At 40.1% G+C, this 144,179-nt stretch overlaps 5 protein-coding genes across 8 annotated transcripts; 3 read left to right on the top strand and 2 right to left on the bottom strand.

Moving 5' to 3' along the window:
- Positions 1-47,535: 47,535 nt before the first annotated feature.
- hscb (HscB mitochondrial iron-sulfur cluster cochaperone) lies at positions 47,536-52,056 on the bottom strand. Of its 2 annotated transcripts, XM_044025310.1 has the most exons (6): positions 51,624-52,056; positions 51,441-51,537; positions 49,354-49,443; positions 49,054-49,195; positions 47,918-47,965; positions 47,536-47,779 (listed from the first exon to the last, which is right to left on the bottom strand). In XM_044025310.1, the coding sequence occupies exons 1-6, from the start codon at positions 51,959-51,961 to the stop codon at positions 47,685-47,687; spliced, it is 810 nt and encodes a 269-aa protein (XP_043881245.1). In that variant the 5' UTR covers positions 51,962-52,056; the 3' UTR covers positions 47,536-47,684. The 2 variants fall into 2 exon arrangements, with proteins under 2 accessions (XP_043881245.1, XP_043881246.1); XM_044025311.1 differs by lacking the exons at positions 47,536-47,779; positions 47,918-47,965 and adding an exon at positions 47,972-48,937.
- Positions 52,057-52,124: 68 nt separating this feature from the next.
- Positions 52,125-62,279, top strand: lrrc8ab (leucine rich repeat containing 8 VRAC subunit Ab). Its single transcript, XM_044026777.1, has 4 exons — positions 52,125-52,256; positions 52,844-52,970; positions 55,045-57,163; positions 57,617-62,279. Exons 3-4 carry the CDS (start codon positions 55,052-55,054, stop codon positions 57,890-57,892), a joined length of 2,388 nt encoding a protein of 795 aa, XP_043882712.1. The 5' UTR covers positions 52,125-52,256; positions 52,844-52,970; positions 55,045-55,051; the 3' UTR covers positions 57,893-62,279.
- Positions 62,280-62,505: 226 nt separating this feature from the next.
- Positions 62,506-65,762, top strand: ppil3 (peptidylprolyl isomerase (cyclophilin)-like 3). Its single transcript, XM_044026072.1, has 7 exons — positions 62,506-62,535; positions 62,724-62,822; positions 63,064-63,138; positions 64,534-64,627; positions 64,708-64,775; positions 64,875-64,993; positions 65,087-65,762. The coding sequence occupies exons 1-7, from the start codon at positions 62,506-62,508 to the stop codon at positions 65,211-65,213; spliced, it is 612 nt and encodes a 203-aa protein (XP_043882007.1). The 3' UTR covers positions 65,214-65,762.
- Positions 65,763-66,458: 696 nt separating this feature from the next.
- On the top strand, positions 66,459-70,580 carry zgc:101858 (uncharacterized protein LOC449555 homolog). Its single transcript, XM_044025420.1, has 8 exons — positions 66,459-66,552; positions 66,704-66,874; positions 67,809-67,987; positions 68,576-68,669; positions 68,740-68,809; positions 68,897-68,933; positions 69,066-69,129; positions 70,374-70,580. The coding sequence occupies exons 1-8, from the start codon at positions 66,529-66,531 to the stop codon at positions 70,530-70,532; spliced, it is 798 nt and encodes a 265-aa protein (XP_043881355.1). The 5' UTR covers positions 66,459-66,528; the 3' UTR covers positions 70,533-70,580.
- Positions 70,581-71,255: 675 nt separating this feature from the next.
- col27a1b (collagen, type XXVII, alpha 1b) lies at positions 71,256-141,062 on the bottom strand. 3 transcript variants are annotated; one of them, XM_044026743.1, is made up of 62 exons: positions 140,889-141,062; positions 140,535-140,685; positions 135,973-136,037; positions 130,640-131,922; positions 127,657-127,710; positions 122,396-122,449; positions 119,032-119,085; positions 118,890-118,943; positions 110,458-110,502; positions 108,113-108,166; positions 106,801-106,845; positions 105,518-105,571; positions 104,119-104,163; positions 101,794-101,847; positions 100,718-100,762; positions 99,758-99,811; positions 99,574-99,618; positions 99,350-99,403; positions 99,091-99,144; positions 98,492-98,545; positions 98,356-98,409; positions 98,229-98,282; positions 98,100-98,144; positions 96,474-96,527; positions 96,204-96,248; positions 95,986-96,039; positions 95,713-95,766; positions 95,477-95,530; positions 95,048-95,101; positions 92,451-92,504; positions 91,983-92,027; positions 90,748-90,807; positions 90,569-90,622; positions 89,990-90,043; positions 89,849-89,902; positions 89,562-89,615; positions 88,571-88,624; positions 86,768-86,875; positions 86,616-86,669; positions 86,250-86,357; positions 86,123-86,176; positions 85,178-85,231; positions 84,157-84,213; positions 82,441-82,494; positions 82,286-82,339; positions 82,145-82,198; positions 82,010-82,063; positions 81,796-81,903; positions 81,602-81,709; positions 80,122-80,229; positions 79,957-80,010; positions 78,222-78,284; positions 77,995-78,048; positions 77,856-77,891; positions 77,331-77,348; positions 77,195-77,230; positions 76,786-76,812; positions 76,603-76,668; positions 75,630-75,798; positions 75,421-75,530; positions 73,796-74,014; positions 71,256-72,531 (listed from the first exon to the last, which is right to left on the bottom strand). In XM_044026743.1, exons 2-62 carry the CDS (start codon positions 140,585-140,587, stop codon positions 72,385-72,387), a joined length of 5,091 nt encoding a protein of 1,696 aa, XP_043882678.1. In that variant the 5' UTR covers positions 140,588-140,685; positions 140,889-141,062; the 3' UTR covers positions 71,256-72,384. The 3 variants fall into 3 exon arrangements, with proteins under 3 accessions (XP_043882678.1, XP_043882677.1, XP_043882679.1); XM_044026742.1 differs by having other exon boundaries at positions 140,535-141,062; XM_044026744.1 differs by having other exon boundaries at positions 90,763-90,807; positions 140,535-141,061.
- Between the last annotated feature and the right edge of the window lie 3,117 nt (positions 141,063-144,179).

Genomic DNA, 144,179 nt, shown 5'->3' with positions numbered 1-144,179 from the left:
AGTTTGCGGTGACTTTTTTTTTATCATTTTCTATTGATAGGCAATTACTAAGTAATTTCTATTCATTCCTCATATTAAGAATCTACATTTGTGGATTTAGAATTTGCAAGAATAAGAAGCTTAACAATGTTTATTTTACCTGTTCAAACCTGTGTTTGTCTGACTTCTTCATGTCGAAAATGATATGTTGTGAATAATTCAATGACTTGGATAGCTGGATAGTACAAATGCTCTAAGTTGTTCCAAATCAGAAATATGTGAGGAGCTAAGTTACGCTTGTAACTCATGCCATGGTTGTCTCTCAGCCTGAGACACGTCACACGCTGGCATGCATCAAATATTTGAAAAATAAACAAACGAATAATCATAACAAAACTAATACAACTGGTACAACACAAAACTCAAAATCACAAACAAACAAAACACTGCTATTATTCATCTTAAAATATATGATATAAATAGAAATATCTGATTTTTCGGATGTTTTGGTAAACTTGGAGGAGGCAGCCTTTGGGACACGTAGAGAGTCGCCTTTACCTCTTCCCAGCTGCATCTCATTGAGTAATCAACTTTGGACAGCAGCACAGGTGTTATTGATCACATTAACGATGATTTTGCTCAGTTCATGTCAGTACAGTTTCACAGTGAGCCAGCATGCAAATCCAGAAAGCTAAATGGAATATATTTATATTACAAATCAGGCTGAATCAACTTTATACCAAATTACAAAATACACAAGGCACCTTTTCCTGATTACTACCAAATTAATCTGTAATAAATGTAATAAATGCTACTTTAATGTCCCAGTCAGTCTGATTTTTGACCATTGACCATAACACTGACTATGTTAACATAGAAATCAATAATCTGACAATTGGCTTTGTTTTAAAGACGATAATATTTTGTACATTATTATATGTAAAAAATAAAAGTATGTACAAACTTTGTAAACAGACCTGCTTTTTTTTCCAAAAAACATAAATAACTCAAAATATTAACAGTATTATATTTTACAATATGTCTACATGAGTATTTCTGTTTAGGCAACATGTTACAGAGTAAAGTCCATGTATGACTCCACATCAACATACAACATACTGTACATAATGTGACCAGATTAAAGTAAATAGAATACACTGTTTACATCAGGGGTGTCAAACTCATTTTTGTTCAGGGGCTACATACAGCACAATTTGATCTCAAGGGGGCCGGAGCAGTAAAAATAGCAAAATAATAGAATAATAACCTATGAGCAACAAGAACTCCTTTGTTTTTTCTCCTTTGTTTTACATTTAATGAAGGATAATTTTACAATCATGAACTTTCTTGAGAAATATAAGTGCAATTTCAACAATAACATGCCTAAATTTACTATTTACACAGCACACTGGATCTATAAAGGCACAAACATTTAGTCACGGGTATCTGGAGCATTTGACGTTACGTTTAGATTAGTGTGAAATTTTAACAAATTCATCCTGTGGGCCGGATTGGACCCTCTGGCGGGCCGGTTCTGGCCCCCGGGCCGTATGTTTGACACCCCTGGTTTACATGGTGTCTTATTCAGACTACTGTCTCGCTTGTAACTAAAATGCCTCTCCTCCACAATACCTTGTGGATCAATATAGAGATTGATCTGTTGATCTCCATTCATGCTCTTGTTTTCTGCCTGAAGGCTCATGGGTTTGTGTCTCGGTCCATTTTTTTGTAAAATGATTTCCATGTTTTATGTTTGTGGACAGCAAGTTGCAGTCAGATGGAGCTTTGAAGTCTGTTTATTTATGTTTCGGTAAGGGGTGACGTGGAGAGGATGAAATCTGTAGCTTTCTTTTTAGTCTGATGAGATGAAGGAGGTGAGGAGGCAGTGTCTGTGTTTGGGGAGGTAAGCAGTTTGCATAATAGGGTTGCGTGATGGTCCAGATGGCAGAGGGTTGAAATGGGAATGTGGTTGTACTTCAGTTTTGTTTCACTTTGAAATTGTTCCAGTTTGCTTTTGGATTATAGGTGGAAGTTATTCCGTATATTGCTGGAGTCCCTGAGAAACTCAGGAGGATCATCAACAAACACCACCTCCCAGTACACTTCACTACTCTGCAACACCTTAAGGCAGAACTTTGTTCATCCTAAGGACAAACTGCCTCGACGCAAACAGAGCAATGTGGTTTATGCATTGCAATGTAATGAGGAGTGCCCTGACCTCTACATTGGGGAAACCACACAACCATTGCATGAACACATGGCACAGCACAGAAGAGCCAGCTCATCTGGACAGGACTCAGGTGTCACCTACATCTGAAGAAGAAGGCACACTCTTTTGATGATGAAAATGTGTTGCATTCTGGCCAGGGAAGACAGATGGTTTGAAAGAGAAGTGAAGGAAGCCATCTACGTCAACCTGGACAAACCATCAGTCAGATATGATGGACTAAGACACTAACTTACAATGCTGCCCTGAGCTCTTTTCCTAAAAGGAACAAAAGTCACATACAAAACAACAATAGCAAAGTCCAACACCCACACAATTGCAGACTCTTTCTCTCAGGTGACCCTAATGACCCTCTTTCACATCTTGTCTCAGGTGAAACCAACAACCTGTAACTGGATCAGAGGGGTAAACGATCTGCATTGTTCAATTTAATGACTCTCTCAAGAGGTTAAATACCTGTTTGTTCCACCTGTTAGTCTCTAGGAGGAGAGGTCAACACCTTCAGCTTAACTCAAACAAGTCCAGTTGCCCACAGCTAACTAAGATGACTGTGACCTGGACGACTGAGAACCTTCACTGATTGGAGTCAACAACTCAAACTGTCACAATCAGGCCCTGCAAAGTTCAAGTAAAGTTCCTGCACTGCACACAGGAAGTGATCTGTTGTATGTCAAGACAGGTGGAGGCAACTGCACCATTGCACAAGTAAAGCAAGACAGCTGGAAACAGGATTGTACTGCTCAAAAAACCCCAGTCATTCAGCAGTTGTACAGGATAAATGCTTCTTACCTCTGCCTGTCCCCTTGCACTGCTGGTGTATACACATTAAATACTCCCTCAGTTAGGTCTGGTTATATTCATTCCAGAGCCTGTTGAGGACTCAGCTTTACGCACTGCATAATGCACTTTAAAGCTGGAAGTTTACATAGATAGGTGCGTTTACTGTCACTGCACACAAATACAACAACATTTAGTTTGGCGCAAACCTGAGATATGTTATTAAAGATAATATATATCATAAAAAAATAATACTATACACACATCCTTGAGCTAAACAAACATAACAAGTACAGGTATAAAATTTAAAGTGCCTTGAGATGACTTATTGCACAGAGGAGATAAATACTAAATAAGAGTGACACATTTAATTTAACACATTTTTCATCCATTTTTGACAATAAAAAATAAGAGTACATTTAGCTTAACACTGTAGCATTTTCGCAGTATGGTGTTTTTTTGTGTGAATGTTTAATTTATCCTCCACCCCTGGACAACACAATATGCAATTTCCAAGCTCATACATTTCAATAAGAATCCAGTTCCACTTGTAAACAGTCACAATGTGATCCATACACATAATGACCCCTAACAGAGAGATAATGGATGATACTGCCCAGTGCATTATACACCCTGATTAGGTCAGACCACAGACTATAGGAGGCAGTTTATTTTCAGCGGTGCTGCCGCATCATCTGCCTCAGCTGCACCATTATTTGAATAAGCCAACACACCTGAGCTGCACGTAACGCTCACCAGCATACACCAGTGATAGCCATGAGAAAATGACAGTAAATCTGTAGCCGATAACTCCTGTAAATGGTGCCTAATCAGTCAGGGCCTCCTCCACCAACGCTCTGGCTACCTAGGCTAATATAATGTACCAAGCAGAGAGGAACACAACCTTTCTCAGGATTGTTATCTCCTGCTTTAGTTAAGCCGCAGTAGCCTTGTCCATGCTGTTCTGGTGACAGGGGGCAAAATGTACCATTTCAGTGTCACCAGCTGTTGAAGTGCAAAAAGGTACTTCTCCATTCTGGCTTTTTGACATTTGTTTTGGATAATCACTGTTTTATTTTATTTTAGACAACAGAGTCTACTAGTCTCGAAAATATAGCAATAGCAGGATACACACAGGCTGCAACCACTACAACCCACCCCCTGCCATCGCCCATCTTGTCACAATTGTTGTTGAATTTCTGGGACTTGCTATCTGGGAGGGGCAAAGTTATGGATGACTTTGAATGTGTACAGAAGGATTTTTAATTCAGTTGGAGCTGGTGCAGAACAGGGATGATATTGTGAATAGAGGGGGGGGAGTTGGTGGAGCAGCAGCATTCTGGACCAGTTGAAGTTTGTGTAGTCATTTGTTTCGAGGATCAAAGGGAAGGGAGTTACAGTAGTCAACCCGTTAGGTGACGAGGCTATGGATAATAATGGCAGTGGTATGGGGGATGAGGGAAAGCCCTGTTCACACGGAAAACGGAACAAAATAAACAATCTTTTGCTTTGTTGTTTTGAAGAAGTTGAATGTATTTTAGAGCAAACTTTTTTTGCACCACGGACCACTTTAATGTCAGACAATATTTTCACGGACCGCCCTTTAATGTGTGGCGGATAAATACAACAAAATAAAATGATACGACTGGCATAAAAACTGTTATTTTCTAAACATAATAATAAACGTGTATCCACTGTGTATGCAAATGTATTAGCAGCGTCCTCGTAACATTGCGCCAACGACATTGCACAGGACGCAGCCGTGCGTCAACGGCATGCGCACCAGTTGGGGGAACAAATGGCCAAGTCAATCAATCAGTTGCGGATGCTGCTCGCTGACCAAAGGACAAAAGTGAAGTCCTGTCTTTAATTGCGCAGCAGCCCGTAATGGAAGACCCAGATGATGCGAGCCAGGAGACGGGTGCTTCATCAACAGCAGCAGCAGCACCCGCTCACCCTGTTTCACACAGGTAGAATGTCGGAAATGGGTTTTCAGTGCTGTTGTGGCGATCTCAGTGTATTTACACCGGCAGAGTTATTGTCTCAAACATACTTTTAAGGCCGCTATCATTCGCAATCTCCAGCAGTTGATCTTCAGTACCGGCCCGCGGCCCAGGGGTTGGGGACCTTTTAGAATACACCCATGGGCTCCATATATCCATACATCCATGGTTCTGCTGCACGAGTGAGCTTCACCTAGCAGAGAGCAGGTCTGACTGAAGACATAGACGGAGAGAGAGAAGCTGCAGCTGTGCATTGAAGTTGACTGCATACGCAGCAATCATTGAGCTGTATTGTTAATTTAAGTAAAAATAGTTGTTATCTGGCATTAAGACAAGAGGCAAAACTTGTCTTAGTCAACAGTCTGCAAGGTCTGATGTAGAGGAACTGTAAACTAAAGATATTTTTCCTGGGTCATTTCTAAGGAGATACTGGAAGAAAATAGTGAGCTAATGGTACTGAGTGGATGCTGACCACAGAATATAACAGAAATGAACCTACTGTAACAGACACTTAAAAAAGACAAACGTCAAAAGGTCACAGACACTCAACGTAGAAGTGTTGCATGAGTTCAAATCAAAATCCGTGTTACATTTAGTGTCCTGAGTATTAGAACAGGCTGCTTAACACATCATCAAGGCTTTTAATAATAATGTAAACAGCAGTGCACTACGATGTGCAAACATTTCTGTAAATCCAGAGATGTCATCAGGGTACACTGTAATTAATCAAGGTGAGAGAAATCTCTGCATGAGCACACTTGTCAACACATTTGACAGTCGTGAAACCTTACAGCATCTGAGATCTGGCTGGCAAAACATTAATTAACCAGTTTGCACTGTAAGTAAAATAATTGCTAATATTAAGAGGCCCTCCCTGTGTTTATGTAAATTAAAATTGTGAATTTTTATTGTGTATATAAAAGCGCCACTTAGTTTCAGTAAAACCTTCAAGGCTATTCTCACAATGAAACATATTGTGTTGCAGCAAATGCAGATAATAGTAATAACAAGAATAATAATTATACAACAAATGCCTTAATTTCAACCTACAAGCCGATAACGATACTCCCTAAAGCAAAGTGCTGAATTGTGTTACTTCCAGTTTCTAACTTACTGTAACACCTTACAAAAGTGATGTTACCAGTCTGACAGCAATTATCAGTCGGAGTGGTGTTGCACCAGCTCAGCAACAAAAGGTGACCCAGTTGAAGAGTTGGAGTTTTTATGTTTTAGGTTTAACACAGGTTTAGGTACATAGATGCATTAGTATTATTCTTTCCAGATATCCATATGTCAGAACCTGAGTGATATCTGGAAAGATCAATAAAGACAGTAGAAACACACACTTAATAATTGTGATAGACCTTTATTTTTAAAACATTGGTTTAAATTATGGACCTGAAGAAGTGGCAGGTGCCAAGTGACAGTGGGAGAGAGAGAGAACTGACAGGGTTGGATGCAGGAAATGAAAAGGATCCAGTCTGATAATGGTTTGAGAATGACACCCTAACTCCCCAGAGAAGCTGTCACAATGGCTGTTGTGTAGTCAGACCTCCACACTCACACATGCACACTCAGACCAACTGCTCCCCTCAGTCCCTGCCAATATAGTAGGCAGTGGAATTAAGTCATTAAAATGCCAATCGGTGTTTCTTAATTAGAAGGCATTGAAAAAAAGGGTATTTGGTGTGAGGGGACCAAGTGACAATTCTTTAACTTTCAGCTCTTTTTCAGACAATTAGGTGGACTTGCTTAAGACTTGCCCCTGCATTTCCATTCAGTACTCAAACAGACTTAATGAGAATGCCCAACTATTTCAAAGTCTGGTCCTTGTTAGAAGTGAAAATTCAATAAACAACAGGCCCTAACGTTAATTTGTAATAAAATTGCCATCAACAATCGTAAAGTCCTCTAAACAAGCCTAAGCACTCTGCTGGGTCAGGTTTGGATTGTGCAGGTAAAGACACTCCTTCAGTGCATGCAATATGGTTTCCATCAGAGAAATAAGTCTTGACTTCACTTGCAATTCAATGACCCAGTTTGATTGAATATTGCCTGAGGAATAGTCACATTATTACCAGACATGTTTAAATGTCTGCAGTGTTGCCTCTGTTTGCTTTTTTTCCCCCATTTTCTGCTTCTGATTAACAGAAAGTTTCCCTTCACGCATCCACAAAGAAGCTTATACAAGAACTGCATGTGCTCACAGGGACAGCTTACACAGAACAGTCAAGGATATGTTCTGATTGAAACTGTGTCCATTTCTCTATATCACATTCTGTCTGCATCAACAGGCACAGCAGGTAGAGTGTGTGCTCATCAGAGTCCTCGCGTCCTGATTGGTGGCGGCATTTTCTGCAAATGTGAGAGAAGACAGCTTGGAGGGGTTGTTTGGAATAAATGCTTGCTTCTCCAAGACAAGAGGTAGGAAACCCGTTCAGATAGTCACAAATATACTCAGACTGACTGTGATTTTCACTGGCAGAAGAGATTTAATGATAATACTACTAATAATAATAATAATAATAACAATAAATTTTATGTAGAGGTACATCAGTACATCAGCAGTAAAACATAGATAGAAAAAAAAATGTAGAGTGGGACAATGGAGCATGTTCTCCCCGTGTGTGTGGGTTTTCTCCAGGTTTTCTGGCTTCCTCCCACAGTCCAAAAACATGCAAGATGGGGATTAGGTTAATTGGACACTCTAAATTGACTGTAGGTGTGAGTGTGAGAGTGAATGGTTGAATGCTTGAATGGTTGTCTGGTTGAATGGTTGTTTGTCTCTATATGTAGCCCTGCAATGGACTGGCGAACTGTCCAGGTAGTGACCCCACCTATGTCAGCTGAGATTTGCACAGCACCCCCCCACGACCCTCCTGTGGAGGATAAAGCAGTAGAAAATGGATGCATGGATGGGACAGTGGAGTAGGATGAATGAGGCCAGACGGAACAGATGGGTTTTGATTTGAATTGAGGCGGGGGATTCAATATTTCTGAAGTCAGGTGGTAGTGAGCTCCAGAGGCGGGAGACAGGACGGCTGAATGCTCCGCTCCCCATGGTGGTGAGGTGGGTGGATGGGACAGTTAGATGTATGGAGGAGGAGGATCTGAGGGAACAGGAGGGGGTGGCAATGTGGAGGAGGTCTGATATAGATATAGATATAGATATAGATATACACAAAAACGCAAGCATTTTGAGATTTCCCCACTCTGAGACCTGCTTTCACAAAATACAACTTCAGGGCGTGTTGATGAAACACCAAAAATACCCAAAAGGTAAGACAAAACCCATGCAGATTCAACTACAACCACAAGATGATCAACTCCTCGGACCCCAAAGCTACAGGAGGTAAGTGTGAGCTCACTGGTATAACAGTCAATATGTTAGAAGGTGAATATGATGCAGTTATTAATGTGTCAGACAAGGCAAAGCATTGGTATTCCACATTTCAACAGCAAGGCAATGCAAAGTGCTTCACATCGCTTGTACAAGGTATGACACTGAAAACTTAAAATGTGATTTTGACTTCATTGTGGCTTCATACGTCAAACTAAAGGTTAAATGAAGGTGAAAAAAAGATTGCAATCTAACGATGGTAGAAAAATGTCAGCATCCATTCACATTAACTACTTGAAAGTTGTGCCTTCAGACTTTAAATTAAAAAAGGTGAAAACCATGTAGATCCAGATGCAAATCACAGTACTGTGATTTTCTGCCTCTCTCTGGTCAAACACCAGCTACTGCATTCAAATATTGCCATTGGTTATTTTGGTCCATGTTTTCATCACTTTTTCGTCACTCTCTTGTCTACTCAGCATGAGGGTCTTTATTCCAAGACCCCTCCCAGCACCTCGCCAGACTGCTGCAACTCCATATCAGATTTCACTACCAGACCACGCCCCCTCACTGTTTCACTTTTTCCCTCCCTCCTCCTCTCCCTCACTCAGGGCTCCAGCCTACTTTCTTGACATTTTTCAAAATCTAGCATTGGGCTGGGTTAGCTGTGGAAGAGGGGGTTCAGTGACACTTTAATAAATGGCTGTGGCCAAAAGGAAAGTCTTCAGTTCTGAATTAAAATAATACAGAGTTACATTCAACGTGCAGTTCCCTGGGAATTTGTTCCAGATATTAGGAGCAGAGAAACTGAACTAGTTTTTGTTGTCATCTTGGTGACAGAAACTGGACCATGGCTCTGGTTATATTTTGACCTTAAACTGTTCAAACTATGCATGACATGCTGCTTTGAACTGCAATTGATGGATTTACCTTTGGTAACAACACATGCAGGCATTTACATGCATGTGAAAGGCTGATTTAGACTATATTTTAGTTTTCTTAATAAAATGTAAACACGTTAGTCCAACTAAAATCGAGTTAGTCTTAGTCGGACTAACATACCTGGATAATGTAATTCATGGTCCGATTACTCCTGCATGTATACATTTGTCAGAATGGAGTCGGACTTGGCGTTCTGCACATGCACTAAAATGTCCTCCCTGGTCTTTCACCCGAAATCTCTCCCCGATCATACGGGGGCGGCGTCATGGTCTTCGGACATACAGCAACCACAAGAGCCATGCTTGATCTAATTTGTATCACAGTTAACATGTACAGCAGGCGCGAAACATACAGAACCACAGCACCATCCATCTCACCTTCCACGTTCACTGTTTGTTTTTCTGTGATGTAAAGGTCAACAGGAAACCGATTCAATATTCACTAGCTTATAGAGAGATACAGCGACCACCTACGGGGGCGGAGTCAGATGTTCACGGCCAATAAATCGATTTGCAACTCCTCTGCATTACTCGGACTGGCCAAGTTGTCTGATTGCTTGTCTTAGTCAGACTACAGCCTTAGCTGAATTAAACTGTCTAACATACTGACTGACAACCCATCACCACAGTACAACCCTGATTGGAATGCTCTACCTTACAGAAGACTTAAACAAAAAGTCATTGTTTTTGAGGAAAAACTTCCAATGAGACCTCAAAACCACTTTGAAACCTCTCAGTTCAGCCTCTTAAGCTTTGCTGCCTGTTGTGCTTTGAGTGGTGTTGTAAAAAATACAAAGAAAAACTTTGTCTCATTGGGTTACTCCTTTCAAATTGTTTACTCTTCTTTTTGGATGCTTTGGATTAGAATGAGCACCAGCAAGCTCCTGTCTGTTCACAGCATGAGACCATTGACAAAAATTCAGCATCTCAGCATCTTAACTCCTCTGGAGATGAATACATGAATGTCCAATAACCCTGCTCCAAAAGCTTTCGGAGTCAGCTCTGCTTTCTTGCACATTAGACAAAGGCAAGGTACACTCTCTTTTAGAAGGGTGAAGCCTAAAACTCAACAATAACACTAACAAGGCGAGAGCTCACCCAATGAGACCCAAAGCTTTTTTGGAAAGAAAAAAAAGATAAATGCCTATCAAGGAGTTGCTGAATTATTTATCACCTCTGCTCTGCTGTCAATTTGTTCCTGCCATTTGGATTTGCCATAAATGAAATCTGTTTGAGCCACAGATGAAAATCTAACGAATAGGCCTCAAAAGAAGAGGGGGATTAAGTCTTTCTTTTGTTTGACTTGGACTTTTGTGCAAAATTATCAAAGCCCGCTGGCAAATAGAATCATCTCCCAACGCCCAATGAGCAACTGGCAAACAGCAAAGGCTTTAGAAGATTTAATTATGCCTAATTGTTTCTGTTTCAGTGTGTTCCCATCAATCAGTCTGCGTCTCTTATGCATATTTAAATAGAAGGAATCCTGATTCTTTGATAATGATGAGAAGATGGGAGGAGAAAGAGAAAGACTGATGCTTATGTAAGATGCTATATGTGCATCTATACTGAACATATCAAGGCAGTCTAAGTTTCTCATGCATATGCCTCTGATGTTCGATCACACGCTGCCACTGCAAGGATTCTGTATGATGCAAGTGAGGAGAAACAATGTTACATTCCAGCCCATGGCTTTAAGAGTATCACCCCAAAAACAGCAAATGTCAGGGCATCTGACCTTCAGACCCCATGCGGAAATGGTTCCTCTTACCTTTAAGCCTTTAAACGTATTTCTTTTAATGGCTCAAGCTGCCTTTTCTCTTCTGCGTTGACAATATACCAGTATATATTTGTGATCATTTAGGAATCACCAATCCATCAGTTACTAAATCCATGCAGGCATTCATTTAAACAGTCTCCAGCATATCGTCATACTCAGTGATGGATCAACAACAAATTGGTGTAAAAGTGGTGCTAATAAATGTAAGATCCGTGACAAATAAGACTTTTATTCAATATGATTTTACAGTTTCTCAGAGGCTTGACATGTCGCGTATAACTGAGAGTAATACTTAGCTCAAGTCTGGAAAGAGCTGTCTGCTGGCTGAACTATGGGAAAGAAACTATAACCTCACTTCCAGAATAACCTTTGAGGTGAGTACTTTTCTAACTTGGTGGGGAGGTATAATCTGCTAAGGTCATGCCTGAGGTTTTGTTCACATTTGTCCCACCTGTTCCCAACTAACAGTGGGACAGTGGGTAATATTATAACCATATGGTTGGGGTTCAAATCCCAATGTCTACAAGATACTGTGTTGGCTGTGTGTGAACACCTGTAATATTCTCTAATAACGTTACATTACATTACGTGTCATTTAGCAGACGCTTTTATCCATTTCAACAGAAGTAAGTAAGTGCAACTGTCAGATTGTTTGTATAAGTTAAAAGCATTATAAAAAAGCAGTTATAGCAGGTTAATTTATGTTTTTTTGTGTGTCAGCATTGACACATGTCGGTCTGTGTCATGGAGAAGTGGCGTCTAAAATGTACTCATGTCATTACTACAGCGTCAGTAGGCCATCTTGTGATTGGACCCCTGAGCTGCCCTCTGAGTCTGATGACAGTGGCATACTTATCGCATCATATGTAGAGTTACTGCCACTACAAAGAGCGACAGCTGAGTATTTTCAGAAATGACTTACACGGCCATTACTTTCATGTTTCATGTGTAGAGGGGGAAATGATCTGCTATAGAAACTGATGGCCAGCGTGATATTTCAAAAGGTTATGCTGCATCTTGCGCAGCGATTGTTTTCCAGAGATTTATACTTGTTTAAAGGGGGGTTGTGGTTGTCAACGATAACAAATTCACTGACAAATTACTGGGCAGCGTGCCATTTTGAATTCATTTAGCAAGACAAGGTAGAGATAAAGGCGCTACCCCAACTGTCTGTGAGCGACACTTAGTAAATCAGAGCGGAGCATGGATAAATTATGCTGCTGAGAAAGTCTCTCTTTTCTGAAGGACAACAGCAGTGAAGCTATTTACACGCAGCTGGCCTACAGCATAGGTCAGCACTCACTCCTCCTCTTTCTGTCCTTTTCCAAATGTCACACCAGGCCAGGTTGCAGAGTGAATGAAAGAAAGAATACCAATCTTGAGTGTCACTTAACTGATTTGGTACAATTGCAAAGGTAGTGATTTAGTGGAATGGTACATTAGTACCTAAACTGGCCCATTTATGGCACCCTTCTCTTGGGGTACCAGAGTAAAATAGTATGGTACGGGTGGAGCTAGACTGGCTCCACCCACGATAGTCATAGATAGTTCGGCTGACTGAAAAAAAACGTAACTCCCTTGCGACCATTGTTTCTCCAAGCCAACATTCTCAAAGCTTGGTGTTGCTTGACGTTGCACCGGTACGACGTCATACTATGTGTCACGGTGATGCGGCCATTGGGCAACACCCCGCCAACACCCCGCCTACCAAGTAAAGGTACTCAGTCAAAAAGCAAGCAGAGCTTTACTGTTCTAAATTGCACCATGCCATGATGGAAACACATTTATTACTTTTCTGTTATTTACTGTGCCAGGTCTCCTAAATTACACAGGCCATAAACTAGTAGACATGATGGATACCAACTTTAGGACAAATGAAGATTAATGATGAACAACTGGAGCTATTTCACTTTTTCGTCTTCTTGTGGTGATGAGTAATTATTAATCTCTTTCTATGGATTTTCAACTGACATATTCAAAGACATGACATGTTTTTTAGTAGAAGAGGTACAAGAAGAGGCAAGATAGAAAAAAAAAGTTGTTTTTTCCATTGATGAGAAATAAAAGCAGTTATTTTTTTTATCATTTTGAGTTAAATCTTTCACAAAAACCCTGCAGCTTTGATTTTGTGGTGAATAGAAAGCATTCAAGCCTTTTCATGAAATAATTTCCCATGAATTATACATGCCACTATATGCAAATCGATATACACTAGGCTCATCAAGCAGAGTAAACTGCATACTGGTACAATGTGTGCCCTTCTGCCCACTGAGCAATTTTGATCGTGGCTGAGGAACGTTTTGCAGACATGAGAAAAACTTCCTCAATGAGTGTTCGGGCTGACTTTGTTCGAGCTAAATGTGGCATAATAAAAGACGTGATTTCAATCAACTTTGTTGGACCAAGGGTATTTTACGTTGGACTTCAGTTATCGAAATTGACCAAATATAAATTGTTTAATGTTAATGTGGTTATTATGGTAAAATGCTGGGTCAGTTTACTATGCATGAAGAGGACAAAAAGTGACTTTATTCTCTTTTATCTCAGCCTCAGTGACTCATTATTTTCTTAAAAACTTTTCAGTAAAACTTCAGTGTGTACATTAGTATGAATGGAATGCAAAGTAAGATTATTCAGAATATATGTGTTATAACATGTATATAGTAACGTTCTTATTACATACTGTAAGTGTCTGATAATCCTGGGACAATCCTGTGAGAAGCTTTTGGTCCATGGACTTCAGTGTCTCTGGATCAGTGTTTGATTTGATATTACCACAGTGCATGCCAGTGGACATTTTAAAATTCTACACCTAACCGACCTCATGAGTATGTGTGCAGCTCGTGCTGAAACTATGGAGAGGTCTGACTGTCTGAGAGGATGGTAAAACATTAAGAGTGTTTTGACGGATCTCTCCTGGTGAAACGTATGCATTATGCATAGCCATTGTTAAATATGGCATGCAATATGGATGGGGATTGTATCAGGGAGGCATAGTCTCCTGTGTATGGCCTCATTGAATGATCCAGATGTCTAAATCCAAGCTATCTAAGTTAGTAACTTTAAAATCACATATATTTACAAAATTGTTGCATATTTGGTGATCATACTGAAATAAGTCAATAAATAAAAGAAAACAGTGGATAATTACTTTCTTGTTATATGAACGGACAAAACAATGTTACACTATTTGCTTTTGAAAAAAGGCAATTCACTTCTTTCCCATAAGGAGATTGCCTTTGTGTTCTTTTTCTGGGGAGTCAAGTTTAATTTTAATGAAACACTGTATTGGAAAACAACACGTCAGAAGTGGAAAAAAAAAAAAACACAACACACAACAAAAGAAAGTAACAATGGAGAGCAGTGATGGGGTTACACTTTAATATCTTTTACTTAAGTCCCCCTTTTAAAACTCAGCAGTGACTGGATGATTTTATGAGTTCTCGAACAGTGCACATTTCAACATTGTGCCGGGAAAAAGTGCACAGTCACTGACAAGACTATATTTATAAATAAAATAAAAATGGAAGTAATACAAAGTAAAAGAAGAAATAAGCAAGTTCACGCCATTGGCATTTCACTTCTGCCAATTAAAGCAGATTATAAATGTGTGTCTATAACAGATTGTTTCCATTTATATTGTAGACAAAAGTCATTTATTTATTTTTGACAAAGTAAAAATTATGAGCTAGTGGGTCCTTGGGTACAGACTTAAAAAGGGACGAATAACATAGTAAAAAAGATATTGGGCTTGGGATTCAGGTACCCTGCCCAATAAGTGATCCATCCTTGCTGAAAATAAAACAATTCATATAACCATTTACATTTAAATTGCCATATGTTTTATTGATTTAAGTGACGAGGTGTATTTACTATTGTAATAATGATAACTGCCATAATTTCAATTTGGGCTGCTTGTCTGGAGAGTATCAATCAAATCAATCAATTGCTGTATAAAATACAGTATGTACCCTATCATGGTTAGTTGTATTGGTTTTCACAGACAACCCATCATTATCTGAAAAGCAGTGAAAGAGTGAACCCAGAGAGACATGACTGATGTATAATTCTCTAACTGTTTGTCTATATTATGTATGTAGAGTCCAACCATGCCAGGAAAAACCTAAAACATAATTGTATGCTGTTTGGCATAAAATGTGCTAAACGGCATGATTTATTTGAATATATAACTTTATAGCATAGAAGTGATGGGGAAAAAAAAACATTAGTGGTGGTGAGAATGTTTTTATTGTTTATCATTTTACTGGCACCTCATACAAGTCAACCATGTAAGTGGAGAGAACATTATTTAAAGTTACCCTACCTTTGGCTGATTCACTTTGACACAGTTGTGCTATCAGTAAAGCAGTATTGTCAATACATCATTGTAAAGTTGACAGCAAATGATTTTGTCTCAGGAGATGTGTCCCGGTGCGTCTTGTATCACTGATAATTGCTGGAAGGTTTCCAGATATGCAGTGTTCAATTTCCTCACTCGAAACCTTATAATTGTGTTAGAATGTAAAGTGAAATGTTTAACTTTCGCCAATAAACGGATCGATTGAGGTCAGCAAGTACTTGGCAAAGACTTCTGAAGGAAAAAAAAAAAAACAGCTCTTGAAAGATAAGGCTGGCATCACTACACATTTTGGTTTTGTCACTCAAGTAGCACGCGCACGCACACACACACACACACACACACACACTCACACAACCAGCTATGTGTTGCTTGTTGGGGCATGTCCTTTCCCCACACTTCTGATGACTCCTGCTGTTGAAGGTATATGGTGTAACTGTTACCTTCCTGAGAGTATATGGCACTATTTTGTCAGCAGGGAATTCATTTCCATTTGTTGAGATTGACTTGGAAGAAAAGCTGCAGGGATCCTGATCATTATAATGAAGCAACATGTCAATCATTGATGTCTTTTTAATAGTTTTTTTTTTGGACACAGATGGAGGTCTATTTGCCAAGAGGAGTAAACTATTTCATACTGACTTCACAGGTGATTCTATTTTACGGGGAGGAGTTGATTGTTTTCTTTTCTTTTCATTTGATTTATCAGTTGTTTAAAATGTAGAATAACGCCAGATGTATGTTGTGAGGGATATGCCATCGCTGAAGATGACACAAGCTGCCACTGAGTGGTCTTTGCTAAAGCCATGAAACAGGAAATAGCCTGAATGTATATGTTAGGGTGGCAGAGTGCTGGGGAGTTACCACTGGTGCCTCCCAGCAATACGCTGCTTGAATGGCGCCTTGTGCATGTTCTTGCTGTGTTTGTGTGGATTTTATGTTGCTACTACTGCTTCCTATCTATAGTTTAAAGACACATGGATAGGTTATTGGAGGCTCTAAAGAGAACTCCACCCAAATAGAGGGCACTAGGGTGCCGATCCACCTGTCTTGAAGACAAGAAGACGAAGATAGGAAATGAAATAATTTTACAAAAATATGAACATTTAAATAAATGAGCTATACATTATAAATGCATGGCCGTGTGTTATCTGCATTTAAATGTAAAGACGTATTTCCTGTTCTTTTGGGGGCGCAAAAATCTTTACCATACCTCGTTATAAATGGCGCATGCGTGCATCCCTCCAAAACTGCCCACAGCCAAGCGGACTGGCCCAGATTACCGGATATAAACATCTTACTCCAGTAACTACCAGGACATGCTCTTGTGCACAGCTGCAGACCCGTCAGTGTCAGTGTGGACACACGTATTCACCACAGCAGGTGAGACAGGTGATGACTTTATAAACTTGTGTGAACGTCCCCCCCAACATTCTTTATCACCAGCCGCCATTGATAGCTAAGGAATGCAAAGGAAAGAGAAAAAGAATACAGCAAAAATGACAGATGTTTTTGTTTTTTTTTTGTAAATCATCAATTATTGTAGAATGGATACATATGGTAATAGGGAAATAAAACAAAATTTGGAAGCAGAAGTTTTATTAATCTTGATAAAAAAAATATGAACATTTCCAAATTCAGGTGACTCAAGAAGTCAGTGGACAAAAGACTTTTCGAAGGTGACCTGAGTATTTCATGTAGGGCAGTGAATGTCCCCGGCTTTATTTCATGAGCTGAGTGGCAGATACAGTACAACGCTTCATTGCTCTCAAAGCACTTTACTCTGGACCCGAGCATGTGGCCTTGATTTAGGTGAGTGAGCACATCCCATTTATATTCAAGCAATCAGTGTTCTCTTGCAGAGACACATGCACCCACATACAATCGCATAAACTCCCTCACTCTTTTTGTCTCTCCTCTTATGCTTCCTGCAGTTCTCATTACACAGCTAAGACGAGTGAGAGGAAGAAACACAGAGACAGAGAGACACTACACACAGGGGAGATCTACTCCTACACCAGGCTGTTCTATCCATGGCATCAGTCATAGAGTCAGTGATCCTGGCAGCAGCTCCATGGTGCTCACTCTCCCTGCTCCCTCTCTGCTCTGTCAGAGAGGCCTGGAGTGACAAGCCCCAAAGTGTGTCCTCAAGGCCCCCCAAGCCCCATGCTCAAGCAGGGCAGATCAGCGGCCGAGCGCTCCTGCAAGGTACTTCAAAAGGAGTAGGATTGATGCAGCAACAAGAAAGGTAGGGTGCATCAGAAGGTAATATCACATCATCACATTGTTGTTGATGCTGTTGTTTGATCGTCATGGTCATTATGCTGCTTTCACCTGAAAACGAGGTCTTTCAAGCAATACAATCAGATGGAAATGAGGGAGCGCTTGTGTGCATACAGCAGCAACTCTGAAATTGTATATGAGCACTTCCTTTGTGTTTTCAGTTATACTCCAACCAATTTCCTTCTTTTCTCCAAACGATCGCCGTGAAAAGTGCACACGAAGGAGATCAGAACATGATGGATCGGTGGTGTTAATGCAGTGATCATAACTTACTTCAAAACCCGCCAAACGTTCAAACGTCGTTGATGACAACAGAGGGGGCTCGTGCCAGACACATCGCTGGGCCTGGGGCTTTCTGTCACTATGATATCACATTTTGATTGGCTGACGCACGTCAGTCAAAGTTATAACCAAATAGGAAATGGCAGCTTCAACGAAGGGCCAGCTAGAGCTGGTCCATGGAGCTATGATGCGTTTAATGACATCCAGGAAAATCCAGCTCAGCTTCACAAAAAATAACCATATTCTTTCTGGAAATATAATCATTAACATACTGAAAAAGTAATTGATTTCAGACACGTTCAGACACACATTAATTTGATTATTTAAAATAACAACAATAATAATAATAATAAAAAAATACTTTTTTGATATGTAGCCATTGAATATACCAAACTGAACCGCACTATGATAGAAAGTCACAGTTATCAGCATTGTGTGCATTGGACAATGGTTTGGATGTAACCTTTGTTTATATTTAAAAGTCACCCATGACAGTTTTGTGTTGTCATTTGAAAGTGCTAAAATCCAATTTAGGCAAACAAATCACACTCACTCAGACACTTAATGTTCAGATAATGAACTATAAAAGTAGGGCTGCAGGGACAGCATGCAGAAAAAAAATTACCAAGAAATCCTGGTTCGGTCTTAAATGCTTAATTAACACATTTGATTCTTAGTCAGCATCCTAGTGTGCTAGCCACCAGGCTCACTTTGCTCTATCCACTCCATTTTATGAAGTGTATAGTTACCAACCTGATGTCCTGAGTGTGATTACCTTCAGTTTGTATTCCATTTGGCCTCTTTGACTCAAGCCACACTGCCTCTTCATTACTTGCTGGGCTGTTTGCCTCCATCATGATAGCCTTTGGCTTGTTAGCCCTTAGCCTGCACCACAGCTGGCAAATGTGTTAACCTGAAGCGCTTCTGTCCCGAGGCAGCTTTAGTCCTCTGTCTTCGCCTGTTCCTAAGCTGACTATAACTTCTTGTCTGATCTTGACTCTGAATCCCCTCAGCAGTCACCTTTTCTTCTCTGACTACTTCCTGAAAAGAATGGGACCTGGAGGTGTCACTCCACCCAAGGTTCCACAGCTCCCAGTATGAGAAACACTCAGATGTTTTCCATAGTATACATTACAGACACATAAAGCATGGCAGTTTTGTACAAGTGGCATTGAGAGTACATATATGTATGTCATATGATTTTAATCTGATTTCATTTCATTCATACCTGTTATTATGGTATTATGTGTCTCAGTCCAGCTCATCCGACAACAATAGATGCCAGCGATCGTTAACACTGAGGTATTGTGTTTGTTTGCTTTCCTGTTGGGCTTTACTTTACTTCACTCCATCCATGAATAGCAAGTGGACAAAGGTAAGGATGGTTTGGTTTGTTAACTGGTTGATGTCTACTATAACTGCCCAGCTGCTGCTTCCCTGAACAGTGACATGTGCTGATAATGTCTGCTCATGTTGACGTTAATGTGTCACTTCCAGGAGTGGTAGTTTGAATTCAAATCACCTTCAAATGCATTTTAATGAAGTATGCAATGTATGCTAGACACAGTTTAAATGCATTTTTGTTCTTCCAACAGAGTCCGTGCTATAAATATTTTTGGCTAAAATTTGAGAACAGCCGGTTTAGAACTCACTTTCAGACAAAAAAAAATCCAATCCCTGCAGCTATCGCTCAAGAAACATACTTCACTCACACACACAAGATTATAATAGGTAACTGTCAGCATATAGGATTATGTTAACTGCTGCTAGACTGATGCTTCACTTGCAGTGTCGAAAATAGCCTTGCCAATGATCAATTCAATTTTCTTTTATTCTAAATCAAATTACACAATTTTTTGTAAGTTATCTGTCTTTTCGATCACAGATGTGTTACACTGATACCATTTATACAAAATTATATAATTATAGCATACTCATCTTTTCCAGTGTTATTAGATTTATAATAAAATCAATAAAATATGAATTAATATTATACAAGGTATAGCCACTTGCTATGATGTCACCTATATTGTCTATAGATCTTGTTTGGTAAAAACAACAACAACAATTTGTTGTTTTTAATCAGTTTTGGATGGGGCAGTGAATCTTGCTCAAAGAGCACAAGGATTGATCCACTGTCAGTCTCACCATAGCAGTACTTGTACGGTATACCTCACTTAATCATCTGCTTTTCCTGCAAAGGTGCTAAATGGTAAGTAACTAAATACTCAGATGGCATTCAAATGCCAGACAGCCAGACCAGTTACCAAAACATATGAAATGTTTGTTTCTATAGACAATCACTGACATAAAAAATCAAGTAAGAAATACAGTATTTTTTCTTAGACTTACAACCAAAATGACTTTTTGAGCCTGGTGGCATTTCAAGAGAACACAAGTTTCAGTCTCTTCCGTATTGGCTTCACTTTAAGAACCCCAAGACCATGTCCCTTTTATAAATACACTCCATTACACAAATTAAAGAAATGAATATGATGGATGAGGGACAGACAGGTGGGAGAGAAGAGATGGGGTGAGATGACAGGCTTTGTCTTGCTTCAGGGTCTTTTATAACCATCAGTCTGTACCTGTCCACAATGACATACAAAAAAAAAAGAAAATACACAACAGGCTGTGCCAGAAAACCGTGCCGTTAATAATAAATGACATAGGAAATGAACAATAACTCAAGGTGTAACACGGTTTTCTCTGTGAGCAACACATCTCTCTCTCTCTCTCTCTCTCACTCTCCAATAAAACATGATGCTCTTTTCCTGTCATGTGAGAAGGGCTTTGCCATTTAAATTAACACTCAACACAATATATTGTTGACAATCTAGATGTATAAACTAAATTAAAAATAGCAGTCAGTTTCATTAAGAGGACACAATTTCACTCACTGATTATTTCCGTGGCCTTGGACGGCTGTTATCAATGAGATACCAAAATTGTATTTCACAAGTATACAAATGAGGGATAGAGGCCGATAAGCACCGATCGACCATGCTGCAGAGGACAGATGTTGTTTAAAGACAGACCACACAAACTGAGCCCCTGTGTGAATGTGTGGAAAACACTCCATTACACATAGATCATGTTAAATCCATCATGCTGGGACAAAAAGAAACATATATCTTCCATAGATTGTGGTCCCTGCAGTGTTCATGCTGTGGCTGACATGGACATTCTGGAGATGCCTGGACCCCTGCAGAGGATAGATACAAGCAAACGACATCTCCCGTCAACGCTGTAACACATGTCACAGTGTCAGTAAAGCATGTCAACAGTGATGCTGTATAGTCTTGTGGTACAATGATGAATGTCACAGGATTCGCAAAAAATATTGTCAAGAGTTTCTCACTTTCTTACTCCTGTGTAGGAACCCTCTTAAATGGAAATAAGACTCTTTTTAAGAATTCATGTCTCTTATACTGTTTTCTTTTGGCCCTGAAAAGTTCATGTGGGGTTTTGGAAAAACTTTCCTCCAAAGCTTCAAACCCAGAGCGCTGAAACTCTAATCTGCATTGTCACGTCGATGTGCAGCCTGGAGCCGCTCCATTAACTGTGATAACAGGGAGGAACACACTCCTCTCTCTTGTTTCAGTCTTAGAAAGACAGCACTGAGTGTTCACTAATACAGGCTGAACTCTCCTAAGGCAACAAGATGCCATATTTAAAACCTCAATACAGTGGTTCTCATCTTTGTATTCCCACCACATCCAAAGCTTAAGACATTTCTGCTATGGAATTGTTTATATGTTCAGTACCAGGCTGAGATTTCGAGGGGAAGAAAAGTGTTTGTGCTTGATATTGTGTTTTATTAGCATTGTTTCCTCATGAGCATGACCCAAAGTAAACTTTTCTATCCAGCGAGCCTCACTGGGAACATCCACAATAAACTCTTCATCGAAAGTCTCTGTCCCAGTTGCATCTTGGATGTGAAAGAATGACTCAATTCTAATTTATTCTATACTGTTAGTCCACCGGTAATCAACTTACCAGAGAACCAGAGAGGATTTCTGTTTTAATTAATTGCAAAGGCAACTGGTGCAATATTTATTCAGATAAAAAAAAAAACTTTCATTTTAAATATAAGCATACAGACATATCCATCAGTAATACTTTTTTTTTTCCCTCAGGGTGACCTAAAATAAAGATTTGAATTACTCTGATAATGGTAATCTTTCCAAAAGTCTACATCATCAGACTTATTTTGCTGTTCCCTCATCATTTCTACCTTCAATTTATCTCACTTTTTTCATCCATTTTTCCATTACCCTTGCTTTTCCAGCCTACACTTCCCCCCAACATTCCCAGAAAGTAAAAATCCTTGCCCCCATCTTTTCTTCCGCTTCCATGTAGTGACACCAATCAGGAAAAAGAAAACACTAAGGACTTGCATTTCCCTAGCTGGTTGACATCTTCTCTATCCTTCTTCCTCTCCATAGCTTTGGCAGGGTCATGTATTTGCCTTCCAGCGAATTGAGAGGAAGAGGGGCAAAAGGAAAAGGCAACGGTTCTGCAGTGTCTGCTTCACATTACCATGGACTTGCTCAAAAGCACCTCCAGCATCTTATCGCTTCAGAAGCCGAGCATTCGACTATCACTCAATTTTATGTCTGTGTATGTGTGAAGATTCATATAAACGGGGACAAGTGTTTGAGTAATGAAGAGGACAGATTACATGTAAGACATTTTTGAGTACTTGGAAAGCTGGGGTGTTTTAGCATTATTGATCAATAATTCCACGATTACATCTCAGCGAGATGTAAGGCAAGTGATTTGAGAAAAGACTTAACTTCCGCACCTCCTTGCTTTGGCATATCTGACCTGGGAAGGAAGATTTAACTGGAGACTCTAAATGATGGCGTTAACGTGAGGGTGAATTAGTGTCTGTGCATGTTGGCACTGTGACTGTCGGGTGACCTGTTTGAGATTTACCCTGCCTCTCATCCAACGTCAGCTGGGATTGTCTTCAGCTCCAACTGCGCTCCTCCAAAGAGAATAGTGTTATTAAATGTCAATAGAGATTCATCTCCAAATTTCATTGTTGTCCCTCTGATATCTGTAAAGATATTTGACCTTAAAACCACAAAGTTCAACCTCACGGTGGTACATCATAAACAAATGATCCACAAAGACTAACATTGTGTGGTTCATGAATGTTTTTAATACATTTTATAGCAAACTAATACATAGAAATAGTTCACTTTGGACCATAGTTAAAAACACAATTAAAAATGTTGCATCGCACTCACATAAAGAAAAAGTGAATCAAAAGAACTAAAGTTCTAACTCTGCATTACTTAATTTACAAAATACAACAAGGTTTGGACTATGTGGCTTACTTTTACTTATGGTATGGTTTGTTGCAATCCTTATCTTATCATGAATGTTATTTCAGGCTCAGTTAACCTGATGTGTGCAAATCACATGCTTACAAATCAGTAATAATGGATACATGGTGTTGTATCCAGCTGTTGCATGGCGGGGTTCACTGATGGGACACATTTGCATCACTGCAAGAATGCTTTCATTTAACAACCCTTTTACTTTGGGGGAGCCCTGTTGACTATGATCCAAATATTTAATCATCCTAAATATTTGATGAAGAGTGATTTTCCTTTGTGAGAGAGTTTTCACAAAACTACAAATTCAGTGTGGACCAAATTGTGTTATAATGGGTTCCTCTGAGTATTCATAAATGACTCAGGGAGGTGTGCGAGGAGTTATTGATCAAGCGACGACAGAGACTGACAAAGAGCAAAATGCCTCCTCGCTTAGATTAAGGTGTTTGTTTCTGCCTTGCTCTGAGTCACAGAGAGACATTTCCTCAATCACTCTGACGCTGCAGTGCGTTTACTTGCAAACTCATAGAAAGTATTCTCATCATGTTTATGAACATGCCTATACCCAGAAATACCAAACATAATCGTAATGGTATGTGAAAAACAATCCACGCTGTGTTTAGAAAGCATCATAAATCACCTCATGTGCCCTGAAGATCCACGGTGATCAATAAATGTGTTTACCACGGCTGCTGAGTGACTCATAGATAGAAAGTCTCTTTCCAAAGTCAATATGTCATAATGAATAATTCTTCACATGTAAAGAAAACCAAAATGAATCGTTGCCATGGTGGAACAAATTGCATGATATATTGACAGATATCCATTTCAGCCCAGAGACAGATAAACTATTAGACATTCATGTCTGTTGGTTATTGGTGTAATAATGCAGTCTGCACATGTTGGCTATCAGTGCTGAGGCAAACAAATCTGCCTGGACTGGATACTGAAACAGACACACAGCCAATACCTTTTCACAGTGCGTTTGAAATAGAGCATAATTATGACACCCACGCAGTCACATTAATGCAACCCCAACTTTCTACCCAAACATTGTCTCAGCCTAATAAATAATAAACATAACTAGGGGGAAGAAGAAAGAGAGGGAAAAGGAAGAGACATAGAAAAGCCAAACCATATTTGCACTGGAAATTATGAATAATTGAATGTGGGAGGCATACACACAAATGCAACCACAGACGTGCTTGCATGCACCCATGTTGCACACACACACACACACACAGTAGTCCACTGGGTCTCCAGTGCCATCTAGAGTTGTTTCCCAGAAATGTGCTCAACATGCTAATATTACAACTGGACACATGGAGTTTGCATGTTGTCACGTGCTGTTGCTGCTACTATTCAAAGCCAAGCTTTGGCGCTGCAGCCTCACATGACCCTGGAAAGAAAGAGCAGGTACACAGAAAAGTAAGTCATTGTAAACGTCATTAACAATGTGATTAAAGACTTTTATGTTGCATCCAGTTAGTGCTCAAGCTGTGACCCTGTGAGCAACCGAGAGCTCAGTGAAGGCCATCGCGTTCCAGCCCCCATGTCTGGCAGCTGTGTGGGCTCCGATTTGTTTCCCACAGTAATGAGGAGAGATGTCATTCTTTCAGCCGGCTTCTCCTCACAAAGTGAGAAGCCTTGCATTGCGTTTTTTTTTGGTTGTGTCGACACCACAAGAGTGATTATCACTGCGCGCATTGGTGTGGCTGCAGGGACTGGCTTTATCTGCATTTCTGAGGAAGGGTAACAGCTTCCACAAGCATCGCTTGACACTGAGGGGCAATGTCATTCTCGTCCCACCTGATACATGTGGAACATTTTCTCCTGCTCCTGAATGTGTTGTCCAATCACATATTCTTGTTGAAATGTGTAATTTCCTTTCCCACCGTACATCTTTTCAACTGTCATCTTGTAGAATTTATAGATCACATTATTATCCATCAAACCATGTAATTGTCTTTTAGTACTATACATAAATCGGACCACATTTACAAATACTTACAAACACGCTTGAGGCCCCTCACTTGAGTCGTTTGATTCAGTTAAGGCTACATTGCAAATCAGAAGATATATTGATAATTATATAGATACATTTAAGAACTCAGTTAATTGTGGTTTTAAACTTGATATGAAATGATCTGCAAAAACAGTCACTTGCCTGCAGTCAGTCAGATAGGAGAGACAGAGATAGTAGTTGAAAATGGAGAGAGATGAGGGATTGTTGGGCAGAAGGTTTAATTGTAAGAATCTGGGCGACGGCACCATCGGTGAAGCAAAAGTTACCTTGTTGACTGTCAAAAAAACAGATGCGCCACTAATTCCTCGACATCGCGAACGAGTGGAAAGTAAGTGACAAACTAACCACCCCAGGCACCAATAGTGCCCGTAATGCGCTGGCAGCTGCCCGGCGACTTCCATTTGAACACCTACCCTGTGTGGCTGATTGTGCCTTTGTTTCCATCACTTAGTCATTTAGTCATTAGAAGAAAAGCAAACTTGTGAATTTCAAAATGTGAGTTGTTTTTTTTCTTCTATTGACAGCCCTATTAAAAGCGTAATTACATGTTATGTGTGTGTCTTTATGTTGTATAAACATACATCTGCATTGCACTTGCTGTTATTGAACTACTGCTCAGCCCTAAATCTGTGTGTCTATGATGTAAAGCCCAGTTGTGTGTAATGACGACTTTCACTTGACACAGCCGTTTATGTTTTGCCGGAAAAAAGCTGTGTATATTTGAATGTTGATCATTTAGCAACTGCTCTTCTCTCCACCACAAAGTATGTTAATGTCATGATTCAGATGCCACCAGCACAACTTATGCTCTATGTACATGGCAGCACTCCAGACTTTCCATCCCCTGCAATTGGTCTCAGGCTGCACTCCGGGGTCAGCGTCATTTTTTCTTATCACAGGAGCTGAGCTCTGCTGAGTAACAGAAGGTCTGGGTAAAGCAATTTTATTTAGATTTAAAAAAAAAAAAAAGAAAAGCAAAGACAAATCACTGATGGTGCACTTTGGACACTCTGCTCTATCGTTTGATCCTTTTATACTCTCACAGTCGAGTTGGAACTGAGAAGATGATACAGAGAGGTTAAGAGGTGGATGGGAAACTTTTAATTGGCAACACAGAGCACAGCTGTGCTTTGTTGTTCTGCCCCAAATTCCATTTGTCACAAGTGCAGAACACTGTAATAGGGAAGCAGCACCTGAAACTAAACCTTACAGTAAACACCGGTGCTAGGATTTCTAGAAGAGCATTCATCCTCCCGGAGTCACCCATGCAATTTCCTGTGTACACTAACTAACAAATTCAAATCACAAGCTGTCATGTTGTGACAATGACAGCAGCTACTGAATGTTTAGTCTTCCACCCAATATGTCTGCACAGTAGGGTTTCCACTGTAACTGTTGACGTGATGTGTTTCATTCATTTTCCTCGGGAGGAGGGACAGCCATAGAATCGGACTGTGGTTCCAATCTGCGTCATTGTTGAATCGTTTCACAAATCATTATTCAAATGCGATCGATTTGCTTCCCCACACCAAGACCATGGTTTGAGTGTAAAGCAGTTTATAGCTGTCAACTGTCTCCCAGAGGGATTTGTCCCGTAACCCTCACCTCTGCTGAATAGCATCTGAATGGTCCCCAAGTTCCTGACAATAAGCTCATGAATACTGAAGTAGTGTTTTATTTTTCTCTGCCTGGCTCGATTCAATTCACTGTCATAAAAAGAAATGAAATCCACTCGAAAATGAAGCCCTTTTTAGCTCATTTGCATTTCAGTTAAGTCCAGTAATGGAATGAGATATGACACCAATTAAATTACTGTTGCAGAATTGTCTCGCCTCACACTACAAATATTGATTCAGGCTTCCCTCTCCTTGGATTCCGTCCACTATTCCATTTCACTTCTTCCCTTTCTCTTATTCATCTCGTACCCATGTCTGCTTAAAAGCGCTCCACACACTCACACATGGGTGACACAGTGGGCAGTGGCTCGCATTGTTGCCTCACAGCAATAAGGTCCAAGGGCCTTGGAGTTTACAATATCCTTTCAGTAAACAACATACAAAAAAAAAAAAATACAAAAGTATGTATGTGTATACATATTGTCTTCATGCTGGGAGTAGGAACCAAAAAAACATTGAAAGTATAAATAAATGTTTCAGTAGTTTTAAGAGCAAAAAGAGTATTTGATTGATAGAATGTATTGCTTTAATTTGTTATTAAAAGCAGTAAAGCAGGTTTTTTTTTTTTTTACCAGAGTGTTTACAACAATGAATGTGAAATGTTGTGATTAAAAGATTAATAGAGCTGCCAAACACGGCTCTCCGTGGGTTTTCTCTAGGTACTACGACTTCCTCCCACTGTCCAAACGCATGTGGTAAGGTTAATTTTACACTCCAAACTGACTGTATGAGCGTGAGAGTGAATAGTAAAGTATAATAATCCTGCCTTTTGCCATATATCAGCTGGGATTGGCTCCAGCCTATCCTCATGTGGAGAATAAAACAGTAGAAAATGGAAGAATGAACACACACACACACACAGAGAAACATGGATTTAGTGGTGTTGCATCTTCCTCAACTTTTCGTCTCGTTTCATCCACCTCTCATCTCCGTTTACTGGCTTCCCGACGTTGTGCCCTTCTTTTTCTGATTGCATTAGGTGATGCATGTCATGTTCCAGGGCCAGAGACTGGCAAATGAGCAACAAATGTGAAATTCTGCCCTGGGTGCTCCTTTGCTCCAGTGTGATGATAGTAGTAGCACTATATGGATCCATGCACTCTCACCACAAACAGCCCCTGAAATTATATTTAATTATATTTCCATAGCAATAGAGTTTATGGAAGGCAAATAAGGCCCTGAGGGCCCCGTGGCCACGCCTTTTCAGTGCAGGACAGCGCACGGAAAGAGACAGTTAATACAAAAGCACAGTGCATGAGGAGGAGGAGGAGGAGGGGTAATATCCCCTCAGGCATCTCCCTTGTGGACTTCTATAAACACTTTGGCACTTCTCCATGAGTGTGTATGTGGGTTAGCCTCATCGCAAACCTCAGCTCTCTCTCTCTCTCGTTGGGAGAGAAACCAGCCCAGAAACGTGGCCCTGACTGTAAATTTCACCGAACATGTTGTGGCTGCTTGCATTGCCACGAGGCATCGTGGAGAAAGGAGTGCAGCTCACAGTGGGAAATTCAAACAGAAAAGGAGGCTGAGGTGAATTCTACGATTTAAAAGAAGGAGATCAGAGTGCAACAGTCTCACGATACATCCCTGCTCCATTCCCACACTAAACAATAAGTATATACGTACAGAACACCCACTACTCATACTGCAAGTGATGAGCCTCATTCAGAGCAGATTACAGAGATCACACAAACTTATTTTCACAGACAAGATCTCATAGACTTACAGACAGCAATCATCTTATTCAAAGCAAAGAGCTGTAATGGAAGGGGGTTATAATTTAAAGCAAAGATAGAATTTCAAAACTCTAAGGGCGCACACTACACAGAGAGGGTTTTTGTCTCCCTGTTTGTGGTGTGAAACTGTGGCACAGTTCGATGGAGGAGCACAAAGGATGTTCAAGAATAAAACAAATATGTTCACAAGACATAGGAATGAAGGTTTTTGACTATCACCAGGTGTTCACTGTTTTATTGATTTATAATTGTTTGCCAGCACAATTCAGAATGTAAGAAAAAATACATAGAAACGAGAAAACAGTAAAAAAAATCACTGTGTTGTTTCCTTTGATTATCCACTTTTGTTTGTTTGATATTGTTTGCATGTTTGAAATAAACTACTACTACGACTAAATAATCTGTGTCCACACACACACATAAGTCCTTATGAGTTATCACTAGCGATTAAGTAGAATAACATTCTCACCATCAACGACCATCAGTTCTTCTAATGAACTCCTGTCAAACTGTAACTGGAAATAACTACAAATCCATCAATCAAACTTTATTTATATAGCACTTTTCATACAAGGCGATGCGACTCGGAGTGCTTCAAATGCAGGATAAACAAATAAAGCTACCCGCCCCCCAGCAACAACAGTTTCAGCCGATGATGGCTGGTATTATGTAAAAAAAAAGAAAAAAACGGCAGTGTAGAAGTGAGGAAGACAAGAAGTAAGAACGGTGAGAGGTAGGCTAGGAAAAGAAGAGATGAAAGGAAGTGAGGAAGTGAGGAAACACTATCAATGAACTCACAAACAGCCGCAAGGGAAAACACTGGAGACTAAAATACTTATGGGCGACCTAAACAGGAGATAAAAGAAGTTAAAAGAGAATTTAAAAACATAACACACAAGTAGTAAGAGATAAAATGTAATAAAATAGGTACTTAAAATAAGAAAGTGAAAAAAAATAAAAATAAGGAAAAAATATATGAGGTAAGAATGTTAAAGGACACTAAAGGGTATAATATGATCATTTGTGTCAGACCTTGAAATTAAATAAAAGCTTACAAATAAATAGTAAATCTCAGGTAGATATAAAAGTGGATTTTAAGTTTGTTTTTAAAACTGCAGACCCAACATTACATTGTGGTTTGTTTTGAGTTGTTGTGGAATAAAAGAATAGCATCAATGTCTTCAAAAGCCTTGTGTTGTAACCCTCAGTAGAAAGTAGAAACACTCACTTATTAGTTTCTACTTATTATCACTTCTTTGTTTTTGTTATCAAATTATACACATTTACACTAACAACAATGGTGAAAATTAAGCTTTTTGTTCATAGGCAGAGTTGCTGAAACATAACCAATCTAATCTATATTAGGTAACCGCAACGATTAACGCATTGCGATTAATACAGCCGAGATTAACGTGATAAAATAATTTAAGTTAAGGCAAGTTTGACATGAAAGCTTGGAATTATCTCTGCGAAACAGTCACTGACAGTCAGTCAGATAGGAGAGACAAAAGATCGTATGCTGAAGATGGAGAGAGGTGAGGGATTGACGGGCCAGTAGGTTTCATTTTAAGGAGCTGGGCGACGGCACCATCGATGAAGCAAAAGTTACCTGGGTGTCACGGCACAATTTATTGACAATGACTGGAAGTTGGGAATCTTTGCCTTGACTGTCTTTAAAACAGATGCGCAACTAATCCTCGATACCGCCAGCGACTGCAAAGTAAGTGGTAAACTAACCACTCCAGGCAGCGATGTGTGTAATATGCTGGCAGCTGCCCGGGGAATTCCATTTGTGTTGCGGAGATTTGATTATCAGGTGAGACGATCAAGGATGGAGTTTCTGGAGTCAGTGATGAGTTAAGTTGAAAGGCTTTATTGGAAGCAGCTCACATCTGAGGAGAACTGAGACAATGCCAAACATGGACATGTGGACGTTAATAGTTAGGTACTTAAAGGGTTTTGGATGCCTTTCTCTGCTGACCTTCGGGAGGACTGCATAGTTGAGTTATCAGTCCTCTGCCCCAGTTAGGTGAGGCTCAAAGAAAATATAAAGAGGCACATTCTGTAGACAAATGACTGGTGCCAGTGCTACACCGAGGCCTTTGTGATTAGCGAGTTGCAGCTGGCACCGTTCTGTTGTTTCGGTGGCTGACTGCGCTCTTGTTCGTGTTACACAAACAGAAGAGAATTGAGATTTATTTCCAGCACTCATTTTTATCTCACTGCATTACTTAAAATGTTTATATTACATTAACAAGTAATGATTTTTTGGACCTATTTTTGGACTTGGTTGTATATTTTAGCCACTCTGCGGCGCCGCCCCCCAAACTCTGCCTATGGGGTAGCTGCATCATTTGTTATCAAAGGTCTCTGTTTCTGCCCATCCAGACTCAAATCTCAAATGCAGCCCTGGAGGTTTTGTTTTTGTTTGTTTGTTTAGTTTTTTTTTTTTGAGCCAGCAGTGTTTTTCAAACGTCTCCATTTTCAGGGCTTAAACACTTATGTGTAAAGTGGACAGCAGTTTTATCCAGGGCAGAATTGATGTGTTTTTAAATGAAACCAGAGTACCGTGGATGTAGCCTTAGCCTCATGGCAAAACACGGCTCGCTCTCATTGGGAGAGATTCCAGCCCAGAGACGCGGCCCTGGCTGTAAATTTTATTGGTAGAGTTGTGGAGTTGTCTGCATCGCCAAAAGGCAACATGGAGAGACGACTGGAAATCACTGGTAAAGTCAAGCAAAAATTGAGGCTACGATGAAGTTATTGTGTTGTGATAAAAAAAAAGGCCTTTTAAGGCTGAAATGGAGGAGATCAGAGAGCCACACTTAGCTCCTTGGTCCTTTTCCTCCCCACCAATACTTTTCTGACTCAAAGAGAGAGCGAGAGAGAGAGTGAGGGGGAAAAAGGATGCTGCATCCTTGAAAGCACCAGGTGTTTTGTAAACAACTTTTCTCACAAAGGCTAAGTGTTTCTCATGTTTTCACAGCTCTTAACAGGCTGAATGCCTATAGGGTATCCTCACAGAGATGGAGGATTCAAACCTTGTTGGTGAGCTTCATCCATTAAAAGTGAAGCGCTGACGCCCCCTAAACAGCTCTTGTTGTCTCATTTTTTTTTACATTAAATGCATTCCATTTAACAAGTCAGACTCAAGCTGCGAACTTAGTCGCAGATAGAAGCTAAAACCTAAATACAATTAAGAAGATGGACCTGTCAAAGTGTTTGTGCGCCACATCTGCTTCACACACATAAAAGAGGGTATATGGGCTATTAAGACGCCTGCCTTTTAGACAGCCTGCACTTTCAGCCCACTCGCTGTCTTTCTCAAAGGGTCAAGAAAACATCCATTTTCTAATGTCTCGCTCATGTGAATCACCGCAGCATAGCCCACAGAGACGGTGACAGCAGTGGCCAGGCAGATGAATCATTAAGACTGTGTAGCAACAGCAAAAGTGGAGGCAGAAAAGAGAGAGAGACATGATCTGGCAGCAGACGATGGAAGTGAAGGTCAACACAGCGACTGTGGACACCAGCTGCAATCACCAATACTGAGACACTTACATTTAGTCCAGTCTTTTTCCTGATTTTGGGGTTCACATGTGACAAACGATCACTCAGGTGAGGGGATGCAGGAGGCACGACACTCGTCCACTCCCTTGCTGTGAATTAACTGTGTGTGGAACAAGGGTTGCATTAAATGAGATTATCTGGGAATGCAGGCAGTCCAGGAAATTGTCCAGAGCAACTTTTGCTGACATTTGAGTTCAACTTTTCATGATATTGGTCTGAAACATATGTCTAAAAACTAGCTAGATGTCAGTTTTGGAGTGGGAGGTTGGTGATTCAAACCCCATCCATGTCATAGCAAAGATGATGTGATGCAAAGTGATGTGAAAAACGGTATCTAAAGCCAGCATGATGGGAGGTGTAGGGGGAGGTAGCATCCCATCCCGGGAGGAGTAGAGATACCACTGGACTCTTTAGACTTTGGAAAGGGGAGATAACCACCAGCTGGAAACTCCTGAATGGAGCGCAACCAACTATTTACATGGCTGAAAATAGTTTAATATGACTTAAGGTGTAACAGAGGAAAAAAAGTAATCTTCAGAAAATAAAGCTGTAATATTACGTGAACATTTTTATCATAATTGTTATTACATTATTACAAAATGTCTTATGTCTGGTGGTGATGATGCGCCAAAAGATGAAGTATTTCCTTATGTGTGAAGCCCAAACCAAAATATAACTACACAAAATGCTCCCTGTTCCTCATCAATCAGGCATTTTGCTTTATTCTCGAAATATTAAAAGGAATTTATTCAGTTTGGCCCTAATGCTCCGTCACATAATTTAAAGAACTCAGAGACTTTTATAATCATCAAATACGACTGTCATATTTAACAAAGCAAGAAGAGACATTTTTGCTTATTGGGTGAATTCTTCAAATTACTTTTGAATTATTTTTTCACTAATGTCCTTTCATTTTAGCAGGTATTAAAATGACTAGACGTACATTATGTTTACAAAACTTTGTGGAAAAAATCAAAGAAAGAAACACTACATTTTAGTGCAGATCAGGGATGAGCTGGCTTAGCTGTAGGTTTTCAAATGTCTCCATTTAATGTCTCTCACTTTTGCCCAATTTTCCAGAATAACTTTCAATATCTGGTAGTTATGTACAATATACTGCATGTCAAAATAGTGTATTAACAATGAAAAATTAAGAAAAACAAAAGGTTTTAATTTAATAAAAATACAAAAAAAAAACCACTGTAGGTGTATATGAACACCAGATTTTCTGTGTTCATTTTGAACAGTATAAAACACATGAGTTTTTGTCTCAATGTGTAAAAACAGGCCAAAAAATGAAAACTATGTACAGGTGTTTTTCCAACTCTCTCTCTCGCTATCGTTTTTTGTTTCCTATACATTTGTATGATTTATTTTTGTGATTTTTCAAAGCTAGTTTCAGTGTGAACTGTGAATGCCTTTAAAACAGTTACTTTAAAAGAAATATTTATTTCAAACTGTGTTGGGGATGCAAGAGGTGTAAAAACTGTGAAGGGGGTGTAAAAGATTTTGTTTCTGTAATTAAGCATCTTAGCCTCCGGGGCTCAGCAATGACAACTGCCGTCTCTGCAGTCTCTGCTGCCTCTGCTGCCTCTGATTCTTGTCTTCGTATTAGTTTTCAGGCGTTCGCATTGAAATGTCTCATTTGATCTTAGAATTAGCTTGTGCAGATCTGTGTTGGTGCAATTTGCATCAAAGGAATTTGAAGGATATTTACGAGGGAGAGACCGGAATCAAAATAATCAAAAACACTTTCATCTATTTATGTTGCAGCAGTTGTCGGCGAAGTAAGATAAACAAAAAAAAATACTCTCACAGGTGTAGAGAGGGGCGGGAGGGGGGAGGGGTGTCAGGCAAAGCCTTAAATGTCCTGGGGGCCCGAAGCTGAGCAAGAATATGTGAGTCCAGCAATGAATATTTGTGAGGACCCTCTTGAATTAACAATGGCTTGCTGCTTTGAAATTTAAAGTGGCAACACAAGAAACCTGGAAAAAAAAGACTCCAAAAATAAAGCAAAGAAAAACAAATGACACAACATTGTTTCCGTATTGGGCCACTGAGGTCACCTTTGGTTGGGGCCCCCAAAGTCCACGGAAAAAAAAACTCATAGCAAAGATAATTACGCTTATTGTTTCCCAAATAACCCTTCAATTATCTCAGCTGGGAGTTTTTTCAGACTCACAGGAAATATTTCAAGCCTACAACAAAACAGGCCAGCACATTAGAGGTTCCAAACTATCCTTTAACAGGGACATTAAGTATAGCTTTTACTGCCCCATAGCACAAAACAGCCACAATACATCTGCAGGGTTGATAGGGTTATGCTTTCAAAACTCATTTTCTATTTCATATTCTGTTTTAGGGCAAAAACATTCCCCAAAAGTCTACTAGCATTCTAGGATGCCGGCATTTCAAATTTTATTTCTCTCAAGGCAAAACTGCCAATGACAAAACACTATTTGTGTAAGTCATTGATTCATGTGACGTCCCTGTGGGATTCCTGTTTTAACTACCTATCTCATGTATCTCCAATGGGGAAATATGACTTAATTGCTTCTGTCTACACCAGATAATACTGGTCCCTGAAGGGTTGGGTGTGTTTTGAGTTTGTGTCAGTTATGCAATGACACTATAATTCATCTCCAAAGGTGCATTTAACCCAAAAAAGAAAGTTTACACCCTTATATTCTTCTCTAGTTCCAATCATGAAATTGATCTTAAAATCAACACATGTAAAGTAAAACCACATTGTGTAACATCTCCATTGGATGTAGCCGGAAAACTTTGCAGACTGTATTCTGTTGAAATGCCGTCAGGGGGCAACTTCACTGGTTGCTCGAAAAAAAATGTGTTTTTCACGCACGTTTATGAGTCACTTGATTTATAAACATTTTCCTGAGGAGTTCATGTTTTCTATCACCACTATCATTGCGGTGCAAGACACACCAATTTGTCACAACCCAACTCAAGGTTTCTCTCCTCTCACTCCTTCTCTCTTTTTTCCTCTCCTCCTCAACCTCTTAACTGTCCCCCATCTTTTCTTGTGCTACTTTTACCTAGATGTTTTTTTCTTCTCAGGGCTCAGTCTGTTCTAGATTGCCTATTTTATTGTTCTATTGTTTTGGTCTTGTTGTTTGTGTTTTATTGTTGGTTTACTTTGTTTTCTTATTGTATTTTTGTTTTGTTATTTTGCTGTTGGTTCATGTTCCCCTCTCTCTTGTTGGCTTTATTTTAACATACAGGGCAGAAAGGCCCTTGTTCCAACCGAGGCCTGCACTCTTCTTGCTGCAAAGTGCTAATCACTACACAAATAGTTAATAGTATACAACTGGCTGACACACTCGCTTCACTTTGGAGATTGTTTCCATTTTAGCCATTATTGATTTCTACTGAACCTTTGTACTACCTTGCTTCTCCTACATTTCATTCATTATTTTTATGCTGTGAGAAATAAGAAAAATGAAACCACCAAATTAACAGAAGTCTAAGAAAATCCACTTAGAACAGAATCCACATCCATTATCCATAAATGTTGTGGCCCCTATAATGTTCACCATGAGAGAATCTTAAACCTAAAGAATGGCAATTGTGAATAATTCAATGAGATTGATGGGTCCTGCCAAGCCTTGCCTTCTATACATGTAAAAGTCCAGAGGGAGGTAATTAAAAGAAAAAGATCATTTACTTTTTAATACAGCAAATATAGGAGTTTGAATCATTTTTGCTCCCAGTCCCTTAAGAGCTAAAAGAGCAGTGTGGCTACATTGTGTCCATAAACTGGAACAAATTCATTTCTAGCATTCTCATATTGAGACATAGAGCCCCTTAAACTTGATGAATAATTCATTTTTTTATTCATATATATTGGCAAACATGGTGCACTACACTCATACGAACACACAGGGAAGTTTATAATGGTTAGAAAAAAAGAACACTCAAATACTCAGTGAGGATGATTTCAATGGGCATGTTGATAATTATGCTGGATGTGGAATAGGAGTTCGGGCAGCCTGCGGCCAAGCAGAAAAGGTACTTGGCTTGTAAGCGGAGGGTTGCCAGTGTGAGTCCTCATCAGGTCAAGGGCCGAGGTTCCACTTAGCAAAAGGTTTTTTGTTCCAGAAATGACATTTGATCTAAATCATGAAGGGTCGTCAGGAGAGGACAATGCGAAGGAGCAGAAAACGTCGAGATACTTAATGTAAGCATATGATGACCTTTAATGTGTCTACAAAACAATAGCATTAAACAAAGAACTAGCTCTGTCTTGCAGATCTAAATGTTCGTTAAAAGGTTACAGAAGACCTATTTACTGAGAGCAGGAAATGACGCAGTGAACTCTCAGATGGAGCAATCATACAACCCACCCGAATTCTTTCCTCTGGTTGCACAATTAATGGAAACATACACAACCTATGTAGCGTGCAGGATGCCCATTGTTTGTGTTGCTAGGCAACAGTTCAGTTGGTCCAGTTGTGGAACTATTTTTCGCGGGCGGAGCCATACAACTGCTTAAACTAAAAAAAAAATAATAATAATATCTTAACCCGTTGAGCTCCCTCTGATGTTCATTTTGCTTAATCACAAGAAATGCTCAAAATATTTTACCGAGCTAGAGTTCTTGGTGCTGGAATAAATAAAAGCAGAATGGCAGATTGCCCCAGACAGCAAATGCTCATCCTGATAGACAGTATATGTCAATCATACTCCCTGAGACTTGCCACCTGGTATTAATTTAAATGTCACAATGTTAACTTTGAAGCTTATTTCCCAGTTGGATAATACACGTGGTGCAATATTTGTCTTTCCGGTTTTGACAGGGCATCTCACATCCTTTGTTTGACAGTCAAGGGGATGTTTTTCTTCACAAACTAGTAAAGTCATCACAACTTCAACATATTTGCATCCTTGTCATATGCTACTAAGTTGACAGCTGTTATTCTGAGATGTGTCCAGGTTGTTCAATTCCTTTGTAGGATGCAGGTTTTTACACCTGGACAAACCGACACTCTCTATCTCTTAAAATACATGAGGGCAGTGGGCAGAAAATGGACTTTTTGGCTACCAAATCAAAAAGCTAGTCTTAGACATAATAAGGCAAGCAACATCCTTAATCCTCCAGTGCAGAGCATTTCTCTTTATCGGAGCAGTATGTTGTCCCACCCAGGCCAATCTTAACTCAGCTGTTAAATCTGTCCAGGCGTCTCCTCCTTAATTCCTCTAGCAGGCAGGTGGAAGCAGCCAAGGGGACAGACATGAGATGGAGGAGCAGAAGCAGCATTCTCAACCTCTTTTATGAAAATCATCAGAGAAAGGTGTTTTTTGTTGTTTTTTTTTTTTTATGAAGTGCACTGTGGTCAGGGCAGTGATGTATCACAAGTGATTTTAAAGCCTATTTGCACACTGCATATCTGCATGAATGTGTGAATGATATACTTAGAGCGCTTGCATTTGGTTGTAACCAGAGTGATTAGAGCATTAAAGAGATCCCATAGAGAGCTGTGAAGATAAGGGAAATGGCTGTAATAGTACACTAATCCAATTACAGCCAATCCATTACAATATATTCCAGACTTTTGCTTTAATAGGTATTACCACGGGAGGGTTTGTGGTGTGTCTGGGTTTCCATGGCTACTGACGGAAACTCATAGTTAAATGAAATGTAGGGAGGGAATATGACACCCACACACACCGCACAGCTTCAAGACATAGAAATATTTCTGCCATCGGCTGGCAAGTATTTGTCAGGCAGAGAAAACAGATGAAGCCATGCAGTCAAACTCACAATATGAGCTCATATAATTGACGGATAGGTATGATAGATAATATTTGTCTAAACAGGCAGGCATTAAATGAACAGGTAAGATAAAAAGAAATGAGTACATATTTTACTGAGATGCTCTGGTGGAGGGAGGGGTACATGGAGAGAACAAGAAAGATGGGGGGGAAGATTCAGACCGAGGTAAAAGTGATAAACCATCTGCTTGGAAAAATTTGATTTCCCATGAACTACACTGTCAAGAATGCTGATAGGATCTCACTTAGGAAGCCAAACCAGTCAGATATAGCTGGCTGCATTATTTGTATAAACAAGTCTTTTGTCATTCAAAGGCATTTATGAAAACAACCCCATACCACATTGCTCTTTGAGACCAATTAAATTAAACCATTTGCAAACATTAAGTTTATTACATTATTAATTTTGACAGGTCGCCTAAAGATGATTTTGAATTATCGCTGTGTCTATTTGGGGGAAGGAATCGCGAATAAACAACATTATGACTGAAATTAATGAATAAAAGTCAGACTAACAATTAATCCTGGCAATTTTTCATCTTGATACATGGCATGACTAAAATAATAACACAAGTAATTCTGAAATAAATCAAAAAAAAAAAAAAAAGTGTTTCCCACTAATGGATTCAATTGTGTGGAAGATAACAGTCGTTCATTTTCATTAAGCCTGGTGAAAAGGTGTTGGAAAGGTTCATGGAAATCTGTGCAATGGACAGTCTCAAGGAAAGCAAATACACTGGATACATACACCGACGATTCTAGGAGTGCTGTTTACTTCACAGGAAAGCTCTAAGACTGACCTTGCAGTGAACATTGAGTCTCCCTCCATTCATTATCTATATCACTTGTCCTTTTACAGTACAGGAAGGTGGAGCCAATCCCTGCTGGCACTGGATAAAAAGCAGAATACAGCATGGACAGGTCACCAGGGCCAACACATATTTACACTCACACTCACACCAATGGTCAATTTAGTGTATTTAATGTATTGGCCATATGATACAACATATATATATATACCCTCATACAGGGGTGAATGATAGTTTGCAACATATTAGTTCCCTAAAAGCAAGGTTATATATTGAGATTTTCCACCCAAAAATTGTCAAATACTGCAATATTTTAGTTTATAGATATTTCCTTACACCCCTAATCCCCAGGAAGCTAGAGAACCTTGGAAAAAACCCATGCACACACAGGGAGAACATGCAAACTCCATGCAGAAAGGCTCTTCTGCTAACCACTACACCAACCGTGTGGCCCCACCCCAATGCACAAAACTGAAAAATGAAATTCAGAAAGTACTACTAACACAAAACAACATGGTGAAGAGTGAGATTTCTTTTATGAGACTGATGACAAGGTGAAACTGAAGCTGAAAATTAGATAGTGAGTTTTCAAATTAAAATGGAACAAGCAACCGTTTTTAAGGTTCTTCCCTTTAGGGGCTCTAAAACGCCAGGGAAGTGTGGAAGATAAACACATCCAGAGCAGTCAATGCATTTTAAAATGAAAATGGTGCAGACTCCATCTGTCTTTGACTGTGGGAGGAGAATAATAACAGAAAACACATGCAGACTTCAGGCACGCATGCAAGCACCACACATTTTGCATGGGTCAAACTTGGATTTCAAAAAAAAAAAATACCTCAAAGCAATGAGGTGGTGTGAATATGTGGAATAAGAACCTGTTGAATGGGCTTTTTCTGTTGCAGCTTTGATTTAATATTTCCTGTCTGGTGACTGATGCTGTTCAGAGGATGCATGGAGCCGGCGCAGGCCAACACTCCCTGGCACTGCTCCAAAAACAACTGGAAATTAGCTGTAACTGGATCCATGTTTACCCTGGCAATACACTTTAGAAGACGGGGCCATGCTCAAACAATGATCCATGTATGTATCATTAAATTTTGCAGTGTGCCGTTTTTCTGTATTGTCCTTTTTACACAATCCTAATCACTGTATAGTTTGAAGGCCACGGAATGACAGGATAAAAGCATCATCAATCTGTTGCTCTCTCTGAACTTCTACTCCACTGGCAGAGATCCAGGCAGCAAATTAATCAACAGGACCCTTATTGCCAAATTACTGACACGGGTTCAAAGATAAATGTCTCCTGGCTGATGCCAACTGACAGCCATGAGACTGATTAATTTCACTCTGCTGTGATGATTGGTAAGAGATTGAAACTGAGGACTATGTATCATCATTGTGCATCACATAATCACATCTTCCTTATGTTTTTTATTATCTGGATTACAGCACCAAAACGTATTACTTGAGCAGTGAGGTATTTCTACGCTGTTGGGTTTTTTTTTCCAGCAAAAGATAGACAACATGAAGAACAGTACTTTTACAAAGGTTTCAGTCAGCGCCGTGACAGTACTGAGTGACGGGTCAGTGTCCTGTCAAATGCAATAAGGAAAGCAAGGAAAAGAAAAGCCGAAGGTTCTCTTCCTTTTTGACCAGAGCTTCATAAAACACACAAAACCCACTGTTGGTAGCAATGTTACCATTTTCATAATGTGAAAAGACAAGGTCTGCATCATTTCTCTAGAAACAGAATCAGCAGGCTGACCATGGACAATTCAAGAAGCTAGTGGAAGCAGGCAATATTCTGAGTGCTGAGTTGAGTGTTGGCGACAAAGAATAGCTGATTATGATAATCCACAACCACATAAGAGCTAGGGCTATTGTCGATGTGATTTTTATTTTTTTTTTGTAAAGCCACTTATACCACTGCAAGAACTGCCATGTGGTTAATATAAGCTGCACTTTCACAGTTTCCCTGGTGCACTGCTGCATGCTCACTGCTAGTTTTCCCTGACTACATTTCGAGTGTGAATTCATTTTAAAACATAAATATAAAAGGAAAAGCCCAAGTAACATCATTCTAATGATTATAATTTCAAATGTGTCACCTTTTTTTTGTCAAAATCAGCTGTAAAAATCCTGGCTAAATAAAAAAGGTTTATTTCATAATACACAACAAATAAATAAGACATCTAAAGAATCCATTCATAACCCAAACACCTTGATTTAAAAAGAAAAAAAAAACATTACACAGACGCAAATATGTATGAGTGGAGTGAAAGCATTAGCTCCTCTGCCTGTTAGCCTAAACACCCCCATCACTCTTGATGTCAGCCCCATGGAGAGAAGCAAAATCAATCAAATCCATTATCTGCCCTTTGTGTTTATCACATTTTAAAGTTGCAGCGGGGACTTGCGTTGTCATAGAAACAGGTGCAGTAGAAAATAAGGTTAGATTGGTGCTGAACTTAGTGGGATGCATGGAGTAGAGACATCATTATGTGAGATATCAGCAGCACAAGCGGAGGTTGATGGTTGCTTCTTTTGTTTGCCTGAAAACCAAGGCCTCACAAATTTATGTGTACTGTTGACTGCAAATTTCTCATTCCCCTGAATAGGAATGCAGGAGAATATGGTGAGCCTTGTGTTCAATGCTGAATCGGGGTAATATACTGCCACAGGTGCAGGGATTTGGCTGAATTCCTGCATAGTGATGAAACCCACTAATAGAATTTTGTTTTCAGGGCTCAGCATTGGCTTCTACCTGCACCACAATGCAATCATCTTGTCGTGACTTCCCTTAGAAATGAACGCTGTCTGGCCCACCTGTAGTAACGCTGAGGCGTGGAGTGATGTCTCTTTACTCAAGGATGGAACATTATTATTCACACCAGCTGGCGAACGCCTGCAGTGTCCCCAATACTGCTCACAATCCCCCAAGACGTTAGGCTGCTGGTAACAAGTTGTTTACACTTCAATTCAGTATCACAAAGACATCTGTGATGTGCTGACATTTCCACACACAGTATTGCCTATTTTTGAAAAATTCAGCTCATGAAAGGCATTTTGTATTTGATGAGAAAATCAATTTTAAGCTACAATTGTCTGATTATGTCGGCCCCTTTAACTCCATGCAACATTTTAGAGGCTTACAGCTTTCACTCATAAAAACCCACAATAACACACCACACATTTAAATTGATACCCTACAATATTTACTGTTCATTTAGATACGAGCTACTCCCTTGACTAACTAGCTGTTAGCATTAAATAGATAATCAATCAAATGTTCTGCTGCCACAAATGTAAGTAATTCATTTGACATAACAATCACATTTACCACAGTATTGTTTTTTCCTCCTCTTAAGTTTGGAATTATGGAGCTATTAGCAGCAAACTAGCGGCAAAAGGCCCCCTGAAAGGTTCCTGTCATAATGTTCATTTAATGCCGTCATGCACAACACAGTCCAAATGCCCTGTGTCAGGTGGATGTATGTCAAATTAAAGATTAGAAAAATAATCTAATGCTAAAAAGCTCCCACGCAAGAACGTTGCCCAGTTGGGTCAGTAAGCTAATTAATTCATTTTCAATTTCTTTATTAGAATGTGACGATCTACTAAAACTACCTCTGTCTTTCCTCTGACTGGGTCATGGGTTCCATGCGGCCTTGATGGATTACAGTGGATTAGGATGCTTAATGCAGTGTTTCTCAATCCTGGTCCTGGGGACCCACTGCCTTGCATGTTTTAGATGTTTCCCTGCTTGATGATGATCTGACCACTTGAATCAGGTGTGTTGGAGCAGGGAAACAGCTAAAACATGCAGGACAGTGGGACAGAATCACTGTCTTAAAGGGACAAGTAGGACAGAATCACTGTCTTAAAGGGACAAGTAGAAGCACAAAGAAGAACAGGAGTAGGCTGACTTAATCCTTTAACACCGAGCGCATCACAGACTACACGTTTGATCAAACTCACTTTGCACAAAGGTTGGGAAAACACTTGTAAATAGTTTACATTTTTTTGGACATTGAGACAAAAACTTGTGTTATACTGTTCAAACTACTGTTCAAATTTCAAATATAACACATCAAATCTGCTGTTTGTGTTCATGTTTTCAATAAAACCTTCTGTTTTTCTTCCTTTTAAATTGTTAATACACTATTTTAACATGCAGTAAACTGTAAATAACTGCCAGATATTCAAAGTTATTCTGGAAAAATGGGCAAAAGCACAGGACATTTCCTTGCCCTTTTTATGGCTAAAATAAATAAAAAGTACCTTAAGTTTTCAAAGAATTTTTGGAAGACTTTGCACACAGGAGAACAGGCCGGATCTGAACCGTAGACAATATGATTGCTGTGAGAGAGGCGACGGGGAGGGTCTGCAGTATAATACAGGCGCGAACTCACCAGACGAGTGGTTTGCAGCTGAAAGTGAATGGCTGATCTGTTTCCACATGGCGTACGCCTTGTTTAAAATGCCTGGCTCTTTGCCTGCAAAAGCTTTTCCTAACCAAGAACCACAAATGAGATTTTTGAAGCATTATCTCTTGGCAATAAATTACATATATATAAAGAATATATATAACTGGCACTTTGGACATGAACTCATTGACAAGTGTTTTTTAGGGATGTGTGTCTTTATTGTTATTGTTCCGAGTATTTTTCTCTGGGTCCCGAAGGTAACCCTCTCTCTTTCTTGTCTCTCTGGTTTTATATCCAGCAAAATGACAAAATCTGAGACATGACAGCAAAAGTGTCAAAACTCTAAAATCATTTAGAGGAATACACATGACAAGAGGTTATAACATAAGGAAATTGATAAGGGGATTGTTTGACATCCTTTTTTTGGGAGTCAGAGGGATTAAAGATACATGTCTCTTGATCCCGCCCTTCACATACATGGATGTGCTCAGTTACAAAAACATGCAGCATGAAAATGTGCAGGACTTTGGCCTCATATTGCTGAGGAGAGCAAAGAATACCGCCTGAAGTCTCTCAGCAGGGCTGAAATCAGAAGCTTAGAGGAATGGCTCGCCTGCCACAGTAAGGCTCAAACCTCTGGGAATTCTCAAAGACTTAGCCGAGAAGAAAGCGTCTATGGTCAAAGTGTGTTTTGATTTGACTTTTACTCAAATTCAAGAAGGGAAGCAAAACCGTTTAGTAATCAGGAGTGTAATGTATGTATATATATATATATATATATATATATATATATATATATATATATATATATATATATATATATATATATATGTGTACTCTCACTAGAAATCTATGCTGAAATATAATAACTGACAGAGGTTTGAGCGCAGGCTGTAACTCAGGAGCTAGTTGGGAAGGTAACAAAGTGGCTTGGTAGAGGGATGAGGCAAACAACATAAAAACCCAGATTAAGGGAGGGAAGAAAGCCTAATAGTTGCGTATTATAACGGCATTACTACCTGGTGAGACACAAGCACACACAGCAGACTTGATGTGTCTGTGGGATGATGGGGCGAACACTTGGTGTCTGAGTCACAAAAGCAAAGCAGAAGGACGAGGATCATAAAGACATGCTCGTCAGCCGAGGAAAAAGAAAAGTGTTTCAGCTGCATGTTTTTAACCTTGGTTTATTAGATAAGGGTTTCATAAAATGATTTCATTCGGAACCATATGCATTTCTTTCTATTATGTTTTTATCAAGTACCCTGCAATTTTGAAAATCATGTAACATTTCACACTTAATATGATTATGAGGATATTATAAATAAAAAAAGGGCTGTTGGTATATATTAATATTATAATTGTCTTAAGGTCGTATGGAAGTGATAATAGTGCAGTTATTACATGCATTAGTCACATAGTCATGGGAAGCTGGTTCAGACCCTGTAATTCAGGTAAAAATGGTTCTCTGGTGATTTTCCTTACATACAACACACTTTGTCCAAAATGTCTGGAACAATTTAATATTTCACATGCACAACTGGGGGTGATAGCCAGTCTTCATTAAAATGTAAACTCAAAGGGAGGAAACGTCTTTGGAAATACACTTGAGCTTTCTTGCAAACACACACAAAAAAATATCCTCTTGTTAAAACTGTCCTCTAGTAAGTCCATTTATATTCTCCAACCAAAGCTAGTCGACCTAATCTAACCAGCTGCTACCTGTATAGCCTCATATATCACGGACAGAGACGTTTCAAGAAACACATTGAAAGTGATCGGCCATTATATCTGCCATATGTTCATAATCAGGGTAAGGTAGAGTCAGCAATAGCGGGCTACACTTATTGACAAAAAAACAACGGATACACCCCACGCCCTTTCATAAGGTTATACCCCCGAAACAATTTAAGATGCTGCATTTATGGGAACTGTGGATTTGGGCAGTGCTTACTTTTCCATTTTAACTTCTGGCTTTTGTGTCACCTTCATCAACGTATCCACAAACATCAACTAATATATCACAGAAATCTGATCCTTACAATACGTGTTGATGCTTTGCATGTGTATGAAAACAGCCGGAGAGTTACTACATCTTCTACTCCGGAGAACGCTTACACATCACAATAAAAGCATGTAAAAAAAAAGCAGCAACAATATATTAAGTCTGTAATGGCAGTGACGTTGGCGTCCAGATTTGCAGCACTGTGGTCTGCATTCAAGGGAAAACTTAACTTCAACGTGTATCAAACGAATCAAACATGCTTTCTCATTAATAACAAATACTTCAGTTTCCCCTGAACTGCCAACGCAGACGCAAACTATTGGGGTTCCCATCGAGCTACCGGAGCTCTATTTTGTATTTTGGGACTTATACAGGCCTTTTTTTCTATTTTCTACAGACAAATTGATTGCTATTGAGACTTGAAGACAATTTCAATAAATTAGACAAATTACACATTGTTGCTCTACCAGTTATTAAACTGGGCAAACTCATTTATTAAATCTAGCACAATCTCACCCACCACTGTCTCATTTTGAAAGTGAAATTAAGCGTTTGGCAGCAAACTAGTGGCAGGGGTCCTCATTAGGGGACTTCCAACCTAAGTGTTGCCATCTCCTGTAAATAGCCAATCAAAGAAACTGAAGGGGGTTCCCATACAAAGGTAATCAGCCATTCTTTGGGCCTCGTCTCAGTCAGCAGCCCTGGTGATGTCTAACTCTCAATAAGAAATGAAGAAAATCCTTACAGACTGCACTAATTAACATGAAATAAATCATTTTGGCTCCAGAGGGTTATGTGGTGCTTTACAGAATACCTGAATTAACCCCGGAGAACCACGGCCAGCAACTCCTACCCAGCAGCAGCAGTGCAGTGTGCCTCATGCTGTGCTGACCGAACTCATCCCAGAAGCTGCACGGTGGTCCCATGTACCTAGTGCATTTTGCCAAGCCTTCCCATCCAAGTCAATTTCACAGCCCTGCTTCTCCCCCGCCTCCCACCCCCCACCTTTTCGTCCCTTTCATACTCAATTTCAAAGAGTTCTGTAAGGCGGCAGTAGCCTCGTCACATTTTTCATTAATTGAAAGGCGCCTTAGATGACTTCCTCCTGATTACGACATGAAAAATAAAAAGGCGTCTGGTGGAGTACACTGTTTAATTCACTGTCAGTCCATGTGTATTACGGCGACTGCCTCTCCATGGTAAAAACGACACATGACATTGTTCCAGCCCTATAATAAACAAGCCATCAGGGAGATTTTTCACTGGGATGCCACTTTAAAGAGTGTCTCTATGAATAAAGAAGGGTTGTATTCATTCCATCGATCTCTCCATCATTAATCAGTTAGTTCATTAACTGGCAACAAGATAACTGATTTATCAGGCTGGGTGGTTTTTTAAAAAAAAAAATATATATATAAACATCTTTGGTTTCTGAACAAAACCAAAAAAACAATCAAACATTCAAAGGACTGGGAAACACTGATCAAACTTTTACATGATTTCCTGCATTTTATATGCGATACAACTTATCACATAATCAAGAGGATAGTAGAAAGACTAACGGATATTAAGGATAAATCATTAGTTGCAGCCTTAAGGCACCATAATTGGTTTTCGTTTGTGGCGCTCTTTTGTTTCAAATAACATTTTTCATATGATATGTGATCTGATGGTTCACTTTCTGCTATGCACGAGATCAACGTGCATCAATTTATTCATGGTGAATTGCACAGATCGTGTGTGTTTGGCTCATGGAGGGATTGCCATTCGACTGTCCCAGCAATAGCGCTACACACGCTTCATAATTTGTCTACCTCAGTGAAGCACTTCTATTTGTCCTGAGCTTGTCTTCACTTTGTGCAACATACAGCACGCTCGTCTTCACCTCACTGCATGATGATACTCAAGGTGTTATGTCTCCCCCTAAAGGTACCCCGAGAAACAGGTGTGACAGAGCCCCCATGGCTGCATGAGCATGACACAATCCTAAGCTGATAGGCAGGATAATTATATAAACACTGTGTGCAGCATTTTAATCAGAGCCTATAATAGATCTCTGTCATATTTAATGACATATTAGGAACAAGTGGTTATGATTAGAGTTTGGAAATGAGTTAAATTCACAGGAGATACTGCATCACATCCCCATACAGTAATAAATAAAAACTGCATATTATGTATTTATCACCATTTATTCAGTTGTGCATTATAGTACAAGTTGTATCATTCAACTTGAACAATCACATCATTTTACATAATTCCAGACAAATGTAACAAAAAGTGTCTAAAAAGGTTAAATAGTGTGGCACAAAAAAAGGGTAAAAACTACATGAAATGGCAGAGTTTTTCCTTGACTTTCTCTTCAATGTTTGCAAAGTATTTCATCTGGATGAGAAGCGCTTGGGCATTCTGAAGCTCCCCTGATCAGATAAAAAAAAAAAAAAAGATAGTGCAAAATGAAATTCAATCGATGACTCATTCAGCGACTTAACAGATAAGCTTCAGCATAAACGAATGAGTGGGAGGAACAGAAAATATATTTCATTGCAACAGAATACCTTTACGGAGTGCTGTGTCTATCTGCTCTGTCAGCTCTGCCAGTTTCCCTGCAAGAGAGGAGGAGAACATTTCTAGATCTGCATGAGTTAATGAGACATAGGACGCCAGCGGGTTTTTATTTATTCCTTGAAATTCAAAAGCACACTCGTCTTCAAGAGCAATTGCTTGATGTGAAGCAAAAAAAACCAAAACTGAAAAATCCAGGTGTCATGTTGTCTTAAGATGGGTTAACGTACATATCATCGAGCACTTAAGGTATAGGATAAAATATTTGGATCATCTTTATAAAGATATTTTAGATGTGCATGACATTCATTGGTTTTAAACCTAATGTGCACTATATATCAGAGGTATGCACTTACGTATGTCCTTTCTTTCCAGTATTTAACAGTAGTTAAAAAAAAAAGCCCAGCATTTGTTTCTGCATAAGCCCATTAAAGTATTTCATTGTGTTCTTACCTTACTGATTTTGTACGCACAACATATACAGTACCTGAACATAAACATCAGTTGCTCTTTAGTTGTGTTTCCTCACACAGAAGCTGCTCAGTAAGTGTCGAGCAGTATAAAACACCACGTGCTGTTACCATGGAAACAATAGGTAAAGGTACCAGAACTGGAAAACTTACAGCCGTAAAGTGCAGGTAGGACAACATACCTTGGGTATTATTGATAAACAATACCATGATAACTTTTCAGTGTAATGTAAAGTAAGTGATCTGAAAGAGAACTAGACATCTGCTACTATAGGATGCTTCTATTGTATTGGTTGTTCAACTAAGCAGCTGTGCCCACACATCCGCTCAGTGAAAAGGCTGCTATTCCATCACTGACAAATAGCGCAAATGCAAAATGCAAAGCAACCTAACAAAGGGGGAAATGGTCTAAAAGAAAGTCAGACAATAAATGCAACAATACAAGGGTCAATGTGTGTGGAGCATTTCAGAGATGGAGGGATTGCCTCATGCCGATGTCGTATATGACGCGTGCATCTGCCCACGCTCATCTGGTGGGAAGTGCTGAGGACAGAGAGCATACATCCCAACACTAAAGCTTTCACCCTCCAAATAAAGCATTTTCTATTCTTATTAGCTCAAATAATTCAACCAGACATTGAACAGACATACTTGTTTACCTTTTGTGTCCTGGCCGATCTTGTTGGCTTCTTCTGGAGTCTGTGCCTCATCGAGAGCTTCATTGATCTCCATCAACTCCATAAAAAATGCAGAATGAGCGGATTCAGTACCCTCCTTTATATGCATCCCTTCCAGCTCCAGCTGAAACACAGCACAGTAATTCATCCTAAATGCACGTCACAACTTCTGAGCGCCAGATGGTGAAGATGTTTCTCTTGAACAACAGAACAGACAGAGGGAGCTTCGAGTTATGGAAATAAACGGTTCATTAGAAGCACAGGCAGGGATTTCTCACTTACCATATAAAGACCGCGACTCAAAGGCTTAAGCAGAGTGGTGTATGCCTTGTTCACGAGAGCTGACTGGCTTTCTGAATACTGCTGCTCCGTCTGCAAAAACAGGATTCTGCTCAGTCCATTTCCACCCATTTAAACACAAAAAACTATTTACATTGTCCAGAATTACATGTCAGTGTGACACAGAAAGTGGAAAAAAATCGAAGGCAACTCCATTAAGTCTTGCCATACGAATCCGTCAGTTTTTAAAACATCAAATCATTCATGATACTGTCAATTAGGTGCATGATGTACAGCTACTCCTGCATTCAAGCAGTCTGGGGACCCTTGAAGGGATGCAGGTACAAGTCTGACACGACAGATGTGTAGAAACTAGACTGTAAGTAAAATATCTTGGAAATGGTTGACAGATCTGAGTACATTTTGCAGCTATCAGGTCTGTCAGCTCTTGTGAAAATCAATAGTCTCAAGCTCTGGCCCATGGGCCCATCGTGTGCAGCCATTTCTGTAATAACAACCATTGCAGTAGGTGGCTGCCTTGTAGCCTTGTATAAGTAATGAGTTTTCTATATACGATGTAAGCCTGAGGCTGGAAGACGTCTAATTAAGAAAAAATGGCCAGAGGTGCTGATAAATAAAACAGAGACTGTACAGTATTTGACAGGTTGTGTGAGACGCAACCATCCAGGCTACCTCTCCCACTCTCTAACTCCCTCACTCTCGGTTGAATATGAGTTTAGCTTTCATATCATATCTTGACAGCATTGTGCATTGTGTTTGTCTACCTGGGTGTACAGAATAAATTACATGAAAAGCAACAGATCACTGCTCCACCGAAATTATATGAAACTTGTTTCCATGATTGTTTAAATTTAAAATCTCAGTAAAATAACCTCTGCACGCTGAAATAACCCTGATGACATAACCATGTCTCCACAAAGTTTCTCCATAACCACATAAGACCTTGTACATCTGTTTTTCATTGGACTCTTCACAATTTGAATCTGTGTGGAAAATCTGTGGAATGTCCCTTTCACATATATTGAACATACACTTGATCAAAGCCAATTCAATTAAGTAATACATTTTTGAAAATTAATCAGTGAGTATTTCAGCACCTGTCATTTCAGTGTTTTTTTTTCAAAATATCAAAACAAAATCATAGTTTTGTGCTACTAAAATGTGATTATTTGAATATTTTCTCTGTCATAGTTGTACATTAGCTGTATATATTTGGGTTTCTGTTGGCTATACATAAAACAAGCCATTTAAACAGGTGACCTTGGGCAAATTAAAATGAAAAAAATGTAAATTTTTATGATGATTAACTAATTAATTAATGCACATATGACTCAACAAGTAAAATAGTAATAGTCTCTGCCCTGTTTTCAAGAGTATGGTTGGTCTGTGGTAAAAGTTATGGTCGTTTCTGCCTTCTAATGCTTTTAGGTCATAATATCTTGATGTCTGTAAGCCACACCATTTGAAAATCGATTTTGTTTTTCTTCTTTTAATTTGTGTGGTATTTTCTAATTGGCACTTTTGACTGTGGGTAAATCCGGATGTCAGGTGTAATAAAGGCACTGGTGACTGCACCTGGTGTACCTACAATTTACATTCCAGGGTTAAATGCTTAACCAGGGTGAATGTCTGCAAATTATCTACAACTAGATGTCTTTTATAGGTTACATTGGTTACATTTTACTGAGATGAAATGCTATGTTGGATAAATTTCCCCTCCGTACAATCAGTCAATAAAGTATCCTAGTCATATCTGTGCTCATTTATTTATTCTAACAATGTTTTCATTTTCAGTTGTATATCTTTTGATTCCTTGACATCGTTTTGTGCATTTTTTTCTTGAAATCTTAATATAGGAAAGGGGTCATAATTCCTCAAGGTGCTTTAATAAGAGCCTTTACTCAGGATTATTCCCTAGGCCAAATCACACTAAGAAAACAAACATCACAATTGTGTCCTGGCCCAGTTTCCTGTGCCACTCTATTTGTCCCAAACTGCTGCTTATCAATAGGAGAGCCTGTGCTGATTCACATTCAGCATTCAGATTCCCTTTCCACCCCGTTTCCTACCACAGATTTCTGGCTGAAGTTGTCTGGATGTAGCAACCTCTGGAGCTGCAGATATTTTTTCTGTAGCTGCTGTGTGTCCAGTGTGAATGTGTAGTCACTAAAAGAGGCAACACATGATCACATGAGATGTGTTTTTAACAAAAATGCTTATGAGTGTGATAAGTAGTGAGCCAGAATACTTACCAGGCCATGATTTTGAAGTAAGATGTTCCCTCTTCAGGGGGCTGCACCACTTTACATGACACACAGAAGAATGCAGGTGTTTGGTCAAGAGGTTGTTTACAGCTCCAGCAGCTCACTTTGCTTCGACCTGAACAGTTATTCCATAGCGTACTGGATTGATTAGTGTTGCAGGTCAGTCCTCTCGCCTTCAGCAGTGACCTGACGTTCCTGTTGCAGTGCCATGTGTCCTTTATGGAGAAGCTGGTAGACATACACACTTTAGAAATACACAATCGGTTCGTCCACATCAGTACAGCCCAGGATGAGCATGCAGCCCGAAAGGGCTTCGCTGACAACATTCCTGAGATTAAAATGCTGTATATTTTTGGAAAGTGCAGCCATACAAAACATGAGATCCTCCTCTCATAACATACACATCCCTCTCTCTGAAAGACACCGGATGTGTGTGTGTGCTCAAATCGCCACGCTGCCACCTCTCGGCTGGGCGGGGGAGCTGCAGCAGAGAGAGAGAAACACACACACACCGACAACTAGCATGAGCCGCTAGCAACAGCAAACACAGTTTGTCAGTGTTAGTGTTCGTGTCAAGTAGCGTTGGATTTACATAGCAACACAACAAAACAAAACAACGATGTAAGTTGAACACCGTACTGGATTTTAAAATGTGTTAACCGTGTCCTATGAGCACCGCTTACTATCACGTAAACTTCCAGTGCGTGAAAGAGCCTGATGATCCAACTAAGTTAGCGAATGAGCTAACATGCTATCTTATTTTGCTAACGTAATTTTCTCGGAAGTCTGAATATTGTTTGTGACCAGTCCTGATGATTTACTTGCTTTTACATATTCGTCAATTATCATGTGCCACCTGGTTCAATCTTATGGAGGAAAAATGTATACGTTTGTTTTATTTGCAGTTGCAATTGCTAGTTGTGCTAGCCAGCAAGCTAGCCAGATGACAAAGACATCCCATATACGACCGGTGACTGAGGGATGTCAGTATCGGCATGTTCACTTATATGTAAAATAACACGCCCATCTGACAGCATAGGTTATAACTGTAATGACTGTCAATGTGCCTGTGCGAAGGCACATTGTTTATCATTGAAAATTACAGTTACAATTTTCTTTCTTATCCCTTTGTGCTGTCACTAATTTAAACCAGCATAAATATAGCAGGAGACCACCTGGAAAACACGTCCTTTTCATATGTTTTTCAGATTTTCTATTAAACCTCATGGCGCTGAGTCGGGCACTGGTCCATGAAAGGTTTTGGATACACAGAGAGTGGCTGGTCCACCAGGGACATTATCAAGTACTGGAGCACAGATAACACCTTCCAAATTGGTGAGTATTTTAAGTATTACATTATCTTTCAACCCTTGCTATTTTATTGGAATAACTGTTATGTGAGCAAATTTGAGCTGGGGCCAGTCCAAGTATATACACTGGCCAGAAATCAGACTGGGCGTCTTGACTCCTTTCGTTTACAGTTTCCCAAGAAAGTCCAAGCTGTGATGAATGCCAACTCTTAGATACTTGTTGTGTATGTGGGTGATACTGAGGGTGCAAAAGGTGACGTTGGAGTATTCCAGTGAGACACTGGTTGGAGACAGCAGATTCTGTAAGGTAAACAGGATCTCCTCCTGAAGGTCGAGGGAGGTGCTTCTCAAGGCCCCCACAGACAATACTCTGGGTATTATTAACGGAAATGGCTAAGAATAGAGAGCAGGGGAGCAAGGTGGCTCCTCTGGCCGCTGTGTTGTTTGGGTTGAACAAGCCAAAACGGAACATCATCTGCAGAAGAGTGACTTCTCAAGCTTACATGCTGGGTGTGTCACACTAACATCAGGCTAGGGGTTGAGGGCTTTATCTGGCTCTGATGTACAACGGCAGTGAAGGAGAAGTGGATCCCTTGACTTGTTATGTATGGGGACATTGCATTTCACAGTGTGGCTCTGTAAGTAGAACCAGTTTCCAGATTATTATCTCTCCTTGCATTTTAAATATGTTGTTCATGTGCTTTTATTAGTTTGTATTATTTTCATAATAACAACTTGGGTTAGTCTTACTGCATGTGAGCAAGGTATAGATCTGAGCTTGCAAGTGTTTGTCCTTATTATGAGTGAATGATTATGGATGGAAGTGTTTATTAAAGTATATGAATTTGATGATATTTATATTAAAACCTTTATAAAGTTCTCATGAACAAAATAACAAGGGAATACCTGCTCTGGGCTGGTTTAATTTTTTTATTTCACCTTTGTTTAACCAGGAAAGTCCCATTGAGATTAAGAACCTCTTTTCAAGGGAGTCCTGGCCAGATGGTAATTTGATACATTGATACAAACTGATATGCAGATAAATAATTATTGAATTTGGCATGAATGAGGCCAGTCATTGATTTGCAGTAGTGGTAGGAGGCTATGTTATTGTTGTTTGCATGTAAATTACTATGTTTTTTTTACTGTGGCTTCATTCCCGTTTGTGTTTTTTTCCAATCTAATTAAGGAAATAGTAAACACAAAGAATGCATTATGAAATGTATAGCACTCTTTTTCAGGTGTAAAATGGGTGTTAACGATTGGCATTGGAACAAAAAAAAAATCACAGTTTGTTTCCTTAATTTGGGTGTCCTACCATTTTCATAATTATGGCAACACCCTGCATGCAGGTGCTTCAATGCCCGTTATACTACATTCCTATAATTGTTTACCTAATATTTTAGTGATGCCTGGTTTGCCATTTAGCAACATTGGAAATGTTGTGCCCAATTAAAGCCCCTCTAAACGTAGGATTAATTGTGTGTTTGGCAATGATTAAATCAATAACATAATGGGCGCTACTTGTGAAGTCAGGCCAACAGGTCTTTGTCACAACAGGGAATTTTTTTGTTACAATGAACATCCTTCAAATGAACCATCTCCAATGTGTTGATGTATGACCTTGTTAGTTAACAGCCTTTTTCTTTTTTAGTTGGCAGTGTAATATTGATTTGGCAGTTAAAGTTGGTATAGTGTATTCGTTCAGGTAAAGCTGCTGGATGACATGGCAATATCAATATAACAATCATGAAAAAAAGGTAGATGTTCGTTAGATGTTTGATAGATTAAAAATGATTTTCTGGTTCTAATTATAAGTTGAAGAGTTTTTTTTTATGCACAGAAAAAACAGCAAAACATTTCATACATCTGAGGTAAACTGCCAAAGCAATTATTTGTTATTTCTCAAAGTGCCCAATGCATACACATTATATGGATACTGAACCTTTCTTATAATGATATTCTAGAGAAAATTACATTGTGATTGAGTTATTGCCTGGCCATACATTGCCTTGAAGGAGCAATGTATTTTTTTGGACAACCTATCTATATTATATATCTTATCTCTATTATAAATCTTATTCTCTCTCCCCACACAGATAAACCATGATCCCTATCACTGAGTTGCGGTACTTTGTGGACACACAGCCAGCGTACCGCATCCTGAAACCATGGTGGGATGTGTTCACCGACTATATCTCCATTGTTATGCTGATGATTTCCGTGTTTGGAGGGACACTGCAGGTCACCCAGGACAAGATGATCTGCCTGCCTTGCAAATGGGTGGTCAATGAGACCTGTAAGAAGAACTTCAATTCCACTCTCTCTGCATCACTCTTCTTGGAGCCCAAAGGGATTCAGTACAATCTGGACCGCCACCAATATAACTATGTGGATGCTGTTTGCTATGAGAATAGATTGCACTGGTTTGCCAAGTATTTCCCGTACTTAGTGTTACTTCATACCCTGATTTTCCTAGCATGCAGCAACTTTTGGTTTAAATTTCCACGGACTAGTTCTAAACTAGAGCACTTTGTATCCATCTTGCTGAAATGCTTTGACTCTCCTTGGACAACTAGAGCACTGTCAGAGACTGTGGTTGAGGAGAGTGACCCTAAACCAATGAAGATGAACGGCTCAATGGACCACAAGGAGTCTGTCATCAGTGAGGATGTTGAAGCCAGTGTTCCTATGCTCCAGAGGACAAAGACGCGCCTTGAGCAGGGCATTGTAGATAGGACAGAGACAGGTGTTTTGGACAAAAAAGAGGGCGAACAAGCAAAAGCACTGTTTGAAAAGGTTAAGAAGTTCCGCATACATGTTGAAGAAGGAGACATTGTGTACAGACTGTACATCCGTCAGACGATCATCAAAGTCATCAAGTTCATTTTGATAATCTGCTACACAGGGTATTACGTGCATGATATCAAATTCAGTGTTGACTGTTCAGTTAACATAGAGAGTCTGACGGGTTACAGCGTGTACCGCTGTGCTCATCCATTGGCTACACTTTTTAAAATCTTAGCCTGTTTTTACATTAGCTTAGTGGTGGTGTATGGTTTGATCTGCATGTACACACTTTGCTGGATGCTTCGGCGTTCACTAAAGAGATACTCCTTTGAGTCAATACGTGAAGAGAGCAGCTACAGTGATATTCCTGATGTGAAGAATGACTTTGCATTCATGTTGCACATGATAGATCAGTATGACCCTCTATACTCCAAACGCTTTGCTGTATTTCTCTCAGAGGTTAGCGAAAATAAGCTGAGGCAGCTGAACCTCAACAATGAGTGGACACTGGATAAGCTCAGGCAGAGGATAACTAAGAACTCTCAGGAGAAGCTGGAGTTGCACCTTTTCATGCTAAGTGGAATTCCTGACACTGTGTTTGACCTGATGGAGCTGGAGGTCCTTAAACTGGAGCTCATCCCAGATGTCACCATCCCCCCGATCATTGCCCAGCTGGTCAACCTGCGAGAGATGTGGCTTTATCACACACCAGCTAAAATTGAAGCTCCAGCATTGGCTTTTTTGCGTGAAAACTTGAAGTCTTTGCACATCAAGTTCACTGACATCAAAGAGATTCCCCTATGGATCTACAGTCTGAAGAACCTGAGTGAGCTTCATCTGACAGGGAACCTCAGCTCTGAGAACAACCGCTACATTGTCATTGATGGGCTTCGAGAGCTCAAAAGGCTCAAAGTTCTTCGTCTGAAGAGCAATCTGACTAAGCTACCTCAGGTGGTTACTGATGTTGGCATGCACCTTCAGAGACTCTCTGTCAATAATGAAGGCACCAAGCTGATGGTGCTTAACAGCCTGAAGAAGATGGTGAATCTGTCAGAACTGGAGCTCATTCGCTGTGATCTAGAACGCATACCGCACTCAATCTTCAGTTTGCACAACTTGCAGGAAATTGACCTGAAGGATAACAACCTGAAGACCATTGAAGAGATTATCAGCTTCCAGCACCTTCATCGACTTGTCTGCCTTAAACTCTGGTACAACCAGATTGCCTACATTCCTATCCAGATAGGCACACTCACCAACTTGGAGAAGCTGTACCTGAACAGAAACAAGATTGAGAAGATCCCCAACCATTTGTTTTATTGCCGCAAACTGCGAATCCTGGACCTGAGCCATAACAACTTGACCTATATCCCGACAGACATTGGCTTCCTCCAGAATCTTCAATACCTGGCAGTGACAGCCAACAGGGTGTGTATTTGATCATCATCATTACTTTAATTCCTATGAACAGGTTCTGCATGTCAATAAGCTGAATCTGTATACAAGAATTTTAGGTGCTGGCACCATTACACCTTCCTGATTTCCCGTAGTCTGATCAATTGTATCTGAGTCTTAAATGTTGCCACATCTATAACTCATTGGATGGCAAATAGTAAATGGCGAACATAAAACAAGATTCTTGGGTAGGATATCCACTGTATAAACAGGAAGCCCCAAAATATTGACCCTTGGCCCTAGAAGCATTCCATTCTGAAATATCTGTTGCAATAATCATTGTGATCTTAATGATTATCTTTTGTATAGTTTTTTTTCTCCTATATTATAATTGTGGTATTTTTTTCTGCTGCTGAAAATTTGAATTACTAATTACAATCTCTTCTTTCCTTTACTACACAATCCCCTCACTACTTTAAAATACAGATTGAAAGTCTGCCTAATGAGCTGTTCCAGTGCAAGAAGCTTCGCACTTTGAACTTGGGGAACAACTGCCTGCACTCGCTGCCGTCACGGTTTGGAGAGCTGACCGGGTTGACACAGCTAGAGCTGAGAGGGAACCGTCTGGAAGGTCTGCCGGTGGAGCTGGGTGAGTGTCGACAGCTGAAGAGAACTGGTCTTGTGGTGGAAGAGGATCTCTTTAACACGCTACCCACGGAAGTTAAGGAACAGTTATGGAAAGTTGACAAAGAACAAGTTTAAACATGTCTTTCACTGTGAGTGACAGTTGATAACTCACAGGCTGGGCCCTGGGCCCTGATACAGGAGGAATGACCAGACTGTCCCACAGGACTTGCTTATGGAGAAAAATTGCTGCCACTAAGGTTGGATATTGCAAATCAGAAACCAATACGTAAATATTATTTTTGATAGCTTCTGTTTGTTCTGTTAGTTTCCAGTTTAAAAACACTCCTAAAAATGGTTGTAGCAGCAATAATCTAGCAGTGCCATTTTGTTCTGCAGCATGCATTTACATTTATGCTTCTCTTTTAATGGTGGTGATAAATTTAAAGAGTAACTAAACCCCTAAACCACTTTTTTCAGGTTAAAACTAGAGTATAAGGTTATCTAGTACAATTATTGACTGATCCGGGTCCAACTCTTGGTAGTTTTGTGTAAAGTATTTGAATTACGTATTTGTGGAGCGCGTCCGTTCTGCCCAGCAACAGTGAATACTATTTTCTGATTGGCTGATAGATCGCTAATTCAAGACAGCTGAATAAACTGCGTACAGCAATTTGCCTTCGTTTAATCGATTCATAGATTTTTCATTTATTTGCGGTGACTTTTATCACTTATCAGCGTGAGAAATGTCATGTCGCCCCCTGCGATGCTCACTCACCTCTCAACTCCCTGCCCACTTTTTGTAGAGTTTTAACATGAGGCATTGGGCGGAGTCAGCTTCAGAACAGGGGTTTAGTTCCTCTTTAAGTATCGCAGACGTTGGGTCGTGCTGGTTAAAAACAGAAATGAATCTTGAAAAATGTTTCCAATTTTAAGTTGCCACAAAACTTCAGCTTCTATCAAAGTCGAAATTATACAAAGGTAAAAGTCATAAAAACACAAAAGACAAGGCAGACACTAAATTGATTGGAAATTTCTCTGTCATAATAAAACCATATTGACAGATTTGATATATTTGGAAATTGAGGAGAATAGTGGAGCATTCATGGCTTTTAATGCTTCTGAACTGACTGGACACCAATTTTAGCTCTGGTGTTTTGTGTGTGTCTGTCTCTTGTTAAATCGTTAGAATATGACCACAAATCGCAAATCCAGGCTAAGTACAAGTATCTCTGGACAGGTTAGATTCTGAGGCGCTTGTGTCTGCAAGGTTTTGTAGAAGAAAAAGGTCGTTCTTGATGCTGTGTTTAACAGTGCAGGTGTTGTGGAGCAGCATGTTTATTTCTAAATGTTAGCATCAAGAAGCACAACCTTCACTGTCAGTTTACCAATCAGTGGGAACTGATCAATATTTGTCTCATGACTACACTGCATTTACAGCTTTGTCTGCAATGAATTGCACAGAAAATGGAAACTAATTTAGGGAGAATACTGAGAAGTTTTGAGTGAAATGAGTCACGTCTGTGTAAGAGTTCATTGTATGGTTATATAGGATAACACATGATGGATGCTTTACTGCAGCAATTACTGTAGTGGATAAGAGTATCCACTGTTCTACATGTCTGCCATGAAAGTTACTGTTTGAAAGTCATGAGAGTTAGAAACCAGACATGTCAAATCTGATTTCTAAACATCTGGCCATGTGTTCTTCTCTGTTTATTGTTACATTGTAATATTATGTTTCTATCTTAATGGGGAAATAATTCAGATATTTTAATGTTTAATTGCATCCCTCAAATATTCACTGGTTGAGTTTATATCCATCTTTAATGTTAATGGTTTCAGTTAATTCATTTTTGTGTGGTGGATGGCCTCTTTTTTTTTATTTAAAAGAACAAACAAACAAATTCAGAAACTTCAAGGGGAAATTTTAAACTTACAAACTCTTCTCAATATACACATTCCAGTAAAAAAAAAAAAGAAAAATATGACATTTTGACGATGGTAAAAAAAAAAATTGGAGGCTTTTGTATCATGTCTGATGCCTTAACTTAAATTTACTCTTTACTTTTGTGTCGCATACTGTTTGTGTTATATTTTATATTTGCTGTAGCTGTATATTTGTGGATTTTGACACAACTGCAACAAAAGCTCTCACTGTGAGTGTGGCGCCCATGTTTTTCACTTGCCTTTTTAGGTTGCAGTAGAAAAATACTGCACCACTGACTTCACACTCGGTTTTTGTTAATCAAAAGCTGAAATTCATCCCAACACCTCAAGATTGCAAAGAGCCTGATAACAGCTCATTTTAAGAGGAATGCACCCAAATACTGTAGTTGTTAGGTTTCATTTTCACATTTTCATCTGGGAATGAGTGGATTTCTCTTTCTTCTCTTGACTTATTTATGCCACAGGTAAATCATTTGTTTCAAAGCCATGATAACAAAGTAACCCTTTATAATTTTTACTTGCTCAGTTCAATTTACAAGATGGATAAAATATGATTTGTCACCTTAACATAATGTTTGTGTTTCTGTTGGATTGTTTCCTGCTGCACAAAAAGTGTAATAAGAAATTATGTATTTGCGTTGTTTTCTAGTGCTGACAAATATTTACATACTTGTAACATAAATTCTTGATTAATATATTAGTTTTGTCCATAAATGCAGGAAATTGTGTAAAACGTCAAAATGCTGATGTTTCAAAAATGTAAATTTGTTTTCTCTACAAACCAAAGATATTTAGTTTGCTGTCATAGAAGAGCAAAGAAACTAGATCGTATTCACACAAGATTTCATTTTAATAAAGTTTTTATTGCATTTTTATATATATATTATTAACTCACTCAAACCAGTTAAATTGATTTTAAAAATCATAATTGTCAATCACTTCAAAATAATTGGTGTAGCCTTAGTATTGTCCACAGCTGTCTGTGTGACTGCAAGGAGCATAGATGTTATTAAGCTTTACACATTTCCTCTCAGTTTTTAATTAGTGTTGTATTCTGTCACAGATTTGTCTTAATTTTGCATAATTGTAGATATTACCGTTTTTATTTATTGACGTTTTGTTCATGCATTAATGTGTTTCAGTGCTTTCGGGTCAGGTTCTGTAATTGTCCTTGTTATTTTTTCCACTTTAAACGACATCATTTCTAAGGAAAAGTTCAAAACTGTTTTGCCTTTTGCCCGTGTTTTTCACAGGAAGCAGCATGATGTTTAAGAAAAAAATGTTGAATTGAAGATAAATGCACACCTCTAACACAGCACAGCACAACACGCAAACAGGGGCTCTTGTGTTTACTCTGAGAATCGCAAAAATATCAGTTCACATTTTCATAAACCTAAATAAGAAAGCATGGACAGTAGCAATATATAGTACAATAACTGGGTTAAAAAAACATGCAACTATCCTTTATTGTGCAATATTGCCTTTTTTTAATCTATGTAAAAATTGGTAGTGATGTAGTTTTCTCATGTGCTTGGGTTTTTTTTTTTTTTGACACATTCATTTTATTCATACAAAAGTAAGAAAGTTGATTAGATGGAGAATGCATTTGCACTATAGCACCTCTGCCACAAGTCACATTACAGAAAATGCAAATAATAGTATACAGCTTTGTGTATACAACGCATGGTTTGTGTGTGTTCTGGTGTGGGAGGGTTGGAGTGAGTGACTGCCAGCCATGAGATTTAAATGGTGTTTGTTGAATACTATTTAAGTATTTTAGAACTAAAATAAATGAATAAAATGACCTTTAAACAACACAACAGGAGTATTTTAAATGACATCCAGAATGCCTCAGCAATACACCACACATTCAGACAATCAGTATATCATAATAAAACACGACATCACAATTTCTTTTTAGTGAGCAATACAAATAACTCAGTACACTACAAATACGTTGTGTAGGTTGTTAGTGAAGTGAAATAAGTAAAAATATTAGTCTCATAGTTGCTGTTTACAGTTTTGTTCTGTATTTTCCCTTTATTTTTTCTATTTGACAGCTAATAGATATGATAGTATAGCTAAATTTCTCAGGAATCCAGCTAGTACTCACTAATGTTTTTGAGTTAATTGCCTATTTTTATTACATTGTTGTTTTTTTTATTTATTTGATCAGTTGTGATAACATTTTATATGCATTTCTATAAATGTTTTTTTTTTTTTTAGTTTGGTGTATTTAATATTGACTGTTGGATTCAAACTACATGTGTTAATGTTTTCAAAGAAACCTCTTGGTTTTTTGTTTGTTTGTTTGTTTTTGGGTTTTTTTTTCTCTCTCAAGGACCAGATGTTATTGTTAATTTGTCATCGCAATACAGAGAAAGTGAGTGAGATGTGAGTGCTATGCGTGTGTTTGCATGATGGGACATTTTGGGTACAAAATAAATTTGAAAATACCCCAACCACCCCCAGGCATTAACAGTGACATGAATGATGTGTTATGCTTGAACATGTGTCTCTCTTGTATACTGTCCTCTAAGGGTAAAATAAAAATAAACTTGATTTAATCAAACTGGTTTCTTTTGAACTTCTTTTTGGAAGTTATGAACAAAATGGTTCTTTCTAATAATATCATCTGTCCATGTTCTATTACAAGAGACTTGAACCTTCATGTTTATCCCGAGAGGGGAACATGGACTCCTGTTTCTAATCTATTTGAACTGACACATTACACATGTCTTTATCATGCATGTAAATAAATCAGAATTTGACAAAAAAAACCTTTGGTTCATGGCATTACAATGCCCCACTCTGCTGTTGCATCTTCCCATGTAAATAAATGAAATTAAGTTTTATTAATACTATTCTCCTTTCCTATGCCTGGTTACAAGACCTTTATTATGTCATACAACAGCAAATCTGGTAATATTCAACGAAAACTGACTTTAAAGATGTATTTTCCAGTACACAGAATGAGACCACTTTTTGTATTCTTGTCTGGCGTGTGCCCCGACTGAAGGACTGTTTTTCCCATGCGGAACCATTCAACGATGTGGTAACGGCGCAAATACGGACGTATTTCCAGGTGCACTTGTTTGGAGACGCCACGTTTGAAATGGTACTGTTTAGTTACGATTTTTAAGTATACTAATCAAAATAACTCAGCGAGTTATAGACTAACTTTGTGGTTAAATTGGTTTAAATTGGCAATTGGTTACCAACCCTTGTGTAGCATTTTATTTTGCTATGTTTGCTGCCTGGGTAACGAGCTAGGATAAACAGCCAACATTACTGAATGGATATGGCAATCGTTAGTTGATGATCTCAGGATTAAGTTGTTTTTTTGTGTGTTTTTATAGGCTGTTACTCTTCATACGGATCTGGGAGACATTAAAATCGAGTTATTCTGTGAGCGCTCGCCAAAATCATGTGAGGTGAGTTCACATATTATTTTTTTTTACGGTTACATTTCATTTTGGTGGATGTGTAACAAAACGGACACATTTTCTTGATTTGAAGCAAGAGGCTGGGATATCACTGAACTCATAGTTGAGCATTTGGACTGTCCATTCCTGCAGCTTCCTCTCAACAGACATCGTTTAATAAACGGATCAAATACTGGCTGAAACTGAACCAAACCTGTATAATTGATATCACCGAGTATGCATGTTTGTAAAAACATGTACAAACACTTTATTCATTGGGACATACCTGGAAAACGTATATATCATTTTAAAATAACAGCTATTCCGGAAAAAAAAAAAAACGTTTTGATATTGTGTGATCACACAGTTGCACTGTTATAAAGGGATATTCAGTTACAAGAAAGAAAGTATGACATATTACAACAGGGGTGTCAAACTCATTTTTGTTCAGGGGCCACATACAGCACAATTTGATCTCGAGGGGGCCGGACCAGTGAAAATAGTAAAATAATAGCATAATAACCTATGAACAACAGGAACCCCTTTGTTTTTTCTCCTTTGTTTTACATTTAGTGAAGGATAATTTCACAAAACATGAAATTTCTTGAGAAATATAAGTGCAATTTCAATAATATCATGCCTAAATTTACTATTTACACAGCACACTGGATCTATAAAGGCATAAACATTTAGTCACGGGTATCTGGAGCATTTGACATTAGATTAATGTTTAGATTAGTGTGAAATTTTAACAAATTCATCCTGTGGGCCAATTGGACCCTCTGGCAGGCCGGTTCTGGCCCCCGGGCCGTATGTTTGACACCCCTGTATTACAAGAAATATACGTAATTGTATATATGGCCACAGACATGAATGATTTCTTGTGTTGTTCATTGGTGCATTTGGGTGATATCAGTTTCTCACTGAACATGCTTCTGTGACTGGCCAGTATGTCATGGAGTGGGTTAAAGACATTGTCCAGTATTGTCCTTACCTTGGACAACATTCACCTCTCCGACACCACAGTTGAAGGGTCCAGCTCCATCCACACAACATAATTGGCCTTGCGGATTAATTTTCTTGGCCTACTGCCCCATCAGGAAGCAGCATAGAGGATGGCACTGGCCACGACAGACCAAGCATTGTCCAGTAGATGTGGAATGACAGCTGCCTCAGAAAATAGAGACAGCTCTGGCCCTTCTTTTACTGTTGCAGTTGTTGTTTGTACAGCTAATTATTCATGGAACATAAACCAATACAATTAAATGTAAAGTACCAATAGTTTAGGCTTTAATTTAGGATTCTCAAAAACTCTAGAGTTTTAGTTGTACCTAAACACAATAATCTGATGCATTGTTCTTGGTGATGTCATTGCTTTTTCATAATGATTGTTTTTTTTTACAGAACTTTCTTGCCTTGTGTGCCAGTGGGTTCTACAGTGGTTCCCCATTCCACAGAAACATTAAAGGCTTCATGGTTCAAACTGGAGATCCTACAGGTACAGGCCGGGTTGTGCACTTACCTTAATAAATCACAATGCCACTTTTGTTTTTTCATCTTTCTAATCTATTAACCCAGGCACTGGAAAAGGAGGAACAAGTATATGGGGTCGCAAATTTGAGGATGAATTCAGTGAGCACTTAAAAGTGAGTTATTTCATTGGCTAGTTTTTACCCAAGTACTTTTAATTCAGAGGTCAGAAATGAATGTTGTATTTTGTATCTTTTGAATTTGTCTCATTTCAGCACAACGTGAGGGGAGTGGTCTCAATGGCCAATAATGGCCCCAACACAAATGGCTCGCAGTTTTTCTTTACATATGCTAAACAGCCACATTTGGACATGAAGTACACAGTGTTTGGAAAGTATGTTACCTTCAAGTTTATGTGTAATAATATACCATGTATTTGCCTGATCTCGGTTCAGTTTTGATTGATACCTCACTCTCTTCAACATAGGATTATTGATGGCCTGGAAACGCTGGACGAACTGGAGAAATTGCCTGTCAATGAAAAGACGTTTCGACCACTTACTGAAACCCGAATAAAAGATGTGACCATTCATGCTAACCCTTTTGCTGGGTAGAAAATACAGACTTTCCGTGTTACAGTTTGTGGAACCTTGCCAGACTTAAAATGTATAATAACCTCTGCCAAGGAGGTTATATTTTCTGCTGTATTCATCTTGGTTTTTTATCTGTTTGTGAGCAGCTCGCTCAAAAAGTAAAAGATGGCTTTTAATGAAATTTTCTTGGATGTTGGTCATTGGCCAGTGAAAGAAAAGTAACATTAGATTTTGGTTTTGACATTGATCCAGATTTGGGATTTAAAAAAAACAACAATTTTCTGTTTATGCTGTAAATTGGAGAGAAAGCCCTCTGACTCATAATAATGCCAGCATGTCGAATGATTTGTTGTATTAACAAAATGCATCTGATCATTTAAGTATATTACTGTCAATATGAGTGAAAAACACTGATTTCTTGAATAAACAAATGTAGATCATGTATGTCATGTTTTTGGCAATCCTCAGAACTATTCAATGCATTTGCTTGCACTGCAATTTTTTAGCTTTTATAGGTGTCTGTAAATTGCCTGTGTTTTGTACTGAATAAAGCTTTCATAAATCTTTTTAGACATGTACAGATTACCTTTTTAATAATTTAGACTGCATTCTTGCAAAAACAAACAAGGACATTCTAAAATTAAATGGCATGTATACATTGCATGGTTTGGTATAGAACTTGTATTAATGAAACCATGGATGCAGTATATGACTAATAATAAATAATCTGAGTTTATTAAGAAGATAACTAACCACAATCTCATAATACACTGATGTGTACGTTTTGACATTTAATCACTAGACATGATATTCACTATCAGTATCTGCAACATCATTCAAACTACTTTTGCCATTCATGTGTATGGGGTTTGTCATAGTTATTGGCTGTTAGTCATCATTAGTCATCTCTAATTCCAGTTTCATATATCTACATTGTCATTTTTAGATATCTTCACATAGTCATAATGTTGTAGATATGTGAAACTGGAATTGGAGATGTCTACAATTTTTTAGATCTCTGCAATGATAAAAGTGACGTCATTAGTAAAAAACTGAATTGTACATATCTGAAACTAGTTTTGATTAGTAAGAACAACGTCACAGATATCTTCAACTACAATTCTTACTAGTCACAATAAAACAATGACGTATATGAGATATATCTGTAATAGTAATTCCAGATAAACATACGTGGCGACTAAATGTTTAAAAAAGCTTGCCATACTGCATGAACTACAAAATGAGCGCCTCGAGCGTCATACTACGTCATCTCTAATGGACCAAGCACCGACTGGCATTAGCAAGTCCATGCAAACTTCACACAACTGTCCAGAAAATGACCTCAGTCGATGCGTGTAAAGTAAGTTGACTGACTAATACAGTCGTGCTATAATTGGTAATATTTTAAGTAATTGTGGGTTTCTTTAACTTCAATTACATGTTGCGTAAAATACTGTGTGTGCAAAGTGTGGATACCTGTGTGAATAACGTCGTTTGTGTGTGTACTGTAGGTGTCTTCTCTGAAGGGGAAAGTGACCCTGATTACGGGGGCCAGCTCTGGTATCGGGGCGGGAACAAGTGTCCTGTTCGCCAAACTTGGAGCCTTATTGGCTCTGAACGGACGCGACGTGGACAATCTTAAGAAAATAGCAAAGCAATGCACCGACTGTGGCGCTGCGGAGGTACTTAAAACAAACAAACCCTCATAATTAGCTGCATGCTTACTCATACTCATTCAATTGTCAAAGTGTGGTTACAAGTTGATTCATGTATACAGTATAAATGGAATTACTGGTCTGTTCAGAATTGTGTGACGTAGCATTTACATAACTGCCAACAGTAATCCATAAAGGGATAGTTCGGGTGTTTATAGTGTGGTTGTGTGATAAATGCTGTCATGCTATCTGATGCTGACTTTAAACACCCTCCTTCATAAGGCTTTCTTGATAAATACACCTGTGATCCAATAAGTCAGGTGTAAGACAATTAACATCCTGTTTTCAAAATAAAACACGGAGAGCACAGTGTCTGAGTGCACGTTTAAAAGCACATCTTTGAATTAGAAAAATAATGAAAATCCTCACAGCTATGTTTTAGAGACCGAATAACTGGACTTTGAGCAACTGTATAGAGTTCTTTAAAGGTTCTGAATAAGAATGAAAAAGATGTGTTCAACACATTGATATCTACTAGTGTATTGGATATCAGACATTTTTACTGTACCGTCCCATATTTACACTTTTTAATCAATAAATTATTCATCTGACAAAGCAAAAATGTGTCAAAAAAACTTTCCATAAGTCCTGAGACGAGGTTGTGTTCAGGACATCTATCTATGCCAACACAGTTTTTGTTTTTATTACATCTCAAATTGATACATGTTCATAATTTGAAATTACAAATTTGAAAATAACACAATATAAGTATTGTAATAGGGACATAGTGGTTGGCACTGTTGCCTTACAGCAAAAAAGTCTATTTAAAAGGATATTTGTGACATAGGAACTGCATTGCTGTGTATCTAAATCATTCAAAATCATGCTCAGTGTGATTTTTTTCCAGTTATATAGACACCTACACTGCCTAATGAAGCATTGTGATTTAATTCCTACGCAGCCCTTGCTTGTACCTGGAGACCTCACAGATGAGGAGACGGTGAAAAAGACAGTGGAGCAGACTATTGCTCACTTTGGGCGACTGGATGTTTTAGTTAACAGTGCTGGGATCTTGGCCATGGGCAGCATAGAGACTACTGACCTGGCTGAGTATGACAAGGTCATGAACGTTAATGTCAGGTAGGACCAAAAGACCCTGATTCATAAACATCACAGAGATGTACAGTATTAGTGTAGAATGGACCTGAATGGAAAGGGAATCCATTTCATATAAATATTATTAACTCATTACATACAACAAAATGTACTGAATGATGAAGATATTGGAGCGGTGATGTGATTATTACTGTATTTGCTCATAAGAACAATTTAAGAATATAATATAAAGATGCGTTGTATTCACACTGTTTAATACTATATCGACACATTTCAGTGGATCCAATTTTAATTTCAAACTGGATTTTGCATTTATCAAAATAAATCAGCTGTGGTATTAATAAAAGGTGAACAATGAAAGAATTTTCACCAAAGGTCACACTGTCATGCGTCTGCAGGAACTTAAGAGGCACCATTCACCAGCTGCCTAATGTAAATGTAATAGTAAGTGAGGTGTCATACAGCTCTTATCACATTGATTAATTCCATCATAAACCTTGGGATGTAAGTGTCCTTTACAGTCTCAAGGAGACTCACGACTGATGATACTTTTCATATATATCTTCAGTAGTTTTACTTATGACAACCTCTAACGTGTGCCACATTTTCCAGATCTATATTCCATCTGACTCAAGTTTGTGTGCCGCACTTAATCAAGACCAAAGGCTCCATCATCAATGTTTCCAGTGTCAATGGACAGAGATCAGTGAGTATAAACACCACCATATGCACAGTCTTTTGTTATTATAAAGAGCTAGTGATTTTCTTTTCCCTAGTTCCCTGGTGTGCTTGCCTATTGCATGTCGAAGTCTGCCATTGACCAGTTCACATGCTGTACAGCACTTGGTGAGTCAAGCCATTTTAGCGTGATTTGTTCAGCATTGAAGTCATTTGCAAGTGACTAGGATGTCACATGACTGCTTTTTATTGCAGAGCTGGCATCGAAACAAGTCCGAGTGAACTCTGTGTGGTATGTGCAGCATAATATTAACATTCGTGTTTTTATTTTCCATTCTCACGTCTGAATTTCTGACTTTAGAAAGTCAGAGAAATCAGAATAGTATTTTTGTCGTATTATATATTCATGTTTTTATCGCTTCAGCCCAGGTGTGATTGTCACAGAGGTGCACAAGAGAGCAGGACTGGATGAGGAGCAGTACGCTCAGGTAATGCATCACAACATTTTTTGGCACCATGGTCATGAAACTTGAAGCTAGCGTCACACAATTTGTTTCAAAAACATGCTTTATCTTATTTGTTGAAATGCTGTTCTTGTCCTGATGGCAAAACAAAGTGTTTATGTCTTTCATGTATTCACATTCCCACATGGTGGAGCACATGGCTATAGCACTGTTGCCTCGCAGCAAGAAGGTTGCCAGTTCACATTCTAGTTTGGGCCTTCCTGTGTGCGTTTGGGTGTTCTATCCATGTTTGTGTGTTCTTTCACCGGGTTCTCCGGTTTCCTCCCCCAAGTCCAAAAACATGCAGAGGTTAATTGGAATCTCCAAAGAGACCATAGCTGTGACTGTGAGAGTGAATGGTTGTTTGTCCCTGTGATGGGCTGGCGACCTGTCCATGACATACCCCGCCTTTTGCTGTCTGTCATCATGGGATCGTCTCCCCGTGTTTCCTCATGTGGAAAATAAAGTGGTACACAATGAATGAATGTATTCAGATTCAGCAACAACAGATCTTTTCTCCATGTATTTTTGCTGGGAGCCACGACTGAAAAATAGTCGAGATGCCTGAGCTCAGAAACATACGCACATCTCACGCGTGCACTGTGAACACTCATTTGTTAACATGGGGGCTGAAATGAAAATGCAGCCACAACACACCCAGTGTGATCCAGGCCTAATCCTTTCATTCAGGCCACATGGATTAATTGGCTGATGTACCTGTCTGTCACGACTCGACCTGCCTACCCGTTTACACCCTGTCTGTGCTCTCGTAGCACATGACAGGAGGCTTCAGTGCAAGACGAGGTGGCGTACACTGCTGAGGCAGAGATGATAGAAGGTAGCTAACAGGGTACAAATATGTGCATTATATTTTCAGCTTTTCCACACATACTGACCCTGGCTTTAATTGAATTGTGTTTTTTTTTTTACTTTATCCCAATGGGTTAGTTTTTCCTCTGAAAATAATTCTAAACAAAACAAAGGAAATACTTTGTTTAAATCCTCAGAATGGTAAAAAAAATTATTGAAGTTGATGGTGCAGTCCACAAGTCCAGGTATTTGTAGGCAAGAGGCTGAGCTCCAAATTCAGGTGCAATAATGGGATGTGTAAGTGATCAACCAAAAACATTAGATACAGCATTGTGTGTATGAGTGTAACCAATATTTTAACATTTGCTATATACTGTAAATGCAGTCCATTTACTTTGTTCTCTCTTTTTCACCACCAGTTTCTTGCAAAGTGTAAACAGACCCACGCCCTCGGTCGACCAGGTGAGGTGGATGAAGTGGCCCAGAGCATCGCTTTCCTGGCGTCTGACGCTGCGAGCTTCATTACTGGAGTCAACCTACCTATTGATGGAGGCCGCCATGCCATGTGCCCAAGATAAGCTAATGTATACTGACATAAACCCCTCTGCTAATCAAGTGCTTTCAAACTCCGAGTCTGTCTGTGTTTTTCTAATCAATAATTTCAGTTGTCACGGGAATTGAACTGAGGAGAAATGTTGCAGGGAGGAAAATGAATTAGGCGCAACTTCAAGGACACAATTTTTCTCTGTTTACAACGGTAGTATCTGTCAGGATTTGACAGGTCCAGGTGTGAAATGAACAGAAGGAAGCTAAAATGCACTTCCCTAAGCAGGCAGTTTAAATGCATTTTATTATCTTGCTTTGCTGCAAAGTTTCCTATGGTGACGGGAATTGAAAGCTGCTTATCAACAAAGGGTTCAGACATTTATTAAATAACTTTTTTTCATTAGACTTTATTCACACAGCACGTAATGCCTGTACAGACCTGCAAGCTCATGTAATGTGGTCGTGTAATGCGTATTGTGCGAAATCCTCTGAGTTAATAGGTTGGTGGGGAACAGCCAGGACTGCAGCACATTTTAGTGACAAATGCATCAACAGTAAATAAACGTCAACAGTATAAAACTGAGTGGGGATTTCCAAAAATATTTAAAAAAAAATAATAATAATATTAATCCAATAAACTGAAGAATCTTTAAAGCTCCAAATGAAAAAGAACATTTTTAAAAACGCAGCTTTAATGTCTTGTTTTGAACTGGAAAGCAAATCAGAATTTAAATAAAAATTTTAATAGAATCCACTGCAGAAAAAAAAGTAGCTTGCATAATTATACATTTTTCAACAAATAGTGAAGTGTCAGACATAAAATATTAAAATGTTAAAATGTGTTTTTTAAAAAAGTACCTTAAAAGATAATTTAATGAATTTGACTTTGTATATATACATATATATATATTTTTTAATGTAACAATCTTCCCTTTTTTGTTAAAGCACAGACTTTGAATACATCCAAAACCTTTTTCATTTGACAACAAACACGATCTGTGTGACCAGGTGAACATTTCATCTTTGTATAAAAAAATATGTCAGTAAGCAGATTCAATGTTTCTTAAAGGGCAACAGTATAGTGTGGCTGAGAGCTGGTTAGAGTTTTATCATCCGAGTGTCAACTGTTGCAGCACTAGGTGTCACCTCTGTGTCATCCCAGATAAGGTAACGACTTGTTTACCGTGTGATGAGAGGTGCAGTACGAGGTAGCATCTGGACACACTTATCTCAGAACACACCGTGGAACCCTTGGCCCCAACTTAACATTAAAAATGACCACGCAGCAGTTGTTCATGTGAAGATATCTGTGTAAATGTGACGTCTCGCAAAGGCTCAAAAAGATTTACCTGGTGGCAGCAAGCCTCTGTGTACCTGAATGAGTTATGATGGTGATATGCCGTATATGCCAAAAAGGCCGCGGAACAATAACTATTGCACTAATTATTACAATATACAGTACATATACATGTATAAATAATACTTAAACATTAAGAAAGGAATTCCATAATTCTGCACAGATCCCATGAAAAAAAGTGTTTTAGGTTCTTGTAACATGAAGCATCAGACCGTGAAGAAAATATGATACAACATGGTCTGTGAGATCAGAACGAGACTTTGATATTACTTCCTAAATGGGGAAACGGAATCCTGTCTCTGAAAAAGGAGGTGATTGTTATTTTCCATAGGCTGATGAGCACCATAAGTCCAATCTGCATTTCCAATGGGCTGTCTTCCTCTGGTGCGCAGTCCTGTTTCTGCAGTCCAAGCATATTTTGTATAGAGAGAAAAAAAATGAAGGGTCTGAAGGACTGGTCTCCCCCATCCGTCCTCCCCCATGCAGTCTCTCCACGAAGGAGCACTTGTGGCCCCCTCCACGGGGCCTTATAAGAAACACACGGGTCCAACCTCCAGGTGATAGCGAGAGCCAGGTTCTGTTGTTGGTAAGTTGGACACGTCCACTATGGGGAGTAAGTTTGTGTCCTGGGTCTGGAAGATGAAGTGTGTCTGATGCCAGCGGCCATCTTTCATCTGAAAGTGAAACATGCAGTATGTCACATGCTGCAAAAACGGATGAAAATACGAAAAGGTCAATCTCCTCACTGAGCTCTACAGGTATCTACTGTAGCCATGTGATGAACAGGATTATTCTGGATAATATAGACTTCTAAACAGCAGTAACATTCATTATTACATTATTATTATTATTATTATTATTGGAAATGATGTATTCCAGTTATTATTATTATTATTATTATTGGAAATGATGTATTCCAGAGAAATTGTTTTTCCAAAAGTGATTTACAATAAGATATGTGGATTATCTTACAGTGGCATTGTTGTTGGAAAGAAAGCTAAAGTAGTCCTTTACTAATCCTACAGGAAATGAATTCTGTTATAGCAGCAAAGTCACAATTAAAGGTGATAAGCATGCCTTTTAACATCTAGGAATATGTGAAAATGCTAAAACACAAATATTAAGATAGTAAAACTTGAATAGTATATAGTATAGTAGAGGATTGTTGATGCAGTAGCACCTCAAACAAAACTTCATTCACTAAGGTTTGGGGCTAAATTAAAAGGTGTTAATACAAACTGCTGGGAGAAGCTCCAGAAAACCTTAAACATAGCTGTGAAGCCAGAAGGCAGTTTGCATAGCTGATTTACTTTTAAATCAAACAGAGTTTTCAACAACTCTTAGAAACCTGACAACACTATGCCTCAGTTATCAAAGAACTTGATGTCTGAGAAATCATTAAAAGTGCATTCACTTCCTTTCAAAACCTTGGTTTTTTTTTCTCCTGCTTTCTTGTGTGCAAATGAAAAGGATTTTGAGCGGATCCAGGCCAGTCTTTATTTTAAGCTAAGTCGACCCTATGTTAAGTTTAGTATAAAATAAAATATCACCTCCTTGCGTCGGCCCTAAACAGATCATGTCAGTGATATTAATCGTATTATTTTTCCATCTAAAGGATGCTAGTTAATTCTTTTCTCAAAAATGTTGAGCTGTACCATTAAGGATGCAAACATTTTGGACCAAAATATGTCTTTTGACGTTTATGTCATAATGAATTAGAATTTATTCTAGTTCTTATTTACACACCAGTTGTGAACACAGCACTTATCTGTACCCAGGGAGCAATGGGGTTGTTTGCTGCTCAGAGGCACCCCAGCCAGTGAACCAGTGACCCTTCAGTTAAAAGCCCAATTCCCTTCCACTTGGCCGTGGGCTGCCCAATTCAATTCAAAACCTTTAAGGACACACAGAGCAGTCATGAAAACATCTTGTGCATACCCAGCAGTCGTCGATCGGTGTGAGGGGCTCCAGTAGATCTCCTGCTCTGATCTTCTCACCGGTCCAAGCCTTGAAGCTCACAGCTGTGGTTGAAGGCTGCAGGAAGGGTCCTGCTGCCCACACCGGTGTGTTGAGACAGTGAATGGTGATGTGCTGCACAGCCTCTGTGCTCAAAAGGTGGATGAAGTTCATCTGGATACGGCCCACTCCTATCTCCAACTATAAGGCCGACAGATGAATTATTTGAAGCACAAATAATGTGAGGTTTTCTTATTTATGGTCAGAATGTGGAGGTAATTCAGAGTGTAGCTCTACAGGGATCCCATTTTAGCAGTGTGTTATAAACTATATACAACAATTCTAGTTTTCAGGTGTATTCACAAAAGTAATAGTAAAATTAAAGCTGCAGGGGTGTAACTGTTGGTAAATTATTGTTGGTGATGTTATTATTCTATGAACACAAACAAAGCCGGGTTGCGTCAAAAGTTTTTATCCCAGCGAAAAACACTTTTTACGCAGTAAATTTCACTTCTGGAACTTTCTTTTTTTTGGGGGGGCGGGACTTGCTTTACTAGTGCAATGTTACTGTTGCCTTCGTCTCTTTTGACATAAAACAAATCACAAGTTGTAGAGCAACACAGGATCTAAACACCACTATACTGATATTCACAGAGAGAGTCGTGTGGAGCTGATAGACCTAATCAGCATGGTGTGATATTAGGGACTAAAACATGTCCAATACTGATTAGGCACATTATATATATATTTAAAGAAAGATGCTTGGACTGACGCTTGATATGCAACAAAATACACTGACATTTTGAAACAACTGAAACAAATATGTATTGCATATGCGTATGTATTGTCTATGTTAAATAAAAGTTACATTTTTAGTGCATTTTGCCAAACAAACACCAATACCAAAACGTTTGAGAATGGTTCATACTGGCTTTTTTGTTGAAGTACTTTTGCTCTACTGAGCATTCATAACCACTAAGTGAGAGTAACTTGAGCATACTCAGTTTGGGAAAGAATAACAGGCTTCAAATCTGGTATAAATTAACCACAGTTAAGATCTGGATCACAGACTGTGTTTTGAGGCATGCTTGTTTTATTAAAAGTTAATCCAGGAATTGTGTGTGGCCACGATCCCCTTTTTTCCCGAATTATTGGCCAAAAGTAAATGATCTCGAAACAAAACAAATGAAATGATGACGGAAAATTTAACACAGTAGAGGTTTACTTGCCAACGAGAGTTGATGGTGACTTGGCCAAGTCTAAAGACTGAATAGGACGCATTTAGATTCACGGAAAGCAATCATCCATCCTGTCTAAATGGTGTTGGTAATTATTGTATAAAGCCAGAAAATAAGAAGCTCCTTTATTCATCACATGAATGTCATTATATAAACACACTCCCAGCCTTATCTTAAAATCTACGCCTCAGTGCGTCTTGAGATGATCTAAGTCGACAACACGGGAAAAGCATCATCCACAAGGACACGGGCGCTCATGGATTCAATATTCATGCAATGTTCTGTGCAGTGTTCTCCTAAAGTGATCTTGTCTGTATGTAAGTGATTGTGTTTAAATTTTATGGGGTGTTTTGTCAAGCTGAGGCAAACCTTGGATACTGTGACAGGCTTCAGGCAAGTTTGTCCTCCAGCAGTGAAATTGCATGTCACCTCAATAGTGTCAGCAGTGCAACCAAGGTTTGGGTCAATCCAGTAAGTGCCTGTCAAAGAGGAGCAGCAGAGCAGGAAATGGCTCTAATCAATCAAAACACACTAAATGTAAAGATGGAGAGGATGGAGAGGTGTAAATGTTTCTTCACCGTCGCTCATTCTGTGTTCACAGTTGTAGAGGTCTCGGCAGATTCTGGCAGGGTTGTTGCGGGTTCCAAGTGGGTTCTTTAAACCCTGGATCAGATTATTGAGATACTGCAGGGTCTTGAAAATCTCCGTTCCTTGGTCCAACATAGGCTGCTCCATGGTCTGAAAATTCTGAACATAGGTATTCATAATATAATCATTTTCCCTCTTATGGGTTATTTATTCTAGAAGAAGCATAGACTATACATGAAGATGGGTGAAAATGTCCAAAATCAAGCCAAAATATCCTGCATATTGCACTGGTGATGTCATTTGGAACCAGAATCTGCAGTGGCAGAATAAATGTAGCGCCAATTTACCTGCTTGACCAATCGCAAGTCAGACTAAGCTCTAAATCAGGGGTGTCGAACTCATTTAAAGTAAAACGATACCATAATAACCTATAAACAACATGATTTTCAACTCTTTCCCTTTACTTTACATTTAACGAAGTATCTTTTTACAAAACGTATTATGAACAACCTGACATTTCTTGAGAAAAGTGCAGTTTCAACAATATTATGCAAAAGTTTACCATTTACACATGTGCATAACAACTTACAGACCACAGTGGATCTACAAAGACACAACACATTTAGTCACAGTTATCTGGAACCGACAAACATAGTGGTTTCGCATTATGAGCAGACTGTAATCATAATGTGAATAATTTGAACAAATTCATCCTGCAGGCCGGATTGGACCCTTGGGTGGGCCGGGTCTAGCCCGGGGGCTGTATGTTTGACACCCCTGCTCTAAATCATGACGTTTCACACTGTTTTACAGCTTAAAATAGTCCCAACCATGAACATGGAAGGAGAGCGGATTGACTGTTGGTGCAAGCCACGCACCAGTGCATGCACAAGAAGCTTTGGGCCGACTCTTGGAACCTACAACCGACATTCAACAGTGATGAGCTTCTCTATGAAAACCTACCTCTTGCCTCAGTGGGGTATGAGAATTAATGATGACTTGAAAGGCGGCACCAAGAGCCTCGTTTCTCTGCCAAAGAAGACAGCGAGAACCACAACCACTTACTGTATGTGTTTCCTTTTGTACTACAATGTGTCTTCATTCCCCCAAAATCCCTGAACTGACAAATAAAATAAATATACTTACAAGTGAAAGTGCAGAACTGGGAAGACCCTAGAGACCAAAGAGAGAAACCTGTATTAAATGTTGTCCTTGATCTGAAAAGCAGCAAATTTAGCCGGTGTTGTAGTCAAGCCGACAACACTCAAGTGATTAGTGATTAAAGAGCATGAAGGAAACGTCTACATTGATTTAATTAAATGAGCTGGTAGTCCGTCACAATTCCAAAGAGTTTTGAAACGGTAAATGGAGTCAGATGTAAAATCATCATCTCTTTATTGACTGTATCAGTATTGCGCATTTTTTTAGTTTAAGTTCTCAAGTCCATTTTGAGACAAGTGTTCTGAAAAATCTTAAGACCCGAGTGCTACAATGCTGTTAGTCTCACATGCAGAAAGTCTTTGTCTCTTATTGTCAAAACAAATGTAGAACTCACTGGAGGTCCTGGTGGTCCACGAGGACCAGGAAATCCCTGAAAAAGCACACAAATGCATTAGAACATAAGACAATCAGGCCTTCTCTGTCGGAATAGACAACGATCATAAAGCGACAAGAGGTTAATAGTTACTCACCTTTGGTCCTTGCGAGCCCTGATGGAATTCAAAGAGATAAAGAAGTCAATATTCGTAAATGGACAATTCCACCATATAAGAACGAGACTGGAAGCAGAGCAGATATTATTCTATCGTGTACAATATAATGTCATCTTTGCGCCGCTAGTTCAGCACAGCCCTTTGTCTGCCGTCAGTTGTTAAGCTATTGAATTGAGCGTAGGCTCAGCAATCTTATTTCCACACAGCAAATCCTATTTGCAAACCCGCGTGTATGTTGGCGTGTGAATAATGCCGGCGCGTGATCACTCAACAAACTCAACTTCCAGAGGCTCGAGATGAGCACCCAGCCGACATGAATCGCGCTCGCGAATTCCGCCGCATCCATGTGTCACTGTGAGCGTAACAACAGACGCTGGAATTACAACAGGAAATGAAAAGTGCTGAGGGCAAAGCAGGCTGAGCAGTGAGCTGTCTCCATACTAAGTATCCTATTCTGTTCTCACAGTACAGAAAAGAGGATTCATCAAAAAAAGTACTACACACCGTCTCCCCCCGATTTCCTTTGTCACCCTGGGGTCCCTGATGGAGAGAAAGGAGACAGAGAATCACTCCATCACTGCCAAAAAAAGCAGAGGGAAGTCACATAAAGCGTGGCAGATAGGATGAGATATGAGCTACATACGGGATGACCGCTGGGGCCAATGATGCCGACGGGACCCAGAGCTCCCTCCATACCCTGGAAAGCGGTGGCATGTTAGTGACTGAGGCGGACACACAAGATGGAGCATCTGATGAAGCGGTGCTCATTTTTCATGGCAAGTGTGGCGTTTGGGAGAGTTTACGGCACTGGCGTTGACTGACACGCACCAAAGACAAATGTTACTAAAGTCGATTTTATCTTCATCTCACCCTTAAACCGCGCGGTCCTTTAGGTCCCTGTATCCCTGCTGGGCCAATGTCCCCGGTGGGTCCCTACAAACACACAGTTTTTATTTAATAACATAAAACCACAATTAATTCATGACCCTGGTTGACTTCTTTTGGCAACAAGTAGGAGTTGATATACTGACAAATTTCACCATCATGAAATAATCCTCTAATGGTCACTTGGTCCCGTTGTGGAACGGGAATGAAATGATGTGTATCATATAAGTTGTTGTGTGATTATAGCCGAAACGAGCCTCATGTGGCAAAGACTTCTTGTTATACCTTAGCAAATAAAGGCTTTGTAATAATAATAGTACCACAGCAACAAAAAAGATCAATTTTTGTAAAAGAAACAAAAAACAACAACCATAAACAACTTTAGAATGAAGTCAATACTGTTGCCATTACAGAAATACAGCCATTAAAAATACAGAGTTTCTGGAAGTTCAACTTAAACCTTTAATATACATTTTTGGCCCTTTTCCACTATGGTCCCAACTTGCCTCGCCTCACCATGGCACAGTTTAGGTTGGTTTAGGTTTAGGTTACAGAAATAGTACTTAGTCAACGTGGGCTGCCGTGACTAGTGACTTGTAAAGCAGTTGTTTTCAGTGGAACCGTGCTTGCGTTCCATGCTACAAACGGATCCGGTCCAGCCTACATCCAGGACATGATCAAAACCTACACCCCAGCCCGCCCACTCCGCTCTGCATCGACAAACCGGCTCGCTGCCCCCTCACTGAGAGGATCGCAGAGGCACTCGCAGAACTCGAGACTGTTCACTGTCCTCGCTCCCAAATGGTGGAACGATCTCCCCATCGACATCCGGACAGCTGAAAGCCTCCACATCTTCCGCCGCCGACTAAAACACATTTCTTCCGACTCTACCTCCACTAAGACAACAAAAAAAACAAAACTTGTACATCGCACTTATGACTAGCACTTCATAGTTTGATCTACTTGAAGCTCTTACTTACTTCTAGCTCTTATTTGTACCCAAATGTTTAAATGCACTTTTGTAAGTCGCATTAACCCACATTTTTAGGATTATTAAGTCTTTTTAACTGTTCTACAGTTCGGCTCGATTCTTGTGTTGACGTCTCTTCCTGTGAAGGCACTCATCGTCATGCATAGTACCTACTTAGCGCACTTGGAACCTCGCCAGAGCAGGTACTAAAAAAACTACCTGGTCGCAGTTATTATGCTAGAGGAAATGCCGAGGCGAGGGCGGTGGAATTGATTCTGAGCCTTTCAGAGTCTTTATTTCTACTTTTCGTTCTGGTATTTGCTCACATGAGTTGTCCTTTGCTTCATTATTAGAGCCATTATCACTTAGTGAACACTTACACAACGCTCATCTGCTCCACACTCCTGTTAAACTCTCAGTGTGGGAAAATATCCAGCATCATTCTCAGGGTTTTAAATGAAAGTGAAGCCTGCATTTTATTTTCAGCTGGCAGTAATTGAATGTGCAGACACGCTGCGAGTAAAGCAGAATTACGGTGTAGCAGATGTGATTCTGAGGCATGATAAATGAATACTTATAATAACCATAATGTAACAAAACCTCAAGACTCAAGCACTTCAACTCTAACCCATAAAAATAGACCATATTACAAATCTGGCCTCAGGATTAAGAAGTTGGACGGAAAAATAAGCTTTTAAGTGACTGACTGACATGATCTCATCATGTGAGTGGTGTTTGATGAGAACATACCTTTGGCCCAAATAGACCAAACACCCCTGGAAATCCTTTTTCTCCACTATCCCCCTGATACACAAAGAGAAGGGAACGTGTAGTTATCTTCATCCTCAGTGCACATGAAAACAAACAATGTTGTCATTGAAAGGATTATCACATATTTGACGTGTCAGTGCTCACTGGATGTCCTTTAGATCCTTGGTCTCCTTGTTTTCCTGGCGACCCCATCCCGCCGACGGAGCCTCTTTTTCCCGATGGACCAGTTTGACCCGAGAGACCCCTCTCTCCCTGGAAAACAGACACAAACCCACTTCAACTTCATCATCCTCAGACAGATAAATAAGTCGTGACTCAGTCGTTCTCTGGCTTCCATCCAGTGGACACTGTTGTGTTGTGGTGGGATTTAAAAGAAGTCAATATATCTTGATTTGAAAAAAAAAACAAAAACATTTTCTCACCCAGAATCTTGATACAGTGTTTCTAATAGCTTGTGGAACCAAAACAGATAACAGCAGCACTTGCCAATTCACCTCAAAAAGGATTGGAAGTGGGTTTATCAGTGTTATCTACAATCCAGTTTCAGTTTCATTTGAAGGCTCACATACATTTGTGCTTCTTCAAGAGTCTGTTGAGTCTTTTATTCACATCATATCAGCATCAAAGGCATATGGTTTCAGCCCTACTGCCCTGGTTGACTCCTGTTACTTCTTTATTAGTGAGTTTGATATCATCACCGACTATGAGATCATTTTTATATCATTATGCTGTTTCCTTTAATGTTCACCTACCTTTAGACACATGTTGGCATCAGCAATGGCATGAAGTAGAGCAATACTACATTTCTTTGGACCAGGGTCACTTATTATTATTTTCAATTACAATCAGAATGTGTGCTGCTGACAATGTGACATTCAACATGACATGAAGTCTTTGATTTATTCCCTTGACCATGTTGTGCTTGATGTGAATATTGATATTGTGCTTTTTTTGATTCCTTTTCTCCACTGATGTGGAAAAGGCAAAATAGCAAATCCTCCACATAACCACCATTTATTTATCATCTTGTTTTCCACGCTTATTTTATTTATAACAATCCTTAATAATGACTTATCGATTCACGGGCTTAGATCTGATGTCATGTTCCAAAACGTGTGTCCTGATCTCGTTTCTATTTGAAAAACACTCTGTGCTCATGCTTGAAAGTGGCATGTAAAATGAAGTTTGTTATTATAATATGATCAAATTTAGAATGCAACTGTACACTCTAACCACAGGCTGTTGGGCAAAAGCTGTCTGATACCACAAGTCCAATAGAAAAGCCCCCGTGTCTGTTTATATTGATGTAATATTGGTGAGCCCATGCAAATCAAGAATGCGCCAACTCCTGACTATCTTGCAACACGGATTACGCCACATTACTGCAGTGAGTATGTGGTCCTTTGAGAGTCGGTTTGAAGTCTTTGTGCCGACGTTGGCATTTGAGATCAGAAAGTGTTCCAAATATAAAGACAGCCTTACAGTGTCAGGGGAGGGAGCCTTAGCAGATTAAAGCTGTGTTGACAGTTTTCACTAGATGCACTGAAATCTGCTTGTTCTATAATTCAAAGATGAAGTTCTTTGTGAACGAGATCAAAAAACGTTCCTATTATGAGTTGGTCACCTTTGGTCCAAAGGAGCCTTGACTTCCAGGAAGCCCTGTCACACCAGCTTTACCCTGCGGCCCAGGTTTTCCAGGTAAGCCCACTTCTCCGTCTTCACCTTGCTCCCCCTAAAGACGAAATAAACAACAGGTAAACACAGCCACAGCTAATATTATTTGAAATTATAATTAGGAACAAAATAAAAAACCTTCACCTTCACTCCTTTGCTTCCATCTTTACCGGGCAGTCCGTCCATTCCAGGCAAACCCTCAAGGCCCTCCCTGCCCACACTCCCCTTTGAGCCAGGTGGACCCTCTGGACCCTTATGACAGATGACGAGATACATTTTATTTATTAATATCACAGAATTGTTCACTTGATTTTCAGATATTTCTGAATATAAAGGACAAGAAAAACATTCTACTCACTGGTGGTCCTTTGGTCCCAGGAGAGCCTGACACCCCCAACTTTCCTTTCTGACCCTGAAAAATAAATGAATGATATTCTATACTGCATTGACTGTTTCTAATACAGTAAAATCATGCGAATATTTAAGTCCTTACTTGATCACCTTTGGATCCTTTCAGCCCAGTTTGACCTTTAGGCCCAGGATGTCCCTAAAATGATCATTAGTGTTTAATTTGGATTGTGTTTGTGTTACTGAGTCAATACAGCATGTCAAGGGAAGTAAACGAGATACTTACAGGAAGCCCTGTGGCACCAGCGTCACCTCTCTTTCCGTCAAAACCCATGTGACCCTAGAAAGTGTAATTTTTCTGCAGTTCAGTGTATAGAACATTTATTAAATTGGATTGACTACAGACAACATGTCTGATTATTCTGGTTTTATTTCACTTACAAGGTGTCCAGGGTCTCCAGGCTCTCCTCTCGCTCCTCTGTCTCCAGGAGGACCCTGGATTTATATAAAAATAAATCAATTAAAGGTGCAGTAGACAGGAAAGCTCGAGAAATACACGGGGAAAAAAAACACGGTACATAACGAGCGAATGCTATTCCCATCATCATTTTGGATGTGGAAAAAAAGTGAACTTGTGCCGTTTAAAAAGTTGTAATTTTTTTCACAAAACCTCGTCCAAGTGAGCACAAGAAAAACATGGTGAAAGCAAGACTTTGACACATTTGATTTCGTTTGGTGACTTGTTTTGCTTTCACTTTTAGGTCTGTGAAACAGAGGAAGCTCATTTCAGGCCCAGTAATTCATACATACTGTAAATGGAACAAATGGAACAAGGAAGTACGATATTAATGTCAATCTGACACAAGGAAATGCTCTAACGCTGTTTTCATTTCCAGTGTATAATATGCACACTAGGAAATGGGTTATATCACTCAGCAAATAACAAACAAACAGCTGCTATTTGGTTCTAGACTTCACTTGAGACAGAAAAGGCTCCAGTGTCATGCATATTTCTACAACCCTGTCAATCAAAAAGTGGTTCTGCGAGAGGTTGAGACTGTCCTCCAATAAAACGTGCATATAGGTCGTATGCAGGAATTACGACCTATATTTACGTTTTCAAAACATGCGCCCCTAGCGGTTGTATACATAACAGCAACCACTTCCGCGTAGACGCTGTATCTAGTGGCTTCGCCGTTGTCGGCACCGGCAGTCGCCGGAGTGCGGTCGACCATGGTTCGGTCCCAAACTATACCACCTTTTTAATATTTTTTTAAATTTTTACTACCTAACCCTGTCTTTTTTGCCCTAACCCTACCCTCAGTAACATCTGTGCATATTCGAGTTGGAAAATACTACCTTTACGTGGCATTCAGGGGTTTGAAAAAAACGACCCACAGTCACGTTTTCGACCTAAACGACCTATATGTACGTTTCAGTTGGAGGGAGAGGTTCTGCCCAGGTTCAGCTAAGTTTCCTGGACTCACCACGATGAAATAAACCTATTCTGTGCCGTATTATAGAGTTTTAATTAAAAGCTGACCTTCTACTGGTTTTACAATCATGGATAGATCACACGAAGTACAGGTCTGAACCACTGTGTCCTGAATCCATCCTTAGATCTGGTCATAGAAACAGACGCATGTGGCTACATTCATGAGCTGCATGAACACAATCTGTCTTCGGGGTGGATTACCGACCGCTCCTCTGACCTGCTGTGGTTTCACACGGTGCTTTTACTCTATCAGTGTGCAAACATCGATGCATTTATGTTAATTTAATTTATTCTGTTATTTTTCGCCGTTTTTCTGTCACCCACCCACACACACACTCACACACACACACACACACACACAGACACACAGAGAGCAGACACATCAGTACAATTAGACCCATTAAAAACACTATTTTATTCCTACAGTTCAATCATATGTGGTCACAGGGGAAGCATCCAGGGTGCATTTTATTCTATTCTATTCTCTCCACAAGCAATCAGATCACAGAGGTCCAGGTCTGAATTGGGCCTAGTTCTCTCCCGAATCAGTTGATTTACATTATGCTAAAAGGCTATAATGGAATAATTGACTACCCTAGCTTTAAACAATCCCAACACACCTCAAATAACAACAAAATAATTGGTACATGTAAGAAACTCACTCTGTCACCTTGGGGACCGAGAGGACCTTCAGCTTTGCTGTCGTCTCCCTGTTCGCCCTAAATAGGCAACAAAAGAACAGACAAACAACCACAATCAATGGCATTTCCCCCCAAAACCCAACAGTCTGTGTGAAATCAGTGTTTGAAAGAGTCAGATGTAACAACTGCATGTTCGTTCTAAATGAATGGCGAAGCCATTACATGTGCTATTACCCTCGATGATCCCATTTCACATAATGGTGCTAATGTTTGTTCCAGAGTCTGTATGGAATTCATTAAGCAACGGCCACAAATGTGGGTATGATTTTTCTTTTAATAGTCATGTGTTGTCCATGTGTTGAATAAAGAGAAGAAGAGCCCAGTAGGCATCTAAACGTGGGAGGATAATTAGGAGCCGAGCACAAACTGACATTTTCATGGATGGAAATTAGCATATTGTGACAACAGTACCTGTAACAAACCTGGGTTATGAATATTCTGACCCGCACTACATTTTAGGGCCATGATAACCTGGAGTTCTCCACTAAAAATCATACATTTTACAATGTCCTGCGAAATAGCCAATTAATTTAATTAATATCAGGCAACACCGCCATTATTTTCAGGATACTGGCAACGAGAATATAACAAACGTCCAGATGGTTCCTGCCCGGGGATTTAAAACAAAAAAAAGAAAAAAGGGGGGAAAAAAAGAGCACTTTCAATAAACGCTGATGCAGTGTGTTCTCGCATGTGCTGCTCCTGTCACATAAACACACATTCTGCTGCTAATATCCCCAAAATAATAACCACAGGAGTCCAGGTGCTCAGCTAATTATATACGTTTGACAGCACTTAGTTAATTGGAAAGTTCCTAGTTCCTATCATTGATCAAATTAGGGGTGAGCGGACAACACAGACAGAGGAGGCACTAATTAGGGAGATAACTGAAGTCTCGGCGCATCAAAGACCATGTGACCATACAGTCAAATCACAATCAGACTGCGGGATTACGAACAGGAAGTCATTTTATGGAATGTACCTTTTCACCTTTTGGCCCAGGAGGCCCCAGTGGGCCCTGTGGTCCCATGTGACCCTATGACAAAAAACAATGAATAGAAATGTCAGGATTGTATGTTTGCAGTGTCACATCACTTCTTCTTCTGGTGCCATGAAAAGTCAAGTCAATACATGGTTATATGTTTCAAGATTCAAGATTCAAGATTCAAAGTGTTTATTGTCATATGCACAGTAAAGAAACACGTTTCCCTGTACAATGAAATTCTTACTTTGCTGTCCACTCAAAAACACCAGCATAAAGTAAAAAGTAAAAAAGAGATGCTTTTGTAAAAAAAAGTATAAATATACAAAATTTCAACGACAGTTCTAAATCTGTAATACTTAAGTACTGATGAATCTGTTCAAACACACTGAAGCCAACAACTATTCACTCTATTCAACATAAAAACCCCATGTAGAAACCCTTCTTCGAATCATGTCTTTTTGCTGCAAGGCAACAGTGCTCGCCACTACACCACCACGTGGTCCATTTAGCCTGCTGTATTTTTAAAAAATCAAAACATCAATATTTGGCACCAGCATATAGACAATGATATATTGCTGTATAGATGTTTTGTCCCACCCCTAAAGGTAAATGGTTTAATTACCAAACATCCTGTACTGCATCATCATTAATAGCATATAGTGAGAGGCGTATATTGTATACGACATTATGTTATTAATAATAATATGCTGTCAAATGTTTTGTCCTTACGTTTTTCTATCCTTGTTTTTAATCTCAACGTATTACAAGAATTTCCTTGGTCTGGCATCAGTAACATCTCACTAATGTAAAAAACAAGATTCCTAAAACAAGTTCGAAGCCCTTGAGGGTCACAGTTTATAACATCTCAATAAATGACAGCAGAGTAGAGTTTTGAAAGTGTTGAACCTGCAAGAAGAATATAGCATTCAAAAAATTGCTTACCTCATAACCTGATATACCTGGATTTCCTTGTTGGCCTGTTCTCCCTGGAGCGCCCTAGGGAAATATGTAGATATATATATTTAGCCGTCATCCACAAACAACTAATTAAGTCCACCTAAGAACTTACCACTGGCCCGACGCTACCTCTCGCTCCTTTTGGACCGATCAACCCCATTTCTCCGTGGTCGCCGACTGGCCCTTTCTCTCCCAGGTCGCCTTGGTGGCCCTTGATCCCCTGGAGAGAGAGAGAGATAGGGAGAGATAGGGAGAGATAGGGAGAGGGCATCATTGTACAGGTTAACAGAGAGTCCACAAACTATAGCGTCAGCTGTGTTGTTTGACGGTCTAAGAGTCGACTTGACGAGAGCCTTGACTGTCATGCTAAAGGAGGTTAGCGACCTCGCTCGTTACATCAGATAGCTTTTCAACACCCTGACAAGATTTCAGAATACAAACAAGTTGATTTAAGCCTCAATAAAGTGAATCGACGTACCTTTTCTCCAGGTTTTCCTGTTTCACCCATTTTGCCAGGTTTCCCCTCCTGGCCCTATGTAAAGAAAATTGACTGGGACTGTAAGTGGAAAAAAAGAGCTGCCTTTTTATTGGAACTGAATGAAATTTAGAGTTGGCTGCCGGAACACTCACCCTTACACCCACCAGTCCAGGGGGCCCGGGAGGTCCTTCCTTTCCTTTCAGGCCGATTTCACCCCTGTCTCCCTTTGCACCCTCTAAACCAGCGTCTCCCTTTTCACCCTGAGAAATTAAAAAAAAGTCCAAGTGAAAGGAAAATAAACTGGGTCATCCTCAGTCTGGAATAACCTGCCCAGCAATCTCTGATCAATTACCCTTTTCCGGTTAATTTAACCTCTCTCTCTCTTAATTTATCTTCAATCAGCTCATACACATAGTTCTGTGTCCATATGATAGTCAGCTAGAAGTGGACTCGCTCCTATGAACATCTCTGTCATTGTACTTTCTGACCACATGCACTTTTGTTACCTTAAAAGTGAATTAACTTGACGTTCAAACTGTGTGTTATTGTATAATCCATAGCCTATGTTAATTTATATATTCATTTATATAGCAATTTTGGATCTACGACGGCGTATTAGCGCCAAACTGAAGAAAATCTTTTGAGAATAAAACCGTTATATTATGAGAATAAAGTCATAATATTATTAGAATAAAGTCCTAATCTTTTGAGAATAAAATCATAATAATACGAGAATAAAGTTGTAATATTTTGAGAATAAAGTCGTAATCTTTCGAGAATAAAGTCATAATATTACGAGATAAAAGTAATAATTTTACGTGGTTAAAGCCATAATATTACTTTTAATTATGTTTAATTGAAAAGACAGTTTTACAATTTCAATATGTTATCACACCAGAATCTTTCAGGATTTTAGCACTGACTGAAATATCTAATCATTTCAACCTTGTCCTTAGTTAATGTGTCATGAAGGCATGTGTTATTTACCGATGTTTTTGATAGCTTCATTGACGTATTTATTATTTCACCAATTCTATTCTCACAAAAATACTCGTGCTAAAACAAATCAGGACGCTTGCCTCGGGTTCACAACCCGGTCGGAACAAGGGCCTCTCTGCATGGAGTTTGCATGTTCTCCCCGTGTGTGAGTGGGTTTTCTGCGGGTTCTCCAGTTTCCTCCCCTCCCACAGTCCAAAAACATGCAGATTTGGGGATTAGGTAAATTGGACACTCTAAATCAGGGGTGTCAGACTCATTTTAGTTCAGGGGCCACATACAGCACATTTTTATCTCAAGTGGGCCGTATCAGAAAACTAATAGCATAATTACCTATAAACAAGAAGAACTCCAAATGTTTCCCTTTGCTTTACATTTAATGAAGAAACATATTATGAACAACCTGAGATTTCTTGAGAAAAATAAGTGCAATTTCAACAATATTATGCCTAAGTTTACCATTCACACATGTGCATTGCAACTTACAACCTGCTGTACTATTATAATTGATTGTGTTTTGTAGGATACATGAAATATGATTATGTTATGACACTCTCAGTTTGACTTCTCTTTCAGTTTCTCTTTCTCTACCACCTCTTTCTCTCTGTTTTCTCTCGCTCTGTGTCTCAACACTTGCCAGACAGTAAGGCTCCTAAAATAGCCCCTCTATCTGTTTCCACCAGGCATCAAAACAATGCAGCTCCAACAGCACAAAAGGGCAATATCTCACAAACAGTACTCATCGTTCTGTAATTACAATCAACCGCCACGACAAACAGGCAAGCGTTCATAGCGTTCACAGACAAACAGCTTTAGGATAGAAATAAATATTGAAATCAGTGCGATCATGAGCCAAAGCCTTGACATTATTTTCATTGAGCCTCAAAAACAGGATTTTTAAATTATGCATATCTCCCTCGCTTTTCATTTACAGTTTAAAATGTCTTTTTCATACTTGCCTTGGCCCCATCTGATCCGCTCTGTCCAGCCTCCCCATCAATCCCTGGCTCACCCTGACAGAAACATAAATAAATAAAACTGTTATATTTATTATGCAACCATGTCAAAGGGACAGTACTGACAGAGAGCAAAAACACATGTACCATGTGCATATGAAAAGAATAAAGAATCATAGGAACAAGGATGCACCGATTGTGATTGTGTTAAGTCACATTTAAGCTGAATGATAATTGAAGGAGAGTTTGTTTTATTTTTGTAAAGTAACACAATAACACTTAAGAGGTGGAATCACAGAGTAACTCGGGTTTGATCATCCCCGAGATAAGTGCCACCTCGAGTAGTTATTAAGTAGTGACGCTGATGAGTCAAATGGAATGTCTGTTTACAGCGCCATATTTTTTACCCTTAGAACACGGAGCATTCCGGCTGCTTTTTCTTTCCATTACTATGTTAAACATACAGTATATACAGAGGCCAGAAGAATGTGCAATATAGGGTCTTAAATGCTTTTTTTCAACACTACATAAAGGAAATATTTTTCCTTTTTCACCAACTATATAAACACACCTGAGTAAAAAGTACTCATGATGTTTAACACCAGATTGAATTTGTGAAATTTGGGAACACAGTTCAAAGTTCACCTGGCTCATCTATTATGTGACTTCGGCACAATTATTGCTCCTTTATATCACAATAAAAATGTGATATAAAACGAATCATAACTTTGACTCAACACAAAGCACCTGAGCACCGATGTAGCTACGATTGTATCTCATGAGTGGATAATGACATATTGCTATATTGATACTTTGTCCCACCTCTAATCACACCTTTTGAATAATCACACCTCAAAAAGAAACGTATGAAATGACCTATAATGATCAATTAAAATAGTCCAAATACCTTTTCATTACACATAATCCAGATAAACTAAAATGATTCAAATTATTCAAAGTTACACTGAATGAGAGAAGAACACATGATACTCACTCTCTGGCCAATCAAACCCTGTTCACCGATGTTGCCGGGTAAACCAGTGTCACCCTGTGAAGCAAGAAAAAAATGATGATGTTGATGCAAATGGTGATCAAGCAACTTTGTTATTTTTAAGATATTGGTTATTTTTTAACCAATATCCCATCATTTGATCAAATGCACAACAACAGTTAGAAAACTGGACTAGACACTACCCACATTCCCATAACCATTTACTATGACATCTCATAGGACCAATATTTCAATCAGTGACAATTTCTGCAATATATCGTCAATGTCACCTTCTCCCCAGTTTCACCAGGCAGTCCTCTCTCTCCGGCCTTGCCCAGTGGACCCTGTCAGAGGGAGCCACAGCGTTTAGCTTTCATTTCTAATAAAAAAGTCAGTAAGAGTTCTGACACTAGCTGTTTCATTAAACTAACCATTGGTCCCATATCCCCCAGAGGCCCCATCGTTCCTGGTGGCCCTGCTGGTCCCTGTGGAAACAAAATAAAGACATCAAAAAAAGGTTAAGGGAACTTCTTCATCTTGGTGAAACAACTCCAGTAAAGTGACAGTAAAGGAGGAAAATTGTGATGACGAGATCAGGACCAGATGGGGAGTGTGGATTTGAGAAGATAAGTTAATCTGCACGAGTTAAGAGCTCCCAAAACACAGACCCACAGCTTCTGTAAGTGAGGGAAACAGGCCTGCTGTTATCAAGTCACATTCAGGCCACGGTGCAGCTGCCTCTCCTGGAAGGAGTTGGCGTAAATCAAATGGTCTCAGAGTCACTCCTCCTCTGCGTGAGTGTGTCAGCCAAAATAAAAAGAAAAGGCGATGTGTTTGTTCAGGGCGTCTTGTAGTGAATATAAGATGTCAAAGTGGAAGTTCACAGTTTACAGTATGTGCAAGGGCAAAAAGACGGGAGCAGAATAGATGTTGCGGAGCCACACAGCAACTTAATATGTTTACATAGTTGAACTGGAGTGATTTTTTATTTTAATTCAAAATTAACTTACAGGATCTCCCGGAAATCCTTTGGCTCCTGGAGGCCCTGAAGATCCTTGACATCCCTGAAAGTAATAATCAGTCATAACACACACACACCACAGGCAATCGTGCACATGCAATTGTTTAAATGCAGAAAACACTCACTGGAGAAACAGTGCATCGCACAGATTTCACCAAAATCCATTACCGTGTAGTCACTTACTGGAAATCCCTTAGGCCCAGCTTCACCCGGCTCACCAAGTTTCCCCTGCAGCGAGACAACAAAAACAGTCACACTTGTTATAGCAGTGGTGGTTCAGACTTGTCTTCTGGGGAACCCAATGACCTATCTTTGACCTGGTGTTACTGAGCCACAATTCCATTGTAACATTTCAGCATCGTGTAAATCACATCATCTGAACGAGAACTGGACTTTCGCAGTTCATCAAAGCTCTTGGAAAAATCTGGCACAGGATGAGAGACTCTGACCAATCAAAGAGAGAGAGAGAGAGAGGGAGCTCCTTTTGGCCGTTCTAATAAGCAGACGCTCATACTCATCCCTTTGATGAAATGTAGCCATTCCAGCATTGTTAACAACTGACCTAAGCTGCAAAGCAACCTTTAGAAAAAAAAAAAAAAAGATTCAAAAACACAGTTATGCTCATGACAGAGAGCCAAGATCCCAAAACTTGAATTGAACAACCTGGGGCGTGAGACTGAGCGATCCCGCTTTTAAAGCTAGGGCCTGCAAATTTCTATTTTATTTGTCATCATGATAGCCATTAACAAATAAAGCTGTCGGCTGGAGCCCTTACATGCTGGCGTACCTGTTAGTAAACAACCTGCCTACCTGCACACACCCTGCCCTTGCACATCGCAACACGCGACTGGAGTCTTCTCAACAAGCAGGAGAGGCATACACCCACTGAAGCAGAGACGGCCTGAATTTAGTGAGCAAGTCACAGCACAAATGGCAGAGAAAGTGGAGCCAAAATTCACAGTTGCACTACAAGGAAAACGTCTTCCATCGTCATGGGGGCGAAGCTTTTGTGAGCAGGACAATGGGAGGGGATGGAATATAGGGCTACTTGTTATTCTTAGTGTTTCCTGACTTACCTGCCCTAGGGTTAATAAAGATCTGGAAGCATGTTTTTCAAACATATCACAGTGAAGCCACACTCCTTTACGATTTAGATGTATCGTACTTGATGTGTGAGAACAAGCACGTACTTTATATACAAGTGGAATCATATTTACGCAAAGATGCTTCGGGGAGGAGCTACATGTGGGCCAAGAGAAAGTGTTCTTAATTAGGACAAAAGTCCCAACATCACACTCTTCTGCTTTTTTCTGCAGGAGAGGACGTGGCCAAACGCACTGCTGCTGATACTGCTAACAATGTCATTATGGTATCGAAAAGTAAAGAAGCCGGATTTCCCGTACCATCTCTCCTGCGAGGCCCAATTTCCCTGGTGGACCATCGGGGCCCTGCAAAGAAAACATCCAAATCAGGTAACTCGGATTTCAAAAACAATAACAACCTACAATTAAATTGTTCCCAACAGTGAAGCACTACCAGCAGCATTAATTATTAGCAATATTTCAGGACTCTGATTCGGTGTTCTTGTTGTTAGAATGGTAGTTATCCAGTCCTTGTTTGGATGTTAAAAATAGTTCATAATTGCAGACTGCTGAGCAAAGCTGTTCTGAAACGTCCTCATGATTCCTGTTACAAAACTTTTTGTTTATCCTTGCTTTCCGTGGGATCAATTTGATGCCTGCCACTGGGAAGCTTAAGGCCACACGTGTTAAGTCACACTATCAGCAATCAGACGCAAACTTGTGCTCAACAAAAGGCTCTGGAAATGTTAACTGTGGTGAACTTTGACTTTTTTTTTACCATATGCTCACCTTTATTCCCAGAGACCCTTTCTCTCCCACTGGGCCATCAGGACCCCTCGGACCCTAAACAGAGAAGTCAAAGTTGACACTGATGAATAGTTAGTGGAAAAGTGGTCCTTTGATAGATGTTGTTTAAAGTCGATGAATTCATTTAGTGAAGCCTGGAGGGCAGTTCCCTTGGTTTTTATAGAGTATACAGTGCTGTGGTTTAAGTCACACTGGAGAGATCTAAGATTGTGGCTGGTTTGCAGATATTTGGAATAATACTTTGTGAATAAACTCCACACTGTGGCCCTAATAAAGAAACATCATTAATTAGGGAATTATAATTACGGAAAAACAAAACTGATTGAAACTGATTCATCACGAGTATGAGGATTCAAATGGAGCGCCCTAGAGTTGTAGTTCTAAGTTGTCAACTCATTATAACTCATCATGTCCAGTGGTTGTGAATTGCCCTTAATGTAATTACTAAGTAAAAAGGTATTTAATCCTCCTAGTCTGAAATCTATTAAATGTTGCATTTGTTGTTTTGAAGGAGCTGTAAAAAAAAAAAAAATTCAGAGAATTAAATGCCTTAATTACATCACTGTCATGACCCAGGTTTGTGTTTTCCCTTTCCGTGAGTGTGTGTGTCTACGTGTGAGTGTGTGTGATAGGTTGAAGGTGTGCATGATAGACTGCACGAGATGTGCGATGAGCGTCTATGTGGATCCTGGGACCTGATTGGTTCTGCATAAGAACCACTCACAGCCAGGCTGCCAGCAGGCATCTGGTGCCTCTTTTAATACACCGGTGAAATGGTCTGTTTAATGTGTTGCTGGTGGTTTCTTGGGACGTGGGAAGAAGGAGTCTCCTCATTCGTGTTTTGGATCAGGTTTTCCTCAAGTCCTGGTCATAACAACTGGGGGCTGGTTCAGGATATGAACCTCTCGCACCCCAAGCGAGAATCTTACCCCTTGCCCTGTCTCGTTACCATTTGTTTCCTCAGTTTTTCCATCTTTCAAAGTTAGTTTGAACTTTTTTATGATGCTTTGTAGTTTGGTGGCTTTGTCTTATTTAGCTGCAATAAATACTTGGTCTACAGGATTAAGTCACGCCGCAGATTGGTGGATGTGACCTCCCAGTTAAGGCCTGTACATACTCCACAAGCACAGAGAAATGGGTTCTTTCTCCCAGGGCTGTGAGAAAAGAATGACATCATTATTTCTATTGTGTGATTGGCCAGAAATGTGAGGCCGGTGTGGTTAAGGCGGAAATGTTGTCATTCCTATGAGGACTTCCCAGGAGTTCTGCACTTGAGTTTTTCGTGAAGTATGAAATGTGCTTGCCACCTCGAGAAAGACGACACATTTCTCTGTTCTTGCAGAGTACGTACAGACCTGTTTTCAGTCCGTTTGTTGCATCGCAGTAACTTGTTTCTGGTCCAAGACCACAGTGTCCACTTTGTTCTGTAGCAGTAGCAGTTCACAGCATGATGCTGTGGCAGCAACTTTATAGTTTGACCCATTTGGTTTGTGGCTGTTGCATTCCACTTCGTGTTTCTGTTTTGATATTTGAAAGTTGTTTCAATATTTCTTGAGGTGAGAAATGTTACGATTAAGGAGTCGTGCTTTCCCTTTCCTTGTGTGTGTGTGTGTGTGTGTGTGTGTGAGTTTGTAAAGGGGTTGCAGGTGTGCAGACTTGATTGAATGAGGTGGGTGAGTGTCTCAGTGGATCCTGGGAGCTGATTGGTCCTGCACAGGAGTAAAAGAGGCTCATAGCTGCAGAGGACTTCACTTGAACCTCTTACAGGCAGACGTGATGTCAACACAGACATCACGGCTTGTTTTGATTGATTAGATTAGAATAGATTAGATTTGACTGTATTGATGCCACACTGGGGAAATTTGGGTGCACTACACGATGACATTGAAATAAGCAATATAAAATATACTAATGCGAAAAATAAAAAGTGCAATAAAAATACAATAAGTGAAGCATGGAGGCGGGACGGTATGCAAAAAAGTTGTTAGAGATATCAAGAAGTACTGTGTGTGTGTGTGTGTGTGCACACACTCTTAGACAGAGACACAGACTCTTATAAATTAAAAAAAACAAATTTTTATAGACTTGCCTTTATGCAATGCCGTCTTTTTATCCTTTTATCTCATTGCTTTTCTTTCTTTGCAATAAGCTAATAGTTATTTCCTCTAACGCATCTCCCCCTTTTTCCATACCATGATGTGTAAATATGGCCATTATTATTATTGTGTGTATTTTTATATGAGTATGTCAAAGCACTTTGTAAATTGCTGTTTTTAAAGGTGCTATACAAATAAAGCTTTACTTCCTTCCTTCCTTCCTTATTGCATGTGTTGTCAGGTGAGAGAGAGGGAGCGACACAGCTGTTTGTGTGTGTCTGTTATCATTTGTTGGAGAAGTAAATGGATCACTCCTACCTCAGTTACTTCTTCAGCTAAGCCCAGAGTTTTGCTGAGCCTAGTTTTCATATACCAGTCTTGCAGTACATGAAAAATTCATATCATAAAATAAAATAAAATAACCTTTTTTTTGGTATGAACCCATATATCACCCAGCACACTACTCAAGACATACTTACTCACCCTAATGCCTTTAGGACCTCTGATGCCTATGGGTCCACGTGAACCAGGAGGCCCCTGAAAGTGTGTGAAGAAATATTGTTCACTAAGATATGATAAACAGGTCTCCTTTAACCTTTAACAGCAGCAAGTTATTTAATAACATTTCAACCACTCAAGCCAAGAACTATACAGACCAAGAGAATAGCAATAAATGGAAATATCCCATAATTATTATGGGCTACTGTATATTTGTAAATATGTGTTTTATAAACTGCAATTATCATTGTATGATCTCAAATGAATTGTCATGATAGCGCACAATCAATACAGAATGTAATGAAATAGTGATTTTGTTCAACCTGCTTTCAAGTATCAACAAGGGTCTGATGTGTATAATATATATACGGTGTGATATCAATGAACAAGTTATTATGATGATGGTGAACTTACTGGGATCCCATCCGGTCCAGGGGGCCCCCTCTCTCCGGGTATTCCAGCGTGACCCTGATGGATACAAAATCACTTAAATGATATCTACAGTAATCGTGGCATTATATTATCTGCCTATTGAATGACTGTTCAATCAAGTACATCACTCTCTCTTGATATACCACGCCCCCATCCCTTACGTATGAAGAATTGAACGCCCCTTGGTACGAGAGACGGGGTCCAGACTTACTCCTTACCATCGGCCCCCGTTCCCCTGGCGGCCCAGGGATCCCCATTTTCCCTCGGTCCCCCTGACAAATCACAAGACACAGTTAAAGACAGGTCTCGAGACATCATACGTCATTGATTAGTCTGTCTACGGACAAAAAAATGGCAAACCACATATTTCACAGAGCCCAAACATATATGCTATAATGACAGAAAGCAACTCAGCACATTAAACTGTGATGTAGGACAACAGCAAATTGTGACACTATAAGTTAAGTGTGATAAATTGATGCTATACTAACCTTTTCTCCAGCAATGCCCATCTCTCCAGCAGGCCCAGTAAAACCGGGTAGTCCCTGAAGCAGAGAAACCATGCTGTCATGACTGACTCTCATTTACTTTAGTTCTACTAAAAGTTAGATTTCTCTGCCCCACTTAGTGGCTCCAACAACATTGACACACTCAGACAGATACTAAGCATCATACAGAAATCAGCAGAAAGAGAGAAAAAAGCCTTTACCCTCTCGCCAAGCTTTCCGACCTCACCAGTAATCCCAGTCTCGCCCTACAGCAAAGCAGCCAATTAGCATATCACAAACTTATTCATGCCTTTCGTTTTTAGTTCAAATCATTTTTTGAGATGTGCTCAAGGCTCGCTCCCCTGTGGTAACAGAGAATTAACATCTAATTTACACATATTCAAATGATATCATAAAAGAGAACCAGGGAAAGAATGTTCACTTAAGGATGACAGCGGTTTGGCAGTGGATGTGTGGCTGTTGGGTCTGACCTTAAGTCCGTCTGGGCCTGTCGATCCAGGGAATCCCTGCCTCCCAGGCCTGCCCTAAACAAAAAGCAAAAATGACGCACAGAAGCGTACCACAGCCCTATACAACAAAACAATCAAGTCTCGACAGTATAGGTCTGCTGTGAAGACAAAAAAGGTAGAGATGATACTTCCTCAAGAGGCCGTGGCATAAACAAGCCAACAAATGGTGCCAAAAACAAAGTCATTCCTTGAAGAAACTTAATCATGCAGAAAACAAAGAGCAGTTTGAAGCAACAAAGGCCTCCTATTCATCACAAAAAATGATTGGGTCATTTGTATGTATGTATTCAGCGGTCACCTGTGGGTTACATATGGGAAATACTGAGGAATTGGAGTCAACAAGTGCAAAACAATAGTTTCACTGGAAAAGTCTTTAGCGAGGGGTGACTAATTCAGCCAAGCCTGAGTTTCATGGCCTTCATCATCTTTAATCCTCTGATTAGATCATGAAAACTGAGAATCTACGCCTACAGTGGCGATTTCTAAGAATAAAGTGGAAAATCCAAGCTGCATAATATTGTCTCCGTATGACATTCATTATCGCCACGACTTCGACAGTGTGTATGAATCAACACGTTAAAGAGACAATTTTCATGTATTTAGCAATCCCATGTGTTACTAATATTAGGTCAAACCTGTGCTCTGCCAAAATAAGCACCAAAACCTGTTATGGATGATGTAAGAGCACTTTCACGCCTTTTCATGACTTGACGCAGGAGGAGAAATAGCCTGTAGCCTGTAAATTGAGCTAATTTTAGACATGTACTGAGGCAAGGCAACTGTGTGCAAAAGTTCAGCTCAAGACATTTTCTGGAACCTCTCCTGCCAGCTCCCTTGACAAGCATATTCAGTCCAGGTGACACCTTCACCTGAATGTTCTGGACATTCTCCTGCTGTTGTCACAGCATCTGAACCACAACTGTTGTGAACGTAAGCCTTATAGGATGTACAGTCAGTACATAAGCATTTGTTTTGGTGTTGGAGCGTGTATGAGTGCAATTTTTATGATCGAGTAGAGCATAGCAATTTGCTGACCAATCTGGGAATAATGAGTATACAGCATCCAACAGAATGTCTCTGAAAACACATCGAGAACAATAGAGACCCGTCATCCAACAGACTTGCTTTCTATAACAGATGATTGCAAACGAGACAAGGCTTCAATATAGGAAGACACGTGGTGATTTTGTGTTTATTGCACCGTGGTCTGGCGTGTTTACAGAATAGAAGTTATGATTATGGCGTTTCCTTGCTGGTCGTGACCTGCACAGGAAAGGATCTTTACTGTCACCATACAACCATAAGTGCACAAACCAAATTACGAGGTCAGATGGGTTGATTGGGTTGATCAGAGCGGCTGCGACTAAGCGCGCCGCCACAGTGGACCAACCTGACCAAATGTGTCTAACATTCATATATTTTGATGGTGGGAAGAAACCGGAGAACCCAGAGAGGAAACCCACGCAGACACGGGGAGTACATGCAAACTCCAAACAGAAAGGTCCCCGAGCGGGAATCAAACCCAGCACCTTCTTGCTGTGAGGCAACCACTACTAGTGCCAGCGTGATTATCCAGTCAACACTCACCTCGAGTCCACCAGGTCCGACTGGCCCAACTGGTCCCTCATCACCCTAACAAATAGAATGATGGCAAAGAATTAGCAGAAGAAATGTGTCTTTATCTTTCTCTATCTACACATTCAAAGTCAAACCTACCTGAAGTCCAGTTGCTCCTACTGGACCAGGCAAACCTCTTATCCCCTGCTTTCCCTATGGATAACAAGACTAAAAGGTCATTTTTATTGAAGATTCATGTGTAAATCTTTATAGTCACTCTGCTAACCTTGGGTCCTTCGGGGCCATTTTGTCCTGGGGGACCAATGTCACCTGGAAACCCCTATGCAAATGATAACATTTATAAATATTACATCCATTGCAGTAATCAGGATATGGTATCTAATCAATATAATTGGTCTTACCTCTGGGCCAAGAGGGCCAGATAAACCATCGGGGCCTTTTTCCCCAGGTTTGCCCTGAGAAATGTTGACAACCCAAACATTTAATACATGGAGATGATCAAAAGTTGAATATTACAAATCAAGAAATCTGCCTCATATAAAGTCATGTTCAACTACACAGACATGTCAAATTAGTTTTATTGCTCAGGCAGCATTTGCAGGAACAATTGACCCCCGTCCTGCTTTTTGATTGTTTGTGAAGCTTAAATTTCTGTGACCAAACTTCAATTCTTGAGTGTCTGAATCTTTTTTCCCCCTTAAATTGATTGTAAGAGTTTTGAGCAGTTTGAGCACAACACTGCGCTTATAGAGCAAAATATTTATGTAATCTGATTTAGCGGAAATAAATAGTTTACGAGAAGTTTATGAACTAAAGTGAAAATATGAACTGTGCCATGAGCCGTCACAGTCCAACACAGTCTAACCAATGAGATCCCAGCTCTGCAATTAGTGTTGCAAAGAATGTCCTCCCTTGGCTAAAGTTCACTAAATATTCTGTCATTGTTATATCGTTTTCTCTGTGTTGGTTCTCAGTATTGGAGAGAAGGACTTAAAAATACCTGTGGTCCAGGTTTTCCACGAGGACCCGGTAACCCAGATGAGCCACGGATACCCTGTAATGAAGGTCAAACAAATAACAGTGGGTCAAACACATAAACAAACATCTTATAAAGGAAAACAGTGGTTAGAAACAGGAACATGCCCGCATATAAACCAGTAGTGGCAGGGATGTCATTCAAGGTCCCGGTCTAATCACTGGAAAGCACCAGTCCTACTTTCTACTTTGGAAAAGTCTTGCTCTGCCACAGCATAACTTACTTTGTCCCCTTGAAGTCCACACTCTCCTGGCTCTCCTAGCAAGCCGATATCCCCCTGAAAAAGCACAAAGAACACAAAATAACCAGAAAGTTAGCAGAAAATTATTCCATCAACCTGCACCGCAGGAACTCGGTGTGACTTTTTGTAGCTTTGTGGCAGAAATACACTCCAGCAGTTATGGATTCGGATGGTAAGTTGTCAAAAAAAATACATATGCAGATCACCTTATCACCTTTCAGTCCTGGGTCCCCTGGGTTTCCTGGTACTCCCTTGGACACAAAATGGAAACAGCCATAAATCTGTTTTCCATGTTAACTAAGTTTCAGCCTGTCCAGCACCCCCCCAAAAAAACAACACAACAAATGATACCTCAAACCCAGAGAGACACACAACATGGCCATTGTTTACCTTGAGTCCTGAAGATCCTGCCAAGCCCATAATGCCAACAGGGCCCATGTCTCCCTGTCAACAACAATACACACACACACACACAAAAAAAATTATCAACAAACTGTGAATAATACTCTAAAATGCAAATACATTGTAAATGAAAACTGTCACAGCTGTTGTTAACACCCATAACTAGACCTGCATATACTTTGCTAAATACCTGTGGCAAGTTTCATCACTGAAATGATGAATAAAAATGACTTTGTACAAAAATAATTGTATTTGGTTAGAGCTGTTAGAGATGTTAAATGTTTCATTACCGTGCAATAATATGGCAACCAGAGGCTTCGAGGACTAATTCATTTATTGCTATGAGCTATCACTAAGAGAGTCTGCTGCAAATGAATTGATGACCTGACAAAGTCTGGAAGTGGTTTCATTAACAATGATAACCAACAGGTGCTTGTGTAAACTTTGTGTAACTGCCACCGTGGTACATCATTAAGAAACGGTGAGCCAGTTTGTGTGAATCAACAGTTGATGTTCGATATGATAATGAGGAGGGAACATTGAATATGCTCCAAACACTAATCTGTTTAGATAATAAAAGATCTCCTGACATTCAGCGCCAGATTTTGACACATTTCAGTGAGCAGCTTTGAAGTTTATAATCTGCAGCAAAACCCTGGTTTTTTTAAGCTCAAGGCTCCAAAAAAAATGTGGAAATTGCAAGTGAAGAATCTGTTTTTCATAAAGCAGCCTACTGCAGTTAGTACTTCTCACAAAATATAAAATCTAGCTATGTAAATATGGGATTAGGTACATTGGACACTCTAAATGGACCGTAGGTGTGAGTGTGAGAGAACGTGGCTCTGTGATGTACCCGCCCATCGCCACATGTCAGCTGAGTTCGGCACAGCGCCCCCTCGTGACTCTCATGTGGAGGATAAAGCAGTAGAATATGGATGTAATACTCACAATAAGACCAGGAACTCCACATGGCCCAGGAGCACCCAGTTCTCCCTACAGGTAGGAAGGGAGAGGAGAAATGCTGTGAACGATGTAGAATAGATGCAACATGAGCACAGTCGGATAAAGGTTTTGAGCCTGAAGTAGCTTGGGGAAGGACGCATACAGTAAATTTGTTTACTGGTTTCGTCCTCCATTTAAAGCCTGAGTGACGTGTTTCTCCCCTCAGCTTAGTACCCTGAGCAAGTATTTGGCTCTTGACACAGAGGCCTGTTGTTCAAACGATGCACCCGCAGCCACATGCCACGTCTATATCCTTTCCAAACTGTGCATCCAGTGGAGAGATTGGAGGACACACGGCCCAGGGGGGGCCTTCCTGTCACCTCCTTCATTTCTTCATATGAATGAAAAGAGAAGAATTCGGCCAAATGAAACATCCCCTCGTTCCTGTGGTGAGCGAGGAAATGAAGCGTGGAGGAGGAGGTCACCCAATCGCAATCTAACCTCCCGAACCTGTCAATCGGGAGCAGCGTGGGTCAAACTACAGAGAAAGGAGAGGCGAGCAAAAGCACTGATGCTGCCCTCATATCAGTGTGGATTATGATGGTTGAGTGAGTTACTGTGAGGCTGCACTGGTTTGACTCGCACTCCGTCTTGTGCAGGTAAAAGTAAGCTGTGACTGTGTAACTCTATTATTCAGACGCAGTGCAGGAGTGTGACCAAAGTGAACTGAAGAAATAGACGTGCTGCTGTAGTCATCTCCTCTAAGGCAGTACAGCCTTGATAACTGCCATCGACCTATCAGCAAATACCATCAGATTCATCACTACGAGTATTATGAAAGTAGTTGAATGAGAGGCTAAAAAGGCCATAAAAACTATTATTTATGTGATTAAAATGAGTATTAAAGGTTATTTCATACATTTGTATGATTGAATTTGTAATAATTCAGACAGTGTGATAGTGTGAAGAGCTGAAACACAGAATTTAAAAGTTATTGGGCCATTACTTATCGGTGAAATGGGGGTTCAGCCCTGAAATCTGTCAGTCTGTGACTCAAGGGTGCATGTACTCATTTCACATACTGGGTTTCCATCAGGCCCGGGTGGTCCTCTCTCTCCAAAGTCCCCAGGAAATCCCTGAATGGGCAAACAAAGACGAGAGTCGTGTCAAACTGAACCTCTGTCATGTTCGTTAGCTCTCATGCAAAATGTATTGAGATATCTCATTAGAGAAACGCCAAACACACGGGCTCCTGTTTCCAAAAACAGACATTTGCAGAGTAAAGCCAAGCAAATCCCATCAAATCGGATCCCAGCACATCATTCCTGGGAGACAAGCAGAAATTTCCATGGAAATTCCTAAATTGGGTGTTCCCGAGTGACCAAGTATCTGTGTGTGTGTGCACGCTCGAGTGAACCAATCCCAGAGGATGTGCCTAAATGGTTTGAATAAAGCTGCTTGGCCCAGGAATTGCTGAGTGTGCCTTCTTTTTTGCCTGCCGCTTGTAATTCCATTATAAAGGCAGGACAAGAGGCGTGATGATGGAGCCGAGTGAGGCCACACGCTCAACATGTGTTTGTCAGCACGCCAAGGTCAACATGCGAGCCTCTACAACATCATGGCCCCGCGCTATTCTGAGCCCTATGGGTTAGAAAAATGATGACAGGCAGAGCAGAGCGGATAATTCTGTTGTTCTCCGTCAGCACAAATGAAAATGTGGAGAGATTCTGGAGGTACAATGGTCTGTGTGTCTGCTTCTTTAAAAACCCGGAGGATAAAGTCAAAAACAAAAAAAAGCAGTAATCAGGGCAAGCGCACAGATAATGTGGAAAAATGTGCTTCTTTCCAAAAACGTCAATAACTGAGTGAGTTGGATCAGAAACATATGCAAGTGTTTTATCAGGTCTGCAAAATGAAATTCCTGCCTTTTTGCTAAATGCAATATGACTTTCACTTGGTAGAAGGCTGCTGACAGGACTTGTATTGATACTTTAACATCATTTCAGTCTTCGAATCTGCAGCCAGAGAGCTACAGTTGTTAAAATACATGTTTAACAGCTCTATATTCTTTTAAAAGGTATGCCCAGTGTCTGCATTTAGAAGAAACTCTTTAAGTACTCTGCTTGGTTCTTGACGGATAGTCCCTCTTCATGAGGTTACTTTTCTGTCAGTGAATAAAGAGGATGGGGGAGACCTGCTAATTGAAGCAGTGGACAGGAAGTTAGTCAAAAGTGGACATTTTTAAAATGTGCATAATATGTATCTCTGCTGGAGCTTTTCAGTCAGTTCACACGGTTCCAACGCTGACTCAGAGCAGAAAAATAAATACTTATTACGCAAAGTGACTGACCTCACTTCTCACCACAGTGGAACAGAAAAGGCTTGCTCATGGTCTGGCTATTACAAGCAATTCTTTTGGACCGCAGTCTCTTCAGTCTAGTCACCGACAATTATTACATAATAATATATATATATATATAAAAAAACTTTACAACCAGAATGAGCATGTAAAAATATCAGAGTTACACATGTGGTCATGTGCAGTATTTTTCCATGTAAGGACAGAACATTTACTTCCAGGCGCCGATGACGATCGACTTCCCTGGTTTGTGTAATTGTGGAGAACCAGTCCCACAACTGACACATTACATTATCATCTTAGCCTAATGCAAAACAAGTACAGCAGTACACGCTATACATCATAACATTTCTCCTCAAGTATCTTCACCGGAGAAGTTCATACAAAATCTTAAAAAAGGAACTGAGCGTTTCTGCTTCTGGTTAACTATTTAGATGGTAAATATTTCTCTCTGTGGTGGATGGGGTGGTTAGCACCGGTGCTTCACAGCAAGAAGCTTCACAGTTTGAATCCTCTGAGTGTGGAGTTTGCATGTTTTCCCTGTGTCCCTGGTTTCAGTTTCTCCAGCCTCCTCTCACAGTCCAATGACACACAGAACTATTCAGTTTAGGTCAATTATTGACTCTGAAATTGAACGACATTGTAAATATGAGGGTGAATGGCTGCTTGTCTCTGAATGTTGACTCTGCAAGACACTGCCAAACTTTCCACGGTGAACAATGCCTCTTGCCCAAAGCTGGAACTGGTACAAACTCCCACATCCCTCAAAGGATAAGCAATAAATAATGGATGGATGAATTTCTCCATATCTACCTTATAATCCTGATCATTCTCCTGTGCTAGTGTGGAAGTTACAGCCGATTTGCAACTATGACCAGGAGGGGTTTCACAGTGAATTAGAGTGTCTGTCAGAATAACGGTCATTTAATTCACTTTAAAGTAGCTGTGTGCGACATTAAGCATCCATAGATCAATACAGAACATCCTTACTTTTGTTAAGGCTGCATTTAAAATGTTGTCTGAGAAGTATGTTGAGAGAAAACTTTACCGGCCTACCCATCTTGCCCTTCTGCCCATGAATGCCAGGAATACCCTAAAAAAACAGGAGAGAAAACAGAGAGACAGAGAGAAAAATGCAGCCATTGAAAGCGATAATGGCCCTTACATATTGTCACAGAATTACCACATATGGGTCAAAAATGGAAATAATACACATCTATAGAGCTTTCACATTCAGTTTGATTAGAGAAGGTGTATTTAGTCAGCCTCGACTGTCGTGTTTGTTGAGCTGACTGTTACTTTACTTTTGCATACATTATTCAATAAGAAACCTTAGCGTGTTAGCTTTGAAGCATACATGTTTCAAGCAGACATTGATGTTATTAATGGCACTGAGAAACACACAAGTCCTCTCCTCTAAGGTAGCGATTTTAAAGATGACAAACCGTCGTAACCCGCCTCACAAAATAAAATTCAAGAGCAAATGTGTGCACAATGTAGAGACTAATTTACACCTGATTTAATTTTTGAACTGTTAAGCAGATCATTGAATCGTCACTTTAAGCATGTTACATCTTCATTAAAAGGTTCGAAAAATTCTCCATATTTTTTCAGGTGACCAAAAGAGAATCTCCTTCAACCCACATGTGGGTCAGGGGTTCACAGCCCTGGTGCCAGGCTCTGATTTGTACAGAATTTGGCTGTGTGTGTTCCGGAAATATTCCTGTTTCATTCCCTATCACATGGAATTGTTATTAATTTAAAAGTATGAAACCAAAGCTTCACTTACAGTATACATATGCAATAACCACATTTTCTGTGGAAACATCCCTCACAATGATAAAGACTAAAGTACTGATTTGTATGGGTTTTGAATTGGTTAAGGTTGAATTATGCTTTCTTTCTTTGCTCTGTATATCTTCCTATGACATTACAGGACTATCCCTGAATAGTGTGATTTTAAACTCTTCAGACAACTTTCTGAACTGACAGCTGTACAAATCAAAATAAAAAAAACACATGGAAGGGCAACTAGTTTATATTACTATTATAGAAAATTGCACTGTAACAATTATTGTTACAGTATAAGTTGGATCAACTCATGAGACTGAGGATTGGTACAATAATTAAACAAAGTCTTTGGGAAAATGATTTCCAAGAGATCAAGTGCCACTTCCATTGGTGTTCATGGTAAATGTCATCCCACATCCAACATCATGACTTCATTCAAGACAATAGAAAAATGGTGGTGTCGCTAATCTGTTCCGCCACATTTAATCTGCTAAAGGCAGCCTGCAGTGTTTATTACTTAGAAAAGTGACTTGGTGAAGTGTGCCTGGACTTTTGCAAAAAAATGCAGTCTATTTCTATTTCATCACTTTTGGCCCATGGATATATAATATAATCCAAGCCAGTAGGCATTTACTCTGGAAGCCGCTAATACTCACTCTCTCACCATTAGGACCAGGGAGGCCAAAAAGCCCAGGGACGCCAATGTGACCCTGAAGAGATGAATAAAAGATAGAACGGATGAACACATGAGGCAAAGCTGGATGGAAGAGCAGAAGAAAACAGAGAGAGACTGAGCAGAGATAAGAGAGACGGACAGTGGAACTGTTAGATGTCAACATATGTGTAACAGTGTATGAAAAGCGTTGATACTTTGATCTGATTACAGTGCTGCAGGCTTTTTGCTACAGTGGTGAGTGGTCGAGAAGAGCCAAGCCTTGAGGCAAGTGTATATGCCCATGGACTGCATGGTGCTGGCTTCCACGATGTAGTCCAAGGGCACATACCCTCACATCAGGGATCTCTGAAGATCTCTCTGCCATACCTGCTCAACGGAAAGAAAAGGGGCAGTGGAATTACAGTGACATTATACTATGTGAGAAGCAAACGTCTCAATGCATTATGGTCGCACTTCGGCGCAGAGCAATATATTTTTATGACGTTTGCCGAACATTAGCGAGAGCAGCAGGCATGGAAACAATTCCAAGAAGGTAACTAACCCTAGAGTACATTAAATATACATTAACAAAACCATCTGTCACTATCATCACGGAGTCAACAGGCGAGTGGCATTTATGGCACTGGCGGTTTAGGTAATTCACTGAGCATGCACTTCACAGTTTATTTTAAACCGTTAGAGTTCAACAGAAGAGCAATTATGCATCTTCCCACTGCGGCCTTTAGTGTGCGTGTGTGTGTGTGTGTGTGTTTGTCATATTTCATGACACAAACATGAAATGTGTAAACAGAGAAAGTCTCTCTGACGACTTCAACTGTGTCTCAGTTCACCGGGCCTACTTCAGAGGCTGCACGCGAAGGCCAGCTGCGTCACGGCAACACAACTGCTCTGTCGTAATGTGACAAATGTGTCATTCTTTTTACCCCCGAGCTATAAAGGATGCAATAGGTAGATCCTTCCCGCTCCAATCTATACCAGGATTCACTGTGGTCTGGAGACAAATGCTTTGAAAGGAGATTAAAAAAAAACATTCAGCTGCGGTTCTAGTGCTAGGAGATACTGTAGCAGCAGGCAAATCCACCTTAGATCAGACCATGTCATTGGTGGTTCAGCATTGGGTCAAGGTGAATGTGGCTAACAATGGCTTTGTGTTGGAATCTAGCTTTAGAATGTGAGATATTATAATAATACTTTATGACCACAGAACAAAACATACTTTCTCTTGAAGCTAAACAACTGAAACAGTATCCACAATCTACTCACCCTGACTCCTTTTGGCCCCATTATTCCAACAAGCCCAGGAAAACCCTACGAGAAAGAGACGACAAAACACATTTCTGTGGTTACAGAGAGTAGCAGAAGCTCCGTTCTAAGGCTCTTTCAGTTCCTAATTGTGGAAACAAAACACATTAAACACTCCCTCGACTTGATGACACACATTATGGCTTTTAAAATGTTCAAATGAGTATCTTGGGCTGACATTTGCAGAGTTAAACCTTCAGCAGCATCACATTAATTTCTCTGAGACACTGCCAACAAATCCAGTGGAGCAGGAAAAATATCCCCCTTGCAAATATAAAGTCAACTCTCAGCACAGGAGAACTCCCCCTCAGCACAGAACAGTGTCTTGACATATACCTCCAGTCTCAATGATTCACTGCATACAGATGGTAGGGGTTGCTAAAACCTAATCCATCACACACCACCAAGTGTCTATAGGGATCGGAGCTCTGACACAGTAAGTAAGCTAAAGCATAGAGGCAAAACGCCAAGACCCATGCCTGAACTCTATATTATCATAAGTATTTAAGTGACTGAGCTGCTGCCCAGCTGTTTTTTTTTTAAATGTAAACGCAGAGAAAGTCTGAATGCGCCACAGCTTTGACTTCTTAAGAGTTAAGTGGGTCATGGAATGGTGCTCACAGCGTGGAAGGGCACAGGAAGCCTATCTGTACCCGAGGAGCTGTGGCGTTAGTCACACTTTTATTACCTTTTCTTTCTTCAGGGTAGTGATTACTATGGAAACCTTTAGACACTTTATTTCTTCACTAGACCGGAGGCATCCATCGCTTAGATTCCACCACAGGTGTGTCAGCAGTTCAAAGATGTTGTCCATCTGTCAGGGCCCTTCCCCACCCCCCACTTTCATTCAGTTGCAGCAAACTTTTGATTTGGATTTCCAAAATTAGGTTTTTCCAGGCTGACGCTGAGATGCCCAAGGCTGACTTCTTTTTTTTCTTCTTTTTTTTTCTGCGAGCATCCAATATCTTTAAATGTGATTTTCGAGCTACAGAAAACACAAAAGGATTCAGTGTTTCCACCGTGATTCCCATTTCATTCATCAGTCTGACACAAAGCAAAAATTACTATCTGAAATTAGATTTATTAAAATGTCAAAATCAATCCTTTATTCTCAAAAAGCTGAATTCACAATATAGATGATATTGTATTATTGTTTTATTTCTCTCTCTCTACTGCCCTCTCACTCTCTCTTTTCTGTGTGTGTGTGTGTGTGTGTGTGTGTGTGTCTGTGTAGCTCTGTTCAACCAGCACTGCAACACTAGATTTACTGCACCTGCCTGCCAGGATAGCCTTTGGCCCCAGGGCTTCCATCATCTCCCCATTCACCCTGTGGAGAGAAAGACAAAGCAGAACTCAGCACTAGAGGGGGGCAAGAGACTAGATGATGGGAAAAGGAAGAGTGGAAGACTGAAGGATGGATGGAAGGAAGGAAGGAAGTAGTGTTCTTCAGGATAAATGCTTCTTTTATCTACACATGGTTTCTGTTGGATTAGCACTAATATCAATGTAAGAAAGACGGTAACGCAAAAGCAAGCATCTTAGCTTTTGGTGTTTTGGAGAAAAAGAAGTGCCACAACGTCACTAACCATCGCCATTAATCCAACCTTAGGTGCCATTACATTGTGGTCAAGCCACAAAATGCTTCAACCACTGCCTCAATATGTTTGTCCTCATTAATGCACAGTAACACTCATGAGTCACCTCTTCATTGACATAAGACTAAATATTGTTTAGTCTTATGTCAAGAGGAATGTTTGCGTCTACATGTCTACACAGGATTAGCGAAGGCATGCAGAGAGAATGTATATAAAACCAACCAAACTTAGGATACACTGCATTTTTATAGTTTCCTGAAAGACTAGAAATATCATTTGTTGACTGTGTTATTATACACACACTATGTGAACTCTTGTAAATGACCCCAGAGGAGTTGTAGAAGCAGAACTATGTATACTTAACTGGGTACACCAACATAATCTAAAGCAAGTTCAATTTTTGGACATGATTGATCACACTGAGGAACATCTCTGCACTTCATCCATTATCCCTCTGTCCTCTATACTGCTTATTCTTTGAGGGTCATGTCTGCATGCCTTTCTACTGTGGAAGGAAGCTGGAGTACCCAGAGAAAACCCACAAAAACACGGGAAGAACCACTTTTGAAGCAGGATTTGAACTTTGAACCTTCTTAGGACTTAGTTAAAGGTGCCACGTTTAGTTTATGTACCTGACAGAAATGCTCACATGGTATGCGCTGACTGCAGGAGACAATTTCTCAACTTTAGTCCATGCAAAGCTACACAATTCCACCGATCAACTGTTGGTGGCGGTAATGGATTGATAAACATGGCAAGTACCTGCAAAAAGCAGAATAGGCTTCTGCTAGTCTATGTAAACATGAATACTTGTATATTAAGGGAGTCTTTTCTTGCCACTGTTGCAAAATGTGTCATGGGTTCATGTTTTTAAGTAGAAATCAACCGATCTAAATGTTGAATAATGATTCCTTTAGGGGTATTTCCCAAAGTAAAGAGTGTGTGAAGAGTGTAAGTTTTCTTTTTTCTTTGTGACACAGCACATTCTTCTCACAGAAAGAGGCGCACACAAGATTTGAATCAGGAAGGAGGGAGAGAAGAAGGAATGACCTATGGTGTCCAAACCTTCTAGCCCACTTGCAACACTGCCAAAAAATCCCTTGCTTAGTTTTCCTGCCAAAGACTCCCAAATGACTGATGTGTCTACTCCCTATCTGTAACCCCCTCTCACTCATCAGCCATCTTTTTTAACATACCACCGTCTCTGTGTTAATGGATTACGTGCCATTTCCTAATCGGACAAACATGCTTCTATTCAGTGAGTAAATATAAATTGGCCTAACACACACTGCAGCTGTCCAACACACCAACAGCATACAGTGGATTTAGACAGCATGTAATACCTAAAAGAGACAAGGGGAGGGGTTTGTGCCAGAGAAACCGAAGGGATCCTATTACTCATTGCTTTAGAGAAAATCCTCTTCAGTTGCATTTAATCCTTATGTTAAAATTCATATTCCCACCTCGGGCACTTTCAGGAATTTCCCCCATAACTCAGTGACCTATAGGGCGGGGGTTCCATGGGAAACCTGCAATGGAGTTTAACAGTGTGTGTATCTGAAAGTAAAGGCCAGCTGGAAGTTGGTAGAAAGAGATCATCCAAAAAGGTGTATAGAACTTGTAGTTCCCTCACTTTAAAAATAATGGCATACACTGTATTTTAGCTTTAGCACATATTCTGTTGACGAAACGGTTTCAACTCTGAATCAAAAGTTTTCAGGGTCATGCTTCATCTCGTTACTGGTCAGCCTGTGCTTAAAACTCCCTTTTTAAGTATAAAAAAAATGAATGAGGGCGAATGTAATTCCAGAAACAGAGTCATTCTAAAATTGTGCCATCATTGTTACGCTGTATTACTGATGCATTCATTATTGCATGCCCCAAAGGAGTGTGACATCAGCACAGTGGTAGACTATTGAAAATAAAATGTAAGACATTCTGTCTATTTCAGTGTTATCTTAACAGGAACATATATGATAAATAGCAAATTGAATCCACAATTACAGAGAAATAAAGTACTCACAGTTTCACCTGGGAGACCACAAGAGCCAGGATGACCTTTTTGTCCCTGTTGGTAAAGAAAAGATGTGTTAGACATTAGCGTGTCCAATAATAAGACAATGTAGTACCCAAAAGGAAGAGACTGATAAATTGATTGGGCTGATAGTCATCAACATTTATTATTTATTAATAAGCCATATTAAAATATTTAAAATGTATGTTAGAGAGACAGGAAACCATTGTTCAATTAATGGTGACTAAGTTATCTTTTAGTTTATTTAGTTACAGATATATATTTGATCAGATGGAGGAAAAAAAGACAATTGGCTTAATATATGGACCAAAATAGACCATCAATATCCATCAGACTCCAGTACTAATAATGTAATAATTGCACATTGAGATTTTGTCAGAGGTCATTCTTTGTGAGACTTTATCTCATTTTGTTGTTCAACACCTTCATGAACAGCACAGTTAATGTAATGAACTGAATTTATTTCGGCTAAGACTTCTGTAAAAGAAAAGAAAAAACAATAAAAGAACTCAAAGCCATGAAAACTTGATGTCTGCGAGAGGCGCAGTGCAGAATTGTTAACCTAATGATTTCCAAACATGCTTAATGCAGTATTTCTTTATGTTGCATCACAGCTGTGCCGCAACCACAAAGGCAAAACTACTCCGAATCACTTTGCGTCGTAAAACAATTACACAGTGAGTGAAACCCCAAAGGTTAACACACTGTCACCTTCATGCCCCACGCGCTCAAATGAGCACGTCAAAATGTATTCATCTTTTAACACTGAAGGCCAGCAGTAGATGGTCATGTAAAGTCATCTCTGAGGGACGAACATGTCTATCCCTTCAAGTGTGAAGTCATTAGCCCCCAGCTGTGCTGGCGGCAAGTCGCAGTGAAGGAGCACGTTCTGTCAGGCCTCCCACTGGAGTTTATGCATGAGGATTAAAATGAAAATCCTCCACCAGCGACACATTTGGTGACACAAACCAGGGTCCAATTTTCAAATACATGCAAGCCTGTGAAATCGGAATCCGAACTTACTGGCCAAGTATGAGTGCACATATAAGGAATTAGACTTTTATTGACTCACCGGGTAATTACACTTAAAACAGACAAAGACGACATGGCAATAAATGGACAAGTGACTGAAGTTAACAAGTTAACAAACTGACACATACGTAAGCAGCAGGTAAGTAAATGACTGCAGTAGAGAATAAATACTGTAGCATCGTGGGCTTCATGTAACACATGCTGATATACACTCACATACATACATATATACGTGAGTGTTCATTTTGTGTTGAACGGGGAAGAAACTGATCTTATGTCTTGTGGGGATTGTTCTTAAGTCCAGTGTAAGACATGAGGAAAGAGAATGAAATGATAATTAATCATCTTTTATTATTGGCCCGGTGTTAAAATCTCTGAAACACAACTGCAGAATGCAAAGTGTTTGGTGTAGCCCCAGAATGGCTTAAATCCAGCAGGATACCAGAAGAAATAACCCAGCCCATAAGTACAGCTGCCAGGCCCATGCCACACCAGGATAAATGATAGCCCAGAATTAGGCCAAGTACACTGGCTTGTATCTAAAAGTGTCCGAAATAGACCTCAATCAGTCCAAAACCAAATGAAATATCTATTCTTCTAAATATGTCTTCAAATTCTAACCAAAACTGGCAAAACTTGCCCAACTCCGTATTGGCCCACTTCAGCAGGTCGGCAACAACAACAGACGAGAACTTCTAGAGTGAGAGCAGCAGCCAGGAAACCATGAACTTAGCTTAGCACGAGACTGGACACACAGAGACACAACTCTAACTTGCATAAAGACCAACATATAGACTACTAACAGCATACTAATAGGTAATACATCAAACAGCAAATATTAACTGTAAAATGATCCTTACAGTATCAATGTAACTCTTTAGCAAGAATGATAATATGCACATTCGATTAAACTGGTGATCTTAACACTAAACCTGTAGCACACTCCTCTAATTTAGTGACCTTTAAAGTAAGACAAACAGATTAAAATATCATGTGCACACGTATATTCTGCATTTAGCTTTCTGTCTGTAAAATATTTAAACCTAAGTCGTGTTCTTTAAATGAGAATATTCTATAGGAAATGTGCGTCATGTCAATTATTTAACACCCATTTTGTTGTAATGGCATCTGACATGATGTTTTCTTTAGTAACATCGAACACTTGAGTAAAATCGTGCTGGCAGACTGACATCCCATGTGGATACCAGTCCAGTGTCATCATCATAACTCTTTATTAATCATTAATTATTGGAACATTTCCATAGAATAGAAAGTATCGCAATAATTCCGCACACCCGTGAGTTGGATTGATATCAGTGTTTGTTTCTGAGTCCAATAAGTCTCACAGAAATAATAAACCACACCCTAAAAGGTAATTATTTCTTATATTCAGAATCAGTCTATTGTCCACTGTAACTCTATCAAGCTCAGGACTCTTCTGTTGATCTGCAGAATGGCAACACTGTGCTTCGAATCAGAAAAATGGATCTTTGAGTATAGAAGAATGTGAAGAGCCTTGCAGCATGGCTACTCCTGCAGAGTACAGTTAAAAATAAATAAATACATTTGAATAAAAAGGGAGCAGAAGGCCGTTTCCCTGAAGAGTGGCTGATCGTGTATGGGCTTGGAACAGTTTTCACACGTCTGCTAATCCGTTATTAGACACGGAAATGGCAAAGAATCACATTCTACATTAGTTCTCCCTGCTCTAAGAAGAGCTAAACAATTTTAATTAGCGTAACTCACACCAGACCTGCTCTGGACCCAAAAGCCAAAATGTGGCAGCAGTGGCGTTGCCCCTACAGAGTGAGTAACACACTTGGTTTGGGAGCCAAAAAATAAGTTGTTCTTTCCATAGATTTTTGTTTTCATTATATCACAAAAACGTATTCCCAACTGGCAAGCCTGTAAGTCTTTCTTGGACAAACCAGACTCAGCAAATAAAGGTACGAGAATGTTATTGTACACAGCTGAGGAGCAGGAAGGGAAAATCTTGAGGGCCACACAGCTAATAAAAATGTGGAGAGTTATTCCAGTGTGGCATGATCAGAGCTGGCTGCATAAAAGGCACACTCGTCTCTCCACTGTGCACACACACATGGACGTATGAATCCCCGTCTCAATTTACAGTTCAGACAGCTGACTGACTCCCAGGCAACCTCCTCATCATATCTGTACACATTTCCCACAGTGAGGGCAATGGCTGTCTCTGGCAGCGGGACCAGCGACGGAGCAGAAAACTCAGCAAACTCAGGCTCCGTAAAGCTGCAGCACGTCGAGGCTTCACTGGTTATGACAAGAGAGAAAACCTTGAACTTCACAAACCTCGAACTGTGGCACACGATGGAATTTCACTGTAATTTGAATACAAAAGTGCGCTGTAAGGACTTTTGGCTTCTCATCCCACAGTGTGATCAAAAAAAGACAGAGAGTTAAGCACAGCTGAACACAGCTGCAAGCAATAAGGTGTCTGGTGAGTTTCAACAGATCCAAGCTGGCTGCCTTGACTTTATTAGCTGGATACAAACAGTATTTTAATAATTTGTTTCATTGTCAGCATGTCTTCGCGCGGACATTCGTGAGCGCGGGGACCGATCACGGGGACGAGAATCCGACGCGAGCCTCGTCACAGAAAGCAGGAAAAAAAGAACAGGTGATGTGTTGCAATCACTTCACATCTGCCAGAGTACATGTCCACACCCAGCAAAGTTCCACAATTACAATAAATCAGGAGGATGAAGCTTTTCCCATGACTCCATGTTCCATGACTCACCAAGCAAGTAGAGGTCTCCCCCTTTTTTTTCTTTTTTTTTAAAAAAAGGAATCCTCCCCACAATTTCACTGAATGGAGGAACCTTAAACACACCAGATGGTTTTTCAGAGTCGACACTGTCCCGTTGCATAACAGTTCACTGGAAATGGTGTTGAGACATTATTGCACAATCATACCTTTTTATCCCAAATGAAGACAGGGGTGTGTGCATCTACTGTACAATGAGCTTCACATGTTGTTTTGTCCAATCTTCTGACATCAAAATCTGAACCTTAGTGTGACCTTGGCTGCACTAAGGCCGTTTTTTAATCCTCCTTCTCTCCACCACAGTGCAAGTCTGCAGACGTTGTGTATTATTCAAAAGTTGGTCTGTCTGAGGTTTTTCATTCTTTCTGTCTGAGTTTGTTTTCTTTGTTGCAACACAGTGACAGGTAACTCAACTGTGTCTTTCTTCCTCATTTTGATTTACTTCGTAATGAAAATGGCCCGTGATGCGCAAGGAAATTAAAGTCTATCGCAAGAACATATTAATTAAGTTCCTCCAGGGTTTCCCATTAATTACCTTGACTGCAGCGGTCCACCGTCTAATTTGTTCCAGTATAACTTTAATATATACCAACAAAAATGCTCTGTGTTTTAGAAAGCTTTTTCTCTAGTCTTGATGACTGTTTCACCCTAAAGCTTTTGCACACATTCATACAGCAAATTAGTTTTTTGTAGCACGTTTCTATCACCTATTATTAACACTCATTCTCATGCTGCCAGGGACACATCGGGAGACAAAGCTCAAACCCTTTAGCTTTAGGTTTGTAGGCAACTGCCTCCACCACTGTTCCACAGCTGCCCCTTCATGTGACCAATAGCCCCTCCATCCATAGTCCTTAAGCACTTTAAATGTGCTATACAAATACATTCCACTTCCCAAGGTCACATCACTAAGTTGACGACGCTGTTGTCTTGAAGTGAGATCTGCTGACACCGTGTTCACTGCACTGATGAAATAACACAATGGCTTATGAGATCGGTCGATGAAACATTAGTCACTTACACAAAACTGATGATTCTCTCCTCCCACATTGAGTGTGGTCTTCTTGAGTAACACATTCTATGTGAAGTGCAAAGGTTTTTATAAGCAGAGTTGACTAAAACAACACAGTGGGCCACACTGCATGCATGTGCAGTGAGTGACAGCTGATTTCATGTCGTCCACATGAGGGGGGATTTCTGCTGCATGGCTGCCATTGCTGGTCTACTCTTAAATACATCTCTGGATTCAACTAAATGTTTTTTGACCTTGATTTCACTTGTAACTAAACTTTTTTTTTTTTGAGGATTCATTCAGTTTAAACGTACGGAGGCCTTATTTGAAAAGAAATAATAGATTCAGGATGCTGAAATGTTTTTTTTAAAAAGGGTACAGCCACTGTTGCCTTTGTGATGTACATTAAAACCACAGCAAACTGTAATTCTCACTGTCAATTTGACCGTAAACTGAGGAAAATAGGTGAAAACAAGAAGAATATTGTGTCTGAGATGCACCTAAGAGGCTCGTGTCACTTGTTAACGTGGATGCCTAAATGGGAAACCAGATGTTCTGTGACAGAGACATGCTTCGGTGTGGCCCCGGCCTTAGTCTAGTCTACTAGTCAGGGTTTTGACGTCTGTCTCTCATTGACAGCTCTTGTGGTGTTACAGTGGTTTGACTTGTAATTTGAGAGTGACACAAAACCAGAGAGCAAACGCTCCTCCTTCCACGACTTAACTCGGCTCTTGTGTTTGCACACGTGCCACTGACATAGAGAGAAAACAATACATCAGATTAATTTGCTGTTCTCACCAGATCTTAGTAAATCTGCCAAAACTAACAGGCAGGCAAGCCTCGTTCATGGTCAGCTATCACCGCAGATATTATCTAAATTAGTGAGAAACAATGTGGTTTCCTTTCCATGTAAAGCTGGCAATCATAGGTTAATTTCATGTACTTGGGTTTATTAGTTTTTCTGTTCCCCTATGATTCAAGACCTGTTTTCAAGATTTTACCCTTGCTAACAAGATAAATCTCTGGGAAAAAAAATGAACTGACTTTCCTTTGGAACTGACTGCATGCTGTTGCTCATATTCATTTTTGAGACCTGATTTTGTTGGACTCAGCCATTGCTACGGGCCATTAGAAAACCTTCCACCAGAACTGTGCTGTTGATTTTATCAGTACAACTACAAACATGCTGTGAAACATCTCTTCCAGTCTACTGGCTCTATTTTGAGCAGGGTTTGGGCTTCACCTAACACTAACCCAACAGTGGTTAATATACTACAAAGAAGAGAAAAATATAACACTGTCTCGACATCTGTGTCATCGAGAGCCATTGTTGGCCCAAAACTATCCACATTATTCCAAACCCCTTGCTACACGACATGAATAATGGGAGACACTTGCAGTTATTCATCACTGACACTGGGTCTTCGGGTCAGACTCCCATCCCTTGATGGTAGGAGGAGTGTGTGAAATGCTTTAGCAAGGCATTGCAGATAGAAAGGGAAGACATTCAGCTATGCCACATACTGCAGCATAACATCATCACAATGTACATGGCTGCTGTTCCAGAGCATTTTGAATCATTTCCGACTGCCATATTGCTTACCAGAACGAAAACAAAAACTATTTACCCTTTTGGACTTGCGAGATGATGTCAAGAAAATTCCTAAACTTTTTTTTTTCTCAAATTAAATGACATATTTGCGGCCGTTTGTTAAGATCTATTGTAAATTGAGAACTAATAGGTTTGGCCTGAGTGCCAGAGACAGGGTCAGGGAGTCAGACGCTGCTTTTAGTGATAGCACTGTGGAGGAAATTGCGAATATTTTCCCAAAACTGTCTTGAGGGAGTGAATGTGAAAACATGTATGTCAGCAGAAGTAGTTTCAGACATTTTCCAGGACTTCTCCTGACACCTACAACATCAAATGTCCAGGTAATATCTGAGTTATCTCATGTGAGAGGAGAGCAGGGAAAGATCTGGATAATTTACAGCTGTTTACACAGACTCTCCTGCTCTTTGGGAGGTGTCATATTGAGAGACATACTAATATTACTGTATTGTTTTGTTCTCTTTGTCTTTCCAGGGGATTTGCTGTCACTAAAAAAATATAAAAGCAGTGTTGAATGGGCCCTTGCACTCCCACACGTGCCGGGGGGTGCACGCTGGTTGGTGGCAAAAGCAGATGTGCACAATGGCTAATTTAGGAAAGAATATGTCATTTATTCTGTGACTACAGGGAATGAATCTGCCTTTAATCTGTGCAAAGCAGATCGTGCGGTCTCCATTCATTGCCAATGGGAAAAATATTTCAAGTATTATACACAGCAGAAGAAGAGGGGCAGCCCACGCACAAGCGGAAGGGCTTGTAATCGGAGGATTGTCAGTTCGAATCCCTGCCAGGTCAGGGGCTGGGGTACCCCTGAGAAAGTTACCCAATACCCAATCCCATTGCTAATTGTTAATTGAACTCTAAATTGACCCCAGCCGGGGTGGAGGGCACATCCAGTGTACTCCTGCTGCGGGTACAGAGCCCTGAAAAACGGGAGGGTTGTGTCAAGAAGGGCATGGAAAAATCTCTGCCAAATCAGATATCTGAATAATCTGCTGTGAACCCTAGAGGGGGGGGAAGTCAAGCAGAATAAAGTTTGATGTATGCACATTTTGGGGGCGTTTTGGGGAAGCTGCTCAAAAGGCACTCCTTTTTGAAACCGAAGAAGACAAAAATGATCTGAGGAATAGCGATAGGGCCTTACTAAAACTAGACAATTATCACATATGGAAAGAATAGTGCAAAAACATACGGGACAGTCAAAGCAGAACAGTGAGCCAGCTACAGACAGATGCTACGTTATCTGTCCACTCTGCATAGTAGGAAATCCAACAGGCACTGATCCATTGGAGATGTGTAATTAGTGTAAGCAGGATAGCAGAGTTTGGGAAAGGCCAAGGATAAAATGCACAAGGCCACAGAAAAAAACACTCTGCTGCAAACCATCAGTCTCTGTCAGGAAACCCAGCACAGCAACATGTAAAGCGATCAAATAATCCTTAGCACAGTATAAGGAAACTAACCCACTTTCACAACTTGTCCCACTTTTTAGGGAGAGAGGGGATGACATAACATGGAGCTGGAGGAAGCATTTCTAACCCGTGCTTCACCCAGTAAACTTCTGTTCCTCTGCTTCCTTCATCTTGAGGCCTGTGCTACTCATGAGGCAACGGCCCAGCTATTTGAACCTTGTGTATTTCATCCCAGGGGAAAACCAGATCACAGGTGTGCTGCTTGATGCCTGCATTATGTTTCGGCTTCTTTCCAAACAAGCGCTCAAACATCCGTGTTTGGCTCCAAAATCCAAACATTGCAATTTCACAGACTTCTGACCGCATATGCAGCTCAAAGCGAGCTTAAACCTCTCAAAGTTAAGAGTGTACGTTTGATTTACTCACTCACCATAAACACAACTCCACTCATTCAGTCATTCACATTCATTTGGCCTCTGATTTATGTCTGAAAAAGACTTTGAGGACAGAAACATTAATAATCTTTCACAGTCTGGACAGATTTGTTACTCCCACCTTTCGTCCATGTTGGCCAGGCACTCCAGGGGGGCCCGCGACACCAGGCTCTCCCTAAATTGAAAAAACATCACACCAGTATATTTACATGATCAGTGTCTGCAAAGAAGTTTTAAAGAAGAACATATGCTACTTTGCATACTTTTAGTCCTTTTGGGGCTTGGCCAGGGGACAGTCCAGGATCTCCCTTTTGTCCCTAGAAGATAAAAAGAAGAGAAGATTTTCTTTTAAATACATTTGAAGTTACTTTTCCTGCAAATAGCACAACATATTCCTGTGTCTGCATGTATTCTGCACCACGGCAGCCTTCCACTGGCATGGCACGGCGAAGCGTGCATTTAGCATTTACACTAATACAGAAGGATGATCTTGAGCCTCCTTATTGGTAAGTGTAGCTGTTGTATTTACACAAACGCACAGTCTATTTATGCCCTCCTGATACTTGGTTTACACCAATCCAGAGAGAAGCGCTGGGGAGTGAGTGTGCACATTCTTCTCCCTTTTCGGGCTGCGGGAATCCTGTCAGTGCATTCTGGGTCGGCACTGGATGTCCAGTTGTGCTGGTGAGAGCGCTAACCAGTAATCTCCACTATTATATTGTCAGAGGTCCATGGAGAAACAGATAACTTTTTGTGTCAGCACTTTCCACTTGAAAAACCTTGAAATAACAAATAGAGGAAGCATCTGCAGCACTGTGTTAGTTGGACAAAATTTCATTCGATTAACTGTAATTATTGTGTGGAAATAAATCTTGAATTGTGACTCACTTTGTGTGATTATTGACCGGATAAAAAGTGAATGTAATCTCAGAGTCGGGGGAAAAATAAGCCAATGTAGGAGTGCCTGAAACCTATATTCTGTTAAATGGCCATCAGGGGGCAACAGCGAGGGTTGCATAAAGGCCATTGCAGACGAGATGTGATTTATCTGCATGTTAACCCTTTAACACCAAGCGTAACGCAGACGACACATTTGCACAAGCGCACTTTGCATTACCGTAATTATCTGATATTGAAAGTTATTCTGGAAAAATGGGCTAAAGCACTTACTCAAAGTACATTTTCTGGCCCTTTTATGGTTAAAATAAGCAAGGTGTTAAAGGGTTCATTATAATAACCAAAACTGTATTGAATTAATGTAAACGATAGAATTTCGCTGAGTGATGTTTCTAACAGTTATCTCAAAATACTTCCTGGAGTAAATGCAGTGACAACAGCAGGTTGTTGTGACAAATAAATCAATCAAACAAATCCTCAAACTGTCTGACAGACCTTAAACCACACAAGCGCTCCTCTGCTTTTCAGTCACATTGCTGCTGACGTGCAAAGGCCTTTATTCTATAGCCGTGATCCTCAAACTGTGGTACGTGTACCACCAGTGGAACACAAGTTTCCTCTGGTGGTACTGGTGGGAAATCTGAAATACTGTACCAGGGTATGTGATTGGAGTGGAGCTGAGGATTGTTGACAGTAAATGATCTTATCGGGAAGCCTGTAGCGGACTTTGTTCGGCCTATTAACACCACTGTATTTTAACGTTGATGATAATGGTGTTACTTTGAGAGAGGTGGTACTACATTTTCATGAGTTTATGGTCGCAGTCACTAGTTTTAGGTCCTTTTTGTGTATTATGCTCCCACTTAGAGGAAAAAACATGACTTGCACTGTCATGCACTGGTGCAAGGATACACCAGGTTGCAGATCCCACTGTTCCAAATATGGTTACTCTTGGGTCTCAAAATATTCAACTCAACACTTCAAAATGGCAGTCCATAAACCAGTAGGTGATGCCACAGTAGGTTTGATCCTGTGGCTAACACATTTAAAAAGAAGTGTGGGGGAATATATTCCCCAAACCTTCACACGAGACGTTCATTCATGTGTGAGGAGAGTTACTGGTCAAAGTAAGTTAGTATTCGGCCCATTAAAACCTGCATGTCAGTGTCGGCTACAACTTGGCATGAGACAATCTGTGGGAGTGCTGCTCCAGCCAAGAGCAATATAGTCTACATGAACACTGGGTCTTTCCACTCTCTAAAGCTTTTCACCCCAAGCTAGATTATTTTAAGAATTTCAGTTCAGTTCTAAATCGGATCATTTCCTGTGAAAGCTCAAGGCCTCAACAAGCACTTGTATCTTTCTAATGATTCTATGTATTCTGTATGTGCATCTCATGCCTTTATGAACTTAACATGTTTACTCTAATGGTATAGGTGCTTGATCTTCATCGTGCCTGCATTCATCATCATTCCATCCAGAAAGAGTCGTATGTTCAAAACAAAATTTAGCTTTCACAGAGAATGTTTTCATCCAAATGGTTTATTTCTCTTAAAACTGAAAACTGTGCCAGACCAGACTGTGTGCGGTTTGAGGTTTGTGTGCAAATGAGTCAAATTGAGCCAGGCAGGTTTGGTTCGGCTCCAGCTAACACATATGTATGATATAGAGTTATGGGTTTGGCTTAAGCAGGCCAAAGCCTGGTATCAATTATGTTTTTGTTATTGTTTGTTTGTTTTAACTTAAAGATGTAGGAAAAGGCTGTAATTCCTTGCATTTCAATGGACTAGGTAACTGGATTGAAATACCAGTGCTGACTCCTTTGTGATATCAGACTGACATATTATGCTAAACGACGCTCTCTGCTGACAGCTCAAACCATCTGGAACACACACTGATGTCAAGTACTTGCAAATTAGTGAGGTAGAAAGTCGTAAAACTTCTGTTCTTTCCCTGAACTGACACAAATGGCTGAGGGGAGAGGAGATGAACTTTGATGTTAAGAGGATATGACCCCGGATATTCACAAGCTAGAATCATAAACAACATTATAAATAGAGGAAAATCCACAAGGAATATCTGCTCTTAAAGTGTACAATTTCAAAGAGCTGCCAATTATTTCATTGTTTTGTATTTATAAAATGTGAACTTTTCTAGCCCTACTTGCATTATTGAGAGGTTGAATTTAGAGACATGGCATAATTTATCTTTCTACAGAGACAAACAACCTTTCACACTCACATTAACACCAGTGGTCTTTTTTTTTTAAAATCTCCAATAAAACTAATACACATTCTGCATTTCATACGACTGTTGGAGGACGATGGAGTATCAGAAGAGAACGCGCGCAGGCACTAGAAAAACATGCCAACCCTTCACAGAATATCAATTGAACCAGGATTTGAAATGAGAATCTTCTAATTTTGTGTTAGATAAAGTAATTATTATGTAGTCAAATCATTTTAGCAGGTTCCAGTAAAGTGGGGTCACTTTTTTTTACAGAATCCACTGAAGGCAGGAGAGGGCAGGATTGTTTTGTTGTTATTCATGGATCAGTAATTCCATGTTAACCATCCAGCATTACATAAATCAAGTCATCTGACAGAGAACTTGACGTCTGCACCTCCCAGCCTTGGGGGAGAGCTGGCCCACGATGGGACAATGTAACCAATCTCAGGCCGTGCTAAAAATATTTAAGATGACGTCATTTTTTTTTCATCAATGATGTACCTTCACTCCAGGAGGTCCTGGTGGACCAGGGTTTCCATGAGGACCAGGGGGACCCTAGAATGAGAGACATAATCAGAGCGAAGGTGAGTCATTTAACATTCATCGGCCCATTTCAGAAGCAAAGAGAGCAAGAGTATGTGTGGTATATGAGGTGCATGCACATACTTTTCCCCTGTCCACCACCTGTGTTGTGGAACAGGTCAGCAGTGCCCGAGGTCTCTCTCTGTTTGTGTATGTGTAGGCGCTCTGTGAGACACGCTGTGTCTGTTTGTCTGCCTGACTGTCCAAGTTCTGACATATGGATGTGATTTTCCTCCTCCCCAGACTTTTCCACTGTTTTCAGGGGTCCCACAGAGTTAAGGCCACTCCACTCCATCACAACATATCTCCCGAGAGCTTTGTGTCACAAACACAGTTCCTTGTTATACTATGCATAATGAGCTTGGATGGGATTCTTGAGGCTTTTTTCGTGCCAAAGGTTTTAGCCAGGTGGGTAGGACGTACAGGAGCAGAGAATGATGATATACAATTTCTCTTTTCTCTGGTTTGAAAGGACGATAAATTAAAACAAGCTGCAGAGAGGGATTGTTTGGAAAAATAAAGCCACAACTTCCTGAGGCATCCAACCAAGGAGTCTTCCATTTAACTGCACATTTGTGTGTGGAGCTGAGCTGAAACGCTGAGCAATGAAAAATCTTCTCCAGCGAAACTAAAAGCTTTGTTACATGTTCTGAGGGTTTGGAGAGCGAGCCACCGTATCATCAGCTCCCTCGTTGAGTTGTCCAGACTTTCCATGGGGATGTGAAGAGAGACATTTTCCTCCAAGCTGAAGGTGAAAGTGAAGGGTAGGGTTACTCGGACTCAAACAGACGGGGGGAGGGGGGCCAGGAGGTGCATGAATACAGTTGGGTGATCCAGCCGGTCTCTGTCTCTGTTATGTATCTGAGCTCCATTATCAGACGTTAGCGAGGAGTCAAACAGCCCAGGTCCACCTCCCGTACCATCGCACTGGCCAGGCCTCTCCCCTCACTGGCGCTTGCTGTTAGACATATGGAGACACTTAACAGAAGCTCATCTACAGATTTCCTCCCCCTCCTCCTCCTCCTCCTCCTCCTCCTCCTCTATTTGGAACGTTCGCTCTTTCACTAGCTGGATATTAAAACGTATGGAAGTCATTATCTCCACATAGCAAGCATGGGCAAGAGGAGACCGAGAGAAATAGCGAGGTCAGAGCAGAATATTACAAACTGCACTCTCACTATACGAAGGTGCTGATGACAAGGTGGGTGGCTGCTCTCCCACCAGAGATGAGGATAATGGAAGAATGAGTCACTTTGTCTATCTATCTACACGTGTGGGTGAGAGGTGGAACAACCTCTTTGGTGGAATAACCTCTTTGATTAATAGTTGAAAAAAACAAGCAAGCATTTAGATTCTCCCCCAACATACACAGGAGCACTAATGCAAACCCGGACCAGCACATACACACACCTGTAGGTCAAAGCTGTGACCTGGTTTATGATGTGAGTCAATGACTTAAGGAACAAGCCAGAGTCAACTACCGTGCTACCGTATTTATAGGCCATTAACCAGCAACGGATCTGCTGACACCCTCTCTGGACTGAACGGGTGGAAATACTGGCGCTTTAGCCTAATGATTATTTAATATGATACTCATGTTAAAATTGTCTTTATTTTTTTAAACTTTATTTACAAAACTGCTTTTATATGAGGTTTCAACCAGCCATTGTGCTGTCACTATAACAAACATGCCAGGGTAGCAACTATGTTTAACCTCTTCAGGATTACTCTTGATTTTGCTGAGCTTACTTCTGTCACTTTGAGTCCTGTGTTCACTGAGTTATAAGTTATTAAGTTATTAAGTTTAAATAAATAATAATAATAATAATTCTAAATAAAGTTACTGCAACAACTGTTCACAGTGGGAATAAAGGAGGAACCACTCCTTTATGATTTTCAAGCACAAAAATCATGAGTTTTCAATTAAATATATTGAAAAAAAAAAAACAATTAAAAAAAGATCAAAGTGAGCATCAAGACCTCTAACCGTGTTGGCATGTATGCCAGATAAAATAGTAGCGGTAGTAGTCTTGTTTCTTTAATTAATATTCCTATTGAAAACAAATGACTATTGCTGCAGCTATAAACATGAGTTTCATTACTTTCTTTGTGCAAAACAAGATAAATATGGTAGATAGACCTAAAGTAAACTGATACCTTCTGAAATGTTTTTTTTTATCTTTTTCACCATGCATTCATCCTTCCATCTATAGTCCTGATCCTTTGAGGGTTGCGAGGCAAGTTCAGCCTCAGCTTCAGCTCACAATGAGTGCGGGGCAGAGTTCACCCTGAACAAGTCACCAGCCTATCACATGGCAAACATATAGAGGAAAAACAACCATTCATACTCACACTCACACATCTACAGCCCAACTTTAGAGTCTCAAATTAGCCCAACCCCAGTCTGCAAATATGTTTGGATTGTGGTAGAAAGTTGGAGTCTCTGGAGAAAACCCACACAGACAGGGAGAACATCAAACTTGTGACTAACTGTATTGGTTTCAAAAAAATTCATACAGTGATACATAAAGAGAATAGAGAGATTAAACAATATGCATAGATTCTCTGTTAATTAACGGGACCAAATCAATAGCGAACCAACTAGCATCTTGGGTGAACCCACTGCGAAATTCAACTCCCTAAATATGCTACCCATTAGCTTAGGTTAATAGAGGAAAATGTCTGAGCAACGAGCAATGGCCTAATGAAGCCTCGAAGAGAATGCTCATTCATGCATACACATGTAGTCCATTTCAGAAGAATCTCAAAATGTTCAACACACATTAATCAGCTCAGTTTTCCACATTAGTCGTGCAGTGGCACCCACAGAGTTAAGTCTCCATAGTCTGCCTTGTCACTCACTGTCAAACCTCCAGTAATGCAAAGGTTTTCACATATAGTGTGTGCTGGTAGGTCTGTCTTCTGTGCACAAAGCCCTCTTTGATCCACTCCCAAGCCTCCCCCTCAGGGCTGGGTCAACTCAACTGTTCTTATGGCGGCATCTCGGAGCGTGGACGCTCTCGTGTGTAGCTGCTGCAGTAAGTCTGCTCAGTCAGACATGACACCTTGCTGTCACGGAGGAAAAGCCCTTTGTGCACTGTCTCATTTCCGCGGCTGTAGATTGTGTGTAGCATGAGAGTGCTTCTCGCAGAGAGACCACACTGCTGTCTGTGTCATGTTGTGTCTCCCAGGGACTTACTCTGTATCTGCCTCGTAAGTAGAATAAGAAATGAGGTGAGGCCATCCCGAATCGTAGAGCTGCTCAAAGCAAATCATCGGAGGAGCAGTATGGACGGGAATAAATCGAAAGGTTGCTTCGGTCTTAAACTCTGTAAATCAAGATTTCAATTTGGTTTGGTGTGCACACCCATCAGCACACACGCTCTGGCCAACTTTTCCAAGATCAGAATCTGTTTGAGAGTTTTGTGCTGATCCTGTAATCACACAAACCATATTAAGAAAAAAAAAGAAAACAATCAGTGAAAGCCACAACCACAGTGTTTTTTTTTTCACTCTAAAATGGCCTACAGAGCTCTCTGATGAATGAACTCTACAGAGGTTAGTGCACGACTGGACAGAGCTGCCGAGCTCCAGAAAGGGTCTCAAATGCCTTTAATAAGACGGGGACAAAGCTTCCCTTCTTTCTTGTTTAAAGAGATTGTGTTCCCACAGCCCACCCCTCTGAGCCCGACCACAGGGCTGTGTCAGGTAGTACACACACACACACACACAGTCCTTGGTAGTACGAATTCTCCGCTCTGCGAAAGAGAAACCAATATTCCCATCGCTCTTTTTTATTGCCTCAAAGCACCAATTTGCAACTTGTTTTAACAGGTTCAACATCATTTCGATGAGTTATTCAGGAATAACTGTCTGCACCTGAACCTCTGTCCTTGCACTAAGTTTCGTGACCAGGGAGAAACACTGTGACAGGTGTATAACTCTATGAAAGGCAGTGGCTCAAACTGCCACTATCAGGCCCAGCATCTTCACGTTCACGTACGAATAGGGATCCCACGTCCAAGTAACCATCACTGCTCAATGACCACATGCTTCCATGCGTTCTTGTGGGCAGCACAGAGTGACGAGGTCTCTAATAACAACAAATGTGGAGACCGTGGAGGAGATTGTGATAATAGTGACAAAATTAGTCACAACCTCCTCTGATGTCTCCGTGTTTGCTGCGGTCCGAACACGGAGACAGCAGAGGAGATTGTTGAATGTCCTCTGCTGTCTCCGTCGTCATCAGAATGTGACAAAATGGTCACATTACTGTTGAGTTGGGCATCATTAAGCATAAATGAGCCTCTAAAAGTCATCAAACATGTGCTTTCATTGTGTTTGCTACAACAGAACCAGATCCAGCAAAAGTTGCACAGTGTTGCATTAAATTAAATGAAATAAAAAAAAACTATTAAATATTACACCTTTGTTTTTACTGAAGTCCAAGGTTTTGGTCATTCATTTTCATATCACGGAGAAGGAAGGGCAATTAAAAATGAATATACAATCATCAGTGATAGGGTCCTTAAAAATACATTACAAAACAAGCTGTTACTGGGGACAAATCATCTCGCAGTGTTTTCCCTGAAAACACGAGCTTAAGATAACATATGCACTCACTCTTTGGTTCCACCAGGAATGACACCAGAGAACTGAGTTTAATACACTTTCATTACAGTAGAAGCCATCACAGAGTTTAACATAGTCCATAACTAATGGCAGATGAAAACAAATCCTTTGTTTTACATGTAGGCACCGTTTAAATGATTGCTCAAGCTGCCTTATCTTTTTTCAGGTCCATCAAATACCTCCCGTATGTGTTCAATTCATTTTAAATTGGCAACCCATAGGTTTTACAGCATATGGTTGTTTGGTCTCCAACTTTACAAATGGACTTTGGCAGTGAAGGAGCGCAGCTTGATCACATCCAGAGCCAAAGAAAACTAACGTCTGCAATCCAAAGAAAGTCACTGAGTACTTCATCAAAATGCTTAAAGGTCTTCCGTGTCAGTGCAATCCCAGTGGTGTTATCGTACTATAGAATGAGATATGGCATCATTAAGATAAGGTGTGGTACATGTGGAAGATTCTGAAAGGGTATGAAGAAAATATCAATCTAAAAAAGGGGAAGTATAGAAAGGGAAGTGGAAAGTTGTCACAGGTTGGGAGACACTCACCCGTGGGCCTCTCTTCCCTGGCTTTCCAGGCAACCCTGGAAGTCCTTGAAGGCCCTTAAAGGAAAAGATAAAAGATGTTAGGGACCGTGTAAAGCAAGTCTGTAAATACACAAATCAGGGAATAGAAGTCTTGAACAGTCTTTATTGGAAAAGTATTTAGAATGAAATGTGATGTTTAATGAGTAACTACATAGGTTTTCGTGATAAAGTTGGCTGACACTTGCACTCAATCAGTGAGATGACATTCTTGTTAGAGGCTTGATCAGCCCCTTGTTTCTGTAGCCAACATTACTTTTGTGCAAAACCATGACTATAAGTCTGACTCATTGTGCTGGCAGGGACTTTGACACTGGCACAGTCACATTAAGGCTATTAAGCAATTTCATACATGCATTAGCAAAACTCCAGCAAAAGGTCAAATATAATGAGGGGGTCAAACTGGGGAACTTATGTTTGCTTGAGATGTTAGGATTGTAATAAATTTAACAGAGGAAGTGTAACATTGGCCTGAAAACAGCTTGAGGCAGTCCAGCTGGCTTCTGTAATAATGTCAGATGTATAGAGCACTTTGGTCTGACTTGGTCAGGATCAATATTTTACTCCCTCAGCCAGACAGCAATTTGAAAAGCGATTACAAAGAGATTTCAGCAACCTTAAGGTTTGTTCACATCATTCACATGCGTCTTGGGTGATCCAATCACAAGTGGTTTAGTCAAGTCATGTTTATTTATACAGCACAATAAAAAAAACAAGACGGGCTGAGCCAAAGTGTTTTATAAAAGCAGTACAAGTTTTAAGTCCAATTGCTGATGTACCCAAGATGCCTTGTGCATTACACTGACCCCACTCTTATGTTGCTGTGTTCACAGATGCGTCTCCAGACACATTAAAGGAGCTGCCTGCTCAACCAACGTCCTCTGTGTGAGCTGGAGTTTGTACTTATGTGTTATATTTCCAGCAGACTAAGTAGATGAGACACACTGCTGCCACTCGAAATGTTAAAAACAATGGTCTAAACAATGACGTACGTGTTGAGATTCTCTCACTCAAGACACATGTAGTGACTCCTCCATCTCTTTAGGAAACCACTTAGTAACCATTAGGCTCTATTGCAGCGCTGGTGAGCATGATGTTATTCAGAAACAACTCACGTTGTTGCAGCTATGGTGATATCTGCACATCATCGAGCAATCAAATATCTGTGCAATAAATTAATATCAAAATGTGACAAAACCGTTGAACTACACCCTTTTTTGTTTTTACGAAACTGTTCTTTAAAAGAAACAATAATTCATTTACAATTCCCAAAAAGCATTCTGACATTCCAACCGAGAAAGTCCACATAGCTGTAAAGGTCTGGTGTGAGTTCTATCTAATGGTCAGACAGGAGACTCCTCCACTCACCGCTCCCTTTCCTCATCAGGGAACTATGGTGGCCTTCACATACCAGAGAGAATGTAAACACTCTTTCAAAACTTTCTCCAATCTCACTACTATTTCCTCAAAAACATGGCAGCACAAGATGGTAGCCTCTGTAAAGAAGGCCCCTGACTAAAGTACACAAATAATGACATTTTAAAGCCATGTGTGCGAAGTATATTCAATTTCTGTCAATAAACCCTCCTAAATGTTACACGCTGGATATTAGAGCGGCACAAGTTTCTACTGCTTTATCCTCATTGTCGTGAACCACTGATGCTCCCCCTTCCCTTCCCTTCCCTTCCACTCTCCTGGCCATGTGCATTTGTTTTCAACGTAGCCGGCGAACACACGCCGTGGAGCCACGTCCATGCCGATGGAAGAACAGCCAACCACCCACCGATAACAAACCAGCAACAGACATCGTTCATAAAAATGGTAACACATTTACAACAATAGCAAACATCGAGGAAGTGCACGTACTGTCCACACAGTACATAGAAAACAGAGAGTCTATCTCAAATATACTTACAAAGTACAACAGCAAAAACGCCAGGCCAATATTTACTCGTGTGTGGCGCCTCTCTGACAGAACAGACTGTCATTTCCTCTTCCTCGCTTCTTCTGACGTGTTTTTTTTCTTTTTCACCAGCTCTGCCATGATGAATGCTTAAAATAACACTCTCGCTGCTTTAATCTTAACAGCTGGTACCTGGCTGGGAGGCGTGGGTGTGTAGCATCATAAGGCAATTTTGTCCTGGTTTCGGGTCGCCATGATCTTGCGAGGCTGATTTTCTGCTAAACAATCGTGGGGGGGTGGAGACAGCCCCCCACTCTCCCCACAGCAAGCCATTTAACTATCACAATGACTCCAAAGCTGTTGCAATTAGGGTAAACATCCTGCATAGTTCCGCTTTAAAGTAGAAAAATTCTCCGTAATTTAATTGTATCCATATTTTATATACTCTTTATACCTTTATATTATTAATTGTATCAAGTATTTTAATTCTGAATTCTAATTCTCTTTAAAGTATCCATTCTCAGAGCAGTCACACCCCCTTTCAGAAGACTCTAACACCTCACTGCACACAAGCATGTTTCGTCAGTCGAAATGGGGAAATCAAACAGCTCAACGATCCTAGTCATTAATTAACATATCCGCTGTCAAATCAGCAAACACTTTTGAGATGCAAAATGCTTGGTGGCTGCCAAATTGGAGAAACCACACAACTGAGAGACATATCAGCAACAGTTCCAAATATGATGGATGGCAAAACATAAGTTGTCAAACTTCATTGTGATATAAAGATGTATTATGAACTTGGCCCAGACCACAGAAAAATGGCAGCCAGGAATTCAAACGTGCATCTGTTACCATTCAGCTGCTCCAATTCATTACAGTTCATTCATAAAATGAACACAGAAAGATTAGGCTGTAAATAAATCATGTAATAAACTAGCATTCCTGCAGTGCATGTATAAAGATGCACTCATTGTAGCTGAAGGGTGTAAGAGACATGCTTTTAAATCTGGTGCAGTGTTAGTTTAGAGCTCACACACTCACCGGTGGTCCTGGTTCTCCCTTTAGTCCAGGTGGTCCAGCCAGCAAAGAGTAGTGGGTTGGTTCCTGGTCAAATGTTTGAAAGCCATCTGTGGCAGCTGGAGTGACTGGAATAATCGAGGTGGGTCTGACATCCTGCACGCTGGTCACTTTGGGCTCAGGATTCTTTGGAGCTACTGTGCTCAACTGCTTTTTATGGGGAAGGTGGGTGTTTGAAGGAGAAGCAGCTGTGGTCTGGAGGTTTGGCCGCATCTCAAAGGGTCTAATTGAGGCAGGTAGATCCATACTATTCCCAGAAGGTTTTGGGGAGTTAGTATCTCCTTGCGTTCTGGCGGTTAGGTTTGGATTTGTCACACTGATCCTCAGAGATGTTGTAACTGTTTGAGTCGGAAAGTTTAACGGGCTTTCCAACCCTGGAAGAACTGGAGGAGAAACAGATACAGCATCAGGTTCTGGAGTGTTGATGGTCTGAAACGCAGATGTTTCGTTCTGCATCGGTAAGTGGTCCGTTAATACAAGCATTGTAGTCCTGATGTTTTCTTCAGTCAAGGCCATAGTAGGTCTATGACCCTTTTTGGAAAGCTCCGTCGGGGACAATGGAGTTATGTGAGTGACAGTAACGTTTGGATCTGTGGAAAATAGAGGTAGCAGGGGTGGAAACACTGGCCGATATGTGTCAGCTTCTCGGCAATGTTTCTTAATGTAATCACAATAGTTATGAGCTGCCTTAGCAGATGGATAAATGTCAAATTGACAGATGGCACCTTCAAACGGCACCGAGTTGTGGTTTATTTTGCCCAGCAGGAAAGAGCTCTCTGGATCTAGGACCTCTGCTTTTTTAGAATGCAAGTCCATATGTAAGCTTTTCTTTCCACAAGATGTGTGTAAAAACACTTGATGGCCTTGGACATCCAAGGCAAGACTGTGCCACCGGCCATCATGGACATCATAGTCAAAACTCACAGAGTTCCTTTGCCCCAAGTGTACCACGACCTTACCCGGAACGAACTGCAATGCAAGTTGAACTTTCCGTTTTTTTGACAGAACTGAGAAAAGGAAAGCATTGTTGATGCGATGCACAGAGAAGCTGAGGATCATGGAGAGGTTGGTGAAGCTGTAGTCAGCAGGGAGGACAGTGCGCAGAGGCACCTGGACACGTGCCCTCGGAGTGAGGATGACTCCAGACTTGAAGGGGATGATGCCATTTGGGACGGGGCGAGTGCCTGAAGATGATAACCCACCTGCCCTTTGCCCAGAAAGCCCAAGCTGCTGCAGAACATCCACATCTTCAAAAAACAAGAGAGGGGAAGTCAGTGACTTGAGGGCATAGAGATACCAAACAAACCTTTTCCTAACAGTACGATGTAATATATGAGTATAAATCATACAGGAACATTTACTTTCAACATTGACAAGATAACTCCAGTACAGGCAAAGACCAGAAAAAGGACAAAAAATGTATACGATGTAAAAAGAAAAAGCAAAAGTTGAATCTCAAACACATTTCATTTGTCCACTTGACAAACTGTTAAAAAGATACAATATAACTGTTAACAACGATACTACAGGGTTACAGCAGCAGGAAGTTCACCGGCTTAAAGTGAAACTAATAGAAATGCTGTCGCAAAAGTAAGACAAAAAAAAAAATGAATAAATAACTTCTAATGGGTCCATACATCAACAACCAGTTCTGGTAATTGCACCCAACGATGTAATCATTGCATCAGTCTTAATTAGAATAATGTTGGGAAAGTGGAGAGTGGACGAGTCCCAGAAGAGGACAGTGGTAAGAGTTATATCTCACTTTGTGATTGCTGATTAGAGTTCATCGCTCTGACAGAGACTAGAGCTCATGAAGCCATTTTCAGCAGGTTTTAATTGCTGCTTGTGTCTCATGGGAGGAAATGGGCATTTCTTTACAAACTGTGGTGTTGTGTGTGTTTACTGTATACCGTGCATAATTGCCTCAATGCTTTTGTTTTATTCTATGTCTATACATAGATATAAGCACTTAAACTGCAGCCAGTAAGTGACTATTTATACAGTACTCTTTACACAAATTAACAATGTTGCTACTGACCATACACAGCAGCATGAAAATAGAAAGAATATTACTATATTGCTATAAAAACAATGTCCAGGTTGTGTTACTAAGTATTTATTGTGTCACCACAGCTAAGATAATATTAAATAACTTTTCTTTTAAGCACAAAATACTCTCATACAGCCCAAAAAATGTGATTATTGATTCTAAACGCAACCTTATGGACCCAAATTGTGAACCCACCGGAGAAAACAGCACCCACCACAAGCACAACAGTTATTTCATTCAAAAAGTAATATGTGGTTTTGGATCCAACATCAAAAATGAAAATGTTCCAAATATCTTACTATTGTCTATTGTTAAGCACCGGAGCAAGTCATCAGTACTGTCAAACAAAGGCTTTTTGTTTAGTTTAGCAAGGTTGGAAAATTACGAACTGATCAACCCCATCCCTGCAGCCTGCATCAGCATATCCTAAATACAGTCCACTTTTCCTCTCAGTACGATATATTAACCAAAAGCTAATATATATGGATCTAAAATGTCCATCCTCTTCCAGAACAATACAAACCAAATGTGAATACTAAAATGAAACACTAAATTATGAATTATGACTCTGCAGAGGAAACTGAGAAAAGTACAGCCACTATGTTAAAGTGGAAACAGCATGTGCAGGCAGTGGGAGGTCAGTTCAATAGCAAGAGAAGCAAACCTACTCATTAAATATAATACTTTAGAATAAAATTGTATAATGAGTTCTTTTACTTTGAGATTTACTTTTGTCACTTTCCCATCAAATCTAGACTTAAGTGACTCATTTTGCAACCTTCTGAAAAAGTGGAAAGCAAGTGCATCATTTCTGCCCCGACTTTGACTTTACCGAAATTTTCCTACTCCACATTAAGATGGATGATCTATTTTTAAAAGGGTCTGAGCAGTAGAACTCCATTATTCCTTGGGCAAAGGAGTACGTCCCCAGAGTATATGTCTATATATACTGTATGAATTATGTACCAATACCATTGTTATTCAAACTGTTTGCTTTCGACCACAGTGGCCTTCTAGACGTGGAAGGTCAGCCTGTGCAGCTGGTGTGATTCCTGCCACTGCCACAGGTGAGCTATCACCAGGAGCATCGCTATAGTGTTACATCTAACATCACACAGAGACACCTGAATCTGCTCTAAGGACGCTCCACTGTGGTTCACCTTGATCAGGCCCTGGACCTTTCGGAAGAAATGGAAAGAAAGAAAAGAAAGCTCTGACTGAGGAAAACGGTTTTATGGCGAAAAGTCGAAGCCAAGTGGCATCCTAACGTGACGTCACGATCTTATTCAGATCATGAGGAATAGCACTGACATCCTGTCAATCACACCATCACGCCTAAAGGTCTGTATTAAATGGGAGCATCATGTCATTGTATTGAAGTCAGTCAGTCATCATCTAACCGCTTTATCCTCCACCAGAGGGTCGCGGGGGGTTGCTGTGCCAATCTCAGCTACATCGGGCGATAGACGGGGTACACCCTGGACAGTTCGCCAGTCCATCGCAGGGCCACACACACATAGAGACAAACAACCATTCACTCTCACACACTTTAGAGTGTCCAATTTACCTAATCCATCCACATTGCATGTTTTTGGACTGTGGGAGGAAGCCGGAGAACCCACACACACACGGGGAGAACATGCAAACTCCATGCAGAAAGGCCTGATTCTATGGGGTAAATAAGTACTCTTATATTCTCTCTTTTTATAACCATTAGTTGGTTCTTGATGATCATTCAAGAGAATACAGGTTTTTGGAAGTTGGCTTCACTTTCCCATACCCGATGTCTTCATCCATCATTTTTATAACACGGTAGAAGCCTTTACTTTCACTGCACTAAAATGCTGCAGGACAACAATCCTCCATTAGAAGTTTGATAAACTATCACATTAGACTCTGAAAATGCAGTCGTTTTACATATATTTCCACTGCAAGCCATCTCGTTACAGAAGCAGAAGACAATATAGGCAATATCTTTCAAATAATCCAAACAAACGCTGCACCTTTTTACGCTAAACCAGCAGTACTGTTGCTCCCAATGCAGCCTGCCTGCTTAAAGTTATAGCCTCATTAGGTTGTGCATTTTGCAAATTAGCCCATCCTTACATATAAAAATCTAGTTCTCCAGACACTCAGCAGTCATCATGCAGGGACAATATATCTTACCAAGGTAAAATTACAGAATAATTGGCAGAAACATTTATCATCAAGAGCAGTGGCTTACATAATCAAACGCCATCTAGAAACTGGGAAGTGCTCTCACTGAATTAAAGCTGACAGATTTTGATTGGCAGCGAAATCAGAAAACATGATGATAAGAGTCTTTGAGTTGTGTAACAGCAATAGAAGCAGACATCAAGGCACGGATAAGTGTGAGTCAGCAGAAGACAGAATGCACCTAAAGTGAGCATGGAAAATATCCGACAAAGAGGCTGATGGGTCATATAACACAACCTTTAACAAGAGAATAATGTTTTTCAGGCATAGAGACATAGGAACTGAACTTCTATGAACTGTGTTCATTTAAAGCTGGACTATTTGCAATAGCATGATAAACTGCCTACATTGAGGGCAATCTAAAGAAAAATGAGTTTTAAGAGTGTGTGATAAAGAGTATAATTCTACACAAGTTTACACTGAATGCATATACAATGAAGGCAGTAGAATCTAATGTTTTAATAAAAATCAAAATGTTCAATGATTAATCTATGATTAAACCATTATAAAAGTAATCTTATATAGTATGGTTTCTTTGCTTCTCTTAGACAGTAAACTGAATATTGTCAATACAAAACATTTGCGAATGTTGAATATAGCAGCTCTCAACTCTTAGAAGATAACGTCTTGAATAAGAGGCTTTATTCTCAAGGATGTCTGCTCTTCCCTACTAATTCAGTTTTAAGCGTTCAGCACAGACCATCCACTTCAAGGGAGAAAAAGTGAGACAAATAAATATGCCTGGCAGAGATGAGTTAACGCACTGAATCACTGAGTTTTTGACCTTGTTGAATCAGACAGGGGCTGACAGAGGTACAGCTGACCAAACAAAATATGCAGTATTACATCATTTCTGAATAACTTATGCACTAAAGTGCGACTGAACAGCAAGAGCCCATGTTAAGGCAAAACACTTTTTGAAACTTTCTCTGCTATTTCACTGCTTCTACTAAACAGCTACCAAACATCAGCACAAAACACAAAACTACCACATACACACACACACACTTGTCATAAACGTACTCACCTTGTGCTTGTGCAAGCCTCAGAGAGCATGTGCAAGAAAGTATAGTCCAGAGAATCAGAACTCTCCTAAAGAAAGAAATAACAGGGTTGAAAGTCACATAAAATCACATTGCAATATTCACTCGTTTCAGAATAGGGGTATCATGGAGTATAACTACAAAATGTGTCATACAGTTATTATGAATCACATTATTGTTCTTTTTTCTAAACGGCAGGCAGTATACATGTTTAATTAATCAAATGTAGTCGGACTAACATGTTGACATGACATTAAGAAACTCTAATTATTGTCTAAACATGTAACCTAACATGTAAACACACTGCCGAATGAACATGTGTGTCAAAATAAAAGAAGCTTTGTCGGCTCCTTCCAGATAAACCACTTCTCAGCAGATTTAGTTGAGTGCTGTATGATTTCATGTGGAGGTTGTACTGTACACAGTTTATTGCATCTTATTACCATTACCTATTACCTAAACGGCAGGCGGTATACATGTTTAAAATATGACGTATCAAACAACTGAATTGACGTCCTAATGCTTGTGTCCAAAAACGTTTCGAAACGACAACGACATACAACTTAGTGTACATGGGAATGAATGCATTGTTCCCACTCTCTCCACCAATGAGATCCCATGCAGAACAATGAGCGAGTAACCATGAGCAAGAGAGCTCAAATTATGTGATGCTTCAGAAATGCAAATTCCAAGATCTCTGGCTCACTAAAGAAGATTACAAACACTGGCTTGCCCAAGAACCCAAGAACAATTACTTGGACAGATGCAGAGTGTGCTGCAAATCAATAAAAGAAAGATGCCATGGGAGAAGCAGCTCTTACAAATTGCCCTCCCATCTTAAGCTGCGTCAGCAAATTCTGTCCTTGAATTTAAGGAAATTGGTCCTGAAAAGCCCTTGAATTTGATACGTTGCATAGCCAAGCGTGAACTTGCACCAACCACAGTCAGTATGTTCACATGCACACTTTAATCGAGCTAAGGTCGTAGTCAGACTAAGGCAGGCAACTGGACTGCTTGCAGAGTCTGAGAATCCATGCAGAGGAGAAAATTGAATTATTTATTTAGTGTACATCTGGTGCCACTGCATCTCCCTATAAGCTAGTGCATATTGAATCAGTTTCCTTTTGACCTTTACGTCACAGAAACAGCAAATGATGAGATGGATGGTGCTGTGGTTCTGTATGTTTCGTACCTGCGTATACATGCAGGAGTAATCGGACTATGAATCGCTTATCCAGGTATTGTTAGTCCGACTAAGACTAGCTCTAACATGTTTACATGACATTAAGAAACCCTAATTACTGACTTTTAACATGTAAACACACTCACTGACGAGACCTGCTGCTGCAGAATGAACATGTGTGTCAAAATAAAAGAAGTTTTGTCTGCTCCTTCCAGACAAACCACTTCTCAGCAGATTTAGAGCTCCCTCTGAAAAAAACCTACATTGCCTGTTTGATTTCATGTGGAGGTTATACTGTACACAGTTCATTGCATCTTATTACCTTATCGGTAATTGAGACAAAAGACCCATTATATCTAGTGTCGTGTGTTTTCCCTTTACTATTAACGGATTGTGCTGTCATTTTGTAGGTAATTACACCACATCCATTTTCACATGACAATGTTGACCTTTATTGCCTCGTGTCTGCATGAAATCCCACTATTGATTTCTCAGTGACATTTATGTTTTAAGACCGGTGATAACAGAAGTGTTGACTGCTCACACCGGAGAGGTGATTTGGCTTTAACTGTGTGAGACTAAGTGAGAACTTGTGGGTGGGGTTTAATTCTTGGCGCACAACCCAGTCACCAGGATCACATGATGCCGTTTTGTTACAGTAGCCTCAAATGTGAATGAGCTGATGTTGATGAACATAAATTATGTAACTCATTTGTAATGTATGTCTCCAGACATGCATATCAATATGATTGTTTGAACCACTTTTGGGTGACATGAAGAAATTAAAGATAAGTTCCTGACTATTAATGTGTTTAGGTTTGGCACAAAAAGCATGATCATGTTGTGTATTTGTTTTGGTTTTTTTTAAAGCAACAGCCTTTCCATTAAAAACACACTGTGTTATAGCGTTAAAGGTCCAATATGTGTGTTTGCAGATTAAGCTTCCGCTTCAAAATGCACACTCTGGCCATCGTTTGTCCATTCGAGCTGCTGTAGAAACATGGCGGTGCAAGAGAGTCATGAGCGCGACCGCCGACACAGGAATCATACTGAACAACGTCAAACTGTAGATGAGTTAAAAACATATAAAAATCCAAAAGACATACTTCAACCTCCCACAACAGAGGAGTCATGTAGGAAGTACTGAACTTGTCTTTTTAATGAACTGATTCTAATGATTCAGTGCACCGAAAAAACAACTGCTTTACTCGTCACGGCAGTTTCACGCAGTTGTGCTATGATGACTCCACCCACGTTGAGGAGGTACTATAGTAATGGAAAACGATACCAAACCGAGTAGAGTCGAGCCGTGCTGAGCCAAGTCGGGCTGGAACTATATAGTGCAAAAGCACCATAAAAGGTTCCTTTAAATTCTTATGTCAAAGTGATTATACACTTACTTCTCCCAAATAAACCTACTACATGTTCAAACTTGATCATTAAAACACACCAAGCTGGTACTGTAATGTTTGGTCTTCACCTGGTCAAGAACTGTGGTCTGCTACTTGGCACTTACTCACTAAAGACACTTTTCCACTCAAGAAACCCACTAATATCTAGCTTTTGCCTGCAGTTGGAGTAGATGCAATCAACATTCACATGTGGGTCAAATAACTGCTCTGATTGGCAGTAATGTAAACACAACTATCAGGTGAACGTCATACCTTCACCATGAACTACTTTATTTTGGCAGTCTGGTCAGCGTCTGCACCAGTCTGATCGGTTTCCAGTGTGTAATTTCACATTAAAGCAGAGAGCTAAAATGACTCCTGAGTTTGAAAGACGGACTTAAGTAAAATATATAAAAGAGTAACTGTGACATTGTCAGAGGTCATCATGGTGTTTTCTTCTGTTGTGCACTGAAACGAGATTAGAACGTGTAACTAGTTCATTCAGAATCAGCTGTTTAGCACTTGTTTATCGTCTTATGTGATTTTCAAATTCCTGTAGCAGCCTCCACATTAAAACCACTTGAAGCTCGGCTTCAACTGTCCTCTATGGAACGGCACAGGACAGGTTTGTTTCACTGCCGTGAGCTTGAGGGTGATTGAACAAATGTGGCGAAAACGTCACGCACACAACTTCCACGGAAGCTCAGCTTCTCTTGGAGTCAATGGAGCAGTGGGTGGGCAGAAACATAGATAACAGAGGAGCTTTTTCTGCCTGCGTCAATGTTGTGAGGGAAGTCTGTAGACAAATAGCTGGTTGTTATATGTGTTATTATTTGCTCAGTGATACAGCCCATTTTCATACACTATAAAAACACTATTATAGCATTTCAGTTTTACATAATTATCGCACTTTCTTGTTCTAGTTCTCCTAAAATGAGCTTCCCCTCTTTCAAAAACAACTAACGCCACTGATTTTTTTTAAAAAATCCCATGTATACCTACTAATTTTGGTGTATAAGAACTTCATGGACCTCTCCACCTCCTTGTGAGAATTGTGCACGTCACTTTAAAAACTGTCCAAATGACAAACATGAAACAATTTGCCAAACTAGTACAAGTGCTACACTTCTACCACGGAATGAAACCAGGCTATGGAGCAATGATTTAGTTGTATGTAGCACATTAACTGGATGCTGAGTGAGCAATGTTTGAAGTGGCACAGGCTCAGTGACAAGCACCATAAAGAAACAGTAAGAGGAAATCTTGTACATTTTGTGGTTTTCCAGGGAGCCGCAGAAAAACTATTGGTCAACCACTGGCACACTGACTGCCAGTCGCAGCTCTTAAAGGTTTCCCCTCTTTCCTCTTAATATACCACTGCAGTTTGTCACCAAGTCTCTCATATGTCCAGCATGGGAATATGATGCAACACGTTTGATTCTTCCCTCCCATTAAGACACACAGCCAACCAGCTGAGTGAGATGCACAGGGGTGGGAGAGAAGGAGGAGATGACTGATCCTCTCCCCTCCTCTCATACATCTCCCTGAAATCAGTCCCAGATCGTCTGGCATTTCATTCTGCAACAAACTGCAAAGACACAACCCCCACTACAACAGCACACTGGTCTCCACTGAGGCAGAGAATTAATTAAAAGAAAAAAGAAAAAAGTTGTCACAAACTAACCTGCAGCTTACAAAAGTACTGTATATACCAACACTCCCAAATCACAAATAAAGTAAAATAAAATAAGGTACTTTAATTTCTCCATTTTATTTATTGTTCAAATATACTTTTTAAAAATAAAACACCTATAATTGTATTACAAAAATAGACATAACACACTTGTTCTAAAAGCAATGTGAGGTTCAGGAGCACATGAACCCAATAACCTTTTTTTAAAAAAAAGAAAAAGAAAAAAAAAAGAAGTAAAGCAGAGTTTTAATAATAAACATTAATTGTATATTGACTCACCCCCCGACTCCAGTGGTTTTGAGTTTGGAGTACGGGGCATTGTCCGGCTCCATAGCGGTTACTTCATTATTTCTTGGGAGTTTGTACTGCAGTCCAGTCGAAGCAGATAAACTTTTTCCATTCCAGGTGCTCTGCGAGGGTCCGTGAACGTCTCACCGAAAAAATACAGACAGAACAACATCAAAGCAGCAAATAAGAAGGTTTCGGATGAAACAGCGTCAGTGGAAAAGGCTGTTTTTTGGGGGGGGTATGTCACTGTCTTGTTCCTTTATATCCCGGTAGTTCCCTTCCTGAATATGACAATGAATTAAACAATTCAAAACAATAAAAAAAGACGCTCTGCAGATTTTTCACCTATGCGCTTCCGACGCTTTTCAGTCTTCCCTGTGCGCGTTTTGAAAAAGTAAAATGAACGTCAAGACAAGTCTTAGTCCAGGGAAACAGTGGCAGGACGAGATGACGAGCGCCGTTGTATGTGTGTGTGTATGTGCGTGTGTGCGTGCGTGCGTGCGTGTGTGTGTGTGTGTGTATGTGTGTGTGTCGACTTCCCAAAATGAAAGTTTCTTGAGGAGCGAGGGAAATCTTGGGAGTCGGGGAGGAGGGGGAACACCTCCCTCTGTCGCCCTCAGCTGACATGAGGGAAGCAGAAGTGAAGCATGGACCGTGCACTTCCTCCAGCTGGATGAAGGTGTGTCTTCCTCACGCTCATCCCGTTCTACGTACACTCAACATCCACTTTATTAGGTACACCTGTTCCAACATCTATCAGTCTATCACTCACTGCGTTCAGTCATGTCTACAGAGTTAAGGCAACCTTACAACCTTTCCACAGCTAAACTCATAAGAATTGTATATGATTAAGTGTAATCAACAAATGACATGCCAGCAGTTATGCAGTGCATTTAGGCATAGTGTAGATATGGTCACAATGACTGTGGCTGTTGGTAGCAGACGGGATGGTTTGAGTATTTCAGTAACTTTTGGGATTCCCACACTTAACCATCTCTGGGGTTTACAGAGAATGGTCTGAAAAGAGAAAATATCCAGTGAGCAGCAGTTCTCTGGGCAGAAATGCCTTGTCCAGGTCAGAGGTCAGAGGAAAATGGCGAGTTTGGCTAGTTTTGAGATGATGGATTGGCAACAGGGCAAGTTTTATTTGTCGAGCACATTTCATTTCACACAGGGGCAAAATGTCCAAAAATGCAGTTAAATAATTGGGAACACAATTTCAACAAAACCCAAGTATCATAAAAATAAAAAATAAAAATAGAAAAATATAAGTAGAAAAAAGCTATATGTCAAAAAAGAGCATAAAGTAAGATAGTGTAGCATAAAACAATGATTTAATGTTAATGGTATGCAGAAGAATGTTAAAACCTTAAGGGTGATGAAAACAAGCAGAAGGACACCACATCTGTGTGTCTGTGTCCTGTGTACCTTCCAAAGTGGCCTGTGAGTGTATACTACTGTCAGGTTTTCACCAAACAAATGTGCCGAATGCATTCCAGCCTTCAAGATGTATAATTTAATGACGCCAGTCTTCCACTAATCTATCGTTAAATGCAAGGAACATCTGCCTGTTAACTGAATAACTGTCTAACAGGTTACTTGTGTGAGAGAAAATCTAATCTAATCTTCAGCCAAATTTAAGTTTCATTACACACATATTCTTATAACCAGACCTGGTGTACAATATTAACAGCCATAACTTAGGATAAGACACAAACTCGGCACCTTTCAAGGTTCCCTCACTAGATACCAAGACGCCAGGCATCTGGACTGGATACACTATGTCAAGGCTTACTCACTTTATGTTAGTATCATACCTGGCACGCTGCTCGCAAGAATCTTCGATGATGCCTTAACGTTCAGAGGTCAGGCGTTGTCTCAGTTCTCCTCGAATCTGAGCTGTCTTCAATAAAATCTTTCCACTTAACTCATCTCTGACTCCAGAGGTTCCATCATTGCTCATTTCACCTGATAATCAAAATCTCTGTAAACTTGGACGGTGATGTACTAAAGGCACCAGCGTGTGCAGTGCCGACTCTGACACCGTTTCGATGAGAAATGCCAGATAATATAATATTAATATTAATGCCAATAAAATGGGGCCACACGGTGGTGTAGTGGTTAGAGCCTCAGTTGGAACAAGGGCCTTTCTGCATGGAGTTTGCATGTTCTCCCCGTGTGTGCGTGGGTTCTCTCCGGGTTCTCCAGCTTCCTCCCACAGTCCAAAAACATTCAATGTGGGGATTAGGTAAATTGGACACTCTAAATTGACCATTGGAGTGAGTGTGAGAGTGAATGGTTGTTTGTCTCTAGTTGTGTGTGGCCCTGCGATGGACTGGCGAACTGTCCAGTGTGTACCCCGCCTATCGCCCGATGTAGCTGGGATTGGCACAGCACCCCCCCGCGACCCTCTGGTGGAGGGTCAACAACACGGTTGTTGGTGCCAGACAGACAGGTCAGGGTATTTTTTAGTTATTTTTTTATTACTTTCTACGTTTTTTTGTGTTGCGCTGTCAAGCTTCATAGGACATGAGAACACACCCTATCTACATCTACAGCTCAAGAAAAAAGTCAAATTCAAATATTGGACAAGAATTCCAAGATGTACTCAAACCTTTTTTGGATACTTTCTGCTCTATAAAAACTAGCTGCTGATGAAGACTGAGTGACACAATAAAAGTTAAGCTCCACAACAAGTGTGAAGAAACAGCTGTGATCCAGGGTCGGTTCAGATGGCGACACGACCAGGTGCTCAGGAAGTGTTGTAGTAGAGACGACGGGAGGCAAACCACAACAAGCCAACAGGGAACCAGCAGAGCATCCACTTTCTCCCCCAGGGGAGATCTGCAGCACCATGTTAAGGTCAGACATGGTGCTTTGGACTCCAGCTGGAAGATCTGCCCTTCTAATATCAACTAACAGTGCCATGGGGAGAGGGGTTGGAGGCTGCCCACAAAAGGAAGGGGGCACAGACTTGGTGGCAGAGGGCAGGGAAGGTGGATGGGTTGTGAAGCTCTATCCGCTGCAGGTGGGAGCTAGAGACTTTGTCTAAAAGACCAGGGGCTACAGGGAGCCAAACTCCAGAAGGGTACTATCAGAGGAGGCGGAGAAGGCAAGTTTCTGGCTCTGGTTGAGAAGATGTGACCAGTTTTGGGGTGCAAATAGCATCTAGAGAAGGGTAGCTGCAGAGGGTGGCAGGGAGGCATACTTGCCCCGTCACTGCCCCCTCACCAGGAGATGTTCCTGGATAAGCACAACTTTATTACTACATTTCCACAGGCATGTCTACAACATTTATCTTTACATACAGTAGGCCTCTGCGTCTGTGATGACAGAATCAAAGGAAACAGAATCAGAGGGAACATTTTATTGATCAGGTTTCAATAGAACCCCAACGCTCAAGGCTTCTACAACTATTTTCTTCCTTGTAAATCATTTGTGAAGTCCAGTCACAATAAGGAACGACCATATAATCACCTACCAAGTTGAGCTATAAAAAAAAAAAGACCAATTAATGGTATCAATTGAAAAACTTAAACCATCTGTTTGTGACGGCCTTTCTTCACCTTTGGCTTCATCATCCACTTCCGTTCTCTGGACGAGTGTGTAAGTGTGTCTGTCTGTGTGTGTGTGTGT

This window comes from Solea senegalensis, linkage group LG5, assembly GCF_019176455.1.
Source record: "Solea senegalensis isolate Sse05_10M linkage group LG5, IFAPA_SoseM_1, whole genome shotgun sequence".
Classification (NCBI taxonomy): Eukaryota; Metazoa; Chordata; class Actinopteri; order Pleuronectiformes; family Soleidae; genus Solea; species Solea senegalensis.
Note: the sequence above shows the minus strand (reverse complement) of the source record. Positions and strands in the feature narration are given on the sequence as shown.

What these genes read in the sequence shown, in the direction of transcription:
- hscb (XM_044025310.1), bottom strand. Translation starts at nt 51,961, where the DNA reads ATGTTGTCAGCGAAGCCCTTTCGGGCTGCATGCTCATCCTGGGCTGTA. An exon ending in TACTTCAAAATCATGGCCTG is followed by an intron (nt 51,538 to 51,623) that starts GTAAGTATTCTG and finishes TGCCTCTTTTAG; the next exon opens with TGACTACACATTCACACTGG. An exon ending in TGAGTCGCGGTCTTTATATG is followed by an intron (nt 49,196 to 49,353) that starts GTAAGTGAGAAA and finishes GCTGTGTTTCAG; the next exon opens with CTGGAGCTGGAAGGGATGCA.
- lrrc8ab (XM_044026777.1), top strand. Translation starts at nt 55,052, where the DNA reads ATGATCCCTATCACTGAGTTGCGGTACTTTGTGGACACACAGCCAGCG. An exon ending in TGGCAGTGACAGCCAACAGG is followed by an intron (nt 57,164 to 57,616) that starts GTGTGTATTTGA and finishes TTTAAAATACAG; the next exon opens with ATTGAAAGTCTGCCTAATGA.
- ppil3 (XM_044026072.1), top strand. Translation starts at nt 62,506, where the DNA reads ATGCCCCACTCTGCTGTTGCATCTTCCCAT. An exon ending in CTGCTGTTGCATCTTCCCAT is followed by an intron (nt 62,536 to 62,723) that starts GTAAATAAATGA and finishes CCCCGACTGAAG; the next exon opens with GACTGTTTTTCCCATGCGGA. An exon ending in AAGTACACAGTGTTTGGAAA is followed by an intron (nt 64,994 to 65,086) that starts GTATGTTACCTT and finishes TCTTCAACATAG; the next exon opens with GATTATTGATGGCCTGGAAA.
- zgc:101858 (XM_044025420.1), top strand. Translation starts at nt 66,529, where the DNA reads ATGACCTCAGTCGATGCGTGTAAA. An exon ending in GTCATGAACGTTAATGTCAG is followed by an intron (nt 67,988 to 68,575) that starts GTAGGACCAAAA and finishes CACATTTTCCAG; the next exon opens with ATCTATATTCCATCTGACTC. An exon ending in CACATGCTGTACAGCACTTG is followed by an intron (nt 68,810 to 68,896) that starts GTGAGTCAAGCC and finishes TTTTTATTGCAG; the next exon opens with AGCTGGCATCGAAACAAGTC.
- col27a1b (XM_044026742.1), bottom strand. Translation starts at nt 140,587, where the DNA reads ATGGAGCCGGACAATGCCCCGTACTCCAAACTCAAAACCACTGGAGTC. An exon ending in AAAACCACTGGAGTCGGGGG is followed by an intron (nt 136,038 to 140,534) that starts GTGAGTCAATAT and finishes TTCTTTCTTTAG; the next exon opens with GAGAGTTCTGATTCTCTGGA. An exon ending in AAGGACCGCGCGGTTTAAGG is followed by an intron (nt 78,049 to 78,221) that starts GTGAGATGAAGA and finishes ACCGCTTTCCAG; the next exon opens with GGTATGGAGGGAGCTCTGGG.